Below are 115,094 nucleotides of genomic sequence, written 5' to 3' on the forward strand. Positions count from 1 at the left end.
GAGGCTTATGGAGGGACATTTGCCCTCCCTTCCGCGCCAAAGCCCCTCTAGCTACGGCCCAGTTTAAGGTTTATCAAGACAGTCTGTCACTGATGTAGTACAAAGCAAGTGCACTCGAAAAAGTTATATAGGTGAATGACCTAGTTTAAAATGTCAGAATTTTGAGCTAGTAACTAACCGCCTGATTCCGAGATTATCCAGCTTCAAATCGAGGAGTACCTATTTCAACTGAACCCTTGTATTAACCGTCCATCAAATTGACATTTACCTCATATTGTTTTTTGTGTTTTCCAAGACATCCAAGGAGTGTATATGTTGAAATTTTTAAACTGGCATGGTGTCTCCGGCTTCAGTGTTTGAACAAAAGTAGTCAGACGAATGAGAGGAATCAAAACGCAGATGCCAACATTTTTCGTTCAAACACCAAAGCCAAAAATGCAACATCAGTTTGAAAATCTAAAAATACCTCTTTGGGTGTTTTGGCATATTCCACTGAAATTGCAAAACTGCAGATCCTGATAATGCGCACATCTAGCGTGGTCATCGTTTAATCCAAATCTTAGGAAGCCAGTCCTATCAAACAATGGTTGATGGTGGCTGATTTGAATGGCCTAATTGGCCCCCCTACAAAACCAGTCATCGTCAGGAATCGTCAACACCAGTCGTCGCTCAGCAGGGGCAGATAATACCAGCTCAAAAAGATCTCGGACATTGTTTGAGGCCCTCAATCGAAACTCGGAAAACCACCAGGTGGTAGGTGAAAGTAAGTGATGCCTACTGAGAAATACATTACAGTGGACAAGTTATGATCGAGATTCAATATCTCAGGATTTTTCTTGTTCAGTCTGCTCTTGTATATTTAACCACATACATTGTGTTTGAGTTTAAATGCTTTGAACGAATAAAGTGCAATATTTGGCCTTTCTTATTGATTTCAACACGGGTACCAGCATATTTTTCAAGACTTATGTGTGTGCAGATTTTTCTTATGTAGCCCTTTTGTAGAGGCTTGTTTTTGTTACACTCAATGACAAACCCAAAGCCTAACATCACCCCACTCTGATATTTTTTCAAGAGGACAAATTTAACTCCATAGTTTGGATTTGATATGATGACAAAAGATTTTGCCCCGCCTGAGTTGCCTTGGATTAAGTGTGTCTTAAGTAAGCTATAACCCGATGATTGTCCTTGCTTGTAATGATATACGGCCACAGTCAAATAGTTTTGACGCTGATGTATAAAACCAACTACGAATAAGCTGTGGTCGAACCAGGTTGGCTTTACTTTGTCAACATGAGGGAAGTGAAGATGCGTTTTATTAGTTAACCGTAGAACAGGCTCTGAGCCTGTTTCTACGTAGTAGTCAAAGAAAGATATACTCTGTGAGCCATCAACGCACATCATGAAGGCCTTTTCAGCAAAGTCTAAAAATAAAACCACGGCATATATGTGGTAGTTTACTTCTTTTTCGAGACAATGCCTGCCCTCCTTGGGCAGAATTAGACTACCGTTTACAATACCCTTTGTAAAATCATACATGTAGACTTCAGGGCCATCAAAAATCAAGAGGAACTTATCAAAGTAGCTAAATGATCCTCTCGGCTTTCGCTGGAAATATGAGCCATTGTATTTCACCCGAAACACATGAGTATTTGGCTTATACTCGTAAATTAAAAAGTAAACACCTCCTGAATTTTCCGAAGATGTTGCTATAAGATACTCGAGGTTGCGGTGGTAATCTGTGACAGGTTTGGGTGGTACGAGTACTACCGGGAGATCCCGTGTATACATATACCTGTGCTGAACAGAATATCTGAGACGTCATCGAACCATTCACCTTCGCGTGATTTCTTTTTTCGACGCCGCTATGAATGCTCGCTGTACATAATGTCCTTGCAGTTATCGGTGTTATACCACAATTAACCTACAGTGGTGACCTATCACCATCCGGAGACTAATAGATTCCGATCCCTAAACAGTTTTATCGGTCTACCATGTAACACAATAGAAACAAAGCTCTCCAATTACAGTAATGGAGGGTACAACTGCCCAGTAACACAATGAGTTAATCCGCGCCTCTGACATTCCAAATTCTTAGTATTCATTTATTCTTGATTCTTCGCATTTAAATTTCAGGTGTGGTTTATCCCCGAGACATGAAAAGCTGATACATTCAGTGCAAATTGCGAAATCTATAATTGCTGATAACGATTACATCTGGGAAACTGCAAAGTCCTTTTGACCAGACTCGGGGACCATCTAACAGATGTCACCGACAGGACACGACACTTGAGCCAACTTAACGAGTCAGGCATTCATCATTGCAGCGGTGTAGAAACCTTTTTAGGAGGGGGGGGGGGGGGAGGGGCTGCAAAATGACAGACAACGAATCTAAAGGGCCGAGTTCAAGAAAAAGTAGCAGGAGAAAACTTCCGTTGATGGCGCCGGAAATCTGACCAGTTGATGCCTTCGAGAGAAAATGGAAATTACAGAAATGGTAAGCTATTTGAAGCAAGCTCCAAACAACCTTCTTGACAATTCAACATGCTCAAAAGAAAACAGATGGGGTTGTTTTGATTGCCTATTACCTTCTTTTGAAGCATTCTTGATCCCTGATGGTAACCAAGCTCACCCTTTTCCATACACCTTCCCCTCCACTTACTCAATTCGCAATAACTGTCTCCGACGTGCCAATAACTAACAGTGAGACATCCTTTTGTTATCAGACATATGGCAACACACATGATTTGGCTTAATGTTTGGCCCTTCATTTTTAGATCGACATGTTTAAAAGCCAAGTTATCGACAACATGTTCAAAAACCGCCTGTCTCTGAGCAACACCCATGCTGATCTCTTTATCTCTGATTCATTCCCATTTTAGTGTCCAATGAATAAAATGTAGCATGAGACGAATGTCTTCTGGTAACGATAAGGAAGTGTATCAAACTTTCTTCGTCCCATAGAGGTACTTTGCTATTATATCTGCTGATAGGGATGACCAAAACGCTTCTTAATATAGACGTTGCAGATAATTTGATTAACATTCTTCTAAAACAACTCTTAAAGTATGGTTAGAAAGGCAAATTGCATTTTGCCGGCAGATTACGGAATTTGCCTATCGAACCTTGCCAATAATACAGCAAGGGTGAGCGATGCCTGCTGATTGTAGTCTGTAGACTGAAGCTGGTTCTTTAGTTTAAACCATCAATGGATGCAGTCACTACGCCATTCGAATGTGAAGACCAAGTGACGAAGTGACCGGAGATCATGACAGCTCAAAATGTCATTTTGGGACTCACGTCATACTACGGGTCTCGCGTGAAAATGGTTACAGTGTATAAAAAAAGACCATTGCTATTTATACGCGAGTTTCGTAATGCAATTGCTTCGCAACACCCACCCTCTGAAGTTCAATATTCTTAGTATTTGTTAATTCTTGATTCTGCGCATTTCAATTTCAGCTGTGGTTTATCCCCAAGACATGAAAAGCTGATACATTCAGTGCAAAGTGCGCAATCTGTGAAAGCTAATAACGACTACATCCGGGAAACTGCAGAGTCCTGTTGATCTGACTCGGGGAACATCTAACAGATGTCACCAACGGGACACAGCCAGGGAGTCAACATTTGAGCCAACGGGTCAGGTGTTCATCATTGCAGCGGCGTAGCTACCTTTTTGGTCGGAGGGAGGGGCGGCAAAATGACATACAACAATTCTAAAGGGCCGAGTTCAAGAAAAAATAGCAAGAGAAAACTTCCGTTGGCGGCGCCGGAAATCTGACGAGTTGATGCCTTCGAGTGAAAACGGAAATTACTGAGATGGTCAACTATTTGAATCAAGCTCAAAACAACCTTCTTGACAATTCGACATGTTCAAAAGATATCAGATGAAGTTGTTTTGATGGCCTATTACCTTCTTTTGAAGCATTCTTGATCCCTGATGGTAACCAAGCTCACCCTTTTCCATACACCTTCCCCTCCGCTTACTCAATTCGCAATAACTGTCTCCGACGTGCCAATAATTAACAGTGAGACATCCTTTTGTTATCAGACATATGGCAACACACATGATTTGGCTTAATGTTTGGCCCTTCATTTTTAAATCGACATGTTTAAAAGTCAAGTTATCGACAACATGTTCAAAAACCGCCTGTCTCTGAGCAACACCCATGCTGATCACTTTATCTCTGATTCATTCCCATTTTAGTGTCCAATGAATAAAATGTAGCATGAGACGAATGTCTTCTGGTAACGATAAGGAAGTGTATCAAACTTTCTTCGTCCCATAGAGGTACTTTGCTATTATATCTGCTAATCGGGATGACCAAAAGGCTTCTCAATATAGACGTTACAGATAATTTGATTAACATTCTTCTAAAACGACTCTTAAAGTATGGTTTGAAAGGCAAATTGCATTTTGCCGGCAGATTACGGAATTTGCCTATCGAACCTTGCCAATAATACAGCAAGGGTAAGCGATGCCTGCTGATTGTAGTCTGTAGACTGAAGCTGGTTCTTTAGTTTAAACCATCAATAGATGCAGTCACTACGTCATTCGAATGTGAAGACCAAGTGACGAAGTGACCGGAAATCATGATAACTCAAACTGTCATTTTGGGACTCACGTCATACTATACGGGTGTTGCGTGAAAATGGCCACAGTGCATCAAATAAAGACAAGGACTATTTATACGCGAGTCCCGTAATGCAATTGCTTTGCCACACTGTGTTTTAAGTAAGCCCTCATTTAAATTTCGACCCCTACCCAACCTTATAATCCTAACCCTCCCCAAATGCTATTCCTTACCCTCTGTTTCGACTTCTATTAGAAAACGGCGTTATTCGTTATTTAGCACACCCAAACTCTTGGCGCTCTTTCCGCAATGCCGTTCCTCGCCCCCGCGCAGCGCATCGTCGCCACTGCATGGATCCGCTCGAAGCGATTGTTTCACGGAGAGCTTTAATACCTTGATCCAGTTGATAGTTAAATGGGAATAGCGTGATAATTCAGTCAAACCTTGAATTGTTTTTAAGCTTAATATGTGGAAGTTGGAACTACTATCGTAGAGTGGAAGATGACTTGGTAGACATCAGCTTGGTATGTGATGCCTTTCCTTTCGATTGGTTAAAAAACTCATTTGTTTCTGCCAACGAGCAAGACTTCCTAACGGAAACAAAAACCCATCTAAATGATCCGTTACGTTCGTCATTCAAACATTTTGTGAAAGCATGATGTCAACATCTCCAACCATTTCGGAAAAATGTAAAGTTTTAGACTATATTTGGAATTTGAATTGTACTTGTACGAAGTGGCCTTTAGAAATAAATGACTCAGGTCTCACTCCACACTTTCAAAATCGGCCAAATATGTCCATCCCCGGACGTAGTTCGTTTATAAATGGTTTGTCCCTTTGAATTATCCGTGCTATGCATTATAACATTGAGGCAGAAGGTTGCATTGTTAACAAAAGAACGATCTGGGCAGTGCTAATCTTCTCATCTGCTATCACTACGACATATTGTGAGAAAGATCACCTCCTTTATACCTACACTCAACTCCTGTTCTGCTTCTACGATGCTCCGGTAATTTCCAGTTTGCTATGGGCGTAGCCGTTGAATGAAAATGATTTACCTGTATCTCCCTACAAGTGTATTAAAAACCAAATATATACATCAGTAATTCTCGAATTTTCTACACGAACAACAACACTGGCTACTATGTCCATATCATTACGTTACAGGCATCGATGTATGAAGAGTATGTCATTTCTGTTGCACACGACGTTGAGACTTTCGGGCTCTATGAAAAGGTAGTTGATAAAGCTTGGAATCAGTGAAACCTTGGAACCAGTGATAAACCTTGGAATCAGTCCTAAAAATGCATAAAAACATGAAATAATGCCATTCGAACCTAACGTGGTCACGAATCAACATTTGGAGCTTATTCTTACATGATCAGATCGGAATTTTATGGTAATTTAGAAATCTGTCGCATATCCGATTCAATAGTCTATATTTTAGAACAACCCAGTTGTACCTCGCCTCCAGTGTACAGTACTGATCTCCCAAATATGGGAAGACACGCCCACCACACACCCATAATATGGACCAATAGCGCTCCTCTTATAAATACGCCACCACCACGCGGGGCCTATTTGAACTACGGATCGGTCTGTTCATACAGGGTGATACAGAGAAAATTGGGGGCCTGTCATGCATTATGCATGGATAAGGTTGACGACTATGTCTAGGCCTAATTGTCTATGATTGACTGATATTTTTTAACAAACGATCAATAAAAGAAGCCTAGTCATGTATGTTTATTACCGAAGTTTGCGGATGAAAATTTCCTTCGCCGTGAGCGATTTCTTACATCTTCCAGTACGCATCGAGGGATGCAGAGATCTTTGTGACGTCACCAGTTCTAAGCGGTTTTTTTTATTCACGTGTGTTTGTCCTATGATCTCGTGCATCTAGTACCGAGCATAATACTTTATCGTCTATGGAATACAAAACAATCATAAAAACTAATTTTTGCTTCCATTGAAGAGAAATAAAATATTTTAACGACCACAGCGCATTGCCAATTGATGACGTCATCCTCCACATTAAAAATGTTGGCTTCTGAACTAACTGGCAAATTGCTATCAATAAAGTCAGCTGGGACGAGACTGTCAGTTGGGAGGGTATAAATCGTGGAAGGAACGCACCCGATTTCCCGCGCTATTTGCACAGTGATTCCATGGTTTACATTGAATATTCCAAGGTTTATCAGTGTTTCCAAGGTTTCACTAATTCCATACTTTATCAACTACCCTATGAAAATAGTGTTGCACTTGTGGCGATGACTTGACTGTTACACTCGGTTACTCCAAACCCAGGTGAGGGTTACAACCGTTGCCAATCATAAAGGAAAGATTGGCATTTGTTGCAATAACTTGTTTTCATCATCTATCTTCTACCAACACATGATCATACCAGAGAATTGAGAAATAGGACATGACTGATTTGAGGTAACCTCTAATGGAACAACGCAGTCTTGTAGGCTTGTCCTCATCATAGTCATAGCTGTCTGCTCACGTTATCTTTCAAACCATGCAGTAAATCATACTTTGGGTTACTTCGTTTCAACTGTTTCAATTATTTCAATTGTTTAATTTCTTTATCATGTTTAGAACATATCATATATTTTTGTATTGAATTCTACTAAATCGATACAGACATATTGCGTTTGATCATATACCTATTGATTTGAACATTGTTGCTCATATTGTATATTACCACTAATTGTAGTTCCTTTTTTTCTGTACTTCGCGAATTGACAGTCCAAAAATCCGCGAATATGCAGCCGAACCGTGTTGTCCTTGGCTTTCAGGGGCTGTCATATTACCAAGGGCACTATCTTGCAAGAACAGGAAGACGATGGGCCAATTAACACAGAGAATTCGTGAACATTCCTCAGATTGTAACTGTGTCAGAACATGTAGATCGTTCGACATCCCTATTACATTCAAGCACAGCATCAGGTATGGTTCTTCCAAAAGTAATGATTAGCTGATGCCTTCTGTACAAATTGTGCATATATACTGTGAATACTGATAATGCCTTCATCAGGGAATCCGCGAGACCTACTGACTAGATTCAGGGAATATCTAACAGATGTCACAGGACTCAGAAAGGTTATCAACACTTGAGCCACCGAGTCAGGTGATCGTCATGGACAACGAAGATGTTGCCGATTAGAAAGACACAAAGGTGGTTACCAAAGATGATAAATAGAGATGAAAAAACGAGGGTGCATATCCCCCCCCCCCCCCCCCAATAACGCATATGACAGCTTTTCCTGATTTATCCGACATTCCTCTGACATAGTTGCTCGAAGAATGATTGAAGAATCGATCATCATTTTATTGTCTGGAACTGGCTATGAAATAGATATTGATGTGAATAGCACATGCAGTTGTTTTCAAGTTTCAGTCATCGGTAAACTTTACGGCTGGTTAAATCTGTTTGTGCTCACGACATTGCTTACAAAACACATTTTCTTGTTGATCAGATTTCGATGATCAACACAGACTTGTTGTCAGGTAAAAGTTTGCTATTACCGCCATCAAACAAGTACGAAATATCGAAAAATAAAGAACATGCAATAAAAAAACTTTATTACTTTTATAGCCTGCAAGTAGGTACACATCACGTAGCTCAAGTTTTGTATGATATGAAGACAATCAACCTCAGCTAGGGAGATTGCTGCCACGGTTCCAGCAAATGAGCCATAGCTCAATATCTGATTCAGAAAGTGCTTTCCCCACACAGAGTACCAATTCCTGGCAAGGGGACACGGTTCCCATCAGAAGCTCACTGTGAGTGCTGTGCCACTGACGATAAGCGGATCGATTTGATTTGGATAGAGCTGATTCCTCGTCATGTGATCCCGTACTCGAAAAGCAATGATTCGTTCAATCAGTTTGGATAAATGTAGAACTAGATACATGCCAGTAACTTGGTAACTCATCCTTGTCCAGAGACGGCTTTTTTAGCATTGGTTTCTCAAAGGCCGACTTTAGGCGAGAGGGAACATGTCCTTGCTGCAGTGACTTATTGAGACCGCCATTACCAAAATGGCGGTCTTCCTTGTTTTTACTGGTTTTCTCTCTCCCTCTCTCTCCGTATCCAATCTGCGGTTTCAGCAGGATAACTCGAGGACTAAACAATGTATCACCCTGAATGTATCAGGGATTGTTGATATGTGTGATGACCAGAAGTGATTTAATTATGGGCAGAAATGGATTAAAATCTGAATTTTGGCGCCGGTATTTCTAAAGTTTTGACTGCTTAATCAATTATAGTCCGAACGTCAGCTTTTGCCGAACAACTGGTGATTAAGGGGATTTGCCAATCCATTATTCGAGCGGCACCCCGCCGATGATCACCACGATATACCATACTCCCAAGCTCCAGTGGTGGGAAGGCAAACTATGGCTGAGATGACTCTCCTGCTTATTGAGCAGCACCCACTGCGTTGTCCACGCAAAGTCAGACGGCTACCTAAAATGTGGAAGAGGGAATGATTCGAGGATGCACCCACTGTTATGATTAAAAAACCTTGACGTCTGTGACTGTGGACATTAGGTCAAGGTCAAATCTGTCGATTGTCATGGAATTCAACATTATTAAATACCGCCGGAGCTAAGGTAGTCGTGTTTGGTTTTAATTCAAAGGTTTGGACTGAGCCACTTTTGTGACTTAATAACCGTTCGAGCTAAGGTAGTCGTGATTGGCATCAAACTTTAGTTTTTTTGGCATGTTTGAATTGACCCACTTTCGTTACCTATTGATGACCATTAACGCTAAGTTATTTATGTTTTGCATCAAACTTCAGTTTATGAGCATTAGATTGGCCATATTTTGTGACTGTCGCACCTTCACCTTTAGAGCTAATCTAGACGTTTGGTATTAAACTTCAGCATATGAGGAGTTGGTTTGAACTGACCTACTTGTATGATCTACTGGCCCACTAAATGACAGTTCGAGCCAAGGTGGTCGTGATAAATATCAAACTTTACTTTATTTTAGGCATATTTGGACTGACCAACTTTCGTGACCTACTTATTGATGACTGCTAACGCCAAGTTATTCATGTTTGCATCAAACTTAAGCGACTCTGTGGATTACATTTCAACTGACCATCTTTCGTTACACGCTCACCTAACGACCTTTATAGCTAATCTCGACATTTTTGGCAACTTCAGCTTATGAGGAGTTGGTTTGAACTGACCTACTTTCTTAACTTACTGACCTACTTATTAAGGACTAATTGACCTGCCATGTTTTCTGCACCTATATTATCTTGTCATCCTTTCAGTTTCTCTTAATGACGATGGTGATTTAATTCTCCTAGATGTCAAGGACGAGGAAACGTTGCCCACCTTTGTGACCCGACAACCTGATAGTGACGACAGCTCCTGGTGTTATGACACAGTTGATACAATGAAGAATTCTATCATCGACACGGCTTACTGCAGATCAAAGATAAAACGACCAAAAAGTCAGTTACCAACAAATGCTTGAAATGTGGCAAAGAAAACGATGAAAAAATAAATTCCTATCCCTTAACTAAGATGACATGTTTCCTTGACAACAGAGTTGTCGGTGCAACCTTCTTCTAACCAACATCGCAGTGATGGATTCTGACTCGATCATGCCATGGTTCCCAGAACCTGATGAAACACCTTGAGAGAACATTACGAGACGAATTGATATAATCGTCAAATCCGACTTTTTGTTTTTCCAAAAATTGTGAAGAAAATGTATTCGAACCGCCCTATAGATTCAAGCGATGTGCACAGTCAAGTCATTTGCCCAAACGAATGTGGTCGCAGTTTCCACACGGTAACATAAGGCCACATCGACCACAGTCGCATTTGGCAATGAAACGGTTAACACTTAGTTTCTTCAGCCCATTGGCATAGGAATTAGTCAAGTGGAAATACATAGACAGCACAAAATTCAAATCATCGCAACACCATGCTTTACTTAAAAAATCAATGGTACACTGTCACTGTCACTGTTACTCTCGAGTTCTTCTCTACGATAGTCAGTGAATTTTTTAATACTTGGGGGTTCCACAAAAAGTTCTGGGAGGAGTTAGCAACTCTCTCTGTTTTATGTAAATGATTACCGAAATCCATGTCCTTGTCGACTGCCAATACTGTTCGTTTCTTTATTCAGGATTGTTTTCTGTATTGTGACCACTCGACTTTCATGAATAATAGTTAAAGCTTTTTAAATTGTATTCTGACTTCACTTACTGAACTACTGTTACCTGTAAGTCATGAGTCATCACCACTTTCTAGCTGGCTGCAGCATGTCGGTAACGATAATTTCCTTTAAAATTTGGTGCTGCCATCAGCATTGTGTCAATTCCTTACCTGGAACAAAGGGTTACAACTAAACCACTCCAGCCAGCTTACTACAGCTAGTTTCAGCCTTCACCGTATCAAACTGCCCTTCAATAGATTTCATAGTTAGCACTGCAAAGACATCTCTTTTCACTATCATGCCCATATCCATGGCCAAAAAGGCGAAAATATGTGAACAGGAGGCCATTTTCTAAGAGCGCCAAGGACATTTTGTTCCGACAAACGTCAACCTTTTCCACCTCTGTCGACATTATTATCCGCGGGGGCCAGGCGACATGATGATACACTTCGCGCATCATAAAAAACCTAGAATAGCATCTCCCTAAACTCAAGAGACCTGTGTTCTTCATAATCAGAGTCTTTCTATACTGTATAGAAAGACTCTGTCATAATCAACTCAAATTGTTCATATAAAAATTGGCCCTTGATGATCAGTCGTTTGTTGTGAATATCTCCACGTGTTTCCAATACCTTTTCGTCACGGACTTGGAAACCCTTACAATATGATAGACCGTGCCGTCTAACATTTGGATGAAGTCCTTTAACGTGCTTCTGGAAATCTGGTATCTCAAATCAATGTCAACATGTTCAATGGCTAAGGTTGTATCGACGCGGCTCATGACGCAACTGATTCTAAATCCAAAGAATGCTGTCAATATTTGCTCGTTATTCCTTCCAAGGGCCGCAGTTAGAATTATAAGGCGGTCTGATTCCCTAAACCAATAGTTGTAAGATAATAACTGGAGATCTGTAAAGTTGATAATGAAACTAAATTCGGTGCTGGAGCCTGGGAGAGTAAAATGTTTGCTTCTTCTAAACCAGTATAAATACAATCCTGAATAATCGTTCCCTTCTTTTTCACCAATGATAAAGTACACGAAGTCTTCGCCAAGGAAAAATCTGTCGTAAGCAGACACCGGGACGTTTATGTCGATAGCGCCTTTGGACGAAGGTCTAATAACGGCGCTTTCATTCAGATTAAATGAATACATCCTAATGACAGACTGGCTATATCGCTTGCAATCAATGACTAATGTCCCGTGTCGGAGCAAAATATCGAACTTCGACACATACACCCCACTTACACACGGGTCCGTTTCCGGTATGACTAGTTTCCTAGTGCCGATGCCAAGTCTGACGTCAAAGAGGATAAATGTCAGATACTTTTGCTCTTCCCAGCAACTTAAGACGATGTATCTATCATAGACCAGTGCATCGCTTGCTAGATACAGTTTAGCGCACACTAATTTGTTTACATGAAGGATTGTCCTATGGGTGAGAACGAATATACCTTGCTTTGAATTCAGCCGAAACATGCACACGTTGTAATCCTGTTTACCACGGATGTCTGTCAGGACACCAATGGCGCCAGTCACGTGATTATAAAGCAACCTATCATTGCTGCCAATTCGTAATATCACAGGTGGTAAAAACATCGCTCTCATTCTGCGTCTGTATCGTAGATTTAGATTACCCTTAATAAGTAAGTGATAGAACCGTTAAATATCACAGAGTCAATATTTTCAGTTTTCTTGATACCGTCATCTTTGACGATGATTGTAATATTCATCATTATTAGTAGTCTTGCCGGTCATAAGCCAGCTTTTCTTTGTCATTGGGGGCGGGACAAACACCTCTTTTGTCCTCCGTCAATTTAAAAATCAGCCAAAAACGTGCATGAAAAAGACGTTTTTTGTAACTCTTTGGAGGGACATTTGCCCTCTCTCGCGCGCCAAGCCCCTCTAGCTACTGCTCTGTAAGGTTTATCAAGACAGTCTTTCACTGACGTAGAACAAAGCAAGTGTACTTGAAAAAATATATTAGGTGAATGACCTAGTTTATAATGTCAGACTTTTGAACTAGTTAGTAACTGACTGCCTCATTCCGAGATTATCCAGCTTCAAATTGAGGACTGCCTCCTTCAACTGAGCCGTTGTATAAACCGTACATCAAATTGACATTTACCTCATATTGTGGTTAGTGTTTTCCAAGACATCCAAGGAGTGTATATTTTAAGATTTTTGAACTGGCATGATTTTGCATATCCAGCTTCAGTGTTTGAACAAAAGATGTTAGACGAATGAGAGGAATCAAACACTGATGCCAACATATTTCGTTCAAACACTAAAGCCAAAAATGCAACATCAATCTGATAAGAGCTCTTTGGGTGTTTTGGCATATTCAACTAAAATTGCAAAACTGCAGATCCTAAAGGCGCACATTTAGCGTGGTCATCCTTCAATTCAAGGCCTTTTATGCCGACCCTGTCAAAACAATGGTTGATGGTGGCTGCTCCGAATGGCCTAATTGGTCGCCCGACAAGACCAGCAGTCATCGTCAGGAATCGCCAACACCAGTCTTCGCTCAGCAGGGACAGGGGCGGAATACCAGCTCCCAAAGATCTCGGACATTTGTTTGAAGTCCTCAAACGAAACTCGGAAAACCACCAGGTGGTAGGTGAAAGTAATTGATGCGTACTAAAAATACATTACAGTGGACAGGTTATGAGGGCCAATGTCTCAGAGTTTTTCTTGTTCAGTCTGCTCTTGTATATCTAACCACATACTTTGTGTTTGATTTAAAAGGTTTTGAACGAATCATGTGCAATATTTGCCCCTTCTCATTGATGTAAACAAGTTTGCCAGAATATTTTTCAAGACTTATGTGTGTGCAGATTTTTCTTATGTAGGCCTTTTGTAGAGGCTTGTTTTTGTTACACTCAATGACAAACCCAAAGCTTACTATCAGCCCGCTCTGATATTTTTTCAAGAGGACAAATTTAACTCCATAGTTTGGGTTTGATAAGATGCCAAACGATTTTGCCCCGCCTGAGTTGCCTTGGATTAAGTGTGTCTTTAGTAAGCTATACCCGGATGATTGCCCTTGCTTGTAATGATATACAGCCACAGTTAAATAGTTTTCACGCTGATATATAAAACCAACTGCGAATAAGTTGTGGTCGAACCAGGTTGGCTTTACTCGGTCAACATGAGGAAAGTGAAGATGCGTTTTATTAGTTAACCGTAGAACAGGCTCTGAGCCTGATTCTACGTAGTAGTCAAACAAAAAAATACTCTGGGAACCATCAACGCACATCATGAAGGCCTTTTCAGCAAAGTTTAAAAGTAAAACCACGGTATATATGGGGTAGTTTACTTCTTTTTCGAGACACTGCCTGCCCTCCTTGGGCAGAATTAGACTACCGTTTACAATACCCTTTGTAAAATCATACATGTAGACTTCAGGGCCATCAAAAATCAAGAGGAACTTATCAAAGTAGGTAAATGATCCTCTCGGCTTTCGCAGGAAATATGAGCCATTATATTTCACCCGAAACACATGAGTATTTGGCTTATACTCGTAAATTAAAAAGTAAAAATATCCTGAATTTTCCACGTATCTTGCTATAAGATACTCGAGGTTGCGGTGGTAATCTGTGACATGTTTGGGTGGTATGAGTACTGCTGGGGGACCCTGTGTGTACATGTACCTGTGCTAAACAAAATATCTGAGACGTCATCGAACCATTCACCTCTTCAATCATAATCAGTGATATCCTTTGTTCGACGCCACTATGAATGCTCGCTGTAAATAATGGCTTTGCAGTAATCGGTGTAATACCACACATTTACCTACAAGGACCACCTATCACCACCACCCGGCTTTACACATTTGGCTTTCTCCCGCTTCATTGCTGAAACCAGTCTGACTTAAGGGTCTCTTTCCCACTTTTATGCCGGATAATAAGCCAAATCTGAGATACGTGTACATGTCGATCCAATACTGTGTTGGGTATTCTAATAGTACTGAATGGCACCATCTGGAATGTCTGGTCTGATTTCCGAAATAGCGCTAAAATCGTGCGTTCTTACTTATTATGGGGGGGGGGGGGCACCTAAGAATCCTCTCCCCGAACCGTGTTGTCCTTGGCTTTGTGAGGCTGTCATATTGCCGAGGGCACTGTCCTGCAAGAACAAGAAGACGAAGGACCAATAATGAAAGAGGATTCGTGATCATTCCTCAGATTGTAACTGTGTACGAACATATAGATCGTTCGACATCCCTATTACATTCAAGCACAGCATCAGGTATGGTTCTTCCAAAAGAAATGATTAGCTGATGCCTTCTGTACAAATTGTTCACACTGTGAATACTGATAATGACGACTATATCAGGGAAACCGCGAGACCTACTGACCAGACTCAGGGAATATCTAACAGATGTCACAGGACTGAGAAAGGTTATCAACACTTGAGCCACCGAGTCAGGTGATCGTCATGGACAACGAACATGTTGCCAATCGGAAGGACACGAAGGTGATCACCAAAGAGGATAAATAGAGATGAAAAAACGAGGGTGCATATGCCCCCGACCCCCTCATCACGCATATGACAGCTTCGAGAGGCAAGAAAAGTAGCAGGATAGAACTTCCGTTGATGGCGCAGGAAATCAGACCAGTTGATGTATCCGAGAGAGAATGGAAAAGACAGGGATGGCAAACTAATTGAATCAAGATCAAAAGAACCTGGTTGACGATTTCAAAGAGATCAGATGAAGGAGTTTGATGTCTTGTTTACCTCCTTATGAAGCTTTCTTGATCCCTGATGGTCATCAAGATCCCCCTTTTCAATACACCTCCCCCTCCGCTTACTCAATTGGCAATAAATGTCTCCGTCATTCCAGTGATTAACAGTGAGACATCCTTTTATAAGACACACGGCGACACACCCTATTTTGCTTAATGTTTGGCCCTTCACGTTGCAGATGATTAAACTCTTTAAGTATGGTTTGACAGCCAAATTGCATTTTCCTCGCAGAATACGGAATTTGACTATCGAACCATGCCAATGATACAGCAAGGGTGAGTGATGCCTGCTGACTGTAGTTGGAGAAGCTGGTTCTTTAGTTTAAACATTTAGTTTCGACCCAACAATCGTTGCAGTCACTACGCCATTCGAATGTGAAGACCATGTGACGAAGTGACCGGAGATCATGACAGCTCAAAATGTCATTTTGGGACTCACGTCATACTACGGGTCTCACGTGAAAATGGTCACAGTGTATAAAAAAAGACCATTGCTATTTATACGCGAGTTTCGTAATGCAATTGCTTCGCAACACCCACCCTCTGAAGTTCAATATTCTTAGTATTCGTTAATTCTTGATTCTGCGCATTTCAATTTCAGCTGTGGTTTATCCCCAAGACATGAAAAGCTGATACATTCCGTGCAAAGTGCGCAATCTATGAAAGCTGATAACGACTACATCCGGGAAACTGCAGAGTCCTGTTGACCTGACTCGGGGAACATCTAACAAATGTCAACAACGGGACACTGCCAGGGAGTCAACACTTGAGCCAACGAGTTAGGTGTTCATCATTGCAGCGGCGTAGCTACTTTTTTGGTCGGGGGAGGGGCGGCAAAATGACAGACAACGAATCTAAAGGGCCGAGTTCAAGAACAAGTAGCAGGAGAAAACTTCCGTTGGCGGCGCCGGAAATCTGACGAGTTGATGCCTTCGAGTGAAAACGGAAATTACTGAGATGGTCAACTATTTGAATCAAGCTCCAAACAACCTTCTTGACAATTTGACATGTTCAAAAGATATCAAATGAAGTTGTTTTGATGGCCTATTACCTTCTTTTGAAGCATTCGTGATCCCTGATGGTAACCAAGCTCACCCTTTTCCATACACCTCCCCCTACGCTTACTCAATTCGCAATCTCCGACGTGCCAATAATTAACAGTGAGACATTTTGTTGCTTTTGTTATCAGACATATGGCAACACACATGATTTGGCTTAATGTTTGGCCCTTCATTTTTAGATCGACATGTTTAAAAACCAAGTTATCGACAACATGTTCAAAAACCGCCTGTCTCTGAGCAACACCCATGCTGATCTCTTTATCTCTGATTCATTCCCATTTCAGTGTCCTATGAATAAAATGTAACATTAGACGAATGTCTTCTGGTAACGATAAGGAAGTGTATCAAACTTTCTTCGTCCCATAGAGGTACTTTGCTATTATATCTGCTAATCGGGATGACCAAAGCGCTTCTCAATATAGACGTTACAGATAATTTAATTTTACATTCTTCTAAAACGACGCTTAAAGTTTGGTTTGACAGGCAAATTGTGTTTTCCCAGCAGAATACGGAATTTGCCTATCGAACCATGCCAATGATACAGCAGGGGTGAGTCATGCCTGCTGACTGTAGTTAGAGAAGCTAGTTCTTTAGTTTCGATCCATCAATGGATGCAGTCACTAAGCCATTCGAATGTGAAGACCAAATGACGAAGTGACCGGAGACCATGATAACTCAAAATGACATTTTGGGACTCACGTCATACGGGTCTCGCGTGAAAATGGTCACAGTGTATAAAATTAGACTGTGGCTATTTATACGTGAGTCCCGTGATGCAATTTCTTTGTAACACTGTTTTTTAAGAAAGGCCTCATTTATAAATTTCGGCCCCTACCAAACCCTATAATACTAAATACTATACCCCAAATGCTATTCCTAACCCTCTGTTTAAACCTCTTTGAAAACGGCGTTATTCGCTATTTAGCGCGCCCATCCCTTGGCGTTAGTCTTTCCGCAATGCCGTTCCTCGCCCCCGCGCAGCGCGTCGTCGCCAATGCATGGATCCGCTCAAAGCGATAGTTTCACGGAGAGCTTATACCTGGATCCAGTTGAGATTTAAATGGGAATAGCTTGATAGTTCAGACTTTGAATTGTTTTTAATCTCATTTGGAACTCGTTGGGTGGAAGGTGACTCGGTAGCCTGGTATGTGATGCCTAACCTTTCGTTTGGTTAAAACTTGTACATGTACCTTAAAAACGCCTTTGTTTCTGCCAACGAGCAAGACTTCCTAAAGGAAAATGCCTTTCAAAATGATCGGTTACGTACGTTATTCAAACATTTTGTGAGAGCATGATGTCAACATCTCTAGTCACTTGGGAAAAATGTAAAGTTTTAGACTATACTTGGAATCTAAATTGTACTTATACGAAGTGGCCGTAAGAAATAAATGACTCAGGTCTCACTCTACAGTTTCAAAATCGTGTGTCCATCCCCGAACGTAGTTCGTTTTTAAATGGTGTGTTCCTTTGAATTATCCGTCCTATGTCTACTGATCGAGATACAGTTTATTGTCCAGAACAGCCTTAGTGAGGTATAGAGCTACAGAGATCTGCATTCTATCAACCAAAATGCGCTGGCACAATGATTTCTTGATGCGACTGGGGCGTTTAGTGACACAGAACGTGGTACAGCGTGCGTTCTCCCGCCAAAATGATACGTGCGTTTTGGGGTATTCTTGATTCAACTGACGAATAGACCGCTTTGCGTTGTTTCGACCCCGGATTTTTTCGCATGCTGGTTAGCTTATGTGTCAGAAATGTTTTCTTTCCGAGTATATGGGGCGCCAACTAAGCAGAGCTCGAGAAATGTTTGGCGCCACTTACTGGTATTAAAACGAATTAAATGCACTGAAAGGGCCTTAGAAAGTTTCATAGGACTCTGTCTCCATGAAAATCTGCAGGTATGGGTATCTGGTGCAGCAGTATATTAGTTTCAGCATACATCTGAGTGATTCCCTGCTGGTCACACCAGGCGCTGGTTTGACTTCCGCTTCACACGTGCATTTTTGGGTGTTATTCATTTAACGGACAAATAGACCGCTTTGCGCTGTCTTGACCGCGGATTTTTTTCTAAAATTCAAAACTACATTAAATATGTGAGCTTATGTGCCAGAAAAATTATTGAATATTGTTGCCTGATTTTTGACCGATTGGCCGAATCTGGGTAGTATCGATTGTGGCGCCACCTACTGTTATCAAAACCAATTAAATGCACTGAAAGTGCCTTAGAAAACTTCGTTGGGACTCTGCCTCCATCGGGTTAGGGTATCTGGTGCCAGTAGTTTGGTCTCAGTATGCATCTGGGTGATGCCTTGTGTGTCACACCAGGCACTGATTTGACGTCACGTCTGATGGCCTTAATGAACGTGTGGAGAGGGACCACATTGCCTGATCAAAGACAGGAGTGAATAGAAAAAGCACGATTGAAAATCAGAAATAAACACAAACCACGATAAAAGGCAACAAGTTGATAGCAAGAAATACATTCGATAGAGGTAGCACAACAAGAGCACTCGAGAAGAATATTTTTTTTATTCCACACCAAATCCCAAACAGAACGCTTTTAGTGACGTGTGTGCCCCAAGAGTGAAAATTGGAGGTAACTTCTTCGAGCATAATTTGCCTGCCATTCTAACATGAAAATGATGAGTATGGTTGAAAGCTTTATTCAAAATTGTCCATTTTATAGCCGTGTTTATGTTAGATTCGTTCTTATCGCATGCCGAAGTTCAAGTAAGTGGTAATTTATACAAACATACATCATCATGGAAATTCAAGGCATATATTATCAATTCCAAAATTTGCGTGACCTCCGTGTTGTTCGATAAAATTCACCAAAGCATTATGACGTTGAGGCAGAAAGTTGCATTGCTAACAAAAGAACGATCTGGGCATTACTTATCTTCTCATCTGCTATCACTACGACATATAGCGAGAAAGATCACCTCCTTTATACCTACACTCAACTCCTTTCCTGCTTCTACGATGCTTCGGTAATTTCCAGTTTGCTACGGGCGTAGCCGTTGAATGAAAATGATTTATCTTTATCTCCCTACAACTGTATTAAAAACCAAATATCTACGTCAACATTTCTCGAGTTTTCTACCAGAACAACAACACAGGCTACGATGTCCATATCATTACGTTACAGGCGTCGATGTAGGAAGAGTATGTCATTTCTGTAGCACACGACGTTGAGACGTTCGGGCTCTATGAAAATAGTGTTGCACTTGTGGCGATGACTTGACTGTGGCACTCGGTTACTCCAAAGCCAGTAGAGAGTTACACCCGGTGCCAATCATAATGGAAAGATTGGCATTAGTTGCAATAACTTGTTTTCATCATCTATCTTCTACCAACACATGATCATACCAGAGAATTGAGAACTAGGATGTGACTGATTTGAGGTAACCTCTGCTGGAACAGCGCAGTCTTGCAGGCTTATCCTCATCACGTGCCATTGCTGTCTGCTAACTTGATCTTTCAAACCATGCAGTAAATCACCCTTTCAATTGTTCAATTGTTTCAATTGTTTAAATTCTTTATCATGTTTATGGAAACATACCATATATTTTTAGGTGAATTCTGCTAAATCGATACAGACATACTGCGCTTGGTCATACACCTATTGACATTTGAAGATTGTTGCTCATTCTGTATCTTACCACTAATTGTAGTTCCTTTTTTTCTGTACTTCGTGAATTGACAGCCCAAAAATCCGCGAATATGCAGCCAAGCAAAAGGGAAGAAAACAATAGGAAAGTGTCTTTAAAAAAATTTTAAAGTCATAATAACATTTTAAAAACAGACAGTGAAGTTATAGACATTTACAGAAATAGTCCTTTTTAATTTTTTTACAATGTATTACGTGTGCTTGATGCTTGGCACGTAATGAGGCATATCAGCCATTTGTTTTTTTTAATTTCGTATAATAATAATAAATAAAATAATCTCTTACAAGTAATCTAAGTCCAAAACGCCAAATTCCATTTGTCGGTGGAACCTCTAGCTCATTTAACGATTATTTTACGTTCTAAAGCACATTTCCAATTTATCATTTTTGTATCGGCCAGTTCAATCGCACTAACTGCTGCCTTTCTTTTTAGCTCACCTGTAGGGAGCTTATACGATACCGTGTCAATCAGAAAATAATCGTCGAATCCGATTGTTTTGTGTCTTCAAACTCAATTTTCTGACAGGAATTGAGACAAAATGTATGTATTCAAACCGCACTTCTACCGATAGATTCCTGCGATGCAGAACAGTCATTTTCCCAAAACGACTAGGGTGGCAGTTGGCACATGGTCACAAAAGACATTTTCGACCACAGGTGCTTGGCAACGAAAGGGTTAATGTAAATGCCCTTTATAGTTCAGGTGATATGACTTGCCAACATATCTGCATGAATGGTACTTCTATCAGACCAGTCAAGTTGAATTACATATACAGATGCCGGTGTAGAAGTTTAAAATGTCCTAGGATAAAATGTCCGGGAACAAAGGATTCTATTATGCGCTTCAATCTCTGAGCTATTGACGGTCAGGGTCTCTATAGAACCATATTGCAGAATACAATAGGGCCGGACACTTTTTCCAGGGGGGACACTTTTTACTTTTACACCGGTAGAGTCAGGGTGGATAACAGAATTATTTCAGGGGACAAATGCCCTTCTGGCGCAATTCTTCTCTATGACTAGTCAGACGTGTTTTTCAGATACTTTTTGGGGATCCACTAAGAGTTCTTGATCCATGTACACGTAACTGTCCACTGCCAATGCCGTTTGTTTATTTTGTTAAGTTTTCTCTCTGGTTTATCGGCGATTGTTTCTGGATAATTGTCACAGATGTTATCACAGATGTATCATAGATTTCAAATAAATAGTTTTAGGTTTTTATCATTTTCTGAGTTCAGTTACTGAACTAGTACTCATTCTGACTTCAATTACTGAGCTACTCTCACCTCGGATATGAGTCATCTCCATGGTGGCTGCTCCATGATGGCAACGACATACAATCCTTCAGAATTTGGTGCTGCCATTAGTATAGTGGCAATGAATAAACAGGAGGCCATTCGTCAAGAGCTCAAAGGACATTCTGGACAGAATAAAAATGTTCCATCTCTGTCGACATCATTATCCGCGGGGGCCAGGCGACATGATGATACACTTCATCATAAAAAAACGAGAATAACATCTCCCTAAACTCAAGAGACCTGCGTTCCTCATAATCAACTCTCAAATTGTTCATATAAAAATTGGCCCTTAATGATCAGTCGTTTGTTGTGAATATCTCCACGTGTTTCCAATACCTTTTCGTCACGGACTTGGAAACCCTTACAATATGATAGAGTGTGCCGTCTAACACTTGGATGAAGTTCTTAAACGTGCTTCTGGAAATCTGGTATCTCAAATCAATGTCAACATGATCAATGGCTAAGGTTGTATCGACGCGTCTCATGACGCAGCTGATTCTAAATCCAAAGAATGCTGTCAATATTTGCTCGTTATTCCTTCCGAGGGCCGCAGTTAGAATTAAAAGGCGGTCTGATTCCCTAAACCAATAGTCGTAAGTTAATAACTGGAGATCTGTAAAGTTGATAATGGAACTAAATTCGGTGCTGGAGCCTGGGAGAGTAAAATGTTTGCTTCTTCTAAACCAGTATAAATACAATCCTGAATAATCGTTCCCTTCTTTTTCACCAATGATAAAGTACACGAAGTCTTCGCCAAGGAAAAATCTGTCGTAAGCAGACACCGGGACGTTTATTTCTATAGCGCCTTTGGACGAAGGTCTAATAACGGCGCTTTCATTCAGATTAAATGAATACATCCTAATGACAGACTGGCTATATCGCTTGCAATAAATGACTAATGTCCCGTGTCGGAGCAAAATATCGAACTTCGACACATACACCCCACTTACACACGGGTCCGTTTCCGGTATGACTAGTTTCCTAGTGCCGATGCCAAGCCTGACGTCAAAGATGACAAATGTCAGATACTTTTGCTCTTCCCAGCAACTTACGACGATGTATCTATCATAGACCATTGCATTGCTTGCTATATACAGTTTAGCGCACACTAATTTGTTTTCACGAAAGATTGTACTATGGGTGAGAACGAATATACCTTGCTTTGAATTCAGACAAAACATGCACACATTGTAATCCTGTTTACCACGGACGTCGGTTACGACAACAATGGCGCCAGTCACGTGATTATAAAGCAACCTATCATTGCTGCCAATTTTTAATATCACAGGTGGTAGAAACCTCGCTCTCATTCTTCGTCTGTACCGTATATTTCGATTACCCTTAATGAGTAAGTGATAGAACCATTAAATATTCCAGAGCTAATATTTGTTTTCTTGGAAAACTTTCATTAGTGTGATACCATTATCTTTGACGAAGATTTTAATATTCATCGTTTAATACTGGTAGTATTGCCGATCATAAGCCAGCTATTTTTCGTCATGGGGGATACACCGCTTTATGCTCCACCAGTTTGAAAATCAACCAAAAACATGCATAAAAAAGACGTGTTTTGTAACTCTTTGGAGGGACATTTGCCCTCCCTCTCGCGCCAAGCCCCTCTAGCTATACGGCCAAGTATAAGGTTTATAAAGGTAGTCTATCACTGTCGTAAAACAAAGCAAGTGTACTGGAAAAGACATATTAGGTGAATGACCTAGTTTATAATGTCAGATTTTTGAACTAGTATCTGACCGCCTCATTCCGAAACTGAAGACTACCTCTTTCAACTGAGCCATCGTATTAACCGTTCATCAAATTGACATTTACCTTATTGTGGTTAGTGCTTTCCAAGACATCCAAGGAGTGTATATTTTGAGATTTTTAAACTGGCAAGATGTTACATCTCCAGCTTCAGTGTTTGAACAAAAGAAGTCAGACGAATGAGAGGAATCAAAACACAAATGCCAACATTTTTCCTTCAAACGCTACAGCCAACATCAGTTTGAATGTCTTAAATAGCACTTCAAGTGTTTTGACATATTCCACTAGCGTGGTCATCCTTTAATCAAGATCTTAGGAAGCCAGTTCTATCAAAATAATGGTGAATGTTGGCTGATCTGAATGGCATAAATGGCTTTCCTACTAAACCAGTCATTGCCAACACCAGTCGTCGCTCAGCAGGGGCAGGGGCAGGTAAGACCAACTCCCAACGATCTGGGACATTAGTTCGACGTCTTCAAACGAAACTCGGAAAACCACCAGGTGGTAGGTGAAAGTAATTGATGTGTACTAAAAAAATACATTACAGTGGACAGGTTATGAGGGCCAATGTCTCAGAGTTTTTCTTGTTCAGTCTGCTCTTGTATATCTAACCACATACTTTGTGTTTGATTTAAAAGGTTTTGAACGAATCATGTGCAATATTTGGCCTTTCTCATTGATGTGAACAAGTTTACCAGCATATTTTTCAAGATTTACGTGTGTGCAGATTTTTCTTATGTAGGCCTTTTGCTGAGGTTTATTTTTGTAACACTCGATGACAAACCCGAAGCGTAACATCACCCCACTGAGGACAAATTTAACTCCATAGTTTGGATTTGATATAATGCCAAACGATTTTGCCCCTCCCGAGTAGGCTTTTATTAAGTGTGTCTGAAGTAAGCTATACCCGGATGATTGTCCTTTCTTGTAATGATATACAGCCACTGTCAAATAGTTTTCACGCTGACATATAAAACCAACTGCGAATAAGTTGTAGTCGAACATCACCCCACTGAGGACAAATTTAACTCCATAGTTTGGATTTGATATAATGCCAAACGATTTTGCCCCTCCCGAGTAGGCTTTTATTAAGTGTGTCTGAAGTAAGCTATACCCGGATGATTGTCCTTTCTTGTAATGATATACAGCCACTGTCAAATAGTTTTCACGCTGACATATAAAACCAACTGCGAATAAGTTGTAGTCGAACCAAGTTGGATGAACTTTGTGAACATGAGGGAAGTGAAGATGCGTTTTATTAGTTAACCGTAGAACAGGCTCTGAGCCTGATTCTATGTAGTAGTCAAACAAAAAAATACTTCGGGAAAAATCAATGCACATCATGAAGGCCTTTTCAGCAAAGTTTAAATTTAAAACCAGGTTAGATATAGGGTAGTTTACATATTTTTTTTCGAGACACTGCCTCCCCTCCTTTGGCAGAATTAGACTTCCGTTTACAATACCCTTTGCAAAATCATACATGTAGACATTAGGACCATCAAAAATCAAGAGGAATTTTTCAAAGTAGGCAGATGTTTCTCCCGGCTGGCGTGAGAAAAACGAGCCGTTATATTTCACTCGAAACACATGAGTTATTGGTTTATACTCATAAATCAAAAAGTTCGAAACTCCTGATTTTTCAAAATATACTGCTATAAGATACTCGAGATTGAGGTGGTAGTGCTTGACAGGTTTTGGTGGTATGAGTAATGCCGGGGGACCCCGTGTATACATGTTCCTGTGCTGAACAGAATGTCAGAGAAATCAGCGAACCATTCATCTTAACGTCAAAATCAGTGATTTCCAGAGTTTGACGCGGCTATGTGTGCTCGCTGTACATAACGGCCTTTCAGTAATCGGTGTTATACCACAATTAACCTACAGTGGTGACCTATCACCATCCGGAGACTATCAGATTCCGATCCCTAAACATTTTACCTGCTCAGTAACACAATGAGTCAAGTTTGCTTGACATTTGCTTCTTCTCCATTCTACCAAGAATGAATAAAAATACTAAAAATTTGGACTGCAGTACTACAGCACCTTAAAATATCGGCTCGGGTTTGGACTGTATTTTAGCTCCACCCTCGAGTGTCTTGGTAACTCAACCAAGGTCCGAAGCCGAGGGTTCAATTTCTATTCTAAAATACCTCAAACTTAAAAAGATAGGCCACGAAAATAACTTGAATATGTGCGAATTTGGCAAATTCCATCCATCGCCGCCCCGGAGCGCCGGTAGCGCCGTTGTTTACATTATGTTACGGCAACGTTACAATCTTGACACTAGAGGCGCTGATGTCGTTCCTAAACAACGGCTCCAGCACTGCTCAATTGCCACCATCTTGAAAAGCAGTACCGCGCATGTGGAAATGTAAAGAATCTTTACAATTGCAAAGAGGCTATCGCATCACCACTACGCCCGAGAACACGATGACTGCACTACGCTGCATTGATAGTTTGCAATAAATTCACGTAAAAACACACAAGAACATCTCGGGTTTTATTTACAAAGATCATATTTTGTTATTTATTTATAAAACAAGCCATTTTATGAAAGAAGGTGGCACTTACTAGGCCTGGATAAGACTTTGGAGTTGGAAGTGGTCGTGACGCAGTGTTGAAAACACCTGAATCTCAGGATGCCGATATCCAAGATGGCGGAATTCTACCAATTCCAGTGTCTGAAATTGAATCAATGCACATCATGAAGGCCTTTTCAGCAAAGTTTAAATTTAAAACCAGGTTAGATATAGGGTAGTTTACATATTTTTTTTCGAGACACTGCCTCCCCTCCTTTGGCAGAATTAGACTTCCGTTTACAATACCCTTTGCAAAATCATACATGTAGACATTAGGACCATCAAAAATCAAGAGGAATTTTTCAAAGTAGGCAGATGTTTCTCCCGGCTGGCGTGAGAAAAACGAGCCGTTATATTTCACTCGAAACTTAGTTTGAACCCATCTGGAGACCATGATAACTCAAAATGTCATTTTGGGACTCTCGTCATACGGGTTTCGCGTGAAAATAGCTGCAGTGTATAAAATTAGATCATGGCTATTTATACACGAGTCCCGTCATGCACTTTCTTTGCCACACTGTTTTCAAGCAAGCCAATTCAGAATTATGCCACGGCACAAATAGGAATTGTGGTGCACCATAAATCAACCAATCAAAATATCGGATCTCGTGAATTATGCCTCGGCAGAATTCAGAATTATGCACGGCATAAATAGGAATTGTGGTGTGGCATAACTGGACCAATCAGAAGGTGGCTATCGTTTATTTATGGTGCGGCATAAATCGCACTTCCGTCCACAATTCCTATTTATGCCGCGGCATAATTCACGAGATCCGATGTTTTGATTGGTTGATTTATGGTGCGCCACAATTCCGATTTTTGCCGTGGCATAATTCTGAATTCTGTCCACTCGCGCCAGCCATAGACGTTAGCACTCAAGATTTTCATTCATTCCTTGCGAAATCCCAAAGAGGACGCTTTTAGTGGCAACCGAAACGCTGAAGTTGTGTCCCGAAAGTTAAAATTGGACGTCAAGTCCCAAAACGGTCATATCTCAGAAACGGGAGGTCAGACTGACATGGAGTTTTTACGTACGGAATAAGAAGAAGATCAATGTAGGAAGCTTTTTTCTTAGAGCCGTGCGATTTACTCAATGTATACTGTCTGAACAACAGACATCTGAAGTTGGGCATTCTTTGCCTACTTAAATGTCATCCTTACATGAAAATGATTAGTACATGTATATGTTTGACAGCTTTATTCAGCATTATCAATTTCTATCCATGTTTCCGTTAGATTCGTCCAGATATCGCATGCCGAATTTCCAAGTAAAATATGTGATTTGGTATCTTACAGACGTACGTCATCTTGGCAATACAAGGCATTATTTCATTCCAAAATTTGCGTGACCTCGGGGCTGTTAAGGAAAATTCACCAAATCAATGAGACGGTGGGGCAGAAAGTTGCATTGTTCACAAAAGAACAATCTGGGCAGTGCTTATCTTCTCATCTCCTATCACTACGACATCAAGCGGGAAAGATTACCTCCTTTTTACCTACACTCAACTCCTTTTCTGTTTCTACGATGCTCCGGTAATTTCCAGTTTGCCATGGGCGTAGCCGTTGAATGAAAAATATTTACCTTTACCTCCCTAAAACTGTATTAAAAACCAAATTTCTGCGTCAATAATTCTCGAGTTTTCTACAACAACAGCGACACAGGCTACTATGTCCATATCAATACGTTACAGGCGTCGATGCATTAAGAGTATGTCATTTCTGTAGCACACGACGTTGAGACTTTCGGGCTCTATGAAAATAATGTTGCACTTGTGGCGATGACTGTTGCACTCGGTTACTCCAAAGCTAGTAGAGGGTTACACCCGGTGCCAATCAATGGAAAGATTGGCATTTGTGGCGATAGCTGGTTCTCATTTATCTCTCTCCCACCATCACGTGATCATACCAGAGAATTTGGAAAATGGTCACGACTGATTTGAAGTTACCTCCGATGGTTCTGTGCCGCGCTAACGCTGTGCTGTAGGCCGCTCCTCACGTACGCCTAGATTTCATCCAGTCAGAATGCACTTGGTTATCCATTTGTCTGGAATAGATTACAACAAAAGCATACAGAAAACCATTTATGAATTCTGGGGTATCAGACAACACCCTATGGTGGTCTTTGGCTTGGAAATCCCTCTAATAAGAATCCCGGTGGCGTCTGCTCACGTTATTTTTCAAATCATGCAGTAAATCATACTCTGGACAACTTTATTTTAGCTGTTTCAATTGTTCAATTGTTTTAATAGTTCAACTTTTTTATGGAAACGCGATATAGATTTTTGAAGCGATTCAGCTATTACTGCGCGTGGCCGTATAACTATTGACTTTTGTAGATTGTGGCTTATTCTACATTACTTATTGTGCCTTTTACTGGCTTTTTTCTGTCTTCCGCGAGTTTTGAGGGAATCCTATTGAAAATTCAGGTGTCTGCGAGGCAAACTTAGAGGCTTCCCCGTAGTGATTTATTATGCGAATTACTTATGAATTCTAAAACACCTGGGTTTAGAATGATTGAACCGCACTTAACAGTGTCAATGCACCATGCGCCAACGAAGCCTCGTTTTGAATTCAGCCGTTGTGGTTAGGCAGCCAAAAGCGCTTAGGTTGGTGCAAAATATTGACGCAGTCAATAAGAAATTCAGAGAAGTTTCCCAGAACAATTGTTTTGGCAGAGAGTCCAGTGCCTAGGTGTCGACATATCAAATTTCTTGGACAAATACTTACAAATGTGTCGCCACTGGTGGAATTTTAGAGTTTGAACTATGCGTGATATGTTATGTATCCTAATGACATACCGTTCACCCACCATAAAAATTCGTAGCCCTAGATGCAACCAATAGCTTCAAAATGGCAAGAGACAGATTTTCAAGATGACCGGCTGGAGACCAGAAAGTAAAATCGCGAAAACGAATAATGATTCTGCGCCTATTGCCCAAAGATATTTCCATGCCAAGTTTCAGCCATCTGGCCCAAGCGGTTACGAAACGTGCTGCGCTAACGGACGACGGACGCCACGGTGTCGTATAAGCTCCCCACAGCTGAGCTAACGACTGTTAGTCGTCCTACTGTTAAAGTCGTTACTGTTCCAAGAGACACCGCCTGTCGGACTCTGCTGAAATTTACAGATGTGCACAACACGTCATTGGAGAAGTGTACAAATTTTGGACATTTTTTTGGTCTCTCCGTCCTAGAAGATATTAAACTTTAAAGACAGGCAGTTTTTTTCTTAAAGGGCCAACTTGGGCATGAGATTTGTTGGTTTTTCAAACAAAACAGGTGGCTTCCAGAATGACCGCAACTTCTCCAAATATGATCATTGAAGTCATTGAACTGCAGCAATAAACAATGCAATAGACCAGGATGAAGCCTTAGGCCTACGCCTGAAATCCGCAAGCCAAGTCCAAAACTGCCCCGCAACACTGGCGAAAATAATTAACAACGATCAGCATAAGTGTGATGCTAGAAATGGCGGCCTATGTTGTCAAACAGGGGTATTATCCCCCTAGCTGCGTAACTCCCACGCCCAAGTTGACCCTTCGCTAAATCGTCCATTGAGACCTTGAGCTGCTAGCATTGGATTTTCTTGTTCATCACTTTAGGTGAGGACTGTCCAATGGACGCTAAATCGTCCTCACGACTGATTGAGAAATAAACTGTCATCTCCCAAAGAATCCAATGGATGCTAAATCGTCCATTGAGGCCTTGAGCTGCTAACATTGGCTCTTCTTGTTCATCACTTAAGGTGAGGACTGTCCAATGGTCGCTAAATCGTCCTCACGACTGATTGAGAAATAAACTGTCTTCTCCCAAAGAATCCAATGGATGCTAAATCGTCCACTGAAGCCTTGAGCTGCTAGCATTGGCTTTTCTTGTTCATCACTTTAGGCGATGACTGTCCAATGGACGCTAAATCGTCCACTTAGACCTTGAGCTGCTAGCATTGGCTTTTCTTGTTCATCACTTTAGGTGAGGACTGTCCAATGGACGCTAAATCGTCCACTGAGGCCTTGAGCTGCTAACATTGGCTTTTCTTGTTCATCACTTTAGGTGAGGACTGTCCAATGGACGCTAAATCGTCCATTGAGGCCTTGAGCTGCTAGCATTGGCTTTTCTTGTTCATCACTTTAGGTGAGGACTGTCCAATGGACGCTAAATCGTCCATTGAGGCCTTGAGCTGCTAGCATTGGCTTTTCTCGTTCATCACTTTAGTTGAGGACTGTCCAATGGACGCTAAATCGTCCACTGAGGCCTTGAGCTGCTAGCATTGGCTTTTCTTGTTCATCACTTTAGGCGAGGACAGTCCAATGGACGCTAAATCGTCCTCACGACTGATAGAAAAATTAACTGTCTTCTCCCAAAGAATCCAATGGATGCTAAATCGTCCATTGAGGCCTTGAGCTGCTAGCATTTGCTCTTCTTGTTCATCACTTTAGGTGAGGACTGTCCAATGGACGCTAAATCGTCCACTGAGGCCTTGAGCTGCTAGCATTTGCTCTTCTTGTTCATCACTTTAGGTGAGGACTGTCCAATGGACGCTAAATCGTCCACTGAGGCCTTGAGCTGCTAGCATTTGCTCTTCTTGTTCATCACTTTAGGCGAGGACTGTCCAATGGACGCTAAATCGACCACTGAGGCCTTGAGCTGCTAGCATTGGCTTTTCTTGTTCATCACTTTAGGTGAGGACTGTCCAATGGTCGCTAAATCGTCCATTGAGGCCTTGAGCTGCTAGCATTTGCTCTTCTTGTTCATCACTTTAGGTGAGGACTGTCCAATGGACGCTAAATCGTCCATTGAGGCCTTGAGCTGCTAGCATTGGCTTTTCTTGTTCATCACTTTAGGCGAGATTGAGAAATAAATGGTCTTCTCCCAAAGAATCCAATGGACGCTAAATCGTCCATTGAGACCTGATCAGCTAGCATTAGCTTTTCTTGTTCATAGAAAGAGACAAACATAACAATATCAAACTATTCCACTTTTGTTTTACTGATTATTATTATAAAAGCACGGAACATTACAGTTTAATATCAAGGCAATATTTAAATATTTACAGGGACACTAATAACATACTCCAATATCTCGTCATTTTTCCACTTAAGCCCCCTTCAGCCTGACATTTGAATTACCTGTATCTCAACAATACAGTAGAACCTCCCTTAGCGGACACCTCTCTATTGAGGATAACCTCTCTATAAAGGACACTAGTTTTGGTCCCACATTGGTTGTTTCTATTCAATTTGACCTCTCTAATCAGGACACCTCTCTATTAAGAACAGCACTTGTCAGTCACGAGGGTGTCCTTGGTAGAGAGGTTCTACTGTACTTGTCAAAACCTCTCCGCATCTTATTTCTTTAGAAAGAAGAGAGGGTATAAAGAAATAGATGTTGGAGGCGAAACCATTATGAAATACAACATTACTTATCACACCAGGTACTAGAAAATGCAATCAGTCAATTTCCTTTGAAGTGATCCATGTATTCTTCACGTACATCCTTTGAAGTGACATATATTTATACATCCTTTGAGATGACATATTTCATCTCATTTCTATCCAGCCAGATTTATACATCCTATGAAGCGAGTTGTATAAATCATTTGAAGGGAGCCAGATTTATACATCATGTGAAGTGAGTTGGATAAATCATTTTAAGAGAGCCAGATTTATACATCCTTTGAAATGGGTTGGATAAATCATTTGAAGGGAGCCAGATTTATACATCCTGTGAAGTGAGTTGTATAAATCATTTGAAGGGAGCCAGATTTATACATCCTGTGAAGTGAGTTGGATAAATCATTTGAAGGGAGCCAGATTTATACATCCTGTGAAATGGGTTGGATAAATCATTTGAAGGGAGCCAGATTTATACATCCATTGAAGTGAGTTGGATAAATCATTTTAAGGGAGCCAGATTTATACATCCTTTGAAATGGGTTGGATAAATCATTTGAAGGGAGCCAGATTCATACATCCTATCACATTGCTAATTGTTTAAACATCTTTGGAGCTTTCTACACTATACTCCACTTAAAGGCCATGACTCCAGGTATTTTGCCATTTCCTGCTGTAAGACGATTGCAAAATTGCACCTAACAATCTATACAATACAGAAAACCCCATGCAATTTGCTACATCCATTTTGAAGACTAGCATATACCCGAGGCGCGGGCTGTTCGAGGTATAAACATCGGATTGTGTGGGTGCTGGTATGTTGTGGGTTTGGTGTAAATGGGGTGCTGGTTTGTGAGTAACACTTTTTTCATGAGTGTAATACTTCTTGAAAATGGAACTATGTAACCATGTACATGATGTGCAGGCGTCCACAATGCTAAACTAGTATTGGGCAATTCGCCTAACAGCAAATTGCAGACCATATCCCTGGTGAAAGTATTTTGTCATGTTGAGAAATTAGGTTTGCACCAGGATATAACCAGATAACCTGAATAACCAGCTGAATTAGGTTGTGACAGTAGGTGCATCATAAATACTAGAATTAGCGATGGTTCTGGGACTGCAACAACTCAGCATATGGATGGTCAGAATCCAGCAGACAACAAGCAAATGTAATCTGAATCTCAACATCTTTCGTATCTTTTGATGAGTTTTCTGGTCGAGTGAGGGAAACCAGTTGGCCATCTGATCTGGCTGGTGGGGATGAAAGCTCCCAATGTTGGGACGACCAATAATACATTGCGTCTCCACAGTATTTATATTATAATACCTCCCTCCATGCACACATGGTTCTGCTGCCAATTTTTTCTTCAAATGATCTAGGTGTCAATCATGCACTTGTGGGTACTGGCACCACGTAGGTAACTTCTGATCTGATCTTAAGTGGCAGGTTTTTGGTGCTTTGTCCTGGTGCTCATTTTTAAGATGACAAAACACTATCACCAGGGATATGGTCTGCAATTGCTGTTAGGATAGTCACAACCTGGGGACAAAAAATAAATGCGATTTAGACTTCGCATTCCTTTGAAGTGTAGGTTGCAACATCCCAGGCCATTGATGCATGCATGGTCACAACATAGGGGCAACCGGGAATCATGGCAAGGATTTTTACAACCATTCTTTTGAGGTGTAGATTGTGATGTGAGGGAAGTGTCTTGATCTCTACATAAAATTCCTTCGACATGGTGCAACAAACCAGTCCAGTAGATATATACATGGTCATAGCATACGGCATCGAGACAACCAGTATGCAAGGTTACGGCCAGGCCCAAGGGGTATGACCGATCAGCACTAAGAGTAAAAACGTAAAATGCAATAATATCTTTTTAAACTAACTGCCACAGTAGGTTTATTTATTCAGTCTTTTTGAAGTAAAAGTATTACAGTGAAAAGAACGAAATACGGCTGGAATATTATACTGGTTTGTCTTCGGACGGCAAATTCAGCACTGCACCGATGTCAAGGTTAAGACGGTTATACGACTTTGCCTCATCAGCTCCTCGTGGTCAAGGGTCCTATATCCGTGACTGATGCGGTCGCAGAACAGAACAGATGCTGATCATCCCCGTCACTGCGCCAGGCTGTAGTGTAAAACAGAGCGAGAAATATTTTAACTTCACCAGAAGTTTTATCATTCATTATTCAGACCAACAGACACTGACTACCTGCTAATAGTCTATGAATTTCATTGTCATAATTCAGAACAAACACTTATCACCTTTGCTGACAATATTTTCAGAAGGTGTGTACATTCGTGTGTCCATTACACTGCACGTGTATACGTGCTTTACTGTACATTTCTACAGGAGTGAGCAGAATGTACAGAAAAACGATCTCCAAAACTGTTGCTTTCAGCACTCGCGACACGTTAAGCGAGGTTTTAGCAATTATTTTCAGTGAAGGTATATCTCATGTGTAGAGTCTGGGTGATTTTCAGACATTCTTAGGTGTTTAAGGCGCACAGTTTGATGAAACTTGCCCGAATTCGTAATTTTTTTGATGAATGTATATCCGCCATTGCGGGGATCTGGAAACTTTCGGATGACAAGTTTGCCTCAAAAGATGGACGTGCTCCCTATAATCACCCAAACTAACAGCGAATATATATTCTTAAGATCCTTTTCTTGACCTCTGATGAGTTAATTTTGTCTGATGCAGTGTTTCAACACAAATTTGAGGGCGATTACAATCACGAAAAAATCACACTCACCCAGTCTAGAATGCGTAGATGAAATGTCTGTTGGCTCTTCCATGTAGCGGGTATCCTCCCACCTGTTCAGGTCGGGACAGATCAACGTTGAGCAACTTGCCTAATCGGTAAAAACGCGGGAGGCAGTGCTATTACCGGAACGGTTCAGAACCGGCGATTTTCATCAAAAATCACCCGAAAACTAAATGAAATGGCCAGGGCCATTGTGCTCACCTCATGTGGAGGAAAGATGGATAAAGAGCATGGTCTTGTGTCATGTAGTGTTAGGTTTGATGTAGGTCCAAGCAATTACAATTTCCCCAAAATGGCCAATTTACAGTACATTCGACCTCTGTGACCTTGAAAAGTAGGTCAAATCAAAGAAGACCAGGGTGACACATTGAATGGTTGTTAGAATTAGATGTACCTATGATATAAAATTGGTGCCAATCGGGCAAGTCATTACTAGGAATAATGGCATTTTGAAGAATTTAGGATTTGGCCCCCTCCCTGGAGGCCAAACGGCAAATCAGATCGCACCAAACTTCGGTACCTGAGATCACCTGACCAAGGGGTACATGTGTACTTAATTTGTGATCAATAGTCATTGCAGTTAAGAAACGTGCCATAGTTACGGCCTGACGGCGAATTTACGCCATTTGACCTCTGTGACCTTGACAAGAAGGTCAAATTAAAAACCTGTGTGACATATACTGTATGGTGGTTAGATGTACCCATGATATCAAATTGGTGGCAATCGGGCAAGAAGTTAAGGAATAATCACATTTTAAAGGTTTTTGGATTTTGCCCCCTGGTGGTCAAGTGGTGAATCATATTGGACCAAACTTTGGTCCCTGAGATCACCTGACTAAGGGGTAAATGTGTACCAAATTTGGTATCAATAGTCATTGCAGTTTAGAAACGTGCCATCGTTACATCCTAACGGCCAATTTACACCATTTGACCTCTGTGACCTTCAAAAGGAGGTCAAATCAAAAACCCGGAGGATATATGATGCACCTTTGCTAGAAGTACCTACCATATTTTTTTCAAAATTTCCCGACTACTATTAAGGGAGATATTGCATATTTTCACTTTTAACGTTTGGCCCCCTGGTGGCCAAACCATGAAACGAATCGGACCGAAACTTGGTCTCCCAGGTGTCATTACATAAGGGTACATGTGTACCAAGTTTCAACTCAATAGCTCTAACAGTTACGAAACGTGCCCTGCTAACGGACGACGGACGACGACGACGACGACGACGACGACGACGACGACGACGACGGACGACGGACGCCACGGTATGGGATAAGCTCACCTCTGCTAAGAGGTGAGCTAAAAAGCAAGCAACGGCTGCAAAAATAAAGTACATGTTGTTCGTTAGCAGGTTATGAAACGTAACCTAACCAAATTTCAGGTCGTTCCGTGCGGCAGTTTCGGAGATACGTGTCGAAAACCACATCCCTCGGGTCCTGGCGATCGGCTCAGTAAAAACAATAGACCATATCCACGGAGTTGTGGATGTGGTCTAACTAATTCTCGGAAAACCAAGATGGTGCAGACTGGTGATGTACTCGATATCAGCCAGCGATTAGCGCCAAAATGGTTTAAGTTACCGGTGTGTGGGTAAATCTTGTCTCCCGTTGGGTGCATTGTGTCCTAAGATGAGCTATTTGTGAATAAATGGCTGTCTCGAGGTGGAAAAGCAGCATTTTTCCTTCAGATATGGGCGCCGCCATCTTGCATGCTGGCGTCAGTGACGTCGATTTTGATTGGTGGATGATGCGCGCATGGAAGGAACCATTTGAGCAGGACATCTGATTGGTTGATAGCGGAGGTGGGAGGTGGCTCGGCAATTTTTGTGACGGTAATAATGCAGAGAGATTACTGATGGACTTCTCGGCGAAGAGATTACTTGGAGCTCTCCAGTTGACGTCATATCCACAAATTTGTTATTTATTCCAAAACCACCAAGATATTCGACGTATGACACCCTCAGTGACACTCTTACTTATGATCCACACCTACGAAGCCAAAAGTTGCAAGAATTCGACGCATTTTCGAGGCCCAATTTTGAAACAGAAATCGCCTCCTATTTAGCGGCCACAACGCGCATTATAGTATAGATATAGCCATTTATGTGTTTGACAACTAGATTACCAAATCAGGCCAGCAACTGGCTTGTTAGAGCCAGGCGGCGGGTTCACCAAAAGTTGTGATGTAGATCAGGCTATTGCCCTACTTGAGAGGACAAATATCAATTATATCAATTAATGCTCTTAAAATTGATATATGAAGTCTGTTTTTTATTGACATTTTCAATGTTCTAGTATGAAAGCATACTTTTGCCCATGATAAATGAGTTTATTGTATTCCAAAAAGTAATTAATCTAATTTTTTAATCTTTTTGGAAAAACGGTAATATTTATTTTAGAAGCCGAATCTCACATCTAGAAAGTGTTATTGGAGAACTATGAACCATGCTCTTTCTTAGAGCCATACATACTATTTAAGGCCTAATGACAACCTATAAAGAACACTCAGTAAACAAACAAAAGCTCTGTACAAAGTACACAATGAAGTCATGAAACTGGCATCTAAACTGCAAAAGCTCTGTACAAAGTACACAATGAAGTCATGAAACTGGCATCTAAACTGCAAAAGCTCTGTACAAAGTACACAATGAAGTCATGAAACTGGCATCTAAACTGCAAAAGCTCTGTACAAAGTACACAATGAAGTCATGAAACTGGCATCTAAACTGCAACAGTACATCAATAAACAAGCTTGTTTAAACAACTAACTTACTGCTACTACTTACAACTTGCATAAAACATTACACAAACAAAATAAAACTAGTAAATTTTTACGCTGCGGCTGTTCTTATGTTACATGCACCATAACGACATTTCGTAGACTATTTCAATTTTTTTTTTGATTATTGCACTTAATTCTTAGCCAAATAATTATCGCAATTTCTTATGTAAACTTGATGATACGAAGTTTGCATGGTAATTGAGCCGAGCATGAAGTCAAAATGTAAACACAATGAAAATGGCAGTGTTGCACTTTTGTACCTCCGCGTGAGCGACCAACTCTGCCATGTACGAATAACCTGCTGGAGATAGTCTACGGTCACATAAAGCGACATGCGACAATAATTGCCTGTTCGCAGTGGTCGCAGCAGGTCACAGCAACTTGCAAGACAATGGGTGATATGAATAAAGACTAGCAAATGCTTTTACTCCGGTTTTGTACAGGAAGGCCTAGTGTAAATGTACATGGAGATTTAGATAAAAGCATTTGCTGGTCTTTATTCATATCACCCATTATCAAACCTAGCGATTACGAGTTTTACCCGCAGACGAGAGAGTCTTTTGTTGCACAGAGCTGCAACTATAATTGCAGGTAGGTGCAATTTGAATCACTTGTCTGCGGGGTGTTTTTTATTTGCCAAACAACATCGCAATATCCTACATTTGCTTTCGGGAAGTTTGTTGCAGATTTCAGAACCCAGACCACAATAATCATGTTAATATAGGTCAGATTATGGAGTATTTGAAACAATTGGTCCTAAACTGACAAAAGCATTATATGAATTTACAGATAATTTTACATGCTCAATATCATGATAAATGCCACTATAAACAAACATGATAGTCATGATAATTGTTGTTGCCCAGGCAATTGACGACTATTTACATACAAATCACATGACCCTGGACAAAAAGTACGTGTATGATTTACATGTATATAACTTGAAATATTTCACAATACATGACATGCATGAAAATTAAAAATATCACAACTTTAGTCATTCCTGTGAAGTTCATAGTCAAAACAGAATCTTCCTAAATACAGCTTTTCTCTGAACACATAATGATCAAATTTACATTTAAAGTCAAGTCTTATTTATTTCATGAAAGTGGAGATCTAAGAAGAGTATTTTTCTCAATCCTATATACCTCCCCCCCCCCCCCCCGTGCCAAATGGCGATTGATTTGTGTCCATCTTATTTTCCTTGGCAGATAAACAATTTACCTTCCGAGGCCAATCCAGGGTTCAAACTGAGGGAGCTCAATCTCAAAATCCTTTTGAATTTTCACTAAATGCCAACTGTCCTCTGATCCACAGGCCGTACAGTCCTTATATCACTGAGATCAACATGTCCCATGATCACTCAGAATCCTTCGGTGAGTTTTTTAAATTGACTTGACCACCCTTTGACTAGTTTTCAAAGACTGATTCGCCAACCCTTTAACTAGTTTTCAAAGACTGTCTTGCCAACCATCTGACTAGTTTTCAAAGACTGACTCGCCAACCCTTTAACTAGTTTTCAAAGACTGACTTGACAACCCTTTGACCAGTTTTCAAAGACTGACTCTCCAACCCTTTGACTAGTTTTCAAAGACTAACTCGCCAACCATTTTACTAGTTTTCAAAGACTGACTTGACAACCCTTTGACCAGTTTTCAAAGACTGACTCTCCTACCCTTTGACTAGTTTTCAAAGACTGACTCTCCAACCCTTAGACTAGTTTTCAAAGACTGACTCGCCAACCATTTTACTAGTTTTCACAGACTGACTTGCCTACTCTTTGACTAATTTTCAAAGACTGACTCGCCAACCATTCGACTAGTTTTCAAAGACTGACTCGCCAACCATTCGACTAGTTTTCAAAGACTGACTCGCCATCCATTTGACTAGTTTTCACAGACTGATTCGCCAACCATTTGACTAGTTTTCAAAGACTGACTCTCCAACCATTCGACTAGTTTTCAAAGACTGACTCCAAGTCCTCCTTAGAAACCTTGAACACAGCTCGCCCAATATGTTGACTCCTTTGCAAGCAGCTGAAGACGTTGTTCGCATCCTCCACCGGAAATACTTCATACGGTGGTGGCAAAATCTGAGGAAAGAAAATATTTGGTTTTATATTGCGCTTTATACCATACAACAGTTTTGAAATGTTTCGCAATCATTTCAAACTCTAATCTAGAAATCTTTTTGTAGAAACCAAGGAGCACACATTCTGTGCCGCACTTAGTCAGTTCTGGCTAGTTGAGTGTAGGGAGTTGTGCCAATGGCCAAGACTCACACCCACAAATGTTCAGGATGGCTTCTTATTGAGCCCCTAGGCTAGTACTCACAATGGACAAAATGCCAAAAACATTGTTTCAAATCAGTTCGTTCATCGTGTGTGGTTGATGAAAACCAAAAACACTGTTTCTGAAGAATGTTTATGGATATAAATCATGCAATACATTTTTGCACAGAACATTTTTTCTGTTTTTGTTCATTGCATGCGCATAGCTTAACCCTTTGCCTACGTAATGTATACCCCGTACGCAGTAATTTGCTATCCCAGGACACGTCACACGTACTGAGTACGCCTCCAAAAAATTGCGTTTTAAGTGAATGCATAGTACTGCCATCTGCTAACAACTTTCGTAACTACTCTAATGATTTGTGCTGCCAGTACAAACATTCGGCGGCCATTCGAACTACACAATGGCGAGAACTCGCGGCGTTTCTCACAGGTAAGTACAATTATGGAAAAAGTGCTCTCGTGTCCAAGGTGGGTAGTGGCTCAGTAGGCAAAGGGTTAAAGAAATGGCAGGATGTTTTTCGTATTGAAATAAGCGACACAACCAAACGGATCAATTTGTCGATCAGCCATTCGAACTGTCCGCAATATTGTTAATGCACTGACCTCCTTCTTGTCCAACAGATCGAGGAGATCCTTCAGCTGTTCTGGGTTGCCTTTCGGGACAGGCACTATCCTCTGGTCCTTCTCACTCAGCTGCTCAGGGTGGACACGGATACAGGACCGAGAATGATCGCCCGACACCACCAAACCACCCTGAAAGATACCAACATGGATGAGCTATTAGTTTTACACCGACAAGACAGCAACTTCAGTTCCGGACGTGTCTTCCTTTGGATTCTTTTTTTAATTTGGACACTTTGAGAGTCTATATAGCGCAATTGCAACGTTATTCTTGACATAATGTCATTTGGAGCTCAAAATTGAGTAACTTATACATCACAATTGACATTGCATTATTTCACATCCGTCAGCTGTTCCCTGCATGATGACATGTTTTAGAAGTTGTGATGGCAAACCGACATTTGACGTTAAATTTTGGGGAAATGAGAGGCAATATCACGAAATTATGTTTTTCATTTGATAAAATGGGCATCAGAGCATTGACTGGTCCCTGTTTCTCATGAGAACGTCTTTTTTACATAACCCCTTCAAAATAGTTAGATTACTCACATTGTTTAAGATCTTCAGAACTCTCGTCGTTGTTCTTGGCGAACTGACGAAGTCTATGGCTACATCCACACCTCCGGGACAGATATCTAACGTTCTCTCCAGAATCTGCTGTTCGTACACTGAAACATAATAACTTATTGTTTACAAAAAGATATAAACTTGCCATTTCTCAGATTAGGGTAACATGTGTCAATGTAAAAATTCAAGACATGAAAGACTATGTCAAAATGCAATCACGTGAAGGACTGTGTAATGGAAAATACTTCGTTTGAGGAATTGATACCTCACTGCTTGGGCAAAACCTAGGCGTTTTGGCAAACATTTTAGCTCCACCCAAGCAGTTTTGGTAAGACAATCAATATCGTCAGTGAGGTGTCTATTTCTCTTCTAAAACATGTCAAATGAAATACCGAATAAATTGGTTTTAAATGCTTTTTGACTGCTTCCATAGTTTGCACCAATCCAAGCGGTTGTGATTGCCTAACCATAACCGCTGAATTCAAAATGAGGCTTCGTTGGGTCATAGTGCATTTACACTGCAAACTGCGGTTCATTATAAATCTAGATGTTTAAGAATATTCCACAATAGCCTATCACTTCATACAATATGTACAAGATCAGATTGTCCACACAGAGCAACAGTCAAGGCCTCATTTGATACTCTGAAGTGACTTACTCCTCCACTAACTGACCCTTGACCTAATGAACAAGTTTATCAAAACAAAAACAAAAGTTGGGCAAACCTTTCCTTTTCAAAGGATGAAACAATGTTGATTATGAAAGTAATTCTATACTTTCACTTTTTAACTGGTAATGGCAGATTCTGACTGGTAATGATATGACATTGTTTTGAATGCATCATAGGAAATACCGTTTGGAGAAAATGCCTATGTATCCTCAATCATCTTGAGCATTTTAGAGCGAAAAAAGGTATCACTTTGTTTCTTTTTGACATATTTAAAATGAATTAATGGAAATAACCATTTGGATTCAGGAAAAATAAGGCTGCCTCTTGAAAAAAACAACTAATCACGCTGTCCATACTTACAATGATCGCACCAGTGAATGACCAAACAGCCCATTCGTTCAGCGTGGGCCAGCTTCTCAGCCTGAAAGTAGAATAAAGATATCACACACTTTAGGAGGTTTGAAAATCCAAAGCAAGAGATACCGGCTGAGGATGGTAAAGGGATGGGTTGTTCGTATTAACTTGTGGTACAGGAAAATAGAAATGCAGTTATACACAATGCCACCGCGCTGTGATTATGCAAATGAATTTCCTGAAATTTGGTATCGAGGGTATAGTATTTGTATATCTGTGTGCACAACGACAATGTTGAAATTTACTTACACATTAGAACCTCTCTATTAAGGACACCCTTGGGACTGACAAATGCTGTCCTTAATAGAGAGGTGTCCTGATTAGAGAGGTCAAATTGAATGGAAACACCCAATTTGGGACCAAAACAAGTGTCCTTAATAGAGAGGGTGTCCTTAATAGAGAGGGTGTCCTTACTAGAGAGGGTGTCCTTAATAGAGAGGGTGTCCTTAATAGAGAGGGTGTCCTTAATAGAGAGGTTGTCCTTAATAGAGAGGTGTCCCCTAAAGGAAGTTCCACTGCAGGAAGTATCCTACAGTGCCTGTCAGAGAATGACCTCACTTTGGTTGTGCACTAGGTTTAGTTCTATCACATACAGTTCCACCACAAAACATAAATTGATTACAAATTATTCCATTACTATACAGTCTGGAAACACCCCAATTTGTGCACACTACCCATGCCTTTAAAAGAGAGTTTGGGTCATTAAGGATTGGCCATAGGTACACCATTTTGGCTAGAACCTGAAATCTAAAAGCAATTAGAACTCCTTCAAAATGAAGTGAGTGCCGATTTAAAACCTGGGAGGCTGTTCTCTAGAAAACAAAGAACAACTTCCCACCCTTGAAATTGCCATTCACTTTGTTTTGAAAAAGATTTAATTGCCTTTAGATTTCAAGTTCTAGCCAAAATGGTGGTACCTATGGCCAACCCTTAACCTCTTGAATCCCGGTGACGGACCAGTCGGTCATTTTGAAATAACGTTTTTTTCCCCAACGACCGACAGGTCGGTCTCAGTGATATTTTTATTCCCTTGAGGGACGCTAGTTTATTGCTTGTTTTAGCGTGTTTGATGTACAGTAGGGTCAGTCAGAGCATGCCTGGGTAGATGCATCTCGGTACCGGACTTTGGCGGTTGTATGCGGGCGCTATACATCGTGAAAGTCAGACCCAATTTCGCAACCACGTGACCACCCTGGGATCCCGGGATTTTCAAGTTTTGGGATTCAAGAGGGCTACTCCCGATACCAGAAAAACGACAATCACCTGACAAAGGCAAAGCACCGTGTTAGCGTGTTAGTAAAAACATCAACTTAAATTCAACTCAATTCTAACTGTTTATCCCATGGGAAATTTTGATTAAGCTCAACTTATTTCCCCTTCTGCCTTTCATCTTTTAAATGAACACCAGACCAGCCACGTCTAATGAGTGAAGACTTCGTTAAGGGTTGACGAAGTGAATGCCAACTCCAAGTGGTGTCAATTCTTTATTTCCAGAGAACAGACTCCCATTCTTGAAATCGACATTCACTTCATTCTGAAGGATGAAGGATGGTAGAAATGGTTTGTGTGCAGAGCATTTTTTTGAGAAAAACGATTAAAAACGTGATTACTTAAAACTAGAAACCACTAACACTCAGATACTTACATTTGTCGGATCACTTGGCCCATCCTGATAGGAATGCATACGAAATTAGAATGAGCCTATTAAGAATTGAATTTTTTGGTCTGTCATGCTTCTTATGAGAACCAGTGAATGCCCTCCAACAAAAATCAACGAATAAAGTTTGATAATTTTATTAAACCTCAAATGAATCTTACAACCTGTAGATCCCTTTTGATTTCTTCAAAACAAAGCTCGAAAAAAGCTAAGATGACAGCGAAGGAAACTCTATTATCACAAAAATTTTGAAAAGGTCGATATTTTTGTTAGTGCTGGAGATCATAGCAAAGTTTTGAATGAATTGAAATGAGGGGAAAGGATGAGAAGTTTCTCAACATCTTTAATCAAACTATAATGTGTCAATGAAGGCCCTGACAAAAGAAAATTCATAAATGATTTTTTTTTACTTACACATGAATCTGCAACGACCACTCGGACGATATCAGGACTGAACTCTGACAAGAAATGATTAGCAATCACCAATGTCGTCAAGCCAAGGCCACCAGCTCCTATTAGCAATATGTGCATTCTTTCTGGAATGAAAGAATAATTCGACATGTTCAAAGTACTGAAAATGGTGAAGGATTAGCTATTGATGACAATCATATGAGACTTATAGAGCGCAAAATCAAACTGGTTTCAGTCACTCAACGCGCTTCACATTATCACCAAAACGATTGAGCGTAGGCCCTGTGATCGGGAGGTGCTGTGGAATCAATACTGAACCAATGCCATTGAAACTCTTGCCTGAAATGTCCTAACGTACAGTACGCTAGATTTATGGCTGCCCTTGGTCCTCCAGAAAGGTTTCTTGATAGGCTGGGTAACAATGTTTGCGATTGTAAAGCACTTTGAGACAGATACAGTCAAAAGCGCTTTTAAAAACTCACTTTTTTCACCATTGTTATTATCATTACCTACCTTGCACCCCACGGTGCGCTAGATTGTGGCTGCCCTTGGTCCTCCAGAAAGGTTTCTTGATAGGCTGGGTAACAATGTTTGCGATTGTAAAGCACTTTGAGACAGATACAGTCAAAAACGCTTATAAAAACTCACTATTGTCACAATTGTTATCATCATTACCTACCTTGCACCCCACGGTGCGCTAGATTGTGGCTGCCCTTGGTCCTCCAGAAAGGTTTCTTGATAGGCTGGGTAACAATGTTTGCGACTGTAAAGCACTTTGAGACAGATACAGTGAAAAGCGCTTTTAAAAACTCCCTATCTCACCATTATTATTATCATTACCTACCTTGCACCCCTCTGGTTGACATTTCCTGCTTGATATGTTCCTTGGCTTTGAGTACAGCATTGTAGGCCATCACCGCGCCGGAAGGCATCATGGCGGCGACATCTAACGGCACACTTTCCGGTATCCGCACCAAGCTACTTAGATCAGTCACGGTGATGTACTCGGACAGACTGGAAATCAGTAAATAGACATGGCTGTGCAGTAGAACCTCTGTTAGCGGACACCTCTCTATTAAGGACACTAGTTTTGGTCCCACATTGGTTGTTTCCATTCAATTTGACCTCTCTAATAAGGACACCTCTCTATTAAGGACAGCACAGAGCATCTTTTGAGGTACGCTGTTAGTAATAACTGGTGAGTAATTACTGGTGGTCCAGGAAAATGGAAATCCAGATCTATACACAATGCTGTAGTGTAGTTACTATGAATACGAATTTGCTAAAATTAAGTATTAATAGTATTTGTATATCTGTCTTCAAAACGGCAATGTTAACATTTATATTTAGTAAGTATTACGCAATTTGAAATCGTTTTAATTCAATTACATATTTCAAATTTTTAACGAACAGCATAGGTCCATAAAGTTACAGACTGTCCTCGACCTGTTGCCCCCCCCCCCCCCGGCCCAAGCATCCATTATTGTCGACAATGGCCAGTAAATAAACAAGCTTCATCCTTTGACCTTATTCCGGTGACATCAATGCTACATCGTTATTCTGCTAGCCAAGGCCACTTGGAGCAGGTTGCCATGGAAACCATGACAGTGTGCGTCAAAGTCATTAATCTTACTCGAGAAAGTGAAGGAATACTGGAGCAAATTGCCATACCTAATCCACAAATAAATCTTATATACATGTAGTAGAACCCCCTTTAAAAGGACACCTATGGTCCTTGCAAGAAAGGTGTCATGACTAAAGAATTCAATTTGTTCAATGGCTGGGTTCTTTGAGAGAAATCGCCGAAATATCGAGTGCCATTTTCTTGTGAAATGGACTGTAGTAGGCCAAGGCCCCAGCTTCCCCTTTTAATGAGTGTACACTACAGGCCACATGATACTGAACCAACAAAATGGTTTTGATATTAACGAATGTAGAGTGTCCCAAAAAACTTTTAAGTTCAGGGCTGAAATAAAGAGAAGGCAACAAAGTTTACATTGCCTTGTTGTGTGCTCTGCTCAATGACAAAAGACGAAACAGTGACGATTCAGCCGAGTGTCTAACCCACAGCCTCCTGATTATGAGCCTGCTGCTTTAACCACTATGCCACTGATCTCCCCGTTGACAACTCGATTCAGATCAGCAGACTTACTCTGACTTGTTGATGACATCTTCATAAGGAAACACAACCACTCGGTCACCTTTTTTCCACTCCCCAGTGTCGATTTCTTTATCTAACTCATCAATGAGACCCGACACTTCATAACCTGTAAAGAGATAAAATGGCTAAAGTGTCTTCATCTTCTTCTTCAGCATTCGCTTTGGACTTGGAGGGATATTCTCAAGGGAGTATTCCTCCTCAAAGCTGGTATGAGAGTTTTAGCATCGCACTAATGTTATGCACTAGCTGTTCCATTTTCGATCACATGGACCTCACGGCCCCTGTGCTGCTGGTATGAACTGTATCGCTGGCACTGCGAGTGATCCAGTTCATACTAGCAGCACAGGGGCCATGGAAAGTGAGGTCCTCCAAGCTGGGATGAGAGTTTTAGCATCGCACTAACGTTAGGCACTAGCTGTTCCATTTTCGATCACATGGACCTCACTTTCCATGACCCGTGCTGCTAGTGTTAACTGTATCGCTGGCACTGCGAGTGATTCAGTTCATAATAGCAGCACAGGGGCCATGGAAAGTGAGGTCCTCCAAGCTGGGATGAGAGTTTTAGCATCACACTAACGTTAGGCACTAGCTGTTCCATTTTCGATCACATGGACCTCACTTTCAATGACCCGTAATGCTAGTGTTAACTGTATCGCTGGCACTGCGAGTGATCCAGTTCATACTAGCAGCACAGGGGCCATGGAAAGTGAGGTCCTCCAAGCTGGGATGAGAGTTTTAGCATCGCACTAACGTTAGGCACTAGCTGTTCCATTTTCGATCACATGGACCTCACTTTCCATGGCCCCTGTGCTGCTACAGGATCACTCGCAGTGCCAGCGATCCGTTAGGAAACAAACTAGACAGGGATACCCCACAACTTTTTATATATCAAAGGATTTTTAACGGCCGCACAATCTGCTGACGACCTGGGGTCGACAGTGAACTCCAAACTGGTTAGATAGTAGGCCTATATTTTTCAAATGGTAGCAACTAAAAGAAAAGCAAAAAAACAAGGAAGTGGGTCAATAAATTTGACACAGAGACCTTGAGTTAGGTCTTATCAAAGTATGTTTATCTGTGACGTGTTTACTTCCTATTTCATGATATCCAGCACAAACAACTGTGACCCATCGTAACAAACAAGATTCATTGTCGTCATCAAGATTACCTTGACATTAATTAGGTTAACCCTTCCTGATCTGGCTGACCGTACCCTTCTTAACCTTGTTTGTGCAAAATTTCTCTTAAAAGATAAACTGACCAATCACAGGTGACTAGTGGGGCCAATACCGGCATGGTAGCCAAATTAGGGATAGCCTGCCTATAGAGGGATTCTCAAAAGAGCAAAATCCGTAAAATTCAGCCGCATTTTTGACAATCATGAAAGCATAACAGTTCTTGTCATTATTATGCCTATCCCAAAAACGTTAAGCAAAAAAGTGAAGTCCTATGAAGTGAAAGATTTTTGCTCTAACATCTGCTTTGAAGCAGAATTCTCCTCATCCACACCCAAGCATTCTAACAACTGCCAACAGAAAGGTCAGCGGTCTCACAAACTCTATTGTTTTAGTATAGGTTAAGTATAATGAAACCGCCCTTAGTTGACACCTCTTTATTAAGGACAACCTCTCTATATAGGGACACTAGTTTTGGTACCAAATCAGTTCTTCAAATGAAATCAGACCTCTCTAATCAGGACGGAATCAGGACTCCTATCTATAGAGAGCACCTACTATCAGTCCTATATGTGTGTCCATGGTAGAGAGGTTCTTACAGTGTTATTGCTTCACCAGAAGTGAAGTAATACTGGAAGTTTAAATATCAGATACGCATTTGAAGTAGGTCAGTAAGTCAAGTCGCTTAGCCAATAAGCCTGGCAGCGTGCCTGGATCAGCTCTATCATGCTCAACCAACGTGATCAAGTGGACACCAGGTTTTTTCAGGTCATAACCTGCCAATGATGTATATATAGCACAGTAGTTTTGTTCAATCATTCAATTATCTATCCTCATTGATCATCATTTTGGTGCATTTTAGGTCCACTATAACCAACAATCAGATACTAACACTAACAGATGAGTAAACCTAGTTCTCTACATCTTTTCTGCCAGAATAAACATCTGAATATCAGCAATCAGAATCTAACTCTAAACACTGCACATTTAATATTGGTAGACAGGACCTGATTACTGTGGAACTTGGGCAAAGCACTTAACCAAAGCCTTCTTCTTTAAATCCTATGTAAAAGCAAAATTCCTTGTTGCACCTGGTGACTTTGAGACCTTTTCACTTCGAAAAGTTTGCCTGCCTTTCATTTTTGCAATTCATTCATAAACAGACGAAAAACGAAAAACATATGGCTGTGAAAAAAATCTTACTGGAGTAACCGTTTCAGGGTTGTCTAAAATGCTTTTGAATCAAAATTCCTCGACTGACCAAAGTGGCATGAAACAAACAGAAATGCTGATGAGAAACAGAAGAGGAAGAACATGGACAAGAAGACCTAGCATAATACCTTCAAACAGTGTCTCTTACCTGGGAATAAGGATGTATCCCGGATCCCTGCCATCCTAATCCTGATCCCACATGCCTGAGAATTGGAGTAGCAAGCTCCTGCATAGCAAACCTAAAACAGAAATTTGTTACACTGGTATTCATGTTGCTCTATGATAAAGATGCGCTAAGAAGTCAAAAGGCATCATTAAAAACACCTCTTTTTTATTTTTAAAGAAGAATACTTAAATACTTGATCAAGAACAGTCAGTTGCTGCAACCTGTGATAATTATCACATGCGACAAAAATTGCACATTTGCAGAGGTCATCACTGATGCCTGCAACAATAATTGGTGATCACTGCTACATGTACATGGGTTACAGGAAAATTCGTCCCCGGATAATTCGTCCCCGGAAAATTCGTCCCCGCAAATTCGTCCCCGGATAATTCGTCCCCGAGGATAATTCGTCCCCTAGGAAAATTCGTCCCCGGATAATTCGTCCCCGAGGATAATTCGTCCCCGGATAATTCGTCCCCAAGGAAAATTCGTCCCTGGATAATTCGTCCCCTAGGAAAATTTGTCCCCGAAAATAATTTTCCTAGAGCCACATGGGTTACAGGAAAATTCGTCCCCGGATAATTCGTCCCCGGAAAATTCGTCCCCGCAAATTCGTCCCCGGATAATTCGTCCCCGAGGATAATTCGTCCCCTAGGATAATTCGTCCCCGGATAATTCGTCCCCGAGGATAATTCGTCCCCGGATAATTCGTCCCCAAGGAAAATTCGTCCCTGGATAATTCGTCCCCTAGGAAAATTTGTCCCCGAAAATAATTCGTCCCCAGAAAATTTTGCAAAGTTAAAAGTTTCTGACTTTACTTTCTAAGACCCTTAAGTCTTGTCGAATGGACTGTAGTAATAACTACTACTTTCGATTTTTCTCATTCAGTGTAATATCTCTCTTTACTACCCTACTGGCTAGTTACCTGCCCCACTATTTTTATAGTAGGTAGAGGTAGGCAGGCAAAATATTTTATTGAAGAATTTAGAGCTTTTCTTTCATTCTGACCAGTAAAAATACTTATTTGAAGAAAAAAAATTTATTTCGCCTGCCTACCTCTACCTACTATGAAAAAAGTGGAGTAGGTAACTAGCTAGTAGGGTAGTAAATAGAGATATAACACTGAATGAGAAAAGTCGAAAGGAGTTGGTAGTAGTTATTTATATTACTAGAAAGTAATGTCAGAAACTTTCAACTTTTGTTAAATTTTCCGGGGACGAATTATCCTCGGGGACGTATATTCCGGGGACGAATTTTCCTCGGGGACGAATTTTCCGGGGACGAATTATCAGGGGACGAATTTTCCTCGGGGACGAATTTTCCAGGGACGAATTTTCTCGGGGACGAATTTTCCGGGGACGAGTTTTCCGGGGACGAATTATCCGGGGACGAATTTTCCTAGAGCCATGTACATGCAATCAATATCACTGCTACATGCACATACAATCAATATCAAATCCATCGATATACCAGTTTTACATATAGATGAAATGGCCAGGGCCATTGTGCTCACCTCTAACGTGCCGTCATTGTAAAATGGCGGTGCCATAGGAAAACTTTGACCTCTGTGACCTTGTGAAGTAGGTCAAATCAAAAACCCACATTTATGAAATGTATCCTTGCTAGGACTACCTACCATAAAAATGTTATGAAAATCAGACCACTATTAAACGAGCAATCAAACATTTTAACTTTGGACATTAAATTTGGCCCCCGGGTGGCCAAACTAAGAATTTTTCAAGATGCCCGCCTGGCACCCATATTGGCTATCACATTTGATAAAAAATCAATGATTTAGTAGAGAGTACATAGATATACATCCAGATCAAATTTGGTTGCAATCCGATCATTAGTTTCGGAGTAATAGTACTGTGTTTATTTTTCAAGATGGCTGCCTGGCGGCCATATTTGATGTCCAAACGGCCGAAATTTTAGGGGTGGAATAGAGAATCCCCAGATACATGTCCACACTGGTTTAAAACCTTCTAGCTAAAATAGATAGGAAACATGCTACTGTTCAGTGAATCAGCAAACTTTGACCTCTGTGACCTTGAAAAGGAGGTCAAATCAAAAATCCGGAGGATATATGATGCACCTTTGCTAGAAGTACCTACCATATTTTTTTCAAAATTTCCCGACTACTATTAAGGGAGATATTGCATATTTTCACTTTTAACGTTTGGCCCCCTGGTGGCCAAACCATGAAACGAATCGGACCGAAACTTGGTCTCCAAGGTGTCATTACATAAGGGTACATGTGTACTAAGTTTCAACTCAATAGCTCTAACAGTTACGAAATGTGCCCTGCTAACGGACGACGGACGACGACGACGACGACGACGACGGACGACGGACGCCACGGTATGGGATAAGCTCACCTCTGCTAAGAGGTGAGCTAACAAGAGATCTTTCTGTTGCACAATGTTAGTGAGGCCCACTCGGAATTATGGACAAAATCAGATCTGAAGGGGTTTTTGGGCATCCATAAATCGCAGACTGAGCAAGGTATGGGTCCAATATTCCGTGGAGTTGTAGCACAGGACCTGGAGAACAGATCCTGAAAGTTTGGTTAGTCCATGGTCAATGAAGCAATAATTATCACAGGTAGCAGCACCAAAAATTGATCATTTGTGGGGAGCTTGACATAAGTTGACCAACCTTGATTCGAACGCCCCCTTCTGGCACCTCTGGTATTGGAACCTGTTCTTCGTAGTCAAATGGATCGGCCACCGATCGCCTTCTGGTGCGTTTCATGAAGTGCCGCTGCAAGAGAAAAGTTTTATCATTTTAAACATATCCTGTTGTTCGATACCACATTTCTCACACTGAAGTTTTCTTGTCGTAAGGGAGGACCGTAGGTGCCACTATTTTGGCAAGGACTTGAAATCTTAAAGCAATTAGAACTCTTCGGTGCTGCCGTAATTCAGTAACCAACCATTAACGGTGCTGCCGTAATTCAGTTACCAACCATTAGCGGTGCTGCCGTAATTCAGTTACCAACCATTAACGTTGTTGGCGTAATTCAGTACGCAACCGTTAACGGTGCTGCCGTAATTCAGTAACCAACCATTAACGGTGCTGCCGTAATTCAGTAACCAACCATTAACGGTGCTGCCGTAATTCAGTAACCAACCATTAACGGTGCTGCCGTAATTCAGTAACCAACCATTAACGGTGCTGCCGTAATTCAGTAACCAACCATTAACGTTGTTGCCGTAACTCAGTAACCAACCATTAACGGTGCTGCCATAATTCAGTAACCAACCGTTAACGTTGCTGCCGTAATTCAGTAACCAACCATTAACGGTGCTGCCGTAACTCAGTAACCAACCATTAACGTTGTTGCCGTAACTCAGTAACCAACCATTAACGGTGCTGCCGTAATTCAGTAACCAACCGTTACCTTTGCTGCCGTAATTCAGTAACCAACCATTAACGGTGCTGCCGTAACTCAGTAACCAACCATTAACGTTGTTGCCGTAACTCAGTAACCAACCATTAACGGTGCTGCCATAATTCAGTAACCAACCGTAAATGGTGCTGCCGTAATTCAGTAACCAAACATTAATCTGTAACCAACCATTAACGATGCTGCCATAATTCAGTAACCAACCGCTAACGGTCCTGCCGTAATTCAGTAACCAACCATTTACGGTGCTACCGTAATTCAGTAACCAACCATCAATTCAGTAACCATTAACAGTGCTGTTGTCTTGTAATTAATGAGCCAACCATTAACAGTTTGGCTCTGGTGATGTGATAGTGATACCATGCAGTCTACAGTGTGGCACATAAAAACTGCGTGTTTTTTCATTTGTTGCTACATGTACTTTGTTGTTTATGATAATGAGACAGTTTCACTGCTTATTTTTTGGTATTGTATCAATGTATGCTTGGCCTAATTAAACAGGTAAGGTCTTAGACTTCTGTAATACAATCTATTTTCAGGTAATACTCTAACTTGTATCTACTTCTAAGGTTGGTGAAGTAAAGTTGGATAATGTCGCTATTACATGTGCAGCACTTTCGATGGAAAGGTCCTTGACCAAAGCGCTTCGTCATTACGAAGCCTTCCAGGGAGATGTTAAGGAGATGATACCAAGTACACACTTGTCAGTGACATAAGGGCAGCTCCCTGGACCAGAAGTTGTGTCTCAACTACAGCTCACTGGACCAGAAGTTGTGTCTCAACACAGCTCCCTGGACCAGAAGTTGTGTCTCGACCATAGCTCACCGGACCAGAAGTTGTGTCTCAACTACAGCTCACCGGACCAGAAGTTGTGTCTCAACTACAGCTCCCTGGACCAGAAGTTGTGTCTCAACTACAGCTCACTGGACCAGAAGTTGTGTCTCGACCACAGCTCACCGGACCAGAAGTTGTGTCTCAACTACAGCTCCCCGGACCAGAAGTTGTGTCTCAACTACAGCTCACTGGACCAGAAGTTGTTTAAACTACAGCTCCCTGGACCAGAGGTTGTGTCTCAACTACAGCTCCCTGGACCAGACGTTGTGTCTCAACTACAGCTCACTAGACCAGAAGTTGTGTCTCAACTACAGCTCCCTGGACCAGAAGTTGTGCCTCAACTACAGCTCACTGGACCAGAAGTTGTGTCTCAAATACAGCTGACTGGACCAGAAGTTGTGTCTCAACTACAGCTCACTGGACCAGAAGTTGTGCCTCAACTACAGCTCACTAGACCAGAAGTTGTGTCTCAACTACAGCTCACTGGACCAGAAGTTGTTTCAACTACAGCTCACTAGACCAGAAGTTGTGCCTCAACTACAGCTCACTAGACCAGAAGCTGTGCCTCAACTACAGCTCACTGGACCAGAAGTTGTGTCTCCAATACAGCTGACTGGACCAGAAGTTGTGTCTCAACTACAGCTCACTGGACCAGAAGTTGTGCCTCAACTACAGCTCATTAGACCAGAAGTTGTGTCTCAACTACAGCTCACTGGACCAGAAGTTGTGTCTCAACTACAGCTCACTGGACCAGAAGGTGTTCTGAGGAGGGTGGGGGATGGTTATATTAAGAAGGAGATCTATGTTAGTGCACACTTCAAACATTACTGAACGCTCAGCTTTGGCCTACTACAACTGTAAGAGTTAACATTTGCATATGACTGCAAGCAAATACCCACAAAGGGTTTTTAAGGGTTTGATGTGTTAAGTTGTTGGCTAAGATCTAACTGGGTTCATAAGCTGTACCTGGTCTGTCGTAAGCACAACTTGTCGATTACACGCCTAAAACAATCACAAACAAAATTCATAGTAACAAAATATAATACGGAAGCAGAACAACAAAATATCGACCTTTCAAAAGGGGTCTATAAGGTCTATGGACGGGTTCTTTAGTTTACCTAAAATGTGACTGCCTTGGATCGACACTACTTGTGGCCTCCACTACTATACATATCAATTATCATTCAGAAAAGAATCTGAGAGGTAATAGGGAGCCAATACTGGTATTTCTTTCATTTTGCATTTTGAGCGAATTCCCTTGAGATAGGGATACCTTTCATAAGTCAGAAGTGAGGAAATACCCGTAAAGATGATAAGCTAGGTTTGGAGTACCTTTAATGCAAGTATCAATTCGTTTCTTGTACCCCCCCCCTCCTCAAGGGTAGTTAAGCTATCACCACTAATCTTTGCCGATGCTTGAGTAATATTTATTTTTCCTTTAGTGAAAATTTGGCGAAGCTGGAAAGAATAAGGATGCTAATGTGTCGATGTCTTGTCGAACATACAGCCTTACCCAGTAAAATTAGCTCGGTTACTTTATATGACGGTGATAACTGATATATTGTTGATGGTGATGTCTTGACGAAAGAAAAAGTAGCATTGGTGAAATGAAATGGCCAGGGCCATTGTGCTCACCTCATGTGGAGGAAAGATGGATAAAGAGCATGGTATTGTGTCATGTAGTGTTAGGTTTGATGTAGGTCCAAGCAATTACAATTTCCCCAAAATGGCCAATTTACAGTACATTCGACCTCTGTGACCTTGAAAAGTAGGTCAAATCAAAGAAGACCCGGGTGACACATTGAATGGTTGTTAGAATTAGATGTACCTATGATATAAAATTGGTGCCAATCGGGCAAGTCATTACTAGGAATAATGGCATTTTGAAGAATTTAGGATTTGGCCCCCTCCCTGGAGGCCAAACGGCAAATCAGATCGCACCAAACTTCGGTACCTGAGATCACCTGACCAAGGGGTACATGTGTACTTAATTTGTGATCAATAGTCATTGGAGTTAAGAAACGTGCCATAGTTACGGCCTGACGGCAAATTTATGCCATTTGACCTCTGTGACCTTGACAAGAAGGTCAAATTAAAAACCTGTGTGACATATACTGTATGGTGGTTAGATGTACCCATGATATCAAATTGGTGGCAATCGGGCAAGAAGTTAAGGAATAATCACATTTTTAAGGTTTTTTGATTTTGCCCCCTGGTGGTCAAGTGGTGAATCATATTGGACCAAACTTTGGTCCCTGAGATCACCTGACTAAGGGGTAAATGTGTACCAAATTTGGTATCAATAGTCATTGCAGTTTAGAAACGTGCCATCGTTACATCCTAACGGCCAATTTACACCATTTGACCTCTGTGACCTTGAAAAGGAGGTCAAATCAAAAACCCGGAGGATATATGATGCACCTTTGCTAGAAGTACCTACCATATTTTTTTCAAAATTTCCCGACTACTATTAAGGGAGATATTGCATATTTTCACTTTTAACGTTTGGCCCCCTGGTGGCCAAACCATGAAACGAATCGGACCGAAACTTGGTCTCCTAGGTGTCATTACATAAGGGTACATGTGTACCAAGTTTCAACTCAATAGCTCCAACAGTTACGAAACGTGCCCTGCTAACGGACGACGGACGACGACGACGACGACGACGACGACGACGACGACGACGACGACGACGACGACGACGACGACGACGACGACGACGACGACGACGACGACGACGACGACGGACGCCACGGTATGGGATAAGCTCACCTCTGCTAAGAGGTGAGCTAAAAAGGGTGATGCTTGAGCCTTAAGATGTCGTTATAGGGTGATAAGGTGTCGTACCCTTGAGGAGGGGGGGGGGGGGGTACAAGACACGAATTGATACTTGCATAATAGTTGGCTAATTAGGATATAAGTAATAAGTGTATTTTGTGAAATCAAATATTAGTGAAATGATATAATGCATGATGCAAAACTAGAAGGAGCATGGAGCAAATACAAGTGTATTTTGTGAAATCAAATATTAGTGAAATGATATAATGCATTATATCATTTCACTAATATTTGAATTTACAAAATACCATTTATTACTTATATCCTACTTAGCCAACTATTAAAGGTACTCCAAACCTAGCTTATCATCTTTACGGGTATTTCCTCACATCTAACTTATGAAAGGTAGCCCTATCTCAAGGGAATTCGCTCAAAATGCAAAACTATCAAACATATATTTCTCCATAATCGCTCCAGAATTTCAAAATGAAAGCCCGCCAAAACATACTCTGTATCAATATCGACTCTCAGGAAACGTTTTGTTGTCATCCGATCTAAACTGACAGGGGAGTTAGATTACAAACTATTCCACTTCTACGTCCATTATAGCAGTGCAAAAGTTATTAAATAGACTTCAGATCTTTTTGAGTATGAACACATCTTCTCTGTGTAACTCTTAATGGTTTTAGCATGAAAAGTGACATTTTGTAACACAAATTTAAAAGGATTTTACGGGTTTGCAATGAATTAGAAATGCTCATTGGTATTCAAATCCTGCCTACTGTTGGCATTTCACTATCATCATCTCGAATATTTTTCCGAATGGCTTTTCCGTCTATTCTCTTCATATATAATCCCTGCAGTTATATCCAACCCTTCAAGCATAAGCGCTTTGACATAAAAGAGGAAATATGTGAGGATCATCTACTTGTGTATCTTCTCACATGATAATGATAATGATAATGATAGTGGTTGCCTGATAATTTTTCTAACATAGGAAACAGACAAAAGCAGGGAACTAACTTTGACAATCAAAACATTCCAACATGACTGAAGATAATGTTACCTTCAACACTCGATTTCCCTCAAATTGTATTTTGGTGGGGTCATCGACTGTCATGCTCCGATGGTGACAGTGTTGGTCCATGACAGCAGTTTATAATTGGTTAATTAGTTAGATTTTCTCGCTTAATTAGGTCTTTTAATTGAGATAAGTTGTGGTCCTACAGATGCTGAAATGGATGATAGGAGAACATATGCATGAGACATGGGTGGAGTATGATACAAACTGGTTTAAACAAACATATGAATACCAAAGGGTAGTGGCAGAACTTCCTGAAGAAAAAAATTCAGTAACTTCACCATGGAGAAACAAAGAGAAAATTTCCTTCAACATTTTTCCATCATTTTCATTTCTAGATTCATTGGGAACATGGGGTAGCATTTGAAGACAGACTACAGCCAGGAGCCACGCTGGCCAGATTAAGTTTCATGAATTGATCGAAAGGATCTGTATTAATCTTTATCAGACAAAACGGATCCAGTTCCACCTGGAAATGACCAATTGGATATTGTAGCTCTTACCTGTAGTCCCCATCTAAAAAGATGGCAAATATGGTCGACAAGACAACACTTGGAACTATCTCTGCGGTATCATTATATCAAGGCCAGAATATCGGATTTAACTTTCATTTTCTTTCTTCAAGATATTCTGTCACAGCCATAACAGTATCGGGCAACAAGATGTCTTCAAGAGACATTTCAACACATTCCAAAATGATAGTTTTCTTCCCTTTGCAAAAGACTGACTGAGATTATTTTCACCACCATTACATTCCTTGGAGAAATATGCAAAGCAAGTTACACTCCCGGACATTTGCAGCAACCTCTTTAAGGATTTGCCGACCTCTCCAAGTCAAGGGCGACAATCTTTCCAGGTGAATCAAGCTTCAGATACACAGTTTCATCACTAAAAGTAGGCCTTTTAAAACAGTCCAAACAAGGACCCAGTTCTGAGCATTCAGTGTAATGCTGAATTCCCTCAGAGAGGTTGTTAGCCTTGATTCGGACAGGTCAAGACATTGTCCACAATTCCCCAGGATGTCACGTGATGAGCCAAAATAAGAGGTGGTACTTTTGGTGAAAATGATCATAGTCAGCTTGAAAAGGTTCAGAAAACCAGCATTCGTTGATGTTACCTTCAAAGCTATAGAACTCGGCAACATCTCGCCGTCATGAGGGATGTCTATACTATGACCCCTTAACATTTTACCACGGCCAGTCATTTTGAGGCGTTTTAAACTCGGTTCATCGACAGTTTCCTGAAAAAATCAACATAAGTGTAGTAGTAGAGGACAACAGTGTTTTTAACAAGATAAGCTCTATAATTGCTGTCGTGGATGCTGCAATTTCTCGATCTTCTGTTCGAAAGCTGAAAAGGATATCAAGTTTTCAGCTCCTTCCCTGGCAACTAAGATAGATACAAATGTTGCATGACCATTAGGGCCGCGTGGCTTAGCCAAAGGGTGGAGTAAATTGCCTAGTGTGTTAGCATGGAGTAGTCAAGAACCTTCATGCTTCTTCTCGTTTTTAGCTATTGGCATTCGCTATAAAGATACCTTTCCTTGAACCGTGCAGAGAAGTTCATAAGCCTTTTGCAGTCAGTACACAGGCCCTCTATATTGACTCCATCATATGTCATGTCCTCTTTGGGTGTTCCCAGTAACTGGACGGTAGTTGATAAAGCTTGGAATCAGTGAAACCATGTAACCAGTGATAAACCTTGGAATAGTCAGTACTAAACCGTGGAATCACTGTGCAAGTACCGCGTGAAATCGGCCACGATTTATACCCTCCCAACTGCCAATCTCGTCCCAGCTGACTTTATTGATAGCAATTTGCCAGTAGTTCCAGAATCAACCTTTTTGTGGAGGGTGACGTCATCATTGAATGCATTGGAAATGTGTTGTTGTCGTTAAAAAATAAACTTATATTCATGACGGGCGGCCATTTGCAAATATCTAATTATTGCTCTTCGATGAAAGCAAAAGAAAGCTTTTGTGATTGTTTTGTATTCCATATACTAAAATAAAACGTTTTTATTAGAAGAATCATTTGTATATATAATGCTCTGATAAAGCTCAGTAGATATGACAAACATGCACACGGGAATCACTAAAAAATGTGTCTGTTATGAGGTGATATGAATTAAATTAATTTTGATGTATTTATTTTACCATCAACCAGCATGGCAATTAGAAATACTAATAGACTCATGCTGGTTATTAATATAAAAGTTTAATTTAGAATTGTTATGAGGGACACGTTGATTAAGGGATGACTTTTTGGAAGTGAGGTCGCCACCTCCCAGTGGTCCAGCGGGCCAACACCCTGATATCCATCCAATAGGAATCGAGGTGGCTGATCACATGTCATCCAATTAGTCTGCCCTTATTAGCGTGGCCCTCCAGCCAACGCCTCAGAGATGACCCGACCTGATATGTGAGTGTACGTAAAGTACAACCTGAAGTGCAACAAAGTTCAGAAAGAATACCGGACTTCTTGTTTTTCTTGGTCACTTGATCCTGCCCTCACTCTAGCTAGTTCCCTAGGAGCCTCAAGGGACTCTGCAACATGTCCGCTTAGAACTGGTTACATCACGAAAATATCTCTACATCCCTCGATGTGTACATGAATGTGTACATGAATATGTACGAAATCGCTCACAGCGAAGGAATTTATTCACATTTTTCATCTCCAAACCCGGCTAAAACCTTCGGTAATAAACCTTCATCTACGTTTCTACGGATAAGTGCCAGCCGGTACTGCATGATGTAGTCAATCTTCTCTGTATCACCCTGTTTGATCACACCGCTCCGTAGTTCAAATAGGCCCCATGTGGTGGCGTAGTAAGCGGGGCGCTGATTGGTCCATATTATGGGTGTGTGGTGGGGGTGTCGTGACGTGCATGCCTATATTTGGGAGATCAGTAATGTACACTGGAGGCGAGTATGACTGGGTTGTTCTAAAATATAGATTATTGAATCGGATATGCGACTGATTTCTAAACTACCGTCAAATTCCGATCTGATCATGTAAAAATAAGCTCCAAATATTGATTCGTAACCACCTTAGGTTCAAATGGCATTATTTTATGTTTTTATGCATTTTTAGGACTGATTCCAAGGTTTATCACTGGTTTCAAGGTTTCACTGGTTCCAAGCTTTATCACCTACCTAACTGGACCCCTTGCGGCTCAAGGCCAAATGATCAGGGTCTCAGAGTAAGCTTACATTGGAACCCTTTTTTCCGTGCGGCTGGCGAGATATTCCCATCAGACGCTATCCAGACCATCTGGCGACAGGCGGGAAAATCTCGCCAAACTGATATGGTCATCAACAAATGGCAGTACAGCATCAATGGCGCATTTACAATGTTGACAACATCTTCTTGTCAAGGATCTATTTAGGGAAGCAGTGGTCGTAAACGACCAGTAAATCAATAGAATATACGACCTTGACCTTTCCTTCGATTTAGAGAAGGAAGGATATCAGAAAATCAATAAGACTTAGCTGCTTCAATGAATAATGTCTTGGCAAGAGTGTCCTTATGAGGACAACATCAACAACAGACCCGGGATTGATAATAATGATTTTATTGACACTAAAGAACCAAAAATACCTTTGTAACATGAAAACACTTCATCAAAGAGAACCATCAATCTTGTCTTCGCACACTTATTACTGGCCTATAATCACACAAATCAAAAGCCCCTCTAATTACACTAACTCACAGTCTCAGGAGATTCAGCAGTTTGACTGACACTTAATTAATGATGCATTTTCATTAGAACTAATCAATAACCCCATAAGTGTTCTTCAGCAATAAACTAGGACCATTTTGAAATTGAAATTGAGAGAAAAAAGGTGGCAATAACCCATCTTGACTTTCGTTTAGCATGTTCAGGTAAAACGATAAATTGATAAAATTACCTGAACATGCTAAACGAAAGTCAAGATGGGTTATTGCCACATTTTTACTCTCAAGGGACAGATTGATAAAACACGTATCATTTAAAAAATCACCTCACAATTTTATCAGGAGGTTTAGTGTTGACGATTGATGAAGTATCGTAAATGTTTGCAATGATAATATATGCAAAGGATATCGGGGCACTGTTTGAATACTGATGTGGCAAAAAAAACTCATCCGCCCCCCCCGCCCTTCCCAGCAAACACAAGCACACACACCAACAAGTCTACCTCCTGGGATTTGCCACTTTTGCTACTTGACTTCTTTGATGATGGCAATTCAGCAATAACATAATCATAGAGCAGCATAATTCCAACCGCATTGTAGAATTTTGCAATTTTTATCGAAATTATGAGTCATCCAAAGGCAAAAATCAATTGTATGAGAGTTGAGACAATGCAAAATATGAAGCTTTCATCGTGTTCAGGCAAGTCAGGTTTAACTGTGCGCTAATAAATTCAAACTAAGACATCAAATGAGAGAAACAGATATTACCAGCTCTAGGTCCATCGATGCATAGTCAATATTTCCCGAGTAATTCCTTGTGCGAGATTCAAAACCAATATCACAGAAGTCAGTTTCCATCACAAGGAGAAATCTTTCCAAAACTGACGATATCTAGCGCTCACATATGGTTGCTAAGACGAAACCTCGTTACACCCACAATAAAGCCGTAAGAGGCCAGGGACTCGATCAAGATGAATGCAGCACAATACTCAATATGCATGCAAAATTGCGATCAGCTGTGTTTTCTGCACTCTGATTGGCTGGAATTTGTCAACGGAATCGAATAACTTACATAATATATCACATCATGGTCTTGCCACATGATGAAGACATGCACTAGCCATTGAAGAGATCAAATTTACGAAATTTGGCCGCAAAGTGAGCAAAAAAAGATCAGGCTAATGTCTTACTATACTATGATGTATACATTTACGTATTAGCACCAGCAAATGATCACGTGTTATCCTGTGTATCTCAAATATGGCGATATTTCGAGTAGCACCACGTTGCCACAACGTGATTGTGATTTCCATTGCTAGCTCAGTAGCATGTTAACGGTAGAATCAATAAATCTAGAACTGCAGACTCAGATCCTTGGTAGCAGTTTTGTTGTATCAAATACCAGGCTATATTCCTCCCAGAGAGCCATTATGTGACAGGAATTGCCACCGGAGATAAAGTTAAGCGGACAGGGCTCAAATCTGTGACAGGTGCAGCATAGTCGCAGACTCAAGTTCAGCGAGGCCACTAGAAAGAAGACAGGGACCATTTTGCTCAATTTCTATGCTAAAAATTGGGTTATCCAATGAGGTTAACTTGGGTTATCAAATGAGTGTAACTTGGGTTATAATATGGGTAACTTGGGTTATCCAATTAGGGTAACTTGGGTTATCCAATGAGGGTAACTTGGGTTATCCAATGAGGGCAACTTGGGTTATCCAATGAGGGCAACTTGGGTTATCCAATGAGGGTAACTTGGGTTATCCAATTAGGGCAACTTGGGTTATCCAATGATGGTAACTTGGGTTATCCAATGAGGGTAACTAGGGTTATCCAATGCGGGTAATTTTTAGGTTATCCAATGAGGGTAACTTGGCCGGGTAATCCAATGAGGGTAACTTGGGTTATCCAATGAGGGCAACTTCGGTTATCCAATGAGGGTAACTTGGGCTATCCAATGAGGGCAACTTGGGTTATCCAATGAGGGTAACTTGGGTTATCCAATGCGGGTAATTTTTGGGTTATCCAATGAGGGTAACTTGGGTAATCCAATGAGGGAAAATTGTATTGTCTGCTGAGGGTAACTTGGGTCAACCAATGAGGGTAACTTGGGTTATCCAATGAGGGTAACTTGAGTAATCCAATGAGGGAAACTTGTATTGTCTGCCGAGGGTAACTTGGGTCAACCAATGAGGGTAACTTGGGCCATCCAATGAAGGCAACTTGGGTTATCATCTTCTGCATTATTGTCTTTTCACACTTCTTCCTCCTATATCAGTCGGGCGCTATTTGGGTTTATTGGCCAGTGACTCTGTTTTTGCCAGGGTATTCTCCAACAGTAATCATATCATGAATCACCCTGGGTCAGTAGTAAATTACAGAAACCTAGTTAAGGAGCCCTAGTTTATAGTCAAGGGCAGTATGTCCTACTAACATAATATCAGTACACAATATCAGTTATTTTTCTCTATTAGTATTCCCGTCTTTTTCAAACTTCTGCGCTTGGTAATTAATCCATCCTGAGAAAAATCAGGGGTACGGCCCTGCACTCAAATCCCTGAGACATCACCCAGTATCGGCTGAAGTCAAAATTTGAAAGCATAGATTTAGAGCATGCTCCAAAAGCAACATTTTACCTCAAATTATGGACATAAGGCTTTCCTTGGTCACCTTCAAGTTTTCCCAAAGGCAGCGGCCATCAGGATCCCCTCCCCCCAATGGGGCACCATTGTTTTTCATTTCAAATCCTTTTAATCCTAATTTTCCTATATATCGATTTTTTGAATTCTTTGGTTTTCTGATTTGCCATGCCAATAACTTTATTAATAGCCTACTAGTTCAGTTTTAGCATCAGCCGATTCAAAAACAAAAATTCTCATTGATAACCGATATAAGTACATGTTGACCAGAGTTACATAACTTGCTTTTATCACGTAAACAAGTAGATGTAATCATGGGCTAAACATGCACCATTGTTAGCCATGGTAGAAGCATGCAGCGTTAACCCTTAACCCCTGCTGCATGCATGTTTAACATCTGATCAGCTGGTGGTGTGGACTAATTCCTGGAACTTCATATGAGTGCAGACAAAGGGTTTTTGGCTTTGTCCCTGGGGCAAACCATTAAGGGCCAAACATGTGAAGGGGTTAGACCTATTAAGGTTGCATTCTTATCAGTTTCTTTAATGGAACAAATATGGAAATAAACCTCTTTGGAAGAGGGAAGAAATACCAGGTACCAAGTGAAAGATTGTTTTTTGTTGTTCACAAGGTGCATGTGTGCTGGCCTGGACAAAATAAATATTGGAGCACTCAGGGTTATACAAAGGATGCATGTGTGTTGTTATACTTGCAAAAGCACTTCAATAAATTGCTGCCCTTTAGCAACAAGGCTCTCTTGCAGTAAACAAAGACCCTTGTCTCCATCATTTGCAACAGCTAAGGACTGAGAACAGATACCTGAAAACAGAAACATTATTATGGGGAAGGGGAAAATGTGATTTGTGTGGAGGGGCCAGGGGACGTGGGAGAGGACCCCCACCACCACCCTACCACCCCACCCCACCCCCATAATGCAACAGGGCTGGAGAGATGTTTAATAGATGGGATGGATACATAAAAGAAAGAAGGATGAGGCTTATGATATATGTCAGCCAATTCACATCCCCTGTTCACACCTCATAATGCAGATCCAGGTAACATAGCGAATTGGCAACACATGAGAAAATGTTCACAAACTGACATAAATATCGATACCTACCTTGATCACAGTTTCTCCCTGGCTTTCTCAACGCAATACGGTAATGCGATATTTATGTTTGGGTCATCAGCTGATAGCGAGCTGAACGGGAAGTATTAGGTCAGAGGTCATTGGGCCTGGCTCATTTTTTATAGGGTGCTATGGTGAAGCGCCTGCTTATATAGCTTGCGGTTTTATTCAAAGTGAGAGTCGTGGTATTGATGTTTGATCAGATTCCCAGTGCCATTATCGAAAAAGGAACGTGTGTGATAGGTTTTTTTATCCGAAAAAGTATTTTTGTCTTGACTATGCTCGCGAATGTCTCTCATACTTACCTCCACAGCAAAGGAATCGCCCCTTTCATCGATTAAAGTGATCACGTGCACGCAGCCTGGTCGCCAGAAACGAGGCCAAACGCGGGACCATCAGCTAATTAAATTACTTGTATATAATATATAAATTTGCCTTTTGGGACATGAAACGATTTTTGTGTCGGTAGTAGGGAACGCTTGTGAACTCTCGCCTAAAAAAAGCTGTTTCGATCAACTGGTTTCGGCTGATAAGGCAGTTCAGAGGGGACGTTATTTGGAGGAATTGAAAAATTCATCCTGATGGGAGAAAAACATTTGGCATTCCGGCGTGGTTGAATTGTTGCCGTTGTTGTCGTGGCTCGTCGCACTCACAGGTGTTCTGTCTCCCCGGTGTAGAAGCAGAAAATGACCCCCAAGAAAACGTGTCCGGCGCAATTGTGATCTAGGGGATTTGGAAACCCTTTGTTCTTGGACATTTTTTCCTGGGACATTTCAAACTTATATGTTGTAGGAAAAGTTGATTACTGATAACGTGAATGGAAAGTTACTGAAACATTTTAATGATTAAAATCAGTTCATCAATATAGGCCTATATGCACCCTGGCCTTGCACCCTGGCACCAGTTTCAATATACCCTGCCTCTCGATATTTCAAATTTTGTATATGACGAAGGAGTAAAAAAAGCCTGATCTTGCTCAGTATGTAAATATGGGGAGCCGAATTGAAAAGCGGACGACACAAAGACATATTGGACAAATTGTCCAATTATGTTTTTTCATTACCAGAGAGTCCGAATGGTATGTCATGGTGTGATGATAATAACCCGGTCTGGGGGCATACATCCTGGCACCAGTGGTTTTCAATGTACTGCGCCTCTCATATATATTTTGTAAAACTGATCTCAGGATGGGGGCACACTCTGGCGCAGTGATAGTTGTGCAATAATGCTTGGATATTTTGTCTGCTTAGAGAATGACCCATATGGGTTAGAGTAAGGTAAGGTTAGCCTCAGGTATCATCGATATCGAGCCAGAGACAACATGTACCTTCTAGCCCCCCCCCCCCCCCCCCCACCGCGTGTCAAGACCTTGTGTGTCAAGATGCTCTGTTCTCACCTGAAACACGCTTGCCCGGTTTCAAATAAATCCATATTTTCTACAAACCTTCATCCAAAACGAGGCTGTCATCAGAACATGGCGAACATGCTGACAGTTTCATTTATTTTCCTTTACAAAAACTTCTCTTACTCATCGCTGAGTTAAAATAAATGAGAAATACCAACGCCAGCGTCTAGATTTATTATCAAAGCACAGTGTGCATATTACTTTGCCGACATTAATCGCCAGGAAATTCCCGAAGAGGCCATGGTTGTAGGTGATGGTGGAAACTCCACCATCCAGGATGTTGTCTTTGTTGTGGAAGGGACGGCGAATCTTGGAGCCTACATCGACGGCATCACGCAGTCGTACATAAAGCCTTCTCTCGAGTAATTATTTCAGAATGCAATTTTTCATTCATGCCATTACGTTATGCAAAAGCAGGCGTTATGATAAAGTATGTCTTAGTAGAACAGTGTATTTCATCCGAGGTGGACGGATCAAGCAAGCCGCATGTCTATCTATTCTATTTCTAATGTCATGATGTTGTGCAATATTATTGTATCGCCACGGCCCACGTCGTGAGAAGATCATACATAGGCCATTTTCCAGATACGCCAGTACCACCTAGCCTAGGCTCGGAACAACCATCTTTACAATAGATCTTTACGGTCAATCGACTCAATGACGCCAGAGAATGCCTCTCGAGACATTCGGCATTCTCTGGCGTCTTTTACCCTGAAGATATTTTGTAAAGATGACGTAAATGGCGATATAACGCAGAAGTGGCGATACAATATCGCGCAATGTTACTTACCGTATTTTCCGGCGTATGACCCGCGGCTTTTTGCCCTCAAACAGGCCCAAAAAGTGGGGGTGCGGGTAATACAAAGGTGCGGGTCTTGCGTGGATTCTGAGAGGGATAAGCCCCAACCCCAAAGAAAAAAAAGGGGACCAAACTGGTTACTTGATAAGGATTTATGTCCATCGTTTTCGCATTGTTTTCAACCAATATTTCCGCCATGATCGCATAGTTTGTGATGTCTCCGCTAGGGAAAATAGTTACGGCCATGCTGGAATTGATCCACTTTGGTTAACAATTAAAAAAAACATGGCGGTTCTAGGATGTCAACATCAATGAATGGCTTACTATTTTTGGAGAATGCGGGTCTTGGAGCAGTGCGGGTCATAATCAGGTGCGGGTCTTGCGTGGCTTTAGGTAATGGTCAAAGGGGGTGCGGGTCATAGGGCAGTGCGGGGGATAATCCGGAAAATACGGTATATTCTTATCTATCGATCAGTTGATTCAAAGAACTGCGCACGATTGAGCGAGTGATTATACTGTAACTCGTGATGCAGTGTTTGTTCTGCGTACCATGTTAAATTACTGAAAGGAAACATTTCAAAAGCTTTGGATGGAAACATGAAACATTCAATTCATTTTTGCTTGACTAACTCTGTCTGATTACTCTACAGGTACTTCAGTGGTGGTCCACCAGACGACGTTGACTATGGCTTTGATGTAAGTTTATTAGAAAAAGAAACTAACTTGGGTTGACTTTCTTGGCTTGTGTTGAGGGGATGTCTGTTGTAGCCATGACCAGCACTCGAACCTTTGAAGTGACTGGCACCCGATGTTAATTTCAAACGTAGGTCTTCACCACTGACTGCTCCACCCTGACAAACCATTATTGGTAATAATACTGGAGATACCAATTTAGAAACATTCATACATTCACTACCATGGTTTGTTGACCCAGGTGAGTACAGTGTCCCTGAGGTGTTTCATTTTACTCCTCAGTCAAGAGCTAACTTGGAATGTGTAGCCTTTTATGTCAGTTGACTAGGAATCTGTCTACTATAGATTCATGCACTTGATTGGGAACAACGTTTACATGACGTAGTGTTGGCTGTCGTCACGTCACCATGCATTTTACATTACTGTAACGTGACGTGACGCGACGTTTTCGTAAACGTTGGTCCCAATCAAGTGCATGGATCTATAGTGAGGTTTCCAATTGGCTTACTTGGCTTTTGGCATAGTTTGAAATCATTTTGCTCTCTTATTGCAGTATGGTTGCACCCTGTACAACCTGGTAGTTTTCTATGCTGCTGACTGTGCTCCTGCACCCCCTGTCAACTGTGTGGCACCCACAACCAGCACTCATGAATTTCTACAGTGGATGGATCAAATACCGTAAGTCTTGGAGTTAAGATTAACCTATATATGATGAGGAACAACAGCTGACCTTTGGGTGATTTAAGGGGTGCATGAGGCATGCATCCCCAAGTCATCAAGAAATGATGACAAATATAGAGCATGTAAAGTAGCATGCGTGATTTCCTTTCCTTTCTTTCATTCAGAATTCTTGGTGCAACCTTGCGTGATGTTTGATCTTCACGACCCTCTCTGTTGAGGAGTCCCCCTGCTACATCGTGAGGGACTGTTCTGTCCCAATCTCTGAATCAATCCCTTATCGTCGTATGGCAACGATTAATCAGGGGGCCTCCCCAAAAAAGCAGATAACTACTTTTAGAAAGCAGATAACTACTCATTTTAGACCAGAGCACTATGTGGGTGTTATGGAAAGTGCATGACAGTATATCAAGTAACAATCCTGTTGAGAATATTTTGTGGGGATTTTATTCTAGGTTTGTTGGAGGCGGAGGTGAGGCATGTAGTCACATTGCTGAAGGTCTGAGTACAGCGCTGCAGGTGTTTGATGACCTCAACGCCTTGAGAGAAAATTGGTGAGTATTCTCTCCAAACAGCGTTATCTTAGAGTACCGCCAAGTTAGCACTATTGGGTGTAGCTGCTACTGTGCCCTGGCTAAGTTGGCATCCTCTTCTTTTTCTTAAATCTTAGCGTTTGATTTACTATCTATGGCTATGCTACAGAACCAGGCCTATGTCTCTTATATACCTGGCTGTCGTCTCTCGTTCCTCCCTTGATTCCCAGAGCGTGGTCTCAAATGATGCACCATATGGCCATGTGGCCAATCTCTCAGTATCCCAGCCCGTGGGCAATTCTGGAGTACATGCTTGGGTGTCTGATCAGATGTGTCGCACTGGCACCTTGGGACGCAGCCATGTTCATCCTCTTGAGGTAGGCATTAAGTCTGCAATGGCCGGTCCTCAGACGAAAGATGGTGGTCGCCTCTTTTCTGTCCATGTCTAGAAGAGTGTTGCACCTGAGGTCCCCTCTCCTCTTTTGCCAGGTGTTCTTGTGGGCCTGTTTCAGGAGCTAAGTTGGCAGAAGCCCAAGGGTTACCTAAAGTTTTAGTGAAAGCCACTATAGTTTAGCAGTCACTGTACTAACTTGGCTTAGTACAACCAGGCCCAGGTATCTTTAAGTTAGTGTTTTAACAACCCTCCAACAGTCATCTAAGTTAGACATGTTAGATTTTCTTTTTCGTATCGAATGTAGCCTTGTTCTAAGAGCACGTTTCACGTTCCTTATCTTTCATTCCAGCGTTAATACGCAGAAGCATTGTGTGCTTGTGTGTAACTCGCCGCCTTACCAGATCCCAAGCCAGGGACACTCCAAGTATTCAGGCTTTGTGGCTGAGCAGTTAGCGGCCATGTTAGGAGAGGTAAGATCTAATTGACGCTGTCATGATCGAGAGTAAAGCTGCAGAGCGGACTCAGTGCAAATGGCCAAGGGAAAGGGCATTCATTTATCTTTATCATTTTGCCCCCTCTCTTGGATCACTTTTAGTTACGGGGGCCAGAAATGAAGCACTTTTAGATCAAGTTGAATATCCTCTTCCTAATTATCAATTATCGTGTCTTTCTTTCTGTTTTAGAGAGGTGTGAATTTTTCTGTTATGGCGCCAAGAAAATTGCCAGTTCTTCAAAGGCTTTATGATAAGGTAGGTGAAGGGGGTGAAGGCTGACAATTACCAATTTCTGATACCATCAAGTAAATATCTTTGTATCATTAACAAGTATAGTACAGATTAGATTCCTCCATACTTAGGAAAATTAATAGATCCATACTATTTATGATTCATGTATCGTTCAGTCCTTATATTTCAGGCGAGTACAGATGTGTCGGTAGTGTCAAATAAAGACTACACTAAAGATCCCCGCCACCTGGTGCTACTAAAGGGGTATCATCTGCAGGAGCGAGCGCCCAGTCCGTCATCCGAGAAGGAGAAAGCCAGTGCTGCCGCAACTGCTGCTAACGCAACGATCAAGCAAGTTGGGAGCCCCGCTCCTGGACAGGGTAAGGCTCGTAGAAAACTTGGGGTCATGATTGCAATTACAGCAGAACCTCTCTATTAAGGACACCCGGGACTGAGAAGTACTGTTCTTTTAGAGAGGTGTCCTGATCGGAGTGGTCAAGTTGAATGGCAACAACCATATGGACCAAAACTAGTCCTTATTGGTGAGGGTGTCCCCATTAGAGAGGTGTCCCCTAAGAGAAGCTCCTCTGTATTTTGGAGTATCTTCATATCGGTGGACAGTACATGTATTGTGCTGAGGTGTTACGGCATCAGCTTGTCATCAAGAAACCTTGTGTTCGACTTGGAGCTCATTCACTTCCAGCTGATTCCTAACTGATGTTATTCAAATGTGACCCATGCTGGCAAACTGAGTCGCAGTGGGCATTTTGAAGAATTCGTGTTGTATATTTTATCAGAATCTAGACTTTCTTCCTTTAACATATAAGTTTCAGAATTCAGGTGGCAGTGATGGAACAGAAAGTTTAGTAAAGATTTAAGCTATTGGATTCTGCTTTGTGTCAATTCCAAAGCCATTGACTCAAAAAGTAATAGGGCCTATGTACACAATGCAACTCTATTCGCCTGCACAGGTCACAAATGAGAACATTGTAGTTGCTCTTGAAATCCCTGAAAGTTAAAGTCTTAAGTTGCCTTCCATTGCACAGGCTAACTAAAGCACATATAACAGTCTTGCCGTGCTCTTCAAAAAGTTATCATTGCCTTGCTTTGTTTCATTTTATTGTTATTCAGGCCACATGTTTTTTATTTCTTGGTTTACGGGAAGAGCTTTTAAAAATGTATGGTCGGGTGGACGAAATAAAATAAAAAATAAAAATAACCCAAATAGCTATGTATGATCGGAAGAAATAAAATTACCCAAATACTGCTGGAATCAAAGTTCACTTTTTTTCAGAACAAGGCGCAATGTCTTAGTCGGGGCTATTTCCCTCATCTAGATGGCTGATAAGTTGTGAAAGTGCACAAACATTGGTTATCACACCGCTCTATACAGTGGATTTTATTTTATTTCTCATTATTTTATCTAATTATGATGGGTCGGGCGGAAAATAAAATTAAAAATTGATGATTTTCAGATTTTATTTTTTTCCAAAATCCCAAAAAGGAAGTCGGTCGGTCCCGTAAACCAAGAAATAAAAAACACGTGGCCTCATGACTGTTTGCAATAACCAAGTTTAACATCTTCTCTTTAAGTGATCAGCCCACCAAACTCCTTTTACGTTATTATGAGAAATTGTTGGGCCAATCAATTTCCTACTTGATGCTTAACCTCCCAGATTACATTTTTCTGCTTTTTATCCAATTTCGAAACTCTCTGACATGTCTGATACAAAACAAATGAAATTTTATGATTTGTTCTGAACTCACAAAGTAAAATCACGGAATTGGTGAATGGGGCTACAAAATGGCTCAGTAGAACTTTTTTGGACCTTTTGAAGCCATTCCAAATCATATTCCGGAAATCTAATTCGTGAACTCGTGCGCCAAAGACTCAGCCACGACCAGTGTGCCAAAGATTGTGCCTTAAAGCGCTGTTGGGAGGGTAAGAGTTAAAAAGCTGTTCATCTAGTGCGCACATGGAAATGAAATTCCCCAATGAGGGGAGTGTTTTTGACAAAACTGATCCAGTTGATTCAGGTCTCCTCAACTGCTTCCCCTGCGCTATAATTTAGATAATTGCCAATGGATTACACAGTTTGTAGTTTATATTTGAAGACAGTTTGGCTCCTAGGTGGAGAATTTGGTTAAGACACATTCTGTTGGAATTTCAAAACCACTTCACTACCGCAGGCCGATATTTTAATCTGACGTGCAATTACCCACTCTACGACAGCCGAGAGTTCTGTTTGACGTCGTCATGACACAAAGTTCTGTGATGCATGACGCAACAGCGTTACTTCATTGCTGCAGTTTGCGCTGGGGATAGAAGGCTGAAGCAAACCAAATAACATTGAGAAACATTTCGTTATGATTTTGGTTAAACAATTTTTTGGCTGCAACCAAAACCCATCACTGGCAAGCATGTGCTTACTATATGTCAAAGCTGTAAACGGGGAAATTTTCAAAGCAACCAATTATTCTTGTGATGAAGATATCATCTTGATTTCTCGAGAGAAATTGTTTTTGTGAACGGTTAGATACAATTCCTTGATTCCTGATCGCTAAGCTCATGAAAATCTCCCGGTTTACTACAATAACGTATCTTAACTTCATTTTTAACCACACGGACTCGTGCATCACCTGGGATAATTTCGCTCATGATTAATCCGCAGGAATGACAAACAGTCCCAAACCTGGCACACAGACCACCATCCCCAAGAAGGTCAACTCCCCAGCTGGGGCGGGTGACGGGCAATTCAAAGTGCCTACATCAACTGTCACTTCACAACCAGGTGAGAACCTGCCCCATCGCATGATTGTGCAAGTTAGTTCACTTCATCTGCCATCCACTTTTTATGTGCACACACATTCGACCAGAATATGTGACCCGTCACAGCAAAACTAGGCGCATGTCGCTCTGAGCTTGGCAGGTTGAGACGGACTGTTTGATCAATTCTCTATTGTCTGCCTTTTGTGAAATATGAGCACATCAATTTCTTCCATTATCTCCTGGTGTCACTTTGGCTCATCTTCTGTGCGACATGCGATTGGTTTTGCTGTGACGGGTCACATATAACCAAGTATAGATCAGCGACTGCAATCCATACTTGATATAACTAATAATATTGTTGCAACCTTTCTGCTGTATAATTATATAAAGCTACAAAAAAAGTTCTAAGGTGTCCCAATACCAGCAGATAAAATCATGTCCGTCAAATTTGAGATGTTGAGGATATGAACTACATTTGATTTGTTGGTCTATTTTCTCATTTCAAATAACATTAAGTTCAGAAAAAAATCACAAACTTGAAAAATGTGTATTGTGCTACAGGTAATTTATGCTCCCGTGTTTCCACTCAAAGAAGTTAAGAGAGACGATATTACTCTGTCAGAGTTCAGCACCTAGGGCTAGGCGTCACCCTCCTGAAATACGTATCTCCGTCAAGTGCTGCACTTTAACAGCAGAAGACAGTCTGTTGTGTGTGTGCATACTGAATGGTTGGCAGGCTCATTTCCTTCTGATGATCATGTTGTGTTCAATTTATAGTCACCACCAGCAATTACAAACTTAATGGCTCTACCATCATTCATGCAACACCCTGTGCCCAAATGCTCGATAATGCATTGTAATGCATTGGCAAAGTGCATTGTAGACGAATTGCTGATAGCCATGTTTTTTTGGGTGGGGTTTTGCATGGCTGGCGAAAGAACCAATAAGTACAGGAATCATGGCTTGTGTCAGTGTGTTTGCCCAACTTGCAGATCATTTATTGACACAGAACATGATCATCAGAAGGTTTTATTTTGTGAAGCGTAATAATTTCATGTTGTCAGAAATAGTCGACAGGTCTCATATAAAAGTCTATTTGAAGTTTGTGTGAAAAAAGTTCTCTGAAGCTGGGTTTATAACATACTCGTTTTCACGCATATAACGTGTAACTTTTCACGTGTTATTGGTGACTTGAAGAACAAACAAGTAATTTCCCCCAATAGCGGGCTACGAACAATTCACTTTGTCATTTTTTCAGCCTCATATACATGAGCATTGTGTCATGTTTTCAAGCTTGAGTCACCTTTGATAACTTAGTTTTGATATGCTAGTGTGGAGTGACAAGTGCAACCTGGCCTGATGGACCATAACGACTTCACTGCAGGCCACTAACTAGACCTATTCTGCTTTTCCCTTTATTCCTCTAGCTAAAATAACACTGTTTATAATTATTTGGCAACTATAACCATGCAGTGGTTTTGTTGATGCCAATCTTTTGACAATGTTTGAACGTAAAATTATAGTGGGTCATATTTGAGGAGAATAACCTCTGCGAAATCGTGTTTTTGCTGCTGAATTTTTGATATGGTCCTTAACCTGGAGTTTGTCATTTCTTCCTGGTCAGTGGGAGCCTGAGGTACTAGGTTTCAATGCATATGACCATTGATGCCTGTCATAAATGTTGTGTCTCTTTGTCTCGTGCTAATTTAGATGTAGGTCATACCTGGCCACCTCCATTTGGTGCTATGTTTCGGTGTGCCACCGCGCGCTGCCACGGTGTGATGCTGTCACTATTTGGTTTTCGTTATGCAGCAGCCAGTCGACAATTCTGCTGATCATTGAAAGCTGGACTTTCTGTTAGCACCAAGCAGCAAAACCGCAAGTTGTGTAGCCGATAAGTGCATGTTTTGTACCATCGTTGCTCCCTGTCGGAAGCCAAATTGCAACTGCAGCCCCCCCCCCCCTGTGGCAGACGTCGTGTCAGTTTATTGTGTTCCTAGTGTTGTATCTCATCTAATGATTTGGCTCCAGACATTTTCAAATTTCGATTGTTTGCATGTTTAATCGCTTATAAAATAGCTAATGCTAACCACTTTTGACCCCTCTCATGATAACTCAAGCACAAGACAGCAATTTGTTTCAAATATATCTTGTAATACATCTCCTCAGGTATAAACCTCAGAAGAGGCTTGGCCAAGGTCAAATAACGGCGTGTCAATCTTTAACACTTGAGGACATTTGTGCTAATCACATCGGTTATATCACTATGTGTGAAGTGACTGCAACCCTGTGATGCGGTAACTTGCCATCTTAGTCACTCAGACAAAGTGGATACTGACACGAACGATTGACCTAATCTGTGTTTTGTAGGCCCAGCAGCTCAGGGTCAGAATGCTCCAATGAGGCCAATCCTGACGAATACTGTGTCCAGCCAACAGGGTGTGATTCCGGGCAATCAACAGAGAATGCCCGTACCTAGTCAGATCCAGAATCAGCCGCAACCAATTCCGCCGATGCAGAACCCCAATCCGATGGTGGCCAGTGGACCACGTGGCCCTCCACCTGCGGCGCAGGAAGCTGCCAAGGCAATCCTTGCAGAAGCTATGGGGAAAATACGTAAGTCAATTGACACCGCTGTTGTACCTAAACTCTAAGTAATTTTGGTTCCAAGCATGTGGAATGATGGCTTGGGAAACCTTGAGGTCCACCAAGGCTCTTTGGTGGAGGCCCGGATGTGTGCATACTTCAACAACTTGAATGCCTGTTGAATTAATTAAAAACCTCAAGGTGTTGATAAAGGTCATCTCAGGTTCTCAAGGTGCTAAAGATATATCTTTGGCCTTTTCTCTTCTTATCTTTCTATTGATAAATTAATTGGCAGACAATGTACAAGCCCCTTGATGTAAGCTAAGTTTGACGTTGTCTGAATATTTTTTTCAGCCCAGCCTAATGTTCCTGCAGTTCCTACAACGCAACAAAAACTAACTGCACTCGGCCAGCAACCGAATATATCCACACAAGGTTCGATGATGTCGTCGCAGATGACCCCTTCACAGCAGACGCCAATGATGACGTCGCAACCACAGATGACATCGCAACCACAAATGACGTCACAAATGCCGATGCAACCACAGATGACGTCGCAGTCACAAATCATGCAGAATCCCAATCCGCAGCAGATGATGAATCAGCAGAATATGATGACGTCACAACAGCAAGTGATTACATCACAGCAACCTCTGATGACGTCACAGCAACAAGTGGTGTCCCAGGGAATGACTTTACAACAACAACAGCAACAACTACAAGCATTGACCTCTCAACATCAGGCGTTGACCGCACAGCAACAGACGTCCCAGCACCAGACTATGACGTCGCAACAGCAGATGGTAACGCCCCAACAACAGATGGTGACGTCGCATCAGGTGTCACAGCCGCAGCAGATTTTGACGTCAAAGCCAATGACTGCTACACAACAGTTGCAACAGATTCAGCAACAACAGAAGGTAAGGTAGTGAGATAATAGAGTGGTAATTAACTAGTTAAGTTAAACATTCATCTTTTTCCTGATCAGCGCCAATGTTGGTCGAGCTCGGTTGTGGGGCTACAAAATTGTCGACTAGTGGAGTAAGTCTTTGATATTCCCGAATCACAAGGGATTGACATCCAAAGTGATTTGGATTACTCGCTTGTAGAGCGCTCAACCTTCCTGATATTTCTTGTGACTTTTCTGAGATTTACCGCACTTTCATCAGCAGGTGAGCCAAGCTCCGATGATGACATCACAGCCACAGCCGGCGATCAACACGCAGAACATCCAGATGATGCAACAACATCAGCAACAACAACAACAACAACAACAACAGCAGGCCATGATCGGCCAGAATCAACTCGTCACATCGCAGGGCGTGATGCAGCCTCAAAATCCTGGGATGCCGCCGCAGAACATTCAACAGCAAAAACCACAACAAGTAGTGATGAGGGAGCCTAAGGTCGTGTGGCGAGGTGAGGACAACCTTGATTTCAGGGCAGTCTGTATCCGTTAGGCACTACAGGAGCCGTATGCATTCTACAAACCCTCTGAGGCTGTAATGGTACCACCTGAAATTACTGAGTGTCTCAATAAAATCTGTACACTTTTAAAATCGGTAATCTATCTTTTGTGGCATAACACCTTTTGAAATCAACTTAGATGATAACAGATTACTTTTACCTTTGCATATTTGCTTCACTTCAGAGTGTCAGGGAGATACACTTTAAACAACAGCAAAAAACTCTTTAAAAATCCAAAATACCCCTCAAAAATGAAGAGTTTTTAGAGGGAGCCTTGCTCACGAGCTGTCAGTTGGGTTATAATTACATCGAAGAAACAGTTTTCTAGTGTTACCTCACATCCTAAACATTTTCTCCCCGTTACTTGACATGCAGGTACACTCGAATGGCAGGAGAAGAACAGGGCACAAGCAGCAACAGTAAACACTGGTCCGAGGGTTTTGAGGTCCTTGGCTTGTGAAGTGTGTATCAATGCTGGAGACACCGATCTGTAAGTACATTCAGTCAAAGACGGAAAATACATCGATTCCAAAAGTAAGGCTGATAAGTTGACATGGGGAGAAATTGTCCTCCTGGGTGGATGGAGCCATGGGACCAATTACCTGGGGGTAGACAACTGTAGATGAAGTATCTTTGGTAAATAATCCTGAGGTGAATTGTCATCAGAGAAGTATTTCCTAAAGGTGATTTATCCTAGAGCTGTGGTACATAACCGCAGTCGTATCAACAGCTCAAGATTTTAAGCAAATTCAAAGACAACAGCTCGGGAAGAACCATGCAGAAGTTTTCTAAATCCTAACGATGTTTGCCTCTAATTGCTGGAGAGATTAATAATTTGGTGGATTTCTTTCCAACTACCCTAGCTCGGTCACTGTATTCAGAATCAGCTTATGAGTTAGTGGAGCCAAGATTTCAGCGGCATTTCTGCCACTGGCCCACCAAATGTGGAATGCTCTGCCGATAAGCATAAGAACTGCCAATGATATCGACAGTTTCAAGACCTTACTCAAGACATTCCTCTTCAAACGACACTTCAATATTTGATTTTTTAGCAGTGATGTGACTTTTTGAGCAAACACTTTTGTTGAACACTGGTCAGTTTTCAGTGGAAAGGTTGGTATATTAAGTGTTGTTTTAATCATTGTTATTATTAAAATTATTATTTATTTACCAGATTATAACTTGTGCTTTCCAGGAACACTGCCCGCTGGCCTCAGAACCTGATCATGCAGTTGATTCCACAACAACTCCTCACCCAGCTACAGCATCTATTCAAACAATCAAAAAACGTCGGATTCCGATTCTCACAGACGGATCTAGAGGCCCTTAGCAATCTGCAGAAAATCATGTCGTCCGGTTTCGTAAGTGTTATACTATGAATTTCTTTCCTTATGCAGAGGGCCGGATTAGAATTTCAGAAATTTAGTGAAGAAAGATATGGTTCATCAATTTGAATACACTTTTGAATTTAGCGAGTTGGAAAATGTCACTGTCAGGTGCAAGAAGAAAAAGGAGAATGAACTGTAGCAATCTGCAATCTTAAATCATTGCTTTTCGTATTGAAACCTAATACTCTATACCTGCTTGCTTCTCACTTTCAGGCTGGTTGTGTTCACTTCCCGAACCAGACCAACTGTGACATCCGCGTCCTCATGTTGCTGTATAGTACGAAGAAGGACCAGTTCATCGGCATGATTCCTCACGACCAGGCGAGCTTCGTCAACGGCATTCGAACGGTCATTCAATCACACAAGACTGCACAGCAACAGAAAGCTCAGCAGCAGAAGGTAAGAGATGGATTTTTTTCCTTGTTAGGGATCATTCGGCATTTTGTGGGAAGATTATAGAGTAGTCTTTTCTCAAGACCCCCCCCCCCCCCTGCCTCCCCCAAATATAGTACTGTATAAAATGTCGATTTCTACAATAACACTTTCACTTATGTAATATCAGGACCTGGAAATCCTCTGAATGTATTTTTGTCTGTCCTCTTTAGTTTTGTTATTTTTCCATCCCCTTGTCATTTGTAGATCATGTCACTTCAACAACAACAGCAACAGCAGCAGCAGCAACAAGCGACGGCCGCAGCATCCCAACCCCAACCGCCCCCGCCCCAACCCCAACCCCAACAAATCCCACAGCCCCCAAGCCAGCTGCAACAGCAGGGAGGACAGCCTTTCCAACAGGGGGTAAATATTCCACAGGTAATAACAAGTTTGGGGAGGAAACTTGAGATTTGCAGGTCCAGTACTTGCCATATTGACAATTTGAAGTAAGGACCAGTTTTCTTACCAAAGTGTTGAAAAGGCTGTAGTAATTGGCATCCTCAGGAGGGTGCCATGTGAACATATCACTCCATGAAATCCTCTCTAGGTGGTTAAACACCTTCTCTGATGTGGAGTCTTCAAGTCAAAATTTGTCCGATCTCTGACCATTTTCATTTGTTATCTCTTGCAGCCCAATGCGTCTGCCGCTATCACAACGAACATGCCGCTCGTCACGTCGCAGGTGTCCAGTGCCCTGTCGATGGCCGGCGGCCAGGTCCAACAACAACAGGCTCAACAGGTGGCCATGGATGACCAGCAGAGAGCGATGAATTTAGTAAGTTTCTGATCCTTATTCTCCAGGGGTATCATGTGTGTTAAAGCACAAAATTCTGCATATCGTCTCTGATTACTTCATATGTACTTAGTGTGTCTCTGAGTCTTGGCCTTGATCAGTTATCAGTTTATAAGTTCAATTTTGATTTAATGCAAACCTCAAGAATAATGTAAAGAATTATCCGTGTATCAACTGGATTTGAACTGTCAGCCTTATCCAAAATCTGCCCAGCCTAGACATCAGTAGTGTGGACACCTATCAACAGCACACAGAACAATTCAACTATGCTGGTTGAATTGTTAGGTTAGGGTAGATATTAGTTTGTAAAGGAAAGATGCATGAACTGGTGATGGGATTCAAATTATTATCAATATTTGTATTCATTCAACAAAATCAAAGAACACGCTTCTATCCCTGGCTACAGGACAATTTTTCGTTTCAGCAGAAGATACAAGCACTCCAGCAAGAGGTTGAAAACCTGAAGCAAAAGGAGCAAATATACCAGTCGGAGAAGAACAAAGCCCTCGAGGCTGCTAGGCAAACGCAGTTGAGAAACAGACAACAGCTTCAACAGCAACAACAGCAACAGAGGCTTTTACAACAGCAGCAGCAGCAACAACAACAACTTACCCAACAACAACAACTTACCCAACAACAACAGCAACAGCAACAACAACAACAACAACAGCAGCAACCGACCAATCAACAGTTGAGACATTTACTGCTAAACCAGGTCAGTCTTTATGCGTAGAGTCGGCTGAGGTTATTTGACGGGATGTTTTGCTTGCATTCTTGGAACATTGCAATGAAGTGACTTGCCCAGGGTCACAAGCGGCGTGATGTGTCTTTTCTTTATGATGCTGAAGTCAAAATTAGCATTTAGCAAGTCATGCCAGCTCATGCCTGTTGGTCTTAAACACCCATTATGGGAGAAATCGGCAATCCTGTACAGCACCGCGATGGACATTTTTAGTTGCCAGTTGTGTACATCCACATATTAGTCAGAATAAAAAAGGGAATATAGGTGGGCCATGTCACCTTCTTCTTCTTCAGCGTTCGCTCTGCACTTAGAGGGGTCATTCTCCAAGGAGTAATCCTCCTCCAAGGCGGGATGAGCGTATCCTGCGTGCCACTACGGTTAGGCGCCAATTGGGTTTATTGGCCTAGTGGTCCGACTTTGGCGAGAGAGATAGAGTCCACGCAAGCTACTCATGTTTCTCACTTGGTGGGGTCTTAGCTTGCCCTGGCATAGACACCAGGTACAAGGAACCTCGGTTTTGAGTCTCATTCGAAGGACTGTGAAGAGCCAGGAATTTTAGTTCCTTGAAAGCCACGCCGGTTCATCCAGACATACAATCCTGGGTTCTCCCCGGATCGAACCCGGGCCCTATTGCGTGGTGGCCAGCAGTGTAAACCACTAGGCCATGAGGCTCCTTCGGCCAAGTCACCATTTTGTTTACATCTGGAGCGAAAGCACTGAGGCAAAGACACAGTGCCTAGTTCATGCTGTTTGTATCAGAGGTAACAGCAGAGAAATAGCCATATCTGAGAAACACTTTCTGTGGAATTATATGCCAAGAAGATTGAAAAATTACTGATATTTACTTTTACGATTTTAACTGTTGTTAGCACCTGTTTTACTATATGCGATCATAAAATTGAAATGGAAAAATTGATCTTCTGCTCCTTGAATTTCGACAAAGGTTTTCCCGGCCTAATCAACACTTCCCTTGGTTTTTCAGCAACAGCAACAGCAACTGCGACAACAGCAGATGCTATTGCAACAACAACAGCAACAGCGGGCACGTGCCCCGATGCCTCAGGTTCAGCCAGGGTTGCTGCCCCCTGGTGGCCAACCTGGCATGCAGGGAATGGGCCAGATGCCGCAAGGAGGATTCAAACCGGATGACTTCAATCTTGGAGGCCCGGACCTTTTATGAGACTGTGTAATGTAGTGAAAAGTGTGACATGTTGTATGCCTAAATAAGGCTCAACCAATATTAGTGGCCTGAAATTAAAGACAAAAGACTAATTGGATACTGGGCGCTCCTTTTGGAGCTGGGCTGCCCTTAAGAAATGATTTGTTTGGTGAAACACCTACCCAGTCAAGAAAGAAGAAACGTTGCCAGAAATATTTCATTCTTCCTATGAGGAGATTTGAACGAATTGCTTTTTTGTTGTCGATAAAAAAAGAATTTCATCCAACAAACAATATCTTATGGAGAGTTGAAAGTATGTACGCAATGGAGAGGAATGTCTTAGGAAAATAGAATCTTGCAAATTATGGGTGAAAATTTATTCACCTGTACTCTATAGGCCTGCCATTTTTTGTGAACCGGAGGCAGTTAAAAATCCAAACTGATCAAGTTACACTTTATGACAGACCCTTTAGCGAATCGCCATGTCTCCTTCTAACATCGGTGGTCTATTGGAGGTAGTTCTCCCAGTACCTACAGGGTCATAAGCTAGCCTGATCAGGCATTCTGTTAAAGAGGTACGCCGTTCGTAATAACTTGTGGTCAAGTTAAATAGAAATCAACTAATACACAATGCCGTAGTGCAGTTATTGTGAATACAAATATGTTTAAACTTGGTATTCATGGTATTTGTATATCAGTCTACACAACGGCAATGTTGAAATTTATAATTAGTACGTATTTCCGCAATTGGACATTTCTAAATTCAATTACAAATTCAACATTTTTAGCTCACCTCTTAGCAGAGGTGAGCTTATCCCATACCGTGGCGTCCGTCGTCCGTCGTCGTCGTCGTCGTCGTCGTCGTCGTCGTCGTCGTCGTCGTCGTCCGTCGTCCATTAGCAGGGCACGTTTCGTAACTGTTAGAGCTATTGAGTTGAAACTTAGTAGACATGTACCCTTATGTAATGACACCTTGGAGACCAAGTTTCGGTCCGATTCGTTTCATGGTTTGGCCACCAGGGGGCCAAACGTTAAAAGTGAAAATATGCAATATCTCCCTTAATAGTAGTCGGGAAATTTTGAAAAAAATATGGTAGGTACTTCTAGCAAAGGTGCATCATATATCCTCCGGGTTTTTGATTTGACCTCCTTTTCAAGGTCACAGAGGTCAAATGGTGTAAATTGGCCGTTAGGATGTAACGATGGCACGTTTCTAAACTGCAATGACTATTGATACCAAATTTGGTACACATTTACCCCTTAGTCAGGTGATCTCAGGGACCGAAGTTTGGTCCAATATGATTCACCACTTGACCACCAGGGGGCAAAATCCAAAAACCTTAAAAATGTGATTATTCCTTAACTTCTTGCCTGATTGCCACCAATTTGATATCATGGGTACATCTAACCACCATACAGTATATGTCACACAGGTTTTTAATTTGACCTTCTTGTCAAGGTCACAGAGGTCAAATGGCGTAAATTCGCTGTCAGGCCGTAACTATGGCACGTTTCTTAACTGCAATGACTATTGATCACAAATTAAGTACACATGTACCCCTTGGTCAGGTGATCTCAGGTACCGAAGTTTGGTGCGATCTGATTTGCCGTTTGGCCTCCAGGGAGGGGGCCAAATCCTAAATTCTTCAAAATGCCATTATTCCTAGTAATGACTTGCCCGATTGGCACCAATTTTATATCATAGGTACATCTAATTCTAACAACCATTCAATGTGTCACCCGGGTCTTCTTTGATTTGACCTACTTTTCAAGGTCACAGAGGTCGAATGTACTGTAAATTGGCCATTTTGGGGAAATTGTAATTGCTTGGACCTACATCAAACCTAACACTACGTGACACAATACCATGCTCTTTATCCATCTTTCCTCCACATGAGGTGAGCACAATGGCCCTGGCCATTTCATTAACGAATGGCGGAGGCCTTTAATAAACCCCTCACAGCTGATCTGAGTACATCAAGCAGTGCTTACATAATCAAGCGGCGGCCATTTTTTATGGTGCCCAGGAAGAACCAGGTGGATCTAGGTAATACTGGCCATAAGCTTTTGATCATAATGATGTACATGTATGGTTGTTGGCCTGCAGATATTGGGAGTTCAATACTACCGCTAATATGAGGCACCCCTGGTTGCGTCAACATAGTATGTGAGCGAAGAAAAATGATGAACTTGTACATATCATTTTGCTTTCATTTTGTATTCACTGCTCAGTGAGAAGAGAAGGCTACTATTCAAGATTTTTAGGATGAGCATTTAGACATTTTTACACATTGTGGATTATGTGTCCTGTCATCAAATAGTGCTATTTATAATTGTGTCATTGTATTTAAGAATGTATATTCAAGGGTATGAATAAATTTATGTGACTGTTTTTGTAAACTTATGTTATTAAAATTTCTCCTTACAAATCTGTCCTCTATTTTGGTACGAAGTTCACACCGGGCAAGTGTTGGTGAAAAAAGCAGTGGATTGGAAGGACTGTGGACCGCTGGAACAATTTTCCACTTCAAGTATCTTGACTGCAGGACTGTAGATGTGTCTTTACTAACACCAGGAATACCAAGGACATGGTTTTAGCCATTTAAAGGACGACTGTTGTCTCTGCATTATTTAAGCAGGGAGCAAATTAATAGGGACAAGCAGAACATGAGATATGTCAGTTTTTCCTGCAAAAATTGTTTCCAGCAGGACCAAGACCTTTCGAACAGGATCATTGAAAAATCATTTAACGACAGCTTTTCACTAGAACAACAGAATATAACCGTTGCCCTCCCTGAAATCATCCTGTCGTAACCAGCGGTTTTCAATATACTCCGCCTGTCGATATTTTGTATATCCCGTTCTCGGGATGCCCTACAAGCCAGATCCAAAACTGCCTCTCAACACTTGCAAAAACCATTATTAGATATCACGATTGGCTTGACGGTGGTGAATAGGCACATTATCCTCTCAAATTACTACGTCTATGTTGTCCCTTTAAATTGAGGGTGGGCTACACCACCAGTTGACTGAGTTGTCTATCCTCGGCGACGTCACTTGCTAAGGTAAGAAGGAAGGGGGAGCAGTAATCTTTTTCAAAGATGATATCCATAGGCACTACCATTGTCTTGATGCCTGTTTAGTGTGCTGGTGTTGTGGCATTGCGAAGGCTGGGGTGTTCAACGGCTGACAAGGAATCAGACCTGTCGGGGAAAATCAACAAACAGTGTTCCCTAGGTGTCCCTTTAAGAGTCTCAAGCAAAATACTTAAAATTACTAAAACACATTCTTCGAGGAGATATCTCAATATTTTTCTCAAATTTACATCATTGTTTATTTCAATATAATCAAGATGCTAATGCATTGATTGTTGACTATAAATGGCCGTTAAAATCCCGAATAAAGAACCTTTACCTCCAAATTAATTGTGTGAGACTAACTTTTATAGTAATTTTTCTTGCTACCAGATGGCAGTGGAGTGCTTCCGGGTTTAAAATACACGTACACCGAATTTTCTCCTTCATTTCACCATATGTTTCTGCATCAAACTCACCGATTCACTCGTATTTAGTTATTCGAAGTCGTTTATTTTATACAGGTAATATATTTGATTTATTCAGGACTCCATAAAACCTGCAAACCAGCCATAAGATGCCTTCCCTGTCAGTCCCTGCTCACCTCAAGCAAACAGTGCTGGCATGCATGAGATGAATGATGATGATGATGACGACGATCACGATGCATGGTTTTATTTTGCATTCATATCATGTTGCATGCAATGAATAGGTTAAAGCCTTGGCCCAATCCTTCCTTCTTATATTCAATCACATGACTTTCGGCAGTCGCTTATCCGTGAGGACTGACAACGAATCCAACAACATTTACCATGTTCACTAAATACTAGGCTATGGCGCAAACTTCGGATGGGAAGGCTTTTGTCAAAAGTTTTGAACCAGGTGCTGTTTACTTTTGCAATAGATTGGGTTATTTTCACACTGTCAACGTATGTGCGGGACAGCAAAAATGAGCTTTCATGCACATGGACATGACACAAAATCTTTAAGTGTTGACCGGCATAGGTAACGCCATTTTGGCTAGAACTTGAAATCCTAAAGCAATCAGAACTTTTCCAAAACGTAGTGAATGCTCATTTCAAGGGCGGGAGTCTGTTCTTTGTTGTCCAGAGAACAGCCTCCCAGGATCGGAAATGACGTAGTTTGACCGCAATCAACTACATTATCCATTCAACAATGGCACTTATTTCGTCAATTGTTGACCTTCTTTGTACTGTGAGTGTGATCGGAGATTGTAAACTTCCAATACTTGCACAATCGCCCAGTATTGCGTGCTCACTGAATGCTGTTCAGATCATTTCGCATTACCGTGACCAGAATGCTTCATGAATCTAATAAAAAATTCATGGTTTGGCTAATTACGATGATTTCTTCTGGGTGATCGTGTCAACAATGATCTGTGTTTACCGTGGTCTTGACAAAGAGAAATCCATGTAAGATCATGGCTGAGCTTTCAATTATTCATGTGTGCGTGTCAAGTTACGAGTGTGGTTGCTTATGATGTGCAATTTGTTGAATATTATCGAGCATAGATTATCTATATTTGATATCAGGAATAGGACATGCAAGAGAAGAAAACGAAACGAAAAAGCTTTAGGACTGAGAGTGCACTTGTACCATCATGTTAGTTTCAATGTCAATCCGATGTGGAATTCTATCTTTTTTTTTTCCTTCTGCGCTTGATTTTGATCATCTTTGTTGTGATAGTGAGCAAGTACTGTTCAAGGGTTCTGATTTGGTTATTGGCGTTGTGTCTCCTCACCTGACCAGACTTTGAGGAGGATCTCGTCACACACTTAACACATGCTGCTCTGCTTCTGTGTTTTGTCACTTGGAGGAAGTCGTTTGCTTGCCCCAGCGTAGGTCTTGGGAAATCAGGTAGAAGGCATCATCAAAGGCTGTGGTAATTGAGGTTCAACGGCTGTCGCAATCGAGGCTCAGAGGCTGGCAATCCAGGTCCAAAGGCTGTGGAAATTGAGGTTCAAAAGTTTTGTAAATGAAATGGACCATGCCGCCCTTTGGAATAAATTTCAACGAATATTCAGATTTCAGCATTCATATTATTTATTGGTATCAATACGATTTGTTTTCCAGCAAAATGAAAGTGGAGAAAATGGATCTTGTGATAGTTGTCGGGATTGTTTTGGCGATTGTTCCCGCGATTGTATGTCCACCGGTCAACCCCAACAAAATTGAAGCAAAAGTGAAGGATGCAAAGGAGGCACCGGCAGAGGATGATGTAAGTATCCCGTTGTGGGCCCCTCCAGATATCATATGATATTGTGGACCCCTGTAAAAGTCACGTAATGTTTTGTAATCATATTGCTGATAAAAATACAGTTGAACCTCCCTTGTTGGACACCTCTATTAGCAGGCCACCCTTTCTACTAGTACTGGGGACTGCTTTGGGTCCCCAACTCAGTTTGACTGATGTAGTAATTAAGACACCTCTCGCAATTACAGACCACATCATTTGTCAGTCCTGATGGTGTCCTAAAGAGGTTCTCCTGTTATAAGCTGAATTCACAAAGGGTGACTCGATTGCTGTCAAAAAATTGGTGATCAAAGACATTGCAAGAGAGAGAAAAATTATTGGCACAGTTCTTCATATGACTCGGCAACATTTGTACAAAAAAATTTGCCTCTTCCAAACAGTATAGGAGAAAGCCTTCCTAAGGGCTTCAGCTTCCTAGAGTGTTGCAGGGCAAGTTGTTGGTGAGGTACTCTCTTGAAAGCTCGCCATCATTTTCAGGACCTTGTCTTGTTAGATACGTCAGTAAGGCCGCACCCCGTGGTCTGCGTGTTGACCTGGATTCATCCTACTTGGTGTATTCAACTGTCAGTGGGGTGAACACCCTTTATGTATTCAGTCTTTTTGTATTATTTGTATAAATTTATCCAGCATTTTCAATTAATTTTGTCAAGTATACGGTGTGTCTATTTAAAAATGGTCGGTAATCCATTTAAATTGCTATGATTGAGATATAAATTTCATTTAATGATGGATGTCAGAACCAACACTGAAAGTGAAATAAAAGCAAAATGCTTTCAAAATATGGTTGCAGTACCCAGCCAAAGAAAATCAGCGGTAGAGAATACTGATCAAGTACCCATTGGCCGGTCTGTTGATTGATGGAAGTGTCCATGATCACATTAAAACCTTATTCCCTGTATCAGTGTATGACTTTCTTTGAGACACCCTGTATTGTAATTGAACCACCTTCATTTCAGTATTATATGCCTTTGATTGATGATGTAAAACTGAACAAATTGCTGTCTTGTAAGCTCGGTATCGCAACCTCCTCACTGACAATGGCAACTTTCTCTTCAGAAATGCTAAACTTAAACTTTTTCAATTTATAAGTTGAATATTAGACAAAAGGCTTGAAAAATGTTGAAATATTTTCTATCTAATTTTTTTTCAAGATTGAATACAGACACTATTTGGAGGAAGTGGTTGACTTGCTCGATTCAGACGACCAATTCAGAAAACAGATCACACTATATGAACACCATCCACAAGTGATGGTAAAAAATGGCTTGGGGAAAATTTAGGAATTTCTATTAAAAAGTTTTTTGTATAAATCGCAGAAAATGCTAATTCATGGTGCCTTTGGTCTTTTGAACATGTTTTTTTTGTCTTTTGGCTCCAGTTTCAGCATTTGTTGGAGTTGTAGCTAGCAGAAATCCATTAGCAAGCAGATGCCTTATCCCTCGTTGATGCTAGCCATGCGTTTTATTCAGTTTGTGATTTTTCATTGTTATTTTAAATGAGTTTATTTGACCTTTTCCTGTTCCATGGCTAATATTTATAAAGACAAGTAAATGCTTTTACTACGGTTTTCTACAGAGATTGCTAGTGTAAATGTACATGAAGTTTAAAGTAAAAGCATTTACTAGTCTTTTATAAATATCAGCACATGTCTCAAAAAATCTAAAATTTATGTGATTTTGCTGTTTGTTTTCAAGTTCAATCAAAAAAGTACCTTGAAACAGGTACCTGCCACTTTTTGGTCTAATGGTAATACCTCGTATTAGTCAATCGGAAGGTGGCTTCAGACCTTTCTTGGTGATATGGCACTAAATTGTCCAGTCGCTTCCGCGCACCATACATGAAAAATGCTCATTATTATATTTAGGGCCGTTCATTATTAATTTGAGGTTGAAGGATAAATCCCGCTTCATATTTTGTTCCTACTTTGTCCATAGGGCCTTCAATTAGAATACGATCGCTACCTTAGAGAGATCATGGATCATCTACATGACGATGTAGGATTTAAAAAATCTATTGAGGAGTATCAGAAAAATCATAACGGGTCTGAACCGGAGGTATATAGGATATGAAGATTTTAACTTCGATTTTAAATGTCCGGGAAGATTTTGAATTTTCTCTATTGTCTTGTCCGTGATGGAGCCGGAATTTCCTTTTTTTTTAAATCACAAGGTTTTTGTGCATGCTGATGTGTTTTGACATATCCCATTGTTGGGCAGTGGTATTTTACCATCTCTCTTAGGAAAAGAGGATTTTGTGTGTGATTCATGTCTCGTGCTATTTGTCTTGAGCAGTTATCGGCCGACATATGTCATTTCGTTGTATCTGTATTACGAAAACCGCTTGCTTGCAATTCAGCTCCTAGGCTCCTTTGATGTTAATTAGGCCACAATAGAGCTAATCTGTGTAGGCCTAATTGGCTTTCTTTCGTATTTGAATGTGTTCACCTTGGCACTTTCTGATTGCAGGTTGCAGACGATCACAAAATATTGCAACTGCATGAGCCACTGGTGCAGGTTTTTCTTGGCCAGGCCAATCGTTTTTCATTTCTTGATTTACACTACAGGAAGACCAACCTGAATTGGGCGATTTGAGAAAAAAATTTCATATACTCATACTGCATGAAGTTTTGAAATTTTCATACACATGAAAAAGTGCTTTTTCATACTCAAAGCACTTATCTACGTCGTCAATTGACTTTTCTTTGTTCATAAAAAATGCTTTTGAAACCATTGCTTAACCAGTGTTAAACTATAAAGTGAAGAACAAAGTTTGACTTGGTGCATTGGAGTGCAGAATCCTTTAAAACTGGACAACTTTCACTTCTTTCTCAATTTCATTTTTTCCAATCGCCCAACAATCTTTTTCAGGAGGCCTTTAGTGTAAACCAGCAAATAAAAGACTCATGGCCTCACAGTGTTCAATTCTGATACATCTCGAGTATTAGTTTCTAGATATCGACAACTTTCATGTAACTCTGACAAAATTTCGTAGAATTTAGATTACGAGCACTATTTGAAAGAGGTAACAGTGACTCTTGAAGAAGATGAAGATTTTCGAAAGAAAATGGACAAATTTGACACAGGGGAGCTGAAGGTAACGTGTCAATCAAGACACCAGTGATATTCGTCAGCTGCACTAGGCTTTGTGTTAAAAGTGTGTTTTTTATGTGCTTGATTGATATTAGGCATAGTTTATTAGGCAAACTCTGGGAAATTTTGTGAACAACAAGCAGTATTTTGACACATTTTCAGTGAAGAGTGGTCATCTTAGCACCCTCCAGTTGAAAGTGATCAAAATAAAATCTAGTTTCAAGTCATAAATGTAATAAGTAGACCATATAACGCATTTCCAGAAACTTTCAAGACATTTGGGTGTGAAATATGGGAGTTGTTGTCTTAAATCACAAGCTTATGAAGCCTTATAATTTCCTCTAGGTCAATCCAAGATGGCCGCCAGCCTGGGTTTTGGAGACTGGTGCACATTAGACAAAACTCTCCTGTCTTACCCACAAATATCATGAAAAGTTCAGCTATTTGGAAAATGGCGTGCTTATTTCGTTGTTGACCATAGCTTTTATTTTGATGACCTTAAACTTGACTTTAAACCTGGTGGACGCTGTTTATAGTGCCCTGTCTTGTATGGTTTTACTCTTGTTTATAAAAAAGCAAGTTACTCGGTAATCATAAAGGAAAATTGTGGAATAATTGGTCTCTCAAACTAAACAAATTACTGGTAATCTTAAAACTTTCATAGAAATTGGAGTATGCACGATACTTTAGAGAAGTAAGTGAAACACTTGAGGAAGATGAAGAATTCAGACAGAAAATAGACAAATTGAGCATCAGGGATCTTGAGGTAAAAAGTGAGATAGCCATTTATCGTTTTGTTTTTGACGTCTTGTTAATTGCAACAAAAGTAGCTTTACAAACTTTTCAAGAGATTTTGCTGTTTTATATCTGCTTGAAATTGCAAAACATGTTCTGAGGACAGTAATTTTATGATTATATCTCTTATTGGCCATTTCATGAATCATGAAAGAACTTATAATTCTTGATACATGTGTCTAAAAAAACTTTAAGATTTCATCAGATATTTGGAGCGTCCCCTAGAAAATGGACTCATGTCAAGACTTGATCTCAAGCCCTTTTCTGTGAGGCAGGGTCTGATCCACCCACCCCCCCCCCCAAAAAAAAGATGTATGGTGAAGGTGTATTTTGCATTGGTTGGTTTTGCCATTGGGAAGCATTCTTGCCAAAAGAGAGCAGTGTGCTCTGTAAGTGTTGAGCAGTTGCCTAAAATGCGAGCAGACGTACAGACTGAGAAGTTTAGACTCAGCCAGTGGTTGCTCTGCAAACAGCGAGCAGTTACTCTGCCATTGGTTGCTCAGTAAACAGTGAGCAGTTACTCTGCCATTGGTTGCTCAGTAAACAGCGAGCAGTTACTCTGCCATTGGTTGCACTGCAAACAGTGAGCTGTTACTCTGCCATTGGTTGCTCAGCAAACAGTGAGCAGTTACTCTGCCAGTGGTTGCTCAGTGAACGGTGAGCAGTGACTCTGCCAGTGGTTGCTGTGCAAATAGCGAGCAGTTACTCTGCCAGTGGTTGCTCAGCGAACAGTGAGCAGTGACTCTGCCAATGGTTGCTCAGCAAACAGTGAGCAGTGACTCTGCCAGTGGTTGCTCAGCAAACAGTGAGCAGTGACTCTGCCAGTGGTTGCTCAGCAAACAATGAGCAGTGACTCTGCCAGTGGTTGCTCAGCGAACAGTGAGCAGTGACTCTGCCAGTGGTTGCTCAGAAAACAGTGAGCAGTTACTCTGCCAATGGTTGCTCAGCAAACAGTGAGCAGTTACTCTGCCATTGGTTGCTCGGCGAACAGTGAGCAGTGACTCTGCCATTGGTTGCTCAGCGAACAGTGAGCAGTGACTCTGCCAGTGGTTGCTCAGCGAACAGTGAGCAGTGACTCTGCCAGTGGTTGCTCAGCGAACAGTGAGCAGTGACTCTGCCAGTGGTTGCTCAGCGAACAGTGAGCAGTGACTCTGCCAGTGGTTGCTCAGCGAACAGTGAGCAGTTACTCTGCCATTGGTTGCTCGGTAAACAGTGAGCAGTGATTCTGCCAGTGGTTACTCTGCAACAGCCAGCCACTAATTTGCTTGCAGGCAATGGCTCTGCAAATAGTGAACATATTATTCCACCAGTGGTATATAGGTGCAGGTGTTTATTTGAGCCAGTTGCAATGACCAGTCAATGTGGATTGAAAATTGAGTGGGGATGCTCTGCCAGATGGAAGTGGGATGCTCAGTCGGAACTGAGTGGGTTGCTTCTCTCCTTTGCTTGGGTGATGCTTGTAGTTTTCTCTCTCTCTTCTCTTAGGCTTTAGGGTTGGAGTATGAGAAATACCTCAAAGAGATTTTCTCCACATTGGAAGAGGACGAGGCATTCCGCGACAAGATCGCAGCGGACCCAGATGTTAAGGTGGGCATGAAAACGACTGAACTCAGGGCTTGCCGTTCATATGCGCCTTATTTGCCAGGTCACAAACATGTACATATTGATGTAAAGTAAAGTGGTACAATTATTTATAGTCTCATTCTGTACAATTATAGTCTCTGTACAACTACAGTCTCTGGGTGCATCAATGTGTATACTGCCAGCTGTTTTCTACTCTGAAGGGGTTATAATTGTACTGAGGCTTAATTGTACCACTTTACCTTAACTTACTGGTGGCTTCTGTCTATTAGGGGTTTGAAGGGGATATCCTTCTCCTAAAGTGTTTATGGCAACTTCGGGAAACCGCAGAATGATATCTGTGGAGACCAGGATGATTAGCATTCCCAATGAGAGCTTTGAGCAAGGTTTACAATCCTCGAGAAACAGCGTCGAGCCAAGCTGAGAAATAAGCCTTGAAATGACACTGTCCAGTTACCTGGTAAAAAAATAGAGTAGCCAATAATGATGGACGCACTCGCCAACATCAGTGATACAACTGTCCATGTATTTTTTGTGACCAGCCAAATTTGTGCGTATCAAAACGTGAACAAGCTGGTGACCATGAGTTTGACAATCCAGGCTTGCTTCTTAATAAACCTAACAAAACTGCCGTCTATAAAAGTGATTTTGTTGCGAGATTATTTCGACACTTGCCACCATTTCTGTTAACAGTTTTAACCAAGTAGCTCCAATGCCTTATTCTAACACAATTTTGAGCCTCCTGCCTAAATCTGTAACATCGCTACACTACCTCGAGTATCCACTATGCTTTTCCAATTTTGTTACCAGATCAGTAATACGCTTTTTCACGAGAAATCAACCATTTTACATTGTATCGTGTTCATATTTAGATTTATTCTGATCTAAGAATGTATATATGACATGATGGTCTTCCCTGAGGCTCGGTTCAGTTACTGTACACCTTTATCCTTAGATAAATACCAGAAGTGTTCAATCAATAACGGATGTTGATTTAGCACCCCACAAACAGGCGCCTTATATCGCTGCAAGCTGTCAAAAGTATCACTGCACTGAACAATAAAAAATCTCTCCTCTGCCGGTAAAACTGGTAAACGCCGCATTTGATGTTGATCGAAGTGGTTGTAGCGATTACCTGTGATGACCATCGCAAACAAAAGATTTTTGTCGCATGTGATAACGATCGTCAGTCACAGCCAAAAAATCGTTGGTTTGTGTTAAATGGTGAAATCAAAAAAGTGCTATCACCTCTTTTAAAAAAAATTCTTTTGAAACACCTTGCAAATATTAACTGTTTTTCTCAAACCCTGGTGTTGGTCCTCTCACAATTTGGCTCGTTTCATCTCCTGATACTCGTCTCCACGATGATTGTTGGGTGTTCTGAGAGGCTTCTTGCCTGTTACTTCATCGACAGTGTGGATGGGGTTGGTAAACCTTCGTAGACCAAAACTTTCATTTGGAAAACGCCTTGTCATTTTGTCTTACCCTACCTGAAAACATCAAAGGTTTGGACAGGTTGGCAATGGCACACAGGTCAAAAAAGGGAATGAAGATGGGCGTTATGAACTTTTGTTATGCAAGGCAGGGAGAGAGTACAGTCCAAATCACAATTGACATCCCTAAATTCGCGTCAGTGACACGTCATTGATGCAAAACTCTGTGCGCAACTCGTGCATATGATGCGTGTCACTGACGCGAAGCAGGATGGATGTCATTTGTGATTTGGACTGTATAAAGGAAATGAAAACAACTGAATTGTGAAACTCACGCATGCAGGACGAAGCTGATCATTTTCACTTGTGTGATATTTCGTTCCTTGGTGATGGCATAGTTGACATAGAAATGTCAGTTGTAAGATTGAGTGAATGAGTGAGTGAGAATATTATTGCCTGTTGCAAACTATCCAGTTCTTGTAATCAAATTTTAGTGTTGCCACTATATGTCTTTGTCCTTAACCTTTAAATCCTAATAAAAATCCTTTTTACTTCAGTTGCAATTATTTCAAACCTAATAATTTCATCCATTTCTTTGCCGAGTAGTTGATAATTTTTATGTAAGCGTTAAGTAAACATTTGCCTAAGGACACAATTGCATGACAACACTTATATTTTATTGAATTGGTGAAAAAAAGGGTTGGCAATACAGTGGAACCTCCCTTGGCAGACACCTCTCTATTAAGGACACAACATTGTCCCAAATTGGTTGTTTCCATTCAATTTGACCTCTCTAATCAGGACACCTCTATTAAGGACAGCACTTGTCAGTCCTGAGGGCGTCCTTAATAGAGAGGTTTTACTGTAGCTGAAATATTTACACCTTCAGACCTTGATGGCATTTTAACGGTACTATCAACTTGGTCTAGTTGAATTCTACTAAAAGAACACTCTTTGAAAAAAGGGTTTATAGGGCTTTTTAAAAACTTTTTGGGGTTTTCCAACCAACACAATAATTGCCCCTCAAGGTTTTTCAGTGAAATGAAATGCCTGAAAAGGTTTTCGAGGATGTGAAATACCTCAAATGACTTATCATATCCCTGAAAATCCTTTACAGGGTGCGTATTTGTGTTGTGTAAAAAACCCTAAAACTTTTTTGAAAAGCTGAAAAACCAAAAAATGCTTTCCAGTGGCTCAAAAATCTTTATCTTTAAGTGTGTGATAAGCTTACTCTTCATAAACACAGGCAAGTAAGCAATGTCATTCCATTTATTGACTAATATCATGGTGTACGTACACCAGCTGTTTCGACTGGAGATTCCCATACACGACCGAGCAGACAGCGATGACAGAGCAATGACGATGCTTTGCCAACGTCAGTTAAGGCCACGTGTGCTTCCAACTTGTTCAACATCTGTCCCTTATGAACCTGTGTTAGTGTACTTGTTGAAGAGGTACGCCGTTGGTAATTACTTGTGGTCCAGTTAAATAGAAATCAACTAATACACAATGCCGTAGTGCAGTAATTACTTGTGGTCCAGTTAAATAGAAATCCACTAATACACAATGCTGTAGTGCAGTTATTGTGAATACAAATTTGTTTAAACTTGGTATTCATAGTATTTGTATATCAGTCTACACAACGGCAATGTTGAAATTTATATTTAGTGTGTATTTTCGCAATTGGACATTTTAAAATTCAATTACAAATTCAAAATTTTTAACGAACAGCGTCGGCCTTTAACTAGGCTTTGCAATAGGCCTGTTATAAACGACTTGCATTATGTAGGTACTGTTACTACGTTAATTGAATGACGCAAATTGCGACAGCTGTGAGCACCGATGTCATCACATCAACAATGGCATTGTGATATGGATGGGCAGCTTTTTACCTGCATGATATGATAACCTATTTCATAATCTTCCAATGAAAAATGTTTTTATGCGTGTGTCCTTAGGCAAAATGATCTTCCGGAAATACTGTCGAAATCCTATATTTAGACTTTGTATTTCTCGTCACTCAGTTATAATATTAACTCTCGAATAAGTAAGTTTTGATGGAACAATTCATTGAGAAAAACGTGAAATCTCAATTTGTAATTTGTCAAGTCTTTGCACGATTTAGCTTGTGTTTAGATAATATTGATAGTTTTGTTAATGTGTTTTGACAATGAATAAATATTCTTTAAATTTAAACTTGTTGACAATATCTGAACAAAAGAAAGCTGTCATCCTAATTTTGAAAGCACTTAATATGCACGCGATTGATAAATGATGTAAAATATCTCATCCTTCCTATCTGCCCTAACACTGTTTACCTCTCCTCTTTAGAGAAACGACATATCGCGCCACCTGGAGTTCGTCAGCCACAGCGTCCGCACAAAACTCGACGAGATCAAACGCAGAGAAATCGACAGAATCAAATCGCTGATGAAAGAACGCGTCCGTCAACAACAGGGTATGAAAACTAAATTAAAAGATTTCCAACCGAAATTTCCAAAGAGGCGTAACCTTGGTCCTATAGGTAGGATGAGTTTTTCAAGCTGTTCGTAGGTGGCGCACTGATGTTGTAGCTGTTTTCTGTGAATCGGCCTGTCTTCGCCTGCTTGATGTTACAATGAGTTTATCTAGCTTTTAGTGTATTTACTTAGTGTTTTAGCTAGAAATCTGAAAAGGTAGGCCAGAAAAGACGACAGTCTCAAAAAGACTGGGTGCAGCACCCTGCTTTTAGTAGAAATGCATCAGCCACTTGTAAAAGTCTAAAAAGATGGCAGGGTGAAAAGAGAAATTTGAAGCCAGGATGCTGCCCACTGACAAAACTCTTCAGCTGAAACGCTATTACTGTTTTTGCACTGTCTCTCGCTGGATTCGCTCATGAAGGTGGTTGGTCATGCCTCAGAGAGGTTGCTGACTGAGTCCCAATGGGTGTTACCTTTCACTGTAAACTGTTGCCCAATGGCCAGCCACCGAGATTGACAGAGCAATCCAGAGCTGTGTAATGTTTGATGTAGATATAGACCTTCTTTAGAGAGTGTCAACTACATTTCAACAAATCAGTCCACACTTGCCAATTTACAACATTTACCATCATTCATGCTTACTGATCATGGCACTCTGGTTCCACATCCAATTTTACGTAGCTTTGTTTCCCCGAATTCTCACTGATTAGGAGAAAGATGCTCAAAGGTGTGCTAACTTGAACAGGCTCTCTCTCTTGGGACCCTTCGTGCCCTAGGTGGCAGATGGGGCGTTCCCCAGGGTCCTCCACTCAAGTCTGTTGGCTGCTCGCTGTCTGGCTGCCTCCCACGTTAGGCCCTTCTCTTGAAGTTCCTTTGCCATGGAACACCGCCAGGTCTCTCTTGGTCTGCCTCTATTCCGTACTTGAACAGGCTAGTTACCAGTATATTCGTTCGAGTGCTTTTTGGCTCACCGTAGGGGAGTCTATACAATACCGCAGTGTCCGTCGTCCGTCGTCGTCCGTCGTCGTCCGTCGTCGTCGTCGTCGTCGTCGTCGTCGTCCGTCGTATCCTAGTTCAAAAACAGTGGCACGTTTCTTAACCGCTAGGCCTATGAACTTAAAACTTTGTACACATGACCCCCTAGGTCAGATGACCCGTGACACTAAATTTCTGTCCGATCTGATTCTCTACTTGGCCACCAGGGGGCCAAATGTGGATATCTAAAAACTGTGATATCTCGCTTATTAGTGACTTGTTTTCGATGAAACTTTTGTTGTAGGTACTCATAGTAAATATACATCTTATATCATACGGGTTTTTAATTTGACCTACTTTTCAAGGTCACAGAGGTCATATGGCGTAAATTGGCCGTTAGAGTGTAAACTATGGCACGTTTCTTAACCACTAAAGCTATGAACTTGAAACTTGGTACATATAACCCCCTATATCACATAGCCTCTGGTGCTGAATTTCAGTTTGATCTGATTCTCAACTTTGCCACCAGGGGGCCAAAAGTGGAAATCTAAAAAGTGTGATATCTCGCTTATAAGTGACTTGTTTTCGATAAAATTTTTATGGTAGGTACCCTTAGGAAGAATACATCACATATCTTACGGGTTTTCAATTTGACCTACTTTTCAAGGTCACAGAGGTCATATGGCGTAAATTGGCCGTTAGAGTGTAAACTATGGCACGTTTCTTAACCACTAAAGCTATGAACTTGAAACTTGGTACATATAACCCCCTATATCACATAGCCTCTGGTGCTGAATTTCAGTTTGATCTGATTCTCAACTTTGCCACCAGGGGGCCAAAAGTGGAAATCTAAAAAGTGTGATATCTCGCTTATAAGTGACTTGTTTTCGATTAAATTTTTATGGTAGGTACCCTTAGGAAGAATACATCACATATCTTACGGGTTTTCAATTTGACCTACTTTTCAAGGTCACAGAGGTCATATGGCGTAAATTGGCCGTTAGAGTGTAAACTATGGCACGTTTCTTAACCAGTAAAGCTATGAACTTGAAACTTGGTGCATATAACCCCCTACATCAGATAACCTCTGATGCCAAATTTTGGCTCGATCTGATTCTTTAATATGGCCGTTTCATTTTTTAAAACTTTTATTTTTAATTACTAGCACATTCTGTCTCTCTGTTTTAAAGCTTGTGTTGTGTCGTATACTTGTAAGTCAGTAGGACAAGCTTTGCTTATTAGGAGTCAAACAACTGCTGTGTTCAGTTTTGTAACGCGCCGTATCACAATTCGCTTGAAGTCTCCCCCAGATCTTCGAAGCATTTCAAAAATCCTTTCGGAGAGATTGCCTTTAGAAACCATCTTGGTCGGTAGTCTCCTGCCTTTAGTGCGATGTAGGCCGAATTTGGCAAGAGTATCAGGTGTTAAAAGTGATTTCCTCAGTGTGCCTCGGCCAATTTTACTAAATGATCAGTGCCAGACTCCTGATTGAGGCACGTTTGTACACATAGGTCTATCACACGCAAGGCCGTTTGTAAGGGTGGCCCTCATCGGCTCAATAGCATCGACAGAGTATATTCTTTGACAGTGCTTGGTCCATCAACCCAAATCTCACAATAGGGGAACTCGGTGTTTTAGAGTGACTTGCAAGAGAGTGAATTCCCCTTGTATTTTTGGAAAAATGACTGTGTCTTTGTTATTCCTGGGGATGCCTGTGCTATGACTCATAAAATAATGTTTTCACACATTGAATACTTTGAAAAATCATTTTGAAGATCTCTCTGTGTTTGCAGGTAAAGATGTGGACTGGAAAAGTATCATGCCAGGAATGGATCATTTGGATATCAAGAATCCCGAAGCATTTGACGTGACAGATCTTGACAAACTTATCCATCAGGTTAGTGCCAGTGATCCACCCTGTACTGAAAAAGTGGAAACTTTGAAATCAGTGTTGCACTCTGATCAAAGGAATATATTTCTTTCTCAGATTTACAGTCCTAGTCACAAATGACATCCATCCTGCTTCGCGTCATTGACGCGCAACGTGTGCACAAGTTGCACACCGATGCGCTTATCTCTATGTTTTGCGTATATTACGCGCGACCTACGGTCAAGTTACGCGTGACCTACGCTCAGGGTAGTGTGCCAATAATGCAAATTTAGGGATGACAATTGTGATTTGGACAGCAGTTCCAAACTTTGGTCGATTTGAACCTTTGTGAAGTACTGCTAGCAAGAATTGATACAGTCTTTCTGAATACTTGCTGCTATTAATAGCCTAATGTTTATTTTGGGAAATGAAAGTGCTAAAGGGCATGATCACATTATTTCCACATCCAAATGCCTCCGAAGGGATTGATTTTTGGCACATTGCCCTCGCATAGTCTGTCCACCATCTTGTATTATACTGGTACCATATCTGGTATGGAGAAAATGTCAGCTGAGCGCCAGGCCCTTTGGCCTCTTGTTAGTGTAAGCTCGCTATGGTGTGTAAATGGGTTTAGCGTGTCGGCGAGATAGGCGGGTGCCATTACTGGTCGGCGCACAAGACAAAAATTTCAATTCAAATTGTGTCATCCATTCTTCAGGCGACCAGAGATTTAGAGGACATCGACAAGAAGCGTCGCGAAGAGTTCAAGCAGTACGAACTCCAAAAAGAACATGAGCGGCGCGAAAAGTTAAGTAAAATGGACGCCGAACATAAGAAAAAAGCCGAGGAAGAATACGTCGATCAGAAGAAGAAGCACAAAGAACATCCTAAACTACACGAACCTGTAAGTCAAGCGAGAATTTTTGTATTTTTTTCTCTTTGGGGGATTGAATGCTGAAATCCTCTAAAATTATCCCTTTGTAACTCGCTGCATCATTTATTTGAACCGCCATTTTCCTTTCTAGTACGCACATCAAGAGCCTCCTATCGGCCGGGATTACACACTATATTTCTAGGAAGCCACGCCCCCGTCAAACCTCAGCCAATAGAATTGCATGTAAATAACAACAAATCCGAACACGTTATGAGGTCGCGGTTGGCTTTTGTTAGGACGTAGCGTTAACTACAATCTCTGTTCGCAGCAATATATAACCAGGTTGATCAATTTATTATGTCACTCATTGAAAAAGTGCCAAGATCACGAAACGTCTGAGAAAAAAGATCGTTTCAATTGTTTTATTTTCACATACACTGAAATCCTCTTGAGGCACCTTGCGGGGTGATTTCAAGATTCCAAGTGACTGTTTTAAAAAACTTTCACCATAGAGCAGGGGGACTTGGACTGCAAACACCCCTGCAACCCTGCAAACACCCCTTCCAAGCCACTGCAAATACCCCTGCTCTCCTACCCTGCATTAAAAGTGAATGAAACCTTGAGTATCCATCGGAGGAGGACAGCAGATATGTGTCACTTTTGGATGGAAGCCAATGCATAATAAACCCAAGTTGATTGCATTTTAAAATATCATTAAAATATCACGGTCCCCATTCTAACATATTTGTTTACACGCTTGTCGCATTCGCAGTTAATGAGGTAACTGGAAGGGATGACGGATGATTACGTAACAAGCTGTCAACCCAGCTGTTTCACTGAACAGCTGCAAAAGAAGTCAACTGCATAGTTATGCATGAGTGAATATCTCAATTATTATCAAATATTGTTTGGAGTGGCTATCAGCAGTTTTTCATCTGAACTCTTGGTGTTTTATTTCATTTGCAGGGTAGTAAAGCTCAGCTGGAGGAGGTATGGGAGAAGGAAGATCATCTAGATAAAGGCGACTTCAACCCCAGGTCGTTCTTTGCCCTCCACGATACTAACAACGATGGCTTCCTCACAGCTGATGAGGTGGAAGCACTCTTTAACGTTGAGGTGAGTCTTTGTGATATCAAAATCAACAGTCTACACAATGATTTCCTGTACGAATATGTTTATTTTGCGCATGAAGTGTGCTTCGACTGAAGTAAACAAGTAATTGACATGAACAAGATTTCATATGTGCAGCAATAGCACTGAGATAATGGGTGATATGAATAAAGACTAGCAGATGCTTTTATCTAAATCTTCATGTACATTTACACTAGGCCTTTCTGTACAAAACCGGAGTAAAAGCATTTGCTAGTCTTTATTCATATCACCCATAGACATAAAATAGTAGAGTTGTTGTGATTGACGTGTTGTGTTGCCATCCATATTACACTGGCACACTTCATAAGAAAGTTAAAGGGATGAGAGGCTCTTATGCCGATACCTAAGCATTTCTGACTGGTGCGTTTATTCACCTGAGTAGGATGAGGCAGGTTGGACTGAGGGATCGAGCCAGGGACCTCTTGACAGCCTAGAGTCAGTGCCACTAGACCCCAGCAGCTCCTTCAGGGTTGACCATAGGTTAAATGTACCGTCATTTTGGCCAGAACTTGAAATCCTAAAGCTATTGGAACTCTTCGAAACGAAGTGAATGCCAATTTCAAGGGTGGGAGTCTGCTCTTTGTCTTTCAAAGCACAGCCTCCCAGATTTTAAATCGGCACTCACTTCATTTTTGAGAAGTTCTAATTGCTATAGGATTTCAAGTTCTAGCCAAAATGGTGGTACCTATCTCTTATCAGTCACTGATGACATATTCTGCAGACGATCTTTAGATCTGTAATGGCTTCTCTTTGCAGCTCCAAAAACTTTACGAAGAAGGTCACCCCGAGGATGACATGGTTGAGAAGTTCGAGGAGATGAACCGAATGCGAGAGAAGGTGTACAAGGAGATTGATGCCAACCAAGACGGTGCTATATCACTCGAGGAATTCATGAACAGTACGAAAAAGAAAGATTTTGATCATGATGATGGATGGAAGGTATGCTCATTTATGGAAGAAAAAACTGGGGAACTTTGCTTCACTAAGACGTTAGACCTTTTCACTTTAGTTATTTCTGTGTATGGGTCGATTTGTTTTTATTTGGATGAGGAGTGTCCAAATTGCTTTGGTAGAAAATCTTACATTCATAACGAATACCAGTTAATTGTATTGTAGTGATGTACCACAAATCTTTTTGAACCTTGTCGTTGTCTGTCGTAACGATGTAACAATGTCTTCAACCGCAGAAATTGAAATATCGTTACCCAGTAGACACATAGCCTAAATTAACATGCAGCGATCTGGAAGACTGATAAGCTTACCAATTGTACAGATACAGATAACCCGCGAGCATGCATGCATGTAGGATTCATCGTGGCTGACTACTGTTGTCGCCTAGCATCAAAAATAGGAACTAGATATAATTGAACCAACAGTAAATACATGTGAACGAACGACATACCCCTTTAAAGTAGGAATAAAAATGTTGATGTTTATTTCCAGCCATTGGATGAGCAGGAACCTTTCAGTGAAGATGAATTGAAACAATATGAGACGCATTTGAAGGATGAGGGAGAAGGAGAAGTCACTGAACAAGAACAGGTACGCAGTCTATAGTCGTACTTCCGCCTATCAAATCCCCGTGTCTTTTGCGCTTACACCTATAAATTGCCGTGTCTAAATAGACCCGTGTGTCAAATCCCCGTGTCTATTAGCCCCATCGAGCTCGATGGGGCTAATCGGGGGCTAATTTAGACCCGTGTTCAACACGGGTTTTTTGATAGGTGGAATCTGAATAGACACGGCAATTGAAAGTTCTAAGATCCGGCAACAGATGGCGCGGTGTAGTTGCCTCGGTATTGCGCTTGCGAAATTCCCCTCCAACGGGAAAGAAACACAGGAGAGCTCCCTACCTACAGCGCACCTGTCGCCGGGGCTATTAACCATTATCTAACACCACTGATAGGTGTAAGTGCGCCCCAGGTTTTTTGACACACGGCGAAGACACGGGTCTTGAAAAAACACGGGGTTTTATGATAGGTGGAACTACGACTTTTCTATAGACAAGCCCATCCCTCTACGACAGAGATGGGCATTGGTGGCGTTTCAATCCGTTAACCAGGATGTCAAATTTCCAATTTGTGGCACATTTTAGACTATTTCCTCTCACTTAATGCTACATTTGATAGATGATATGGGAAGATCGCTTTCTCTGCTTTCTGTGGCTCTTTGAATACAAAAAATCAGACCAAAAATAAGCACTTTAGAGGTACTTTTGTGCAAGCGAGTGCTCATCAGGGGGAGATTTTCACAAAATATAAATTTCAGACTTTTCGCCTCAGCTTTTGCCTTTCATGACAATCCCCCAATATCGTTTATAGAGCTAATAAATTCCTAGTTAACGCTCAGCTCTCAACTCAATATGTTTACTCGTGACTACGTGAGTCCTATATAACTCCGGCCATATATGCAGAGCTAGATGCCTTTTATATTTGTTGTGAGGTCATTATTATTGGCCTCTTTGTTAGAGATCTTCTCTGTCGCTTTCAGCATGCTCCCAGCATGTCATTATTATTGGCCTCTTTGTTAGAGATCTTCTCTGTCGCTTTCAGCATGCTCCCAAAGCGGCCGGTGTTGTCCAGATGGACCAGAAGGTGGCTTCAAAGCTGGCTGAGAATGCCGCTGCTCCTCCTCCAACTCAAAAATAAATCTCAATAGTTTGAAATCTGGTGAGTTTTAGATGAACTTGAGATGGAAACATTCACTGTGAGTCTGTACACGGGACTAAAGACATTTTCTTCAACAGCGAGTGATGATGTATTTCATTATAAAAATCTGCAAACGTCCTAGCATGTCATAACATATTTTTTAAGGTCATGAGTAGATCAGTAACTACGTGTTTGGCGTTCTTTTCGATATGGCACCTGGCTCTGTGTGAGTGACATTTGTGCTGTTTTTGGTGGGCTTAGCAAAAAAATTCTGCAATATCACCATTGCTTTAAAAGATCTCCGTTGACACTGATGTGCATAGGCTTTCAATCAGGTCTTCAAATCTGCACAAAAAGCTGACTTTGGCATCATAAAATCCCCCACTTAGGTGTTAGTTTTAATATCTAAAACATTTCTCCTTTATTTCAGGATCCTGCTGGTACCGGGTAACATTGGTTTATACCAAACATCAAGGACCAAGAAAAAAACACACAGACTTTAAAAATCGGTGCTTTTAAAAGTTGTGAGGATCCGATTAGGCATAGGAATGTATCTTAACCACTTCGTTATGGGCCAGTCAGTGCGTTATGACATTTGCTACAGCGATCTAAGATGCGATTGCACTACGCGATGCATTGCAACATGCATTTGACTGCATAGCGTATTGATTTCATTTTGCTGCAATTACGAGTTTTCTTGTAAAGCGATCGTCATGACACACTGAACTATAATACTGGTCTGTCATAGCAAAATGGTTGAGCTGGTCATTGGACTTTTCAATGCTGTGAAATTTTTTTCTCAAGGGAATATTTTTTTTTTTAAGAGCTTTTGGCCGCTTTTAGTTAGCCTGCTAGATGTCACCATAGGCATAACCTAGCTTGCGGCTAGGCGTTCTATGCTGAAATTCGTTGTCAAATTATGCCTCATCGTGATTTAGTACCCCGCAAACAAGCCATTTAAATTGCTGGGACCTGTGATCATAATCACATGCGACAAAAAATTGCTTTCAGTTCATTGTAGTGATGTTATATCATCACAGCACACTTTGTATCTCCTTGAATAATAATGTGCTTTGTTGTTTCCTTTAATAAAGAGAATCTTTGTTTCAAAAGAGTTCCGCTCGTTAAGCCGGGCCGCCCACTTCGTTGGGTGAATGGGTTAGCATGCGTGTACCACTTTTATTGGGGAACGATGTCGTTTTTAGCATGACAAAAATCATCCGAAAAACTTGAAAAGGGGGACTTTAGAGAATCCAATGTTAATTCCTTAAATACTGTAAGCAGGGGGTACAAATTCATTCTTGGGCCAATGGGGTCTAGATTCCCGCCTTGGAGCACCTCCTGATAAAGTCTGCCATGACATGCACCACACGACTTAGTACTTCTTAGTTTTATTCAATCCCAGCTTTTTTTTCCACCGTGTACTAGGGGAGGTCGCATTCACAGTCTTAAGGCTACGGATTTCATGGAATTTATCCAAATTGTATTACCTGGTACTGCCAAGAATGGTTGAATGTTTTTAAGAAAAAGCATCAAAAACGAAATAACTTTCTCACCTTTGAGTGCTCGAGCTTCACGAAAGCAAGTTAGAAAATTGAAACTGAAACTTTTAATTCAACAAACTTTGCATGCTATGTACCTATTTATTTCCCATATAATCTAGATTATTTTTGAGACAGTCAAAACATTCCTCAGTTACCTTTTTGTTGCATGAAGACTAGCATGCAGACGTTTTTTAAAAAGTACTCCAAATTATGTTTAGGTATCCATAATAACCGTTGTCTTCGGTGTATAGTAGTAAAAACATAAAAAAAACCAGGTTATAACCAAAGAGACTCAACCAGATATAATTTGACATGTAGAAGCCCTTTACCTTTGGCAGTCGTGTGACTCTGCCAAACTGTGGCATAAACTGTTGAAATTTGTGATGGCCTTTGACTTTTTGTTGGGATACTGCTATACCTATCTATTGAAGAAACTACCACTGAAATACAAGCTCATTTGCTGCCAACAGACCTAGTTTAAAATGCAACAGGGAAACATTTCTTTAGTTCTTAATAATATCTGCACCTAATAATTTACTTTTAAGCACTTCATTTCAAAAGTTTCTTGGCCCTGTTTTTAATTGAGGACTTTGAATCGGCAGGGGTGGATCCAGGAGCCAGATAAAGAGGAGGCATGCACTGCATTTCTCATCAACATTTCTGATGTGTTCCAAAGGTTTCTTGGTCAACTTCAGATTTTTTTTAGGGTGGGGGTGTGCGTCTGGTGCATCAGTGCTGTAGATTCCTGTGTGCAATCACTGCCTTTCCCTGTGTAGAACACTGGATGCACAACATGCATGAAGTACATGTATTATTAACTAATTGTACATAGCACATGGTACAGGGTGAGCCGTAAAATGTAAATTTGTTGCCATATCAAGAACTGTTATCTAATCCCTTGTCAAGGTCATTGAGATTTATGATTTAGGTTCTCACTGTTTCCTACATCTTCAGCAAATCACAATGATGCTGAAAAAAGTATCGATTCGCAATTTATTGTTTGGGGAATTATGTGGAACAATCTGATTGACTAAATGACAAGCACTTTGGGTTTTCATGAGGTGGTGGGTTTTTCCCTCGCGGTGGAATTTCCTGCATGTAAAAATTGATGCTCTGTTTTACGTTTCATGGAATTATATAGTACCGTAAGAGTTTAAATTGGACTTCCTCTAAACGCTATTTTGAAGGAACAAAATGAGATGACTATGGTAAAATGAACCCGGATCTGAATACTAAAGTATTTCATTGTAAAACCTGGCCAATCCAATTGAAAATCAAGTTAAAACATGTGTTTTAAATACAAAAACCATTAGAGTCTTAGCAGGAATGATGCATTTACTCGAAAAGATTTTGGCTCCTGTAAACCAGTGTATTGAGGTTCTGATTAGTCATGTTGCTCACTGCCTGTCTTGATGTGATCCACGAGAGGCACGAGCAGCAGATGGGACCCTAAAGTACCCACGGTTATTGTTTAATCCAGCTTCCTTATGTAGTGTGCATGATCAGCGGGGTATGTCTACGTTTCTGATATCTTGGCTTGGGTTTTCCTGAGAGGTTGAGGGATAAACGTGTTGAACATTCTGGTTTGTCAGTCCTGCCCCAGAATCATCAGCAGAAAAACTTTACAAGACCCAGCCAAGACTGAGAGAGATATTTCATTAGGTGAACATGGGTAGTTGTTGTTAGTTTAATTTATTGTCATCTAATAAAATAGGGATATTTTAATATAAGTTCTTGCTCTTTTTACAGTGAAGATAGTCTCTTTGCTGTCTTTTTTTATCAAAGACAATGGCCAAAGCAATAATCTGCCCATAACCAGTTTACAAATACAGTAGAACCTCTCTATTAAGGACACCCCCTTGGGACTGACTTATGCTGTCCTTATAAGAGAGGTGTCCTGTTTACAGAGGTTGATTTGAATGGAAACAACCACTTTGGGACCAAAACTAGTGTCCTTGATAAAGAGATTGTCCTTAATAGCGAGGTGTCCCCAAAGGGAGGTTCCACTGTATATGCTTATAAGGCACAATGTGGATCAAGAAATTTTGGAAGGGGGAGTGTACCCATCCAAAGAGCAACGAAGTTGCGATCTTGGAAATGAGTAGGCCCCCCCCCCCCAGGGAAAAATAGAAATTTAAGAACCAATGCTTGGTGTGGCTGCTTCACCAGCAAGCGACATGCTAAGATAGATATGACAGTCCTAACAAGACCAAATTGGCCACGTCGGCTGATAGATAGAAGAAACATTCACAACTAGACCAGTCAACAGATCACACCCAGCCTTGCTGCTCCTTCATCTTGACAATGTGAAAGAGATGAGACAATCACAACCAGATCACATCAAGCCTTGCCGCTCCAACATCTTGACAATATGAAAGAGGTGAAACAGTCACAACCATATCACACCCAGCCTTGCTGCTCCACCATCTTGATAATGTGAAAGAGGTGAGACAGTCACAATCAGATCACACCCAGCCTTGCTGCTCCACCATCTTGATAATGTGAAAGAGGTGAGACAGTCACAATCAGATCACACCCAGCCTTGCTGCTCCACCATCTTGACAATGTGAAAGTGATGAAACAATCACAACCAGATCACATCCAGCCTTGCTGCTCCACCATCTTGACAACGTGAAAGAGGTGAGACAGTCACAACCAGAGTACACCCGACCATGCTACTCCAACACCTTGACAATGTGAAAGAGGTGAGACAGTCGCAACCAGATCACACCCAGCCTTGCTGCTCCACCATCTTGACAACGTGAAAGAGGTGAGACAGTCACAACCAGATCACACCAAGCCTTGCCGCTCCGCCATCTTGACAATGTGAAAGGCAACATCAATGTCACAATCTGACCACATTAAGGACATGCAGTGATAGTCATCATGCAGTACACTCTCACATACCGCAGACAGCTGCATTGGTAGTTCCAGACACCCCATTGCACTGACACCCTGTAAACTCAGTCCTATAAGACAGACAATTGCGAGGTTGTGATATTACTACGGTGTCTTCAGACAACTCTCCATTTTATCACTGTTGTGGTGTATCCATGCATGGCTCTTGAACGGTCTGTTTTTGTATTGTATGGTGGTGACATTGTCTTCGTGCGTGGTTGTGATGGACAGAATCTCTACATCAGTCGCAAACGGGAGGGTCACTGCATGTGTTCTCTAATACACAATTACTCTAATAGCAGTGGCCTCGGTCAAACCTTAGATACGTATATTGCTATATAGGTCGGTTTTTCGTCAATGGCATATATCATATAGTTCGCTGCTTTACCATATACGGCCGGGCTGATTTGCTGCAGGAAATGAAAGGATTCTGAGAACCAGAAGACAGCATTTTGCATTTGAATTATCCCGCCCTTCCATCGGAGCCGACATCAAGGCCTTGAGGGATTGTCACATGTCCTACACGTCACATCCTAGGCCCTCTCTGGCGGCCAGAAGCAGATCGAACAGGCAAAATGATTTCTGGAGCCAATTTAATCTGATTTAATCTCGGTAATCCTTTGCCAAAATCATCTCAATCTTGACGAATGGTAAATCTATGAGTCGGCAAACTTGTAGAGAGGAAAAGTTTTCTGTAAGTAGCATTTTTTGGTGTGATTTAGAACTTAGATGGGTTCAGATTTGTGCACGGTGCTCCGACTGAGGCCAAGAAGGAACATTGCATTGCCGAAAACGCCAAGTTTTCGTCTTCGCTCTACACATATTTAGAATCTTTCCCCACTCCCATCCCACATATTTCTCAACTCCCGTCCCCGCCCCAAGTCTAACATGGCCCATATGATAAAGATAATAGACAGGTTTCGCTGAACTACAAACGAAAAAGTTATTTGCTAATTCATTTACTCGTAAATCTTCTAAAAATATTAGTTGTATGCCGACGTACCATAGTCATGTTTTAAATCAAATCGTCACCAAAAGCATTATATCATGAACATTGGAAGACAGCTTCCGCGGAAATTGCTTGGATAAGCTTGTCGTAAACAGACGTTGTTTGTGAAAAGGCCTTTTCAAAATGGCCGAAATTTATTTTCGCGAACTATCCATTATCGGCATTTTCCTGATTCAAGACCATGAAGACATCCTGTATAAACATACAGAGGTTTGACTGTCATCTATACGTCGGCGTGACACACACCCTTGCGGAAATAAACATTGGGTCTAATGAATGGTGTTACAAGGCTTAAAAAACAATTTAATTATTTCAAGAAGATGACTATTTAAATTAATTATGCTATATTTATTTTCCTATTTGTGTATTCTATGGCAAAAGACTTCCTCTCCTTCACCATGTTTAGCTAAGTCGCACGACGATCATGCATACTTTGGTCAAATTAGGGAGTGGTCGTATTTCTGAATAGGTATTCAAAGATGTTCATAAAACATGATTCATTGGTTAATAGAGTTGTCAGCAGGCTAGGCCTATTATTTCTTTTAAATGATATTTGGACTGATGCAATACCCGCATGGCTACCCGCATGGCTTTCATTGCGGTCACAGACGGGGGCCACAATCTTAAAGATATAGATGACAGTGAATCGAGTGTGTCTATCGAGTTACCTCATGATGTTCATTACAACATAACTCCCCTTGATTGGTCAATGATATGCTGCAGGGTCACATGATATGACGTAGAAGACATAGGCCAACGTGGCGGCCATCAACTTCTTGAAGACAAAATGCCGATTTCTCTCCAATTTTGCAGAGAAAAATCCATTTATTTTTCTAAGAGTTTAAAGATATCGCATGCATTTTACTTAGTTACGACTTGACACTCTGTCTTCATTTTCATCAAGTTGAAAGATTGCAATAATATCGGCCACATTTCATTCCGACATGAGGCCTTCTCCAAAATGTCCGATGGGCGCATTTCGGGAAGACGAAGACATCTGTCACTCTCAAAACTTAGACTGAGAGGCTAAGTCTCAGCTTTACAATGCAAAAATAAACGGCCTACCCATTTACGGTGGACACACGTACCAAGCTATATTACTGAACCCGACTCCCTCTTCAACATGGTCAAGTTCTTTTGTTCAACGAGCTAACACAACAACATCTGTTGCAAGTGACAAGTCCTTTGTTGACATACTTATACCAGACGGACAAGAATCGAGAGTGGAATGTTATTTTTCCGCAATATAGCTTTGTACGCTAGTCCGCGATATGAACGTCGTGTCTATCAGTAAGTGTTTTGCGTGGCATCTTTTTCAGTTAGTTGTCGTAGAAAAATCCGCCGTTATCTTTGAGTAACCTTTTCCTTTTTTTTTATCCTTTTTAGTTAATTCACGATGCATACCTCGCCTTCCGTTTCCCCATGATATCTGTAATGGCGACGCACAGCTTCTCATTGTTCCGTACGGCTATCCCTGATGATGGGTTAATCGTCGAATCACCGACAACAAACGACACAGTCCCACATGCATGGTAAGTATTAAAACGGGTCGATGTTGCATTGCTGTAAAATCGACAGGAGCTGAGATGACTGCCAAAGCAATGACACCATAGCGGAGTACAAAGCTATATGTGTATATATACTAAAAGTATGTATAATATGGAAAATGCCCACTCCCATTCAGATGCTTTTCCAGTGAGGGCGACCCAAAAACAAAGATCTTTTGCCAACATATCCTCCCCGCGATGAAAGGATCACCACGGATTTCTAATGGGTATTCGATTTATTTTTTTCCATATATTGCAACTGAGATGGGCTGCGTAGTGCGGATGCTGGCGTTCAATAGGACGGGCAGAGCACCATTTGCGTGGTAAGTAGTTCATTTCGGACTAACTCCAATTTTGCTGGCCTCATAGAATTGTTCAGATGACAGCAGTTTCGCGGACATATACGCCGTGCGATGAAAGAATGTAGCGTAAAATGGTCCCGTTCTGCCAATATAACTTTGCACGCTTGTTGTTCCTGACCGAGTTTACAGTAACTCGGATCCAAAATAATCTGTCATTGATCTCGAAACTTCTTGAAACAAAATATAGCTCTGTACGCATATCGCTAGGACAGTTGCATGCTGCCGTTGCGGCCGTGTTGTTTCCATTCAAATAGAAAACAAAACTCTTGATGGATGTTTCAAATGTTTCTGGTTGTCAAGTCGATCCTTTTCACCACAGATTTTTAATGGCTATTCGATTTCTTTTTTTCCATATTACGCAACTGAGATGGGCTGTATAGTGAGAATGCTGTAAAAGCGCTGCGGTCCGACCCAAGGAAACGCTCGAACGAAACGACGATGGTCTTTGATGCTCGGTTCATTCAACATCAGACTCAAGGCGTTCAATAGGACCATATGAATAGGATGGGCAGCGTACCATTTGCGTGTGGTAAGTAAATCATTCCATTTCGGACCAACTCCTATTTGCTGCTGGCCTCATTGAATTAACGGAATGAATGGTACGGATTGGATTGCCTGACCGACACTATTAATGATAGTATAGAGTTTAATATTCAGATGGAAGTACTAGTATACATTTATCTTGTAAACAATAATTGTATTCCTGCACCTTGTGCCAACCTACGGGTGTACATTTTTTTTTTGTGTATGTATGGCGCCCTCTCCACAGAAGCCACGTCATCTTCCCCCGCTGGTCCTCCTATTAACTGGAAAACATCTTTACGACTGTTTTAGGTTTTATCATGTTCCATCACATTCCGTTCATTCCGTTCTGTTTCGTCAATTGAATGAGGCAGTATTCTAGAGTATTCTTTCAGTCAATGCTTTAAGGCACGAAAGTACCGCCTGCCAAAAAGCAAATGTGTTGCCTCAACAAAGTTACCCATTGAGTCACGTCGATTACATTCTTCCTTCAAGTGCTCTAAATATTACGTTAACGCCTAAAAGGCCTATCTCATTGTCTCTGTGTAGCTGACGTTATAGCCCCTCACAAGCGTCTATGCCCCCCACCCCCACCCCACCAACTTCTTTTGACCCCGAGGGAAAGAAGCCATCGGAGATAGCTCAGACCTTGCTTAATCAACACAGAAGAAAAGATAACTCTGCTCCCTAGCTGTATTTTGTTTTGAATCGACCCCCTTTTCAGCGCAGCACTCGCCAACTCCCCCCCCCCCAAAAAAAACCTCCCGAAGTCATGAGAATGGCTTTGGTTAATAGAACGTATTGAAGGAGTCAGTTCCTTCATTACCCTGAAGATAGCGTTTGAAGCCTTCAGAAGAGACAATTTCTGCTGATGTGATATTGTAGTATATACTCTAAAACCTCGAATACAAGGTCTGATGCTCCGCCCCCATTGAACCCGAACTTTACAAACTGAAGATGATGATCTCACCAAAACTGAATGCAACTGTTGGCCTATAATCTAAAATTTGGTCCAAAACCACCTTACAACACTTGCGAAAATCATTATTAGTGATCAGTCTTTAGTCTGTTGCGACATGAGGAGGCCCATGGAGGTGAATAGGCTCATTGTCCTCCTGGTCAGCTGAATCCCACACCCACGTCGTCCCAGATGTGGTACAGATATTTAATTGAGTTACTAATTAACTAGGATAAAGAAATGATTGGCTGACCCTGTCACCCAGATGTGGTACAGCAGTGATACAGAGATTATCATTGAGTTTACTGACTAACTAGGATATGGAAATGATTGGCTGGCCCTGTTACCCAGATGTGGTACACCAGTGGTACAGAGATTATCATTGAGTTACTGACTAACTAGGAAAAGGAAATGATTGGCTGACCCTGTTACCTAGATATGATACAGCAGTACAGAGATTATCATTGAGTTACTGCCTAACTAGGATAAGGAAATGATTGGCTGACCCTGTCACCCAGATGTGGTACAGTAGTGGTACAGAGATTATCATTGAGTTTACTGACTAACTGGGATATGGAAATGATTGGCTGACCCTGTTACCCAGATATGATAAAGCAGTACAGAGATTATCATTGAGTTACTGCCTTACCAGGATAAGGAAATGATTGGCTGACACTGATACCCAGATATGATACAGCAGTACAGAGATTATCATGATACAGCAGTACAGAGATTATCATTGAGTTACTGCCTAACTAGGATAAGGAAATGATTGGCTGACCCTGTCGCCCAGATGTGGTACAGCAGTGGTACAGAGATTATCATTGAGTTTACTGACTAACTAGGATAAAGAAATGATTGGCTGACCCTGTCACCCAGATATGATACAGCAGTACAGAGATTATCATTGAGTTACTGACTAACTAGGATAAGGAAATGATTGGCTGACCCTGTCGCCCAGATGTGGTACAGCAGTGGTACAGAGATTATCATTGAGTTACTGACTAACTAGGATAAAGAAATGATTGGCTGACCCTGTCACCCAGATATGATACAGCAGTACAGAGATTATCATTGAGTTACTGACTAACTAGGATAAGGAAATGATTGGCTGACCCTGTTACCCAGATATGATACAGCAATACAGAGATTATCATTGAGTTACTGCCTAACTAGGATAATGAAATGATTGGCTCACCCTGTTAGCCAGATATGATACAGCAGTGGTACAGAGATTATCATTGAGTTACTGCCTAACTAGGATAATGAAATGATTGGCTGACCCTGTTACCCAGATATGATACAGCAGTGGTACAGAGATTATCATTGAGTTACTGCCTAACTAGGGTATGGAAATGATTGGCTGACCCTGTTACCCAGATATGATACAGCAGTGGTACAGAGATTATCATTGAGTTACTGCCTAACTAGGGTATGGAAATGATTGGCTGACCCTGTTACCCAGATATGATACAGCAGTGGTACAGAGATTATCATTGAGTTACTGCCTAACTAGGGTATGGAAATGATTGGCTGACCCTGTTACCCAGATATGATACAGCAGTACAGAGATTATAATTGAGTTACTGCCTAACTAGGGTATGGAAATGATTGGCTGACCCTGTTACCCAGATATGATACAGCAGTGGTACAGAGATTATCATTGAGTTACTGCCTAACTAGGGTATGGAAATGATTGGCTGACCCTGTTACCCAGATGTGGTACACCAGTGGTACAGAGATTTTCATTGAGTTACTGACTAACTATGATATGGAAATGATTGGCTGACCCTGTCACCCAGATGTGGTACAGCAGTGGTACAGAGATTATCATTGAGTTACTGCCTAACTAGGGTATGGAAATGATTAGCTGACCCTGTTACCCAGATATGATACAGCAGTGGTACAGAGATTATCATTGAGTTACTGACTAACTAGGGTATGGAAATGATTGGCTGACCCTGTTACCCAGATACGATACAGCAGTGGTACAGAGATTATCATTGAGTTTACTGACTAACTAGGATATGGAAATGATTGGCTGACCCTGTTACCCAGATATGATACAGCAGTGGTACAGAGATTATCATTGAGTTACTGACTAACTGGGATATGGAAATGATTGGCTGACCCTGTTAGCCAGATATGATACAGCAATACAGAGATTATCATTGAGTTACTGACTAACTATGATATGGAAATGATTGGCTGACCCTGTTACCCAGATGTGGTACACCAGTGGTACAGAGATTATCATTTAGTTACTGCCTAACTAGGATAATGAAATGATTGGCTGACCCTGTTAGCCAGATATGATACAGCAATACAGAGATTATCATTGAGTTACTGCCTAACTAGGATAATGAAATGATTGGCTCACCCTGTTAGCCAGATATGATACAGCAGTGGTACAGAGATTATCATTGAGTTACTGCCTAACTATGATATGGAAATGATTGGCTGACCCTGTTACCCAGATATGATACAGCAGTGGTATAGAGATTATCATTGAGTTACTGCCTAACTAGGGTATGGAAATGATTGGCTGACCCTGTTACCCAAATATGATACAGCAGTACAGAGATTATCATTGAGTTACTGCCTAACTAGGACATGGAAATGATTGGCTGACCCTGTTACCCAGATGTGGTACAGAGATTTTCATTGAGTTTACTGACTAACTAGGATATGGAAATGATTGGCTTGCCCTGTTACCCAGATGTGGTACACCAGTGGTACAGTGATTTTCATTGAGTTTACTGACTAACTAGGATATGGAAATGATTGGCTGACCCTGTCACCCAGATATGATACAGTAGTACAGAGATTTTCATTGAGTTACTGCCTAACTGGGATATGGAAATGATTGGCTGACCCTGTTACCCAGATGTGGTACACCAGCGGTACAGAGATTTTCATTGAGTTTACTGACTAACTAGGATATGGAAATGATTGGCTGACCCTGTCACCCAGATGTGGTATACTAGTGGTACAGAGATTTTCATTGAGTTACTGACTAACTATGATATGGAAATGATTGGCTGACCCTGTCACCCAGATGTGGTACAGAGATTTTCATTGAGTTACTGACTAACTAGGATATGGAAATGATTGGCTGACCCTGTCACCCAGATGTGGTACACTAGTGGTACAGAGATTTTCATTGAGTGACTGACTAACTAGGATATGGAAATGATTGGCTGACCCTGTTACCCAGATACGATACAGCAGTGGTACAGAGATTATCATTGAGTTTACTGACTAACTAGGATATGGAAATGATTGGCTGACCCTGTTACCCAGATTTGGTACACCAGTGGTACAGAGATTTTCATTGAGTTTACTGACTAACTAGGATATGGAAATGATTGGCTGACCCTGTTACCCAGATGTGGTACACCAGTGGTACAGAGATTTTCATTGAGTTTACTGACTAACTATGATATGGAAATGATTGGCTGACCCTGTCACCCAGATGTGGTACAGAGATTTTCATTGAGTGACTGACTAACTAGGATATGGAAATGATTGGCTGACCCTGTTACCCAGATATGATACACCAGTGGTACAGAGATTTTCATTGAGTTTACTGACTAACTATGATATGGAAATGATTTGCTGTCCCTGTAACCTAGATGTGGTACAGAGATTTTAATTGAGTTACTTACTTGAGGAGAAAGAAATGATTGACTGGCTGATTAACTAGGAGAAAGAAATGATTGGCAGATGT

At 41.2% G+C, this 115,094-nt stretch overlaps 3 protein-coding genes across 15 annotated transcripts; 2 read left to right on the forward strand and 1 right to left on the reverse strand.

Moving 5' to 3' along the window:
• Positions 1-36,306: 36,306 nt before the first annotated feature.
• Positions 36,307-63,805, reverse strand: LOC135493063 (NADP-dependent alcohol dehydrogenase C 1-like). Of its 5 annotated transcripts, none has more exons than XM_064779930.1 (12): positions 63,724-63,805; positions 57,405-57,527; positions 50,844-50,948; positions 48,168-48,258; positions 45,624-45,738; positions 44,316-44,485; positions 43,475-43,596; positions 43,049-43,072; positions 41,350-41,410; positions 40,302-40,420; positions 39,735-39,884; positions 36,307-38,930 (listed from the first exon to the last, which is right to left on the reverse strand). In XM_064779930.1, exons 2-12 carry the CDS (start codon positions 57,489-57,491, stop codon positions 38,793-38,795), a joined length of 1,182 nt encoding a protein of 393 aa, XP_064636000.1. In that variant the 5' UTR covers positions 57,492-57,527; positions 63,724-63,805; the 3' UTR covers positions 36,307-38,792. The 5 variants fall into 5 exon arrangements, with proteins under 5 accessions (XP_064636000.1, XP_064636002.1, XP_064635997.1 ...); XM_064779932.1 differs by lacking the exon at positions 57,405-57,527 and adding an exon at positions 56,273-56,438 and having other exon boundaries at positions 63,724-63,739; XM_064779927.1 differs by lacking the exon at positions 63,724-63,805 and adding an exon at positions 60,733-60,928.
• A 1,400-nt stretch (positions 63,806-65,205) lies between these two features.
• LOC135492235 (mediator of RNA polymerase II transcription subunit 25-like) lies at positions 65,206-81,379 on the forward strand. Of its 5 annotated transcripts, none has more exons than XM_064778545.1 (18): positions 65,206-65,499; positions 66,587-66,632; positions 67,183-67,307; positions 67,763-67,861; positions 68,584-68,704; positions 68,918-68,983; positions 69,150-69,339; positions 71,632-71,751; positions 74,100-74,345; positions 74,670-75,235; positions 75,485-75,734; positions 76,158-76,272; positions 76,978-77,143; positions 77,384-77,569; positions 77,810-77,968; positions 78,237-78,380; positions 78,805-79,113; positions 80,123-81,379. In XM_064778545.1, exons 1-18 carry the CDS (start codon positions 65,378-65,380, stop codon positions 80,318-80,320), a joined length of 3,228 nt encoding a protein of 1,075 aa, XP_064634615.1. In that variant the 5' UTR covers positions 65,206-65,377; the 3' UTR covers positions 80,321-81,379. The 5 variants fall into 5 exon arrangements, with proteins under 5 accessions (XP_064634615.1, XP_064634614.1, XP_064634613.1 ...); XM_064778544.1 differs by having other exon boundaries at positions 75,488-75,734; positions 77,810-77,983; XM_064778543.1 differs by having other exon boundaries at positions 77,810-77,983; positions 80,123-81,378.
• Positions 81,380-83,767: 2,388 nt separating this feature from the next.
• Positions 83,768-105,793, forward strand: LOC135492041 (nucleobindin-2-like). 5 transcript variants are annotated; one of them, XM_064778136.1, is made up of 11 exons: positions 83,768-83,897; positions 85,468-85,612; positions 87,583-87,702; positions 94,878-95,070; positions 97,774-97,877; positions 98,569-98,754; positions 99,691-99,840; positions 100,633-100,815; positions 101,320-101,418; positions 102,429-102,545; positions 102,955-105,793. In XM_064778136.1, the coding sequence occupies exons 2-10, from the start codon at positions 85,472-85,474 to the stop codon at positions 102,522-102,524; spliced, it is 1,272 nt and encodes a 423-aa protein (XP_064634206.1). In that variant the 5' UTR covers positions 83,768-83,897; positions 85,468-85,471; the 3' UTR covers positions 102,525-102,545; positions 102,955-105,793. The 5 variants fall into 5 exon arrangements, with proteins under 5 accessions (XP_064634206.1, XP_064634209.1, XP_064634208.1 ...); XM_064778139.1 differs by having other exon boundaries at positions 94,878-95,004; XM_064778138.1 differs by lacking the exon at positions 87,583-87,702 and adding an exon at positions 91,018-91,119.
• Positions 105,794-115,094: the final 9,301 nt, after the last annotated feature.

The sequence above is a fragment of the Lineus longissimus genome, chromosome 8 (assembly GCF_910592395.1).
Source record: "Lineus longissimus chromosome 8, tnLinLong1.2, whole genome shotgun sequence".
Lineage (NCBI taxonomy): Eukaryota > Metazoa > Nemertea > Pilidiophora > Heteronemertea > Lineidae > Lineus > Lineus longissimus.

Bases quoted from the DNA above. Each gene is read 5' to 3' on its own strand.
- LOC135493063 (XM_064779927.1), bottom strand. From the start codon at position 60,822: ATGGAAACTGACTTCTGTGATATTGGTTTTGAATCTCGCACAAGGAAT. The intron at 57,528-60,732 runs GTAATATCTGTT...TGATTTTTTCAG, and splicing joins CATCGATGGACCTAGAGCTG to GAAACTGTCGATGAACCGAG. The intron at 44,486-45,623 runs GTAAGTCTGCTG...ACTGATTTCCAG, and splicing joins GATGTCATCAACAAGTCAGA to TCTGTCCGAGTACATCACCG.
- LOC135492235 (XM_064778543.1), top strand. From the start codon at position 65,378: ATGGTTGTAGGTGATGGTGGAAACTCCACCATCCAGGATGTTGTCTTT. The intron at 71,752-74,099 runs GTGAGAACCTGC...TGTGTTTTGTAG, and splicing joins AACTGTCACTTCACAACCAG to GCCCAGCAGCTCAGGGTCAG. The intron at 77,984-78,236 runs GTAATAACAAGT...TATCTCTTGCAG, and splicing joins AGGGGGTAAATATTCCACAG to CCCAATGCGTCTGCCGCTAT.
- LOC135492041 (XM_064778136.1), top strand. From the start codon at position 85,472: ATGAAAGTGGAGAAAATGGATCTTGTGATAGTTGTCGGGATTGTTTTG. The intron at 87,703-94,877 runs GTATATAGGATA...TCTCCTCTTTAG, and splicing joins ATAACGGGTCTGAACCGGAG to AGAAACGACATATCGCGCCA. The intron at 98,755-99,690 runs GTAAGTCAAGCG...TTTCATTTGCAG, and splicing joins ATCCTAAACTACACGAACCT to GGTAGTAAAGCTCAGCTGGA.